This window comes from Netta rufina (assembly GCF_964035555.1).
Source record: "Netta rufina genome assembly, chromosome: 7".
Taxonomy (NCBI): Eukaryota; Metazoa; Chordata; class Aves; order Anseriformes; family Anatidae; genus Netta; species Netta rufina.
The window spans coordinates 20,336,898-20,476,013 of record NC_140130.1 but is presented as its reverse complement, the minus strand read 5'-3'; the positions used below and the strand labels follow the sequence as shown (position 1 = coordinate 20,476,013).

General features: G+C 40.9%; 3 protein-coding genes across 3 annotated transcripts; 2 read left to right on the top strand and 1 right to left on the bottom strand.

The window, feature by feature from the left end:
* The first annotated feature begins 56,655 nt into the window (after positions 1–56,655).
* ANKRD1 (ankyrin repeat domain 1) lies at positions 56,656–64,904 on the top strand. The gene is made up of 9 exons (XM_084290284.1): positions 56,656–56,801; positions 58,391–58,570; positions 60,366–60,503; positions 60,596–60,703; positions 61,386–61,484; positions 62,291–62,389; positions 62,526–62,624; positions 62,774–62,872; positions 63,988–64,904. The coding sequence occupies exons 1-9, from the start codon at positions 56,775–56,777 to the stop codon at positions 64,096–64,098; spliced, it is 960 nt and encodes a 319-aa protein (XP_084146410.1). The 5' UTR covers positions 56,656–56,774; the 3' UTR covers positions 64,099–64,904.
* Positions 64,905–67,826: 2,922 nt separating this feature from the next.
* RPP30 (ribonuclease P/MRP subunit p30) lies at positions 67,827–86,781 on the bottom strand. The gene is made up of 11 exons (XM_084290204.1): positions 86,684–86,781; positions 84,943–84,998; positions 84,583–84,639; positions 83,819–83,893; positions 83,214–83,285; positions 77,948–78,037; positions 75,748–75,864; positions 72,233–72,262; positions 71,773–71,810; positions 70,555–70,634; positions 67,827–68,386 (listed from the first exon to the last, which is right to left on the bottom strand). Exons 1-11 carry the CDS (start codon positions 86,763–86,765, stop codon positions 68,280–68,282), a joined length of 804 nt encoding a protein of 267 aa, XP_084146330.1. The 5' UTR covers positions 86,766–86,781; the 3' UTR covers positions 67,827–68,279.
* A 9,121-nt stretch (positions 86,782–95,902) lies between these two features.
* Positions 95,903–123,275, top strand: HTR7 (5-hydroxytryptamine receptor 7; the record flags this gene model as incomplete). The annotated part of the gene is made up of 2 exons (XM_084290552.1): positions 95,903–96,429; positions 122,525–123,275. The coding sequence occupies 2 exons, from the start codon at positions 95,903–95,905 to the stop codon at positions 123,273–123,275; spliced, it is 1,278 nt and encodes a 425-aa protein (XP_084146678.1).
* Positions 123,276–139,116: the final 15,841 nt, after the last annotated feature.

Sequence of the window (139,116 nt, the reverse complement as noted above, 5' to 3'; positions counted from 1 at the left end):
CGCTTCTCTTAGTATTCCCTATCTAAACAACAGATGTAGGCTTCCCTGGCCAAGATGGCCACAGATTTAAATATAAATACATACTACAATATATAATTGTAAATTTAGATGAAAACTTATTTTCTTACATGCTTACCTGGCTCCTAGGAGACACCAAAGAGCAGGAAACTAATAATCCAAGCTCAAGAGCTTGCACCACTCACTCTATTTGTTGCAATGTAAGAGTCTAAGTCAATCAATTAGCTGTGAAAACCTTGACTACAGATTCCAGTTTTATTGTATGTTTTAGATGATACTGAATTAGCTTTTAGTGTAATTAGCTTTCACAGTAAACTTTGCATACAACACAAGAGGGTTTGTCTGGTTCAAGACTGAGTTTTCTAATTATATTTCTTTCACTTCCTCTGCTGATTTTATTTCTAGTAGTGTGTGGAGCCTTAAACTACTCTGTGGGGCTCTGTTCTTTATCCTGGGCTTTTTAGCATCTAGGTGTTTCCTCAAATTGATGGCTTGTATAAGTTGTCAGTTAATTGTGATTAGAGCAACAGCCACATATCTATCATCTCCTCTGATTACGCATCTTTGGAGAACTGGCACAAATGTGGTTTTCAACTGTAAAATTTGTGGTCGGGAAATATTTTTTAAAGCTAAACCAAAGCAAAATCAGTGTTCAGCTTGGTTCTCAGCAGTTACTACATTTAGAGTTGTACGTTAATTTATGAGCCATTAGCAGATTCTGCCTGTCAAAGAAGCCCTCATAATTTCCACTGAAAGTTGAGCCATAACCTTTAGGTATATGTTTATCTTTCAGGTCCCTGGCTGTCAGTTTCAGATTTAATCTACATAAATATCACCGGATACCCTCTCTACCTCCTCAGGAATATTGCCAGGATACATTTTTCCATTTCCAAAGCTTACATAGAAACTGAAATTCATGGCTTTTAAGTATCTAGCAATAATTATATAGCTTTCTTATGAGCTAGGACTTTTTGCCAGAGTGAATGATGAGTCCCTCTTTCCTTTCACCCAGAATTTGACTACTAAGCTATCTTGTTTAGCAAAGTACTACCACACTCATGACTGCTTCTATTCGGAAAGAGATCATCACCACTCCTAACTCCATATTTAGAATCATTATGCTATTTTAGAGTGATTTTGCATTTCAGTTCCATTTGTTGTACATATTATTCTGTCATATGCAATAGGCTCTCCAAGCAAGGTTATTAGTTGTTTAATTATCAGCTGTAGGCACCCTTGAGTTTCAGCTTTGCTGAGCACAGCTTAGTGGCACTCTGATTCCAGAGGATCTCACACCAGCAGTGAGACTAAATTATGGATTCTGCTTTTTGGTGGGTATTTTTAAGTCAAGCATTGTTTTACTTCTGCTATATAAATACTGAAATACACATGAATTACGCAGCAGAAAACAAGTACCCCATTGCTGTTCAGTTGTAGAGGGGCAGGAAGAAATGTAAAAGGTCGTTCACCTGCTCAGCCCTGGCTTCAGCTCCAGCAAGAGGAATTGCCAGATGATTTCTCTGTTTCTTGTCAGTTGGAAGAGCTAACTCATTAAAAAGTTGGTACAAAGCGTACTACAAGAAAATGTAGGAGCTTACTCTCTTCTCAGGGAAAAGCCGTTGAGATCAGTGGATAAGCAGCATGCTTAATATTATTCATTCGTGTGTTGTAAATAAACGACAAACACCTTTTAGTTGCCAGCCTCTATCTGGTACCAAAGACAAACATCTCTGGTGTTGGAGCACAGCTACGTCAACATCAGGCATTGTGCACTGCTGCAAGGAAGGCAGCAGCCTCTGTGCCATGGACCTGCTCTGCTGCTTTGAGACAGCTCATCTCCAGTCACGCCTTTCCAGAAACTTTCACTACTTCTTTCCATTTAACTTTTTTTTTTTTTCAATTTATTTATTTATTAAATGTACCACCTTCCATAGTTTATTGTGAAACAGTGAAACATTTGAGTTTTAATGTCAGGGAAAGGTGTTTCCCATCAGTAATTTGAATTTCATCATTTTATGCAATGCGAACTAAGATATAATTACATTACATATGAGACTATTACAACATCTCATTTTGTAGAAGGGATAAAGTATACGTGAATGACTATGGGCAATCTCCCTCCAAAAAGAAGAAGGATACAGACAGGTTGTCTCCTAATAATGAGCTGTTTTTTTTTTCACACTGGGAAGTTCAGCTCACAGAGAATTGCTATAGTAGATGTAAATAGAATGAAATGCTAACAATTCTCTTTGAGTGGGTTGGATGGACTTTGGTACAGAAATACATTGGATAAGACTAATTCCTGCGCTCAATAATCACAGCAGCTATTTCCAAGCTGTTTCCTCCTGTCAGCGATGCTATGCTTCTTGAGAGATTCAGGGCATAATTACTGAACAGTCAGTCCTTGGGCAGCCCAGAGACCATGCTAGGCAAACAGTCACTCTCACGTTACCAAGCGGAAGGAATGAAGGAAAGGAGGATGACAGAGCAAGGTCTCCAGGAGCACTTTTCCTCTTCATTTACTGATGGGGACACAACTGATCTCCTGTACTTTCCCTCTGTAGCCTATGGCTTGCAAAACAGCTCATAAATCAAGTGAAAAAAGTAGCTGCTTAGATCGTTCAGCTCATCTAAGCAAGATGCCTAAATATGAATCATGTACATACCCAACCATGTAGATATTTTGGTGTTATCCTAAAGAATAGTATTTCCTACATTGAATCTTTATCTTCTTTTGACTACTTTGATTTGAGTTAACATTGATGTAAAAGAAAGTAGGGGTAGATTTTTGTAGTAGTTGTTAAAATTCCTAGAAATCTCTTTTGTTGTTGTTATTGCTAGAGTTTGTAATAAAACACCTGCAGGGGGTCTTGCTGACAACATGAACAGGAAGATAAATTGCACCCAATCAAGTTTGTGTATTACACCAATTTCTAAATTAGATCTCAAAATCTTTAAGGTCACAAGTGTTTCATCTTATGTTTTTTTGTGGTCCTCACTGGGGCATCTGAAAACACTAGCAGTAAAAGGACAAATGTATTATAAAGTTTTATTGGTATGTCAGATAGAATGTAAGAATGATGTTTTTTGAAAGGCAAAGAGGAAAAAAACGTTCTGCATATGCTGTATTTATTTTCAGTTCAGCCTGCGGACCTCATTGAAAACAAACAAGTTTTAAGAGGACTATATATTTAGGGTGGAACGGTTGAGGTCTCTGTGTAGCTTAGTAGAGATGTGGATACTGGAGATTTCGTTTAGGACAGGATGCAACAGTGCAAAGAACTGTAATGGCAACTCCAGCCCACAAATAAGATATCCTCTTTGAATTTCTTTAAAAAGAAGCAGCTGCTAAGAACTCTTCCCACAGGGTAAAGCACAGATGGATTCAAAAGTTCCTATACAAGAAGCAGCTTTTCTAATCATTAAGGGTCAACGTGTTCCCTATCAAATACTTAGGATGATGCAGCATACACAATATCTTAGGAAAAAGCTATTTCGTAGCATATACAAAAATGCACACTACAAAACTGCATTTTTCTGTCTCATATCATGAACATGTTTTATGTGTATGTACCTGCATGTCCCTGTTGGCACCATCACTTGGAACACAGTAACATTCCTTATAACCTTCATCCCAGACAGCAAGGATCCAGGAGTTTTTAATCCTGAGTGATTTTTAAAACCATTATAAAAATATATCTGAGCAGTCCAAACAGTTACCACTGAAAACATATATATTGCCTAATAGTAATCTATTTTGAAATTGAGTCAGTGAAAGATTTGCTTATCAGGCGGTCACGTACTAGTATATTTTCTTGGCAAACATAGAAAAGATTTTCACCCAAGAGATAAGGACGAAGAACTTGACAGACTGCTCTTTATACTTTGAATCAGAATGGTTACCAGGGTACTCTGATTTATGAAACACATAAAAATTTTCCCATTACATGAAAATTTTCACACATTAAAACATGGAGAGACTATAGTTGTAAATCCATGCAGAAAAAAACATAGTGTTTCCATAATTTGATCTGTAATACTCAAAACCAGGTACTGCAGAGTTCCATAATGGCACATTGAGCATTATTTATTGTTATCTCATGTTATTTAATGAGATGCCCGGTCTCATTAATATCAGGCTCTGCTATTTACAGATGAATTTATAGCAAACTGAAAATGTCACATGTCCAATTGTCGTTGCTCCTGACTTCACTCTGCTGAGGATCCCTGTCTCAGCAGCCAGGCTACAGCTCCACAGCAGGCAATAAGAATAATCACAGGTGGCTTTTATTTGTTCAAGGCAAGCATGTCAACACCTTAGACTGCTTTATTGAATTCTTCACAGAGCCTTAAATATCCTAATTAATTTTCAGCTTTGCAAATAAAAAGCTAGCATAAGTAGGGCTGCTGGGAAACCTGGGGACTCCTGGACACTCCTCAACAAACTGCATACATGCAATTCCTGGCAAGTTGGTCAGCAGAGACCGCAGAACTACAGCAGCACTCTGCCCATCAGAATAAGAAAAAGCAGCTTATTGCCAGGGGGCCGTACCCATGACAGCCATCCCTCCCCTCTGGGTAGCTGCGGCCTGTGAGGAGTAGGGGAGCGAGGCCACACAAACGTGTCTTTCTCATCACTCAGCACGTACGCCCTTCCTGCTGTTTTTAAACGTGAATTGCTTTCTTTGGAAGCCAGCAAATTGTGTGCTGAACAGAACTGCAGCCACCAAATCCCTCTGTATTTATGTTCAGCAGGCACATGGATCCCCTTTTCTGTAGTGCTCCCAGATGCCCCTCACTGCTCTGCACCCCTCACAGTGCTCTGTGTCAGGGACCAGCTGGACAAACTGCCTTAAAATTTGGGTGGGTGGCATTAACCTGGGCCAGTGGCCTCTGACCACTTGCTGGTTTTGATCAAGCTTCCAGGAGCTTCATGTTCTCAAAGCCTGTCAAATATAGCTGGAATTATCAGTAAATTCAAACATTATTAAGGAAGGGAAGCCAGCAGATGGACAAACTGGGGTTGCAGGTCTTTCTTTAAAAGCCATCTGAACTCCAAGTAGATCTAGCCTTCAGAAGTTCTCCTACTGCTAACCACTTTGCTATAATGTAATAATGTAATGCAATTAGCCACAAGATGAACTTAATGCTCTTCCATTTAAATTTGAAGTTTTGAAAGAGAGCTTTAAGCAACCAAATTTACAGACATCCTGCGTGACAAATCCATGGAAGCAGGTGGACATCTGAACTTAACATCATACTTATTTCCACACAGACAAAACTGTAAATAGGAAGAATCTACAAGATGAATTGATGAAATTGAAAAACTTTACACCAAATTTTATGTGATGGAAATTTCAAGATCTCATCTAAATCCCTGCCAAATTCAGGATCCATATGTGCCACTGTGGGGTTGATTTGTATCTTGAACGTAAGGTGTTACTTTTTCACTAGCGTATATCATGTTCGAAAAAGACAGATTCATAACTGGAGAGGAGATGAAATGAGGAAGAGCAGCAGAGCATGAGGAAAAAGATTGGAGAAAGAAGAAGAGTAGATTGAGGGGAGGAGGACTGGCAGGTGCCTGTGTAATTGAAGGTCTCAGCTGCACTGGCAACTACTGGAGAGCTGGCCGCAGGTATAGTGGCAGCAGCAGGCTTTTTCATGCTGCTAGCAGATTTCATTCACAAACACCAGAGAAGGAAGTCAAGAAAAATGAATAATTGTCACTTTTTTTTCTATCTGGTTGCCCACAAGATCATGTGAACAAAGGCTGCCAATGATGCTAACTGGCTCTCTAGGTTGGATGATTGTGTAATTATTGCAATTTCCTTCTTCCTCCCTGTGTTTAGTTTGTATTTTCTCTGCTACACTGAGTCCAGCTCCACATATACTTAGTTACAGACAGAAGTCACTAATTTTAGACAGGCTAAGTGCATTATGGAGAGCCATGAAGGCCAACCACTGGAAAAGAGAAGCCTTCGTAATTGCTTAGAGACACTGTTGGGAAAGTAAATAAAAACAGGGACACAGAAACCATCCACTGAACTGCACACTGAGAAACAGGTAAGTTGTCTACCTAAGCTGATAGCCGCAGTTATGGGCTCATAGCTCTCTTGGGAGGTTGTAATTCAAAGAGGCATTTTGGAAAGGCGAGGAGAAAGTGCACAAGTCAAGTACAAACCCACAAGTTCTCATGTTTTACAGACGGCTTTCTTCCTTTAAAGCAGTTATGTCTATGTATTTTCCTAAAATAGAAGGGAAGCTATCAAACACTTTTGAAACATATTTTGAAAGACCTCATGTATCAGAACTGAAGAAAAGAGATGTCTGGTTCCTGGCTGATCTTATTTCCTACTTGGAAACTAATTTTCATACTCCTGCTGTTCCCACTGCACAAAATAGGCTGGTCAGACCTGTTTTAGTAACTGCTGTATGGATAAAGCTTCTTAGCTATATGCATATGCAGAAATACTCAAAGTAAAATCAGAATTTTTAATCAAATATCCAAAGATATGGAGATTTTTGAATGCTGATATTTTTTGGTTCCAAGCAATTTTATTAATATCTTACTATTTGCTTTTACAGATGGAAATGAGCAAGTTTAAAGCTCAGACATCCCTGGCTGGACTCTCATTCAAAATGAAAATCCTGCATGATACAACCAAATTTTAGTTTCTATTCAAGATTAATTATTTCAGTAGCCAAGTACCACAGACTCAGAAATGAGTCACAGTATCTGGTGAAATAATGAAAGAGGATGGATGGCTTGAAGAGAGTGCACACACTGAGCATTGGTAAATATTTTGTGAAATACAGCTGCTTGTTATCACATCATGTTTCAATATCTCCAAAGCCTCAAAAGATTAAACAAGGCTGGCCTGAGGCCATATTTATTTATTTAGGATAGTAGTTCTTAAACTATTAAATGGAGCCCCTCTTCTCTTCTCTGCCTGTGTGGATCCCTCAGCCAGGTACAGATGCCTCCAGCCCCTACTGCACTACAGCAATGAAGAATTGGGAGAATTCAGACAACAAAGGTTTTGGTCCCAGTGCATAGTATCCCTGGGGGTACACAAGGAATGAGCATGGCCTTATCCAGAAAATGTTAATCTACCCACAAGTTTTCTCTCTGTGAAACACATTCTTCCAGGCTTGCATCCTTCAGTGATGCTTCTTCCCATCTCCTTAAAGTGTCTGATACTGCTTTTATAACATAACTTGGCATTTGCAATCAATCTCTCCCAATCCTGAAAATACCTAAATAAGACAAAGTCATCAAGATCTTGAAGGAAAACTGTTTGGCCACCTTCTTAGTTTTGAATGCAAAATACAACTTATTTGTGTGTCTGTGCACATGAAAGATCTTCTGCCAATTACCCTGTTGACATGGGCAGTTGCTGGGACTCCAAAGTGATGCTGACAACTGCAACTAGGTGTGTGCTTGCCACAGTACCCTTGCTGCCTCGGTCTGCACGAAGAAGAAAGGTGCACTGTGTGACAGGAGACACTCACACTGTCACTAGCTGTGCTGAGCCTGTGTGGTGGGTGAAGACTTCTGTCTCCAGAAGAGATTTTAGGCACATTTTATCAGACCAAGTTTAATCCCACCTGACATTATGCTTACTTTAATGCTATCTCTCATCAAAAAGTTTTGCCTATTTTTCCTTTATGGCTTTTACCACAGAGCTCCCAGATAAGCAGATGGATGGGTGCAAAGAGTGCCGGATTGTTAGCAAGAGAAATCATATTCCTTTATCCAGCAGGTTTCATGCCAGTCCTACATGGTATTCAGCTAGAAGAGTGGGTTAATGACTAGTGACAATTAGGTGATGAAGTTTATACACGCTTTACACTTAGCCAGGTCCAGGCTGAGTGCCTCCTGGTAGCCATTACTGATTGTTTGTGTCCTGAGACTACCAACGCACTATCAAACTCTTCCCAGTTACAAAAAGAGACAAATTAAGATCTTTTTGTTATTTTGCTTTTGCTATTAGCAGCATAGTCTGTATATCTAAAAGGTTATAGATCGTTAATAAAATATACAGCAGTTCTGACAATTTCAGCAAGCTCCAGCATCTCGCCTCCTTTTCCCACAACCCCTAAATAACCATCACTGCAACACACACAGCATGTAGCCCACACCTCTGTTTTTCAGTTCTTGCAGCAGCTCCCAATTTTGTCATCTTTACTCTCTGCAGGGAAGGCGCCTCAGCTGCCTTGTATTTCTGTACTTCATTCAGCAAAACATGGAACAAATGTTTAGTGACAGCCTGTTGCACACCAGTTTAATAGTCCATAAAACAAAAAGGCTACTGATGGAAGATTTTGAAAATTCAGCATTTTGTATATAAAGCTATTCAGCTTTACAGTAATGTGATGGTTTGTTCTGCAGCTAGATTTCCAGAGATGCGTAGCTTTCTATATAAAGCAGTATTACTGGATTTTTAGGATACTTTAGGAATTCTAGTTCAGAGTGTTTTTTAAGTTCTTAAGTTTGTTCCACATCTTGCAACAAGGGTGGTTAAATACAAATACCCCATTAACTCTAGCAGAATCTTTCATGCACCATAACTCCAAGAAGTTGCTAAAATTTTTGAAAATGTAAAATCACAAAATTGTAAATCAATAATGATGCAACTTCTCTGGTTAATAGGTACTCCTATGTAATGGAAAATCTTAAATGCTGTTTAAACACTTCATCACCAGATTGCATCTTCTGACCATCAGTGAATCTGTGTTTCTGCATTAAGGAAAGAGGTGTTTATATTAGAGCAGAAAAACAAGTCTTCAAAAATCCATGCGCAGACTTGGCAATATGTTGTATCAAGCTTTCTTGTCTTCCCAGAACCTTCCACTGCTCTGTTCACTTCCCCTTCTAGAGCTCTAGGCTGCCCCATTTTTTTTTTCCAGATTTTTCTCCCTCAAACACATGCTTTACCACCAGTTACTTCTCTCCCATGTTTTTGTAGTCTTGCTGTACCTTGGAGGGCTTACATGTTTTCCTTCCACAGCACTGGTAGTGGCTGCATGGAGGATATCCCTCCATCTCTTCCTGCATGGCTGGTGCAAAGAGCAGCAGAAGCACTGTTCTTGTGAGGATCTTTGGAGTACACATCCCCAAGTGCCTGTGGGATACCCCATACAGCCACATGCTCTGCCCTCTAAATGAAGGAACTCCATTTTTCCCTGGGGCTGAAGATGGCAGTGCAAACCTGTTCCTATCCCTTCTCTCTTAAAATGCCTTCATAGATTTTGTCTGTTGCAGGATGGCTGCTTTCCTGGCAGACGATGCTGAAGGCTGCAGAACACAGGCATTTCTCCCTGCCAAGGGAGCATCCCAGGTCTGGGGGAGGACATACCACATCTTTCCAGTTGTTCCCTCTCCTGTTGCATTAATATTCCCATTGGAAACCAGCTTCTCTGAGCCAGCCAGGAAACATTCTTGTAAACAGAGCAGAAGGGCTGCAGGAGCCAAGAGCATCCTCTTACACACAGTACTTATCTTTATAAGAGCATTTGGGGGTCAGGCATCACTCCCTGCTTGTATTCAATTCTTATGAAAGTTTTTAAGCATATTTGAAGACAGCTCTTGGCAGAGCCTTCCTTTTCAAGTTGTACATTAAATATAAATGACATCTGAAGAAATACTTGCATATCTACTTAGTCCCTAATTTTCTAAGAACAAGCCAATCAGATGCAAAACTATTTCCCAACACCATATAATGTCATTGTAATACAGATTTATTTCCAGACAGTATGGTTTCCTTAATAGCAAAAAATAGACAGTTGTCCTCATGGAGAAGGGTGGAAATGATACAACAGCAGTGACATAATCCTATTGCAACATGGTCAAGAAGACTGTAACTTGTCACTGAATGCTGGCCACCACCTGCAGCTGGTAGCAAAGCCAACAGTGCACTGCTGAAAAGTTGCCCAGTGACATAACTTCACTTCCATCTACCTGTCGCACCCTGGTAGTATTGTTGGAGGAACATAAGCTGTAAGGATAACTCACTGCCAGTAAGTATTATCCGCAGTCCTTTGTGAACACAAAGGGACTATATTCAGATCAAGAAACAGTCTCAGCTCAACTTTCATCCACACCCAGAGATTTCAGTGAAGTAAGAGACAGGTGACAGATCTTTAGAGTCACTACCTGCTGAAGAAAAACAAAAGCAGCCAGATGACTGCCAGCAAGTGCTTTCACCTCCCATTACCACCATAACTAGGAGATGAGCAACAAGAAAGGGAAATGTTTTCTGTATGAGTTGTCTTACAGCAGTAGGTAAGAACACCAGTGTTTATTACAGGTATGAAATGCTACAGGTATCAAACTGAATATGTTCAGTTTTCCTTTTGAAGACTTTGGTTTAACAAGAAAGTAACAGAAACTGTAATTTTGCCTATAAAAATGACAGGAAAACTTCCCAGTATTATCGAGGTGATAACTGAAAGTCATTAAACAATGTTTTAAAGTATTTTCTTTGACTATAGCATGAAAATATATTTAACATCTCAGGAAAATAAAGCCCAGTAGCTCAACATAAAATAGCTAGTGGATCACTGCAGTTAGTTTCCTGCAGAACTGTTAACGTGCCAAACAACTGAATGAGGATTCAAACAGCAATAAAGTGCCAAAGGGATGATTTCATTCAGTTTCATTTATGCAAAAGAGAAGCAACAAATCACCTGTGAACAGAAAACTGATTCACATAGTGCAGCAAGGGAATTAGTATTTTTACCTTTGTTCATCCAAGAAAAAGGGAGGGTTTGCAAAGTGTATTGCGGTCTATGAAAAACACTTACTCTGAAGTGTTTTAGTCACCACAACACCTGTGACCTGGAATGCCTATGACTTTTTTGTTGATTAAACTTCAGGAGAGGTTTAAAAAAAAAAAAAAAAAAAAAAAAAAAAAGCATGCCATTGCAAGGGAAGAGAGGAGAAGGCACTATCAGGCTCCTTTCCAAACAGATTTCCCAGAAAGATTGCAATTAATAAAGGGGTCTAGACATGCTTTTTGTGCCATTTTTGTTATGTCACAGTGTCAACTGAAAGCTTAACAAATCATAAAATGCCTCATTTTTATGATTATTTCTTCACATCTAATCCAGATATTTCTAAATACACAGGGTATTAGCAATACTCACACAGCATTTGGATTTAGCTTCCCCTTGGCCAAGGTCACATAGACAAAACAATGTTATGTGAACGAGGGAGCTAATGCAGCCTGCTTTGTTATGGGTGTTATCTGGGAGTTGAGTTCACTGGTAGCAAACTGGGTGTGAATTCTAACTGAAGATTTTCCTGGGGTAAGGATACTTTTAACATAGCTCCTTGTGTGGAATCTCATGTGCTTGCTGTAAATGCTGAGAAGAGGGACTGCCCCTCATTAGGGCCACTCCTAAAGCTTCTCTCTCCTGTAGCTGCCTCTTGATTTTCCTGAATTTGTAGAAATATAACTTGTTGGAGATGGCTGCTGCTCTCAAATTTGCTTAGAAGTGGCCACTAGATTAAAAAGCTGCCACATCAGGACAGACAGATACACAACCACATCCGGATCACATGATTGCATAAGCCTTGTTTCCTTAGAAAATCAGAACAACAAAAAAAATATATTCCCAGATGCACTAAAAGGAAATCACAAGGAAAGAAAACAACAATTTAAACAATATATTGACAACAGCTAAAAACCACCACCTACTCATATCCACAGCAAATAAATCCACACACGAAGAAGTTCTTGAGGCAAATATTGTTCACAGATTAAAAACATCTTAATGACTCATTTACCACAAGTTTCACTTTCTCATACAATTACTCCTAACTGAGCTTCACTGGGCTTCCGAAGGACATGCTTTATCATCATGATGTCAGTAAGGCAATACAGTGCATTAAAATGATGTTATCTAGTGAATGGCATTTCTTACTGTAGAAAGAGACATCAGTAGATATCCATCTTAGTTCTCAAAAAAAAACAAACAAAAAACACAACCTTAGAAATGAAGTCAGGTTCAAGTATTTCCATTCACATAAATAACAGAATGAGGATTCAATCTCTTTAAAGACTTTTAGTTTTAACTTTTAGTTTTATTTTACACTGTACTATTCATTAGAAAAAGGACCAAAGCAAACTTTCCAGAAGCACTTCTGTGGTTCTGCAGCAGCTCTGATCTGGATATACATGTCTGTAGTATACAATCCTCCCTTTAGTTTATGCAGAGACAAGTGCCTGATTCACACAAAGCTGCAGGCTGTATGATGAAAATATTCCAACCCACTTTTGTGCTTACCTGATGTACCTGGGGTAAAAATAGGCTTTTGGTAAAGAACTTGCACTCAAACACAACGACAAGAGCAAGTCGAGTGAGTGGATGAGTAATAGCACTTAAAGTATTTCTCCAGTTTTTCAGCAGGACTTCTGGTTGTTTTTATCACGTGAACAAATTGGCTTACTACACAAACTTGGAATTTTAGGTGTGAAGTCACACGATATATATAATGCTGAACATAGTAGGTGAGACAGCCCAGCTAGTACCTGAACCATTGCATTACAGGCTCACACGGTATTTTCAGCACCACACGTAACAAACCAGCTATTGGTGATCAGAACATTTCTAGCCCAAGAAAGCGAGCGATATGGTTCCAGCAGCAAAGGAAGGTGGGACTGCAGTGCAGGAACACACACTCCCAAGATCTTGGGCTGGCTCATCTATATTATTAGGAAAATCTACATGATTATTTTGCATAGGTAGAGGAACTGCATTTTTGCAGTTTAGGTTAACTGAGTTAATTAGCACTGTATGAAAGCAAGCTGGCTCTGAACACACTCAGATGCTGACCCCAAGACCTACATGAAACTTCAGTGGAGATTTGCTGCTTCATGTTGTAACTTATGCCTCCACTACAAGACACAACCTGAGCAGATGTTTTGATGAACACTCACATTTTACTTCAGAATACTCCAGGCAGCATAGGATCTATGAAGACAATGTACACACTGACACACTGGTCCATAGAGACAGTTCTTCAAAAGATCTTACTCTATGGAGGGAAAGGCAGTGGTGGAGATGAACTGAAGAAAGACATTTTAACATTTTGGAACTCTAACGCCTGCCTTACAGAGAAACACATCCTATATAATCTAGTTTGACTAGAGATTATAGTTGACATACTATTAACTGCCTGAACTCACAGATAGTTTATGATGCTCTTACTGGTATACTTGTTAGTAAAATAAATAAATAAATAAATCTCAGTATGAATGCATTTCTTCAGATAAGTTTCTTTTCCTCTTCCTTCCAAGTACTACTCTTCTCCCTCCTCTCCCTCCTACCCTACTTTCACCTTTTTCCTCCCCCCCCCCTTAAGGGATAGTTTGGAAAGTTGTCTTCCTCAATCTCCTTCCTTTTCCCCTCCCCATGAGCTATTTTCAGTCCTTCCAACTAGTCAGAATGAGTTACTGAACTTGGAGAGCTCTGCAATGAAGCAGAAACAAGTCATAGATGTTTTCTCTGGATAGCTTTGTAGTATGATTCATGTAGGAACTACAGCACCCAGGGTATACTGGTGCAACTTTTTATGCTGGTGAAGCTCACTTTTGAACTAACTCAATCCTATTTCCAAGCAAATGCATATTTTTATTGAAAACTAAATGGGGACCTCATCCACAAGAAAATTTTGTTCTGGAAGCATTTATACACAGATGATAGACAGGCTTGTATGACACTAAGAAGGCATGTTTGCTCTAAATTAAAATCTGTAATGTTAATTATGGCATAACACCAACACTTGCAGGCCACTTCCAGCTTTACTTCTCCACTCCTCATCTTTCCTTTTGTCATTTCTCCTAGCTGTAACTCTTGCTTGCTCCCGCCACCTCCTTTTCTTCGCCTCCTTCCCAGCTGCCACAGCAGAGCAGAGTGGCAACAGCAGAGTTCAAGCTTGAAGGCAGCTGGTGAAGATGCTCTGTCATCCCTGCACTGACACTGCAGTGCTGTGCAGTGTGCTCTGAGCTACTGCATATCTGCAAAGAGTGACATACTACATTTGCATACATGCCAGGATTTTGTATAGACTCAGAGCTCACTCTTTTCCACTGAAGTGAGCTTAGGTGGGTGATGCTCAGAATGTGCAGTTCTTTAACTGTGGAATCATTCACTGCCAGCTTTTACAGCTTTTTGCACCACATCTGCTAACACGACTGCCTGGGCTGTACAAACATGATTCACCTGGGTGCAGCACTGCTGGAGGACCTCAGCTTAGGTGGGCTTTGCTGCATACTGCTGCAGCTTCACAAAGGGGAGGCAGTGCATTTGTGAGTACTTGCATTGGTAGGCAGATTAGATCTGCCGCTGGAAGAAGAGAGAAAAACAAAGGTTAAGCAATCTGTAATATCAGTCAAAGGAGCAAATTACAGTATTCTGTTCTCTTCATTCCTTGCTTCCAAATTAGCTGCCATCTCAGTGCTAATGCTTAATTCTCTCAAAGTTTACAATATATACTGGTTGAATTAAAGTCAATAATTCAATGGTTTTTATTTTATGGAATACTCTCTGCCTTACAAGCAATGCAGGCATCCTTATACACATACTTTGAGTTTTGTATTTCCTAAGGATAACTCTCACCAGCTGCACAGGTATGTGGAAACAGTCAGTTGGAAAGTTTTTGTGTTCAGAGAAGGGTTAACAAAGTGCCAAGCTCCAGCAGTAATGTAAGTGGGCACTCATTATAAAGGTAGCACTGTCACAACAATCATGCTTTGTGTTTTTAGCAGACAGGCTGTACTAGTTGCCATGGGTTTGTTTCTCTGATGGCCTCCTCTCCCAGGGAAACAGAATCCCCAGCAAGAATCAGTGACTGCTATAATTGCTGAGAGCAGAAACAAATGCGCATTCAGGAACTATCTAATAATAACCTTTACCCTCCTTGCCCCCATCCCATCCATTTTCTATGTTTTGAACTGTTACATCAGCTACGTGGAAGCCTGAAAGTAATCAGATGAGTCTGAAACCCGAGCAGAACAGATGAAATTATTTCAGTCCCTCCCCACCAGCAGGGACCTTGATCTGTCTGTGGCAATTACATTATGGTTTAAAAGCAAACTTTTTTCAACTGAACATAAACATTGTGCAAAATATACACTGGACTCCGAGTAACCCAGAAATAGCAGGGTATTAATGCAGACAAGAATTTTACTGCTCTCATACACAGGGTATTTGTAACTTTCTTATCACATTTGAATTATTATTCTCTCATCTCCAAATGGCAGTCTGCCAGATGCCTCTATCTCTTGAACTGCTCCTTTGTATGCTAGATCCAATACAAGCATCAGCATGCATTAATATTTCTATTTTTGCACTGAGCAGCAGCTCATAAAATGACAAATATGCTAGCACAAAAACAGAATTTAATCGAGGATGCTGATGATCGGAATCACATTTTTCCTGGTGAGAAGTTAAGAGATTTTGATGAAATCTAAATGGAGTAAAGTTCTTTGTTATGTGAAGCTTTGGGGATTCAGATGAGCACTGATTGGAGTTTGCCCTTTTCTCTTAATATGAGATATTTACTCTCTCTAGCAGGATTCATCTTCCTTTCTTGCTAGAGGAGATTATGCTCTGGAGATTTGATACATTCCCTAGCTCCCCACCCCACTCTGGTGATTTTTATCTTAAGTTCACATACAAATAGTTTTCTATCATTATTCCACAATGAAACATTCAGATTTGGCATTTAGGTCTCCTTTGAGATGGGATGATGCAAGTCCATGCACCTTTTAAAAATAGAAAAACTCCTTCATTTACACATTAGCTCAAGCATGTCATACTGCAAAGGACTTGCTTTTAGTTCTGGAAAGTTTTCCCCCACAACGTTTTTCTGTTTCCATTTAAACCATAAGTCAGGATTCAAATCCTTCTTTTCCTATTTTTACCCTTTGTTATGCAGCATCAGAGCTCACAGTATAACCTACATCAAGTGTTGCTCTTGATTCTGCCTGCACAACAAGAAGCATTTCAAAGGGCATGTGGAAATGGTATATTTTATACTGCTTACTGTAGTGGAGCTAAGAGGATGAAAGGCAGTAGACAGCAATCAAGCAAAGCAAGATTTTCACAGGAATAGATATTTTAATATGTTTAAGTATTGGATCCTCTTATTTCATTTTAAGTGATCACTAGCAGGGTTATATTATTAAAACTGGCCAGGTATTTGGGTACAGAATAACTTAATTTCTAAATATAAGAAATCAGTGTTTCAAACAATTATTTTCTTTTAAATCATGAGTCACAGCAGGTGAAACGACAATATTAATTCTTGCTGCTCTCAACAAAAGCTGCGATTATCAGGCAGGACTGACAAGCTCTAATTGAAAGTGTGGTTGGCTCTGCTTGGGAAGAACCACCCAGGGAACAACACAAGTTTTAAAAGGACTTGTCCAAACTGAAATCTAAACATAGCCTCAGAAACTATGCATGTACGATTATATACATAATACATAAAAGATAAACAATTAAAATAAAAATTAAAATAAATACTATATGTACATATACACACATGAAATAATAGCAACAGCCTCATACTTCCCCCTGCCCTGACCTATCTGTCCTTACCAAGATGCTACGAGGAAGCAGCTGGTATTTAGCATCATGAACATTAACTTCAGATTGTGGATTGTTAAAGACAAATGCAGTCTAATTAAAGAAAGTGGACATTAAAAGACACTTGTCTATGTGACTATTTAGGGGGTGGGCTACCTAATTGCATAAGAAGCAGGCTGGAGTTTATTGGTCCAAATAGCTTGCTCATGTTCATCCTCCCCACTTTCTAGATGGACTTTGCCAATATCAGAGCTCCCCCTTTTCCTCTTATAGGTGATTTCAGGAAGGGACACTAGTAGTGGGAAGGGATTGCTAGTAGTAGGCAGACAGTCACACAATCTGCTGTAAGTTCCAAAGAAGAACTTCAAGAAAATGTTTCTTACCACAGCAAAAACGATAACCACCATTTACCAGAAGGCAACTTGTATCTTTGGGAGTTGTCCTGTGTCCAGAACATGTACCACTGCCATCTACAGGAATATTAAGGTGTGAATCAGAGAAAAGTTTGGGATCTGTAGCTAAGTACAGAGTCACACCGTTGCTTCTGACTATAATATTAAGTCAGACACTTGTGGCCCTGATTTTGAGGCAATGCCAGAAAATACTGTTACCACTCCAGAGACCTTAGTCATCCTCACACTGGAGAGAAGGGTATTACTCATAAGAGTCAGTTCATGTCATTTACTTTCCAGGTAGCTCAGATCCTGCTGGTAAGGAAATTTCCTCTCCATTGAGCAGAGGTAACTGAAGCACTGGAGAAGTGAGTTGTCTGTGCTGCAGAAGATAGCTGCTAACCAAATAGCTTGGCTCCCAGGGAGTCACCTTACTTCCCCGTAGGACTGTTCTTTCTCATCACCACTGGTTACTCTGATGAGCTTGGTTTATGGCCACTTCATAGAATCATAAAGGTTGGAAAAAACCTCCAGGATTATCTGGTCCAACCATCACCCAACTACCAATGTCACCCACTAAACTATGTCCCTAAACAACAGGTCCAACCTTTCCTTGAATACCACCAGGGACAGTGATGCCACCACTTCCCTGGGCAACCCGTTCCAATGCCTGACTGCTCTTTCTGAAAAGAAATATCTCCTAATTTCCGACCTAAACCTCCCCTGGCGCAGCTTGAGGCCATTCCCTCTAGTCCTATCACTAGTTATCCATGAGAAGAGATTGACCCCCAGCTCCCCACACTGTCCTTTCAGGTAGCTGTAGAGAGCAATAAGGTCTCCCGAGCCTCCTCTTCTCCAGACTAAACAACCCCAGTTCCCTCAGCCGCTCCTCATAGGACTTGTGTTCCAGGCCCTTCGCCAGTTTGTAGCCCTTCTCTGGACATGCTCCAGGGCCTCAGTATCCTTCTTGTGGTGAGGAGCCCAAAGCAGAACACAGTACTCGAGGTGCAACCTCACCAAAGCAGAGTACAGGGGGACGATCACCTCCCTGGTCCTGCTGGCTACACTATTCCTGATAAGCCAAGATGCCTTCTTGGCCATCTGGGCACACTGCCAGCTCACGTTCAGACAAGCATTGACCAACACCCCCAGATCTTTTTCTTCTGCACAGCTTTCCAGCTACTCCAAGTCTGTAGTGGTGCATGGGGTTGTTGTGGCCAAAGTGTGGGACCCAGCACTTCGCCATGTTGAACATCATCTCATTGACCTCTGCCCATCGATCCGTCCTGTCCAGGTCCCTCTGCAGGGCCTTTCTACCCTCCAGCAGATACACTTCATGATTCGAAGCTCCTGATGACTACATTGTAAGTCATATCATGTGCTCTTAAAAACTGATGTCCGAAATGCATCTCAAATTTTTAAAAGTTTCAAAATGTGGCCAGTGAGAACAAAACCATACCAGTGTCTGGTCTATGCAGTTTGTAGGCTCACACAGAGAGCCTTGAATCACACCTCAGTTATGATCTGGCTTGGTTCTGTTGTCTTTAGCTCTCTGGACACATCTCCAATCTCCACAAAGGTGAATCCCAGTTCTATATGGAATTTTCTGCCAGCCTCAAGATTTGAAATCTTCCTCAAATATGAAAATAGAAAGGGGAAAACCCAAATTCAACTACAAGGTTTCTTATGGAACCCAGAAAGTGCTGAACTTGCTGATCAATATTATTTAAGACAATTTTGATCATTGCTGTGATGAATAAGAAACAAAGTTTCACTCAAACTTGAGGTAGTGAAAGTAAAACTGTAATTAATTTCAGGAGAGCACAGGCAGTCAAGTCAGACTGTTCTTCAGATTCAGAAGAGAAAAGACTGAATAAGGCTTTGACTCATCTGTCATTTATGCTGCCTTAATATACGTGGACTACAGAACTCCTTATGAGAGCATCTCAGACTAAAGAGGAATTCTCAAAGCTCATTATATGGTACTTGCAAATGAGTTGAAGTGCTAAGTCTTTGATTTCTGGAGTTGCCAAATGCTGGCTCAAATCCCGACCCCCTAGCACACAGCCTGCATAACTAGGACATACGATGAGCAAACCAACAGGAGAGAGTTTTTCCTCCTTAGAGTTCAGGGCAACAACAGAGCCACTTTGCACTTAACCATTTAGCAGTTGCATTTGTAATAATTCTGACATCTTTTCTCCACTGCAGCAGCAAACATGATTACTTATCCACAGCATCCTACCCTTTTCTTCTAGTGCAATGGACCTGAGCACAAATCAGAGCCTATAGGGCTCTGCCTGGATCTTCAGAGAGAGGGCCAGATTTGGGAAGCTGTACAGCATACTGCATTCATCTGAAAAGGTTAACTTTTCATTGTCTTATTTTTGCCTCTGATTTAAGGAGTCTCCAAACCCATAGTATTGTAGCAGTGAAACTACAACACCAACAGCCCAATCCCAACTAGTGTTTATTGCAACACTGGACAGGAAAGACATAGAAAGGGCAGGAGCTTTTCAACAGCAGCATGTTTTCCAGCCAGGCAAAGGCCTGGGCAAGTACCTAAGCTGTGTATCACAGGGCCATTGAAGAGGCAGTTTTCACATATCTTGAAATTTGGGGATAAAAAAAATAAAAAGCAGAAAAATGCCAGCTAACATTGCTATTCCATTCTTCTTACCATTGAAGAGTGGGTGGAGAGGAGAGGGAGAAAAAGCACTTTCATTTGGAAATGCTTTTCCAGTGTGATGTCATCTGAACACAGAGGATTAAATCCTCTGCTAACGTAGACTGACAAATCAATCGCCTTAAAGCATTGTAGCTGCATTAGATCCGGCCCAGAGCTTCTTCAGTCTTCTTTTGGTCATCAGATAATGTATCACTAGTTTTGGCATCACTAGGACTCCTACATTTCATTCCCAGAAGGCAAAACTGCCATGAAGTTACACAACTGAATAGGCATCCTCCATGTGATTTTTGTCTCTGATCACTGAGCACCATCTTCATTAGTCTTGTCAGATTGAGCTGCCATAAAACACAATAGTTGAGTCAAATTTTATAATTATGCAATTAAAATAAGGATGGAAATCTTTCACTGTCTCAACAGAAATCAGTTTAAGTTAATAGCTCTAGAGGTTGATTTTTTTTTTTTCCCCTAATGATACATCTCAATTACATGTTTCTTCTATTTTTATTTATTTTAAGCTAAGTAGGCCTGTACTGTGTGGGCTGTTTACAGAGTGCTGGTAGAAACATCAAGGCTGTGTCTGATCACTATGGTAGGAACAGACTGGATAGAAAGGGGCTTATATATCTCACATCCCAGAGGAACTGGCAATATACAGCCCAAGAGGACAGAAATCATCCTTTTAATAAAGCTCTGCAGTACATTCTGCAGGCACCACATGGGACATGCACCAACACTGGCTTTCAACAGGAGTGGTAGAGAGAGCACCAGCAAGCATATCAATAGGGTTGAAGAATACAGTCTCCTATTTTGTGGAGAGAGAGTGGTCTAGATTCCTACCTGTGATGCTATCCTTTTTTATTTGAACTGATCAGGCCTAATTTACTCCTTCAATTCACAAAGGAGGAGCTACACACTCCCCAAAAGTAAATCACTATCCATTTTGCGGCTGTTTTCTGGATTGGTAATTACATGTTGAAGAAAAACAAGCCTTTCATGAATTATACATACTTATTGGTTTGATTTCAAAAGCTCTTGATGTTGAGAGTAGAAGTAATCTAATTAGTCTTTTGTACAACAAACCTTTCCTTTCTTCTAATGAGGATGGTGCATTTTAATTATTGTGTTACCAAAGCTAGGCCACAAATTAAATAAAACCTGATGCAGTTGTTTGTCAACATGGACATATTTCCATATAGTGTCAGGTCATTAATGGTTAAGTTGGGTGAACATATTCTGCAGGCTCCTTTGGGATTTCTTGTCTCTCTTCCACAGCCAGAGGCATGAAAAAAGTGCTTTTTTGTTGAGTAGGACAGAAAGCATCCAGGAGACTTCATGCACTCACAGGATATTACCATAGACTTGTCTCCAAATGACCTTTCTTTTGCAGTTCGTTACAAGGAAAAATGTGGAGATGTATCAGATTGATCTTCATGATGCTAGAGACATCTGTCTTGTCTGTGAAGGATACATGTTTCCAGATACTACTGTGGTTACAAAGAGGTTGATATTATCTCACTAACCTTTGACTGTAGTTCTTGCACCTTTTTCTGAGGTAAGTAGTTCACTATAGTAGTTGATTGCCAGTTTTTTCCTCCCTTAAACACAGGAAAACAAAAAGCTACTCTCCCCTTATAGCTAATACTTTCATGGCATCTCATTTTTTTCTTTGAAGTCATAATGTATTGTAGTCTAAAAATACAGATTTTGTTTCTGCTGCCCACAGTAGAATGCATCTTGTATCATCTTTGGCCTGGACATTCCCCTGCGTTCCTGGTACAGTGCAACTTGAGTTTTGTTTCCCAGCACTAAGTAGAAAGAAAAATAGGTTGGCTGGTGATCATTTGAAGTGCAACTCTTACCAGGGAGGCCTGGGGGCTATTATTTCATAAGAATTAGGAACCTGTGAAGCTAGAGGCTGGCCTAGCAAGAGATAAGAGCTGTATTATAAGTTTACAAGTCTAGATCATGGATTTCAAAGCATCTTGCTCAGAGGCCTAAACTTGGAAAGATTTTACACAGTTTGCAGAGCCCAGCTGAAGAAAGCTGTGTTTTGGGTTTAGTGGATTAGGAACGCTGTGGTTGCAGGACAGATTCCCATTCCCAGGACGACCAGAGCAGGCAGAGGAGATTGCAGCTTAGCATGCGACTGGGTATACTGTGAGCAGGTAATTTAAGGGCTGATGATCCCAGAGTTTGAGATACAAGAACAGTGAAATTAAGGGTTGGTTTGAATATCCATACTGCTTTGCAGCAGTTCCATATGGCATCTTAGCATTCATCCTCTTTAACATTGTTTGTAAGCCTCAGCTGAGGGGCTTTCATACACCAAGTGTGTTTCAAAGCTTTAAGATAAATCTAAACAAACAAGAAAACATGCAAAGCTTTTATGGTCTTCATACAAAAATCTGTTTAAAAGTTTTTTTCTTTAGCCATATTTTTTTTTTCCTCAAGTGCTAAAATATTCTGATGTGATAATATAATTCACAGTATTCCTAACTAAAATTCTGCGAGAGCTCAAGTTGTGATTTTAACCTTCATTCTGAATGAAGAAAGCTAAAAATTTAAGTATTTTAATGAATCCATCAAATCAAATACTCCACATCTACAATTAAGCATTGAAGAAAGTTTATAGTTTTCTCACATTATCTTCTTTTACTGTCATTATCACAATACAAGAAGAAAAATAATTGAATCACTCCATTTACAAATTTGGCAGCAACACCAATGAATGCACAAAGCCTTACTGTTAAAGTTAGCTCTGATTAAAGCAACCATTTTCACCACAGACTACATACACAAACTCACACACTTCTGTTGCCCTAGAAGCACCATGAGAAGTGCTTTCTGAAGCACACAGCTAGTGGGCTGAGACTGTTACAAGGATGTCACCGATGTTAGAGTTGGGGACCGAGGGCTGTGCAATTCCCATAAGGTACTGAATATGGCTGAGCTACTCCATGAGGTCTGGGAGATGCTAGACTGATTCCTGGGCACTGAAACTCGAGTGAATCAGCATGACCTTAACCTGGTATCTGGCCACGTTTGAGACAGAGCAAGAAAACCAGAGGAGGACTCAATATGCTTGATCCTGATGGCACTCAGGTCCAGAATCAATGCAAACTCAAAGCACAAAGATCTGATTTGTTTGAATGACATCTTAGGCAAGTTACTGTTCAACAGGATGGCTTGATCTGCTACAGAGATGGGCACAAATGAAATGGAGATGCCAGGGAGATGTGTTGCTCTTAGCACAACACTGTTTTTGGCTTTTGTCACTCACTTGTTGAGGTTTGAAATAGGCATTTTTGTCTCTGCTGCTTTGTACCACAGGCCTAAGGACAGCTGGTTTTGCAGTGTTACAGGGAGCTCCTCATCCCTTTCTGAACCTTTTCATCAAACATCTCATTTTAGCAGCAGATGGCAGCTGTTTGGCACCTGGACACTGCCACCCCTTCTCCTGGGAATCCTGGCAGCTCATATCCCTCAGTATCACCCATCCACACACCTGCAGAGGAAATCCCCTCTCCTGCGGCAGGGCCCAGCTTTCTCCTGTGTTTGTGCAGCACCTGGCACAATGGGACCAGAGCAGAAAAATCCACTCCGTGAGCAAAAGTGCCAGCCTTGTCCAAGAGAATTGGAGCCTCTGAGGGCTAGGCTTTCAGTATGCAATCTAAATAGCTAGCTAAATCTTCAATCAAGTAGGAACACTAGAGGATATTTGAAATGATCATCCTTTGGACAAAGATCAGCACCCATCCTGTTCAGAGACCTACTTCTGACTAGAGTTGTGCAGCTAAATTTGGGCTTAAATATAATACATTGAATATTTTGTTGAAAGATACTTCCCTTGGGAAGATGAAACAGGTAGCCTTCAGGAATTCAGTTCAGATTTAGCACATAATGATGGCCAAGGAGGGAAAATGGGCAAGTCAATATTTTATTTTAGCAATTATCTGGCATTTGTTTTGAAAACTGCCAAATTGTAAGGAGATCTCTTCCTTATATAAAAAGGAGACAAATCAAGAGAATTTCACTTTGAGTCAACCCAACAGCTCTTTGATATTCCAGTTTAGCCACTGATCCCAAAGCCCCTGATTATTTAGGCATCTCTAATTGCAACCTACTCCCTTGGCTTATTTCTAGAAGCAGAGCTTTGAGAAGCTTTTGTTGATGCTCAGAGGGGAATGGCTCATAGGCACAATTATAGGAGAAACTGCATCAATTAAGGGAGAAAAATCTCAGTGTGCAATTTAAGAATGTAAATTTAAGTTATCCAAGGTGTAGAACCTATTTCAGCTGCATGAACCTTCAGGAGACCAAGTATTCCTGCATTGCCAGCAACATTTGTATAGCTGAATAAAGGATAAAAGTTTGAGTAATCACTTCATCAGCAATAGAAGAATTTTCCAAGTGGGGTTGGCACCACTCAAAAAAAAAAAAAAAAAAAAAAAGGTCATTAAGGTCCTGGTGATCTCAAAAAATGTCACTAAGGTCTTGGTGAGGGGGCATTTTTGCTCATAGCCCAAGTTTCACTGGCAGAAACAAAACCATCAAGAAAATGTATGAAAACCTATACCATTATAATCCCATCCCTTCAGAATTAAGATGCTAATTTAATAAATCCAAAGTTATTGGTTTTTCTGATTTTTTACCCTCTCAAATTAACGAAGTCTACTTGTAAAAAACATGCACTTGAACAAGTGTAAAGATGCAAGAATTTTATTAAAATACAGTTTTGGAGTAGCAAAAGCTGCCTAACATTGAAAACAATTTGAGCCCAGATAATTTATCAGTCACTAAGAAGAAATGATGCTGGTGCTGTCTAACATTAGTTTCATGCTGTCTAACTTCAGTTTGGTTTTAAAAACCTTAAGTAGGATGAATAGGCATTATTCTGACTTTAAAAAACAATGAAGATACTTTTGACAGCTGATTCAGGTACTGTTCTCACCCCAACTTGAAGGACTAGCAAGGAGTTGAAGATAATTCAGTTATGCTGTAGATGAGACACCTGTTGAACGTGTAATTTCATTGCAGTTCTGTATCTCCTGACCCTAATCAGGTTTGTTAACAGCAATAAACAGATATTATTTATCACCAAATAAAAGTATACCTTTAACTATTGGTCCAACAGCAGCTAAGTGCAGTGAGTATGACAATATTCAGACAGAAAAAAATCAAAGCCTTGGAATGAATACATTATCCCGTTTTTACTTTTACCTCTTACAAAATTTTTCACTTGTGCCTCTACTATTGGACTGTGGAAGAATGAAAGTAGTTTGATTTTGAAAACAATGGGGAAAAATACTTGCAAGTATCAGATATAAAGAAACCAAAGTGGCCATTACCGAAGTCTGCTGTTTAAATCTTCCCCCTCCTACCACCAGGAAAAAACAAAAACAAAAAACAAACAAACAAACAAAAAAACTGAGCACACACTTGTATGCTTTAACTCTTTTTCCTGTACTCTCAGCTGTATCAGCTGGTGCTTGGGAGAGCAAATCTGTTACTTTGAGGTGGCAGACTTCCCACTTTTTGCTGAAACTAGTATGATTTGAATGATTATGATTATCTTTCCCTTCACAACATCTGGTTTTGGGGAGGGGAGAGGGGGAAATCAGTTGAGCTTCTGTTAAAAAATTTAAGAAATTATCTGAAGTATTACTCTTCTCCCCCCCCTCCCCTTCTCTTTATACCTCATGTTCAAAGATGAAAAAATACATGACATGACAACACAAGCTATATTTCATATTAGGTATTACCAACGAATGAATTCCCTGCTGTCAAAAACAAGCAACACTTTGCATCATCTTTCCCAATGAAACTACCCATGATTACAGTTTTTGTATTTTTTCTACCCAGATTCCAAAATATTTATTTCAAGTCATTGTTTTGGTGCACATTCCTGGCCTTAAATGGAGATGCTAGGATAGCTGCAGAAAGACGAGAACAATACAGAAGTGAAAGTAAGTAGTAGCAAGCTTCGGCATCAAAATGACTGCTGACAGAAGCCTGTTTTGCGTCTTCCCTCTAGCTTCAGTTTCAGGGGGTGTCAACACAAGGCTACAATGCTGTAACACACTCTAAAATGAGTTTACAGACAAGTCACTTTCAGGGCTCACTGCTGGGTGAAGTTCTCTCCTCCAGCCAGAGCCAGTTTTTTTTTTTATTTAAACAGAGGACCTGCTGCAAGTTCCAGTTCCCCTCCAGCACCAGCCCACCTGCACTCCAAAAGCTGCTTTCTGGTACATGCCCTGCAACTTGCTGGTAAGCTTGAAACCTACTTTACTATTTTGAGCTGCTCATGAGAAGTTTGCACACCTGTCACACAGCAGTGCATGGGGAAGTATTGAAGCAAAGAGACAGCATGGGACAGAAACATATGTAGAGATGGCATTAGAGGACACTAAGTGTTTTGGAAAGACAGCATGGGAATGTAATAACATTGATAGAATAAGGACCGTCTTCTTCAAATTGCCATTGATGTCATGGCACGAAACGGTTTTACATGACCAGGAAGAGCAGCAACCTTGCATCCTCACTGCCAGCCTAGGCCATAAACCTCCAAGCACAAGGACACAGCCAACACAGCTAGAACTGAGCAAAGCCACAGTCCTTCCATGAAAGACTCTAACATCCCTGCAACTCCACCACCCTGCCTTGACACTCCAAACCAGTCACTTTTTCAAAAGCTTGGTGGAGTGCCCAGCAAGTCAGTTGTTTGTCTGGCAGCCTTTTTGTTACAGCTATTGTGGGTAGAAGGCCAGTAAACGCTGGCTTCCCAGCAGCTGAGTAACTAGCATTCAGAGACTATAGCAGTCCTGTTGCTCTCTTGTAGGCCAGCATTGCCTGCAGGTAGTTACATTATTATTTGGGGGACTGTGGCAGTGACTGTCCACTGTGCCCTGGAAGACTTATTTTCCTTAATAAGCCCTTTCCTCTCATCCTTCTGCATGTTGCCAAACAGCTATGTAAGAAAAATAGTCAGATCATCAGCATGAGTCCCTTAGAATAAGTTTAAATGCATAATTTCATGTTTTACTTATTGTTGAGTTTCTGGGAAAGCTGACTGCTTAAACAACACACAGCAATATGATAAAGTGTGGTTATTTGTTTGTTCCTTTAGTACCTGAAAGCCTCAGCCAGAAGTCCTGCTACAGTGCCAAGACATTATGTTAGAGGGCTTTACCTCTGAGTGTCAGCTAAGCACTATCCCTTGGTCAAAGCAGGCATGGTCATCAGGTGTAGCAGTTTCAAGTGAAAGTAAATCAACAGTCTGAGACCTCACAAGGATGTGTCAATGGATGGGTGCAGGAGAGACAAGGACTGAGCACAAGAAAAAAGCATTTATGGGGAAGCAGAGGGCAGAGTCCAGGGAGACATTACAAATGGTCAAAGGAGTTTTAACTAGTTTGGAGGAAAAAGAAAAAAAACATGCATTTGAGGTGGTTCCTTAATTTACGCTCCCTCTTCTCCACTAATGCATATATAAAGAATGAGATAAATGTGTAGGTACAGTTGTGGCAGGAGAAGATGTAAAACAAGTCACTTTCAGCACTATCTCAAGCACTTCATTTTAGGAGTTTCCATTTTCTTTATTTTCCTACTGTAATCACTTCTTTCCTGCTCATCTCTACAAGTTTCTACAGCATCTTAAGCAGAACATCTGCTTATCACTCAGCCTTTTGAGCATTTATTCAGATTTCTGATAGAAGCAGGGCTCAAAACAAGAGCCTCTTCAGTTTTAGGGCCAAGTTTGAAAGGAATGTCCCCAGCTGGGGACAAATTCTGCTTTCCCTAAGAAAGGATCGTACATCACCACAGCAGATATCCAAGCACGCATCAGTGGAATAAATTACTTTCCTCTTATTTCTGTACTTGCTGTAATCTCCTATTGAGAAGAACAAATGCCAAACATCACATGCAAATGGCATTAAAATGCTTCACAGTTTTGTTTTATCTCTGCAGAAGTATTTTAATTGATAGTATTAATTCCAATTGTTGATATTTTTGTATTATGTTTATTTCAATACTTTTCCTTGGCAGGAAAGGTAGCTTGTTTGCACAGAAAGACAAAGCCATTAGAAGCTATTTATCCACATGAGCATTTATCTAGGTATCCATATGGCCCCTGGCTACATGAATGTGCTTTTATAAAACAGGATTTAGTAATCTGAAAACAGATTTAACAAGTGCCAACCAAGAGCTCCCTGAGCAAGCCTCCACACATGACAAATATGCAATTCAAAAGTAGAAACTCAGAATAAGTTTAGAGCTTTATGAGGAAAAAAACACCACTGTTTTGTTATATAAATCCTTCAACACTGGAGGAACAGAGTGGCAGCAGCAAGCTCAAAGAAAACTTCTTGGAAAGATCTAAACAGAAGAACAGCATGAAAACAGAAAAGGTAAAAAGAGAAAAACTTTCTAGTCAATATTTAAGGTCTGAGGGAGTGCAGGAAAGGCATAGGTGAGATTGTGATTTCGATTTAGTTTTGAGAGAAATGGAGATGGAAAGAAGACAACATTAAGACCCTGAGTTGTGGCAAAGATTGCAGAAGGATGAATATCTGGTGGGTGCTGCATGAAATACACTGTAGGCAGAGGGGGAAATGGAAAGCAAACAAAGAAAAATTGCCACATGTGCAGTAGCAGTACTTAAAGCATGCGCAATAGAGGCACAAAGAGAATAAGCTTACGTTGGGTGAACTTAGAGTTATTGGAAATTTGAAAACTAGATCCTTCAGGGAAGGATTACCCTCAGGATTGTTTTAAAATGAGAGCAGAAAATGAAAAAATTGGAATAGGAGGAAAATTCTATCACCTCCTCTTTTATATCAAAGAAATAAACAGGCAAAGTAGTATGAAAAGCCAAGGAGTAAAACTTCTTGTTTACACAAATGATAAAGTAAAAAAAATAAAAAAAATTAAAAAATCAAAACAAGATAAGAGCAGCCTACAAACTTCTGTAGAGGTTTTATGATTTAATATGATCTCTTTCCATTTTGGATTAAAGATCTTTCCTAAGCTCCTACTTGCCTTGGACATTTTGATAGCTTCCTGTCATTACCATAAAAAATAATTTTTTCATCTGACCTGAAAACAAGTACTGCTTTTACTGCAATTGGAAATACTAGCATTGACCCTGAAGCACCTGATAAAGGTTAGCAGCAAGAAGTTTTACCCTGTCTTACTCAGTGGCCAACAATTTGGGACAAGCGCCTAGAAGTTTATCACAGTTGTAATTTTAATACCACAACTTATTCACATAACAAGGGCGCCTTATTACAAGATCACCAACAACTACTGCTGTAGTTGCAGGGGGTGATAATCCCCCCAGTATTTCACAGCTGAAGCCCGCTGTTGGCTTCAATACCCATAACAATAAAAATTCACTGAATTGAAGGAGTCAGACTGTCACATCAGTACAGCCTGCTGCAAAAAGCATGACCTGAAGGCAAAGCAGTGAAATTCATTCAGATGGGCATTGACTATTAGGCTGAGAAAACATATCCTGGAATTATGGACATATGTATGGTAACCTCTGTGTCTTCAGCCAGCTGCAGAAGGACTGTAGGTGTCCCAACCAAAGCAATACCACAAGGATTACACTGTGATGGCCTGAGCTCGCAGAGTAGACTCAGTAGCTGTGCAAGCTTACATCCACAGACAGCAACTCTAACACATACCTATGTTCCCCCACCCATCACATCTGGACTACTTTAGGTTACCAAAAACCCTGCAACATCATGAGATTAAAGAACAGCAGGAACAAGACAATCAACTGTTACAATGAAAGAAATGGGGAGGGATCAAATCAGTGGTGAAGATCCCAAGGTAAACAAGTTCCAAGTTTTCCATCTTTTCATAGCCCGTTCCCTGTTTCAAATGATTCTTCGTTAATCAAGAAGATTATTCACTATATTGGGGGGCAAGTTTTTTCTTTCTTGCATCAATGAGTAGCAAGTTGACTTTTCTGGTATCTCACCTGCCCTCTCTTCTTGCTCATGTTTTAGATACCTGCTCACCATAGTTTTCACAGGTGATGTTTTCTGCTCTTCAGTTTTTCCTCTTTTACCACACTCAAAACTCATTTAGGAAAACATGGACAAGAACTTTTTTCCAGTAAAAAACAAGTAGTAAAATGCTCTGCTCACCCCATGGTAATGCTTGGAGTTATACTTTGTACATCTGATACCTTTGACACATATCCTTTCCATGTCCACCTCTTAGAAATCTAATTTAACCTCCAAGAACAATTTCAGAGCTGAATCAACTTTTTTTTTTTTTTTTTTAATTGAATATCTAAGAGGACCGAAATAGACTGCTTAATGCCCTGGTAACCAAAGTGCATTGACCCACAGAAATCTTACATTCTATTCTGTCTAGGTTCCTACATCCAGCTTATCAGCTGAGCACCTTCCAGCCTGGCATTAGAAGGCACAGCTAAAGTCTGTCACATGCTGTTTGTTTGCATTACCTCTCCGGGCACATGCAGGAGAATGCTTTATTTTGATAAACTTTCCCTGAGAACATGCATACTACTTTGTTTAGCAGGAGGATGTGTGCTTTGTTCTTGGGATTTGTTTTGTCAAAAGCAGCAATTATTTCTAGTTTGTAAACTAGCTGAATCATTTCAGTTTCCTGGGGACAGTCGCAGGAAAGATTCGTGTCCTTTAAAGACATGCATGTGAGAGTGCTCTTGCTGACCACAGAGGCTTGATCAACAGTTCCTGAGGATATCAGTGCAGAGGACTGGAAGATAGTTTAACTGAGAGCAAGAAAAATCCCAGTTCTATGTTGGCTACAGGTACAGCTGCTCTGTGACAAAGATACAGCTGTGCCAGAGCATTCAGCAGCACAGGACAGAGCAGGAGCACACACAGCCAGGTGGGCGTCAAAACAGAAGCAACACCCATGTGGGACAGCACCCAAACTAGCCAGTCTGCTGCTTGCACCCCTGCTAATAGCCCCAGTGCCTTTGGAGCCCAAGGGAACAGTCAGGCTGCACAGAGCTGCCCCACATGGAGCCCAGAACAAGTGTGGGGTATTTGGCTGCACACATGAAGCAGGCATACTCTTATTTTGCTCTCAAGGGGTATCAGCATCTGTTCATGTTAGAAACCCACAACCCTCATGCACAATTTCTGAAACAAAGGAGGAACTACTTGGAGTTTTGCTTGTAGAAAATGAGGGGCTGCAGAAGCATTAACAGTGTAAGTGGTGGATGAAGCAAGAGGATGGCTCCCACCCTTGTAGAGCTGCTGTTCAGAGGCCTCACTTACTATGCAGTACATGAGGTTTTGTCCATGAGACGTCTGTTTAACAGGGCTGTTGCTTTACCAAATGACAAGGCTGACCAGCTTCTCATCCCCAAGGCTGCTAACCGAGCTGTCACAGCATAGAAGTGCCCTGGGAAAACCTGAGCAGTTTTCCCCAGCAGCTATTAGCAAGAGCTCTTCTTCCTCTGCTGGTTGGGACCCCAGGGCTCTCCTGCTGCACTGCACTCTCCCAAGAAGCTCTGCAGACTCCAGCAGAGGCAGGAGTTCAGGGTCTCTGTCCCTAGGAAAACATCAGTAGACCTGGACTGCTCCCCAGTGCTGAGATACACAAGGATTTCAAGCACTACTGCTAAAAATCCCCTTTCTTCCTCCACTCCTCAGCTTTCAGCATGTTTTCGTCTCGCTGAGCTAATAAAGCTTTCACTTGCTAAAGTGTTTTCAGGCTGAACTGCCTGCCGCCCCCCACCTCCTCCCCAAAGCCATTGGTGCCATCTTTTACTTCACACAGCAGCACCACAGGGCACTAACTCAGTGCTTCAAAGATACCCTTCAAGGCATCTCCCTGCAGATGATTGAGTCTGAACTGCAGCTACCTGCAGGCACATCCTACAGGGGCAGATAATTAAACTACCAAGCAGTACTGTTTGGATTCAAGTACAGGCCTGCAGGATTTCCTGGCCTAAAGCCAAAGCTGGGTACGTTCTGTCAAGGATGAAAGCAGAGGTTTGTGCACTCGATAGTCAAAGATGAGGATGGATACAAGGACCGCTTGAAATTTACCTTTTGGTGGGGTAAGATGATGAAAAACACCACCATGTTGTGGTGAAATGAGCATGCCCAACAAGTACACTCAGTAGGTGAGTAATTGCACAAAATGCAGACCACCAAGCAACAGATTTGCTGCTTATTCAGTGATCCCTACCTTGACCAGCTACCTTAGTATTTCTGCTGCTTACCACATCCATTTCTCCCCCACCATAACCCTTTTGCTTTCCCTTGCAGGAGCCGCAGCCCTCCTCAGCACAGAAGCACCAGACCTGCTTGCAAATCTCATAAGTGCTTCCAGTTGGCCCCACAATCATTCTGCTCCATCTACTCTGGTACCTTGTAAACAGTTTTTTGCCTGTTTGTCTCACATAAGCACATCACTAGATTATTTTTATGCAAACTCCTGCAGACACGCAATGGTTGGAGAAGGTGATATAAAAACAGCTCTGTTAAAGTGGGACAAAGAGGTCCCTTTTTCCTGATGTTACTTAACAGTTCAGTATCCCACCCTGCTACAGAGTTTTCCTCTACAAGGCCTCAAAGCAATAATTTGACTTAGAAAAAGTCTGGGATGTAGCATTTGGACAGAGCCTTTTCTTGCCATTTCTGCCACAGCCTCACCTTGTGGCCTCTGGAAAGAATTAATTTTTTCTTGTTCTCATGTTCATTTGCTTTACACATGCTTTCCCAGAAAGATGGCAGAAAAGTGGGGTGAGCAGCAGAGGACGCTTTCTTTTCATAGGGCATATTTAGCATGAACCTTGGGGCAGTGAGGGTAGATCCTCCTCCTTACGCTTATTTCAGAAGCCAGTATCTGACAGACCAAAGCTGTATTTAATGTGCATTTTTCCCTGCTCTAACAAAACAATTCTAAAGCCATCTACCACTTGCTACCAGTGCTGTTAAGCTGAGTCACTTTTATTACCATCCTAAAGGGTAGGTGGAAGATCACATGGCTCTTTACAGCTTCAGTAAAAGGAATTTTATCACAAGCTGCTGTTGCTTTCCCCCCCACACTCTGTTCAGCACACATGCTGGCAATGACATCTGATTATTATAGATTCACAATTGGTTTCTGGAAAGGAGCTATTTTGTAACCTTGACAGACACATTGCATTTCCATGAAGAGGGTGGATGTATAGGATTAAAAAAAAACTTCCAGCACTGGTCCTCTAATGTTGATTTTAACTGGAGGTCCCTTATCCGGAGCTGCTTTCAGAGGCACCAGCAAGAGGTAAGGTCTCCATCCCTGGCACTGCACATGCTCTTCTTCAGCAGCATCTGCTGGGCAGGCAGTGAGGCAGGTCCATACCTCAAGCCCACCTGGAGAACCAGCATCTGAGCAGAGCAGATGCAGCTGCTGGGATATCAGAGTAAACAAAGTTGTACTTCCTTCGCAGTGAAGGAACAATGAGAAGGGGGTCAGAAAGCCTCAGGAAAGGACTACTTCAGGAAGAAGAGCAGGTTCTCCTTGGCAGCCACTGCATCCTGTGCCCTGCTGTTTGCACCTCTGCAGGAGTGCAAACAGGATGAGCACAAAGCAACTCTGAGCACAGGTTGCTCCCTCTGCCACTATCCACATGTGCAGTCCAGCCTGGGCCATGCACACTGACCAACTCCTGTTGGATCCAAATAGACAAGCTGTCTTTCCTTCCCTTGCATCCTGCTAATTGCACCTGCCTCTGCTCCTAGCACATGCAGGAGCCAGAGCAACATCTTCAGCATGGGCAGATCACACAGCATCTGCTAGAAAGCGAGCAGTGATGCTCAGGGACAGTCCTCAACTCTGAGTAAGCCCACCAAGTCTTCCCAGCTGCCTCTCCCCCACCAGGGCTGGCTGCAGCCCTGGGTACCAGTGGGTTATCCTGGGACTAGCACCCAGTCAATGGCACTCCTCCCACTCAAGGGACCAGCATTTCAGAGTCCAGTGGGAGAGGAGCACTAGGACCAGCTTCACCCTAGGAGGTGCAGAGCAGCTAAAGAGGACAGTTCATGCTGCAGTGAGGTTACCAGCTTCCCCTAACCATGGATAAACCCTTCAGAGCATGGCCACACAGATATTGGCAGAAGAGTTGGTAGATATGAAGTCTATTTGTCCTTGCTACCAGTCTCTGGCCTTCTTGGACATAAACCTGAAGTGCCTCTGGGTTGGTTGAACTACCAAGTTCAGGATTTGGCCTCCAGATGCACAGGGAAGTAGGATGAATTGGCACTGCTTCCTGACCAGCTTTCCTCAAATAGCTGCCTCCCTCAGGGCAAGGCTTGCACCAGTGCATGCAGAATTTTGGATCATCTTTTGCCTTATTATTTCAAGTTGCCAGGTCAACTCAGGCTTAAAGGATGATAACCTGATCCCAGAAAAACAGCCTGCATAATAAAAGGCTGCTTCAACCACACTGCACCAGGCAAGGTGTCCCCAGAGCTGTGCACCTCGTATGTCAGCACCAGAGGTGAGGATGTCCAGGGCAGACAGAGTCTAGACTCTCCTGCCCTAGGGTATGTGCAAACCTGCCAAGACCATTCTGAGAGTGGTTAACCCTATTAAAGCGTAAGCTGAGAGTACGTGACATTCATTAGAAGAAAATAGCTTTCTTTGTTCCTAGATCTAACCCCAGAGCAGCAGTCCTGTGGGACAGCACACCATTACTGGTCTCAACAGGCAGGGCTTGCCATCCCAGCAGCAATGCCCAAAGAAAGCCAGCACCTGCTTTCTGCAGCCCTGCTCTTCCTCTTCCCAGAGAATGATGCAGGTCTTGGATCCCTCTGCAGCACAAGGGCCAGGGTTAGAGCACATGCCTTTCCAAAAGGGGGTTGCAAATCGAGGGGCCAGCTCATTCTTCAGCTGCTGCTTTACAGGCAGACCTCTGCCCACAGAGCTTGTGCAGAGCCCTCAGCTGACTTCCACCATCCCCACATAGGCATCCACTATTGAAGTACCAAAGGGATAAAAATGAGATCATCATCCCTTACCCAGTGTGCTGGGTGATCATAAACCTCACTGTTGCTGTAGCTTGGTATGCACACACGAAAGAGACAGGACTGAGCCTTCAGGCTGGTGGGGAGAGGGTACTGGATAGTTGCTTAAGCAAGTAAATTCTGTCAGAAATAGTGATCATTTACCAATAAAAGGTAGAAAACAGGCTGAGGAAGGTGGGCTGTGCAAACTTATCTGTATTTTGTGGGAGGTAGAGGAATTCCACAGCACATGGAGAGCTATTGCAGCATACAACTCCAGTGGGAGACTCAATTTCTAACAGTTTTAGTTGTCCCAAACATTAATAAATTTAACAGATTAAACCAAATGTATGAAATGAAGGAGGTTTCCCCCATACTGAACTGCTTATTTTGAAGACACTTGTGCTGCAGTGCAGCAGAGCTGATTAGGTATCTTCTTGCTTAGGAAACGATAAAATCAGCCCAGTTACTCTTATTCATGCCACCTATAATAAGCTGAAGCAATTCGTCCCACTCCCATGCCATTCAGACAGATGCAGCCACGTGTACCCAGGTAACTACTGCTGGCATGCCAAGCTTGCTGCAGATGTTTGCTCAGGGACACATGGTGGGACCAAGTAGGGCCAACTCTTCTGAAGTGGTGTCACCCCTGGATCCACAGAAGCCAGGGTGTTTGTCTGTACTTCTTCCCAAGAAAGGTCTGGCTAGGACATCAAACAGGGCTGCTCTGTATGTACGTGGGGCTTTGTAAAGCAGAACAATGCAGGAACAACAGCAAAAAAGCAGCAGGAGGACAATGGAAACAAGTAAAGGAGACCTGTGCATGTAAACAGGGAAACTAAACATTTTCTCCTCCGTATACATTTCCTGTCTTGTTTCTCTGCATCCTCAAGTACTAGAGCTCTGCCTCCCTGTCTCCCAGCAGCAAGAAGCCTGCCCACCAGTAATAACCACAAAACCTAGTATTTAAAAAGGCTGCCAGCTCAGCCTGTTTCCCTCCCCCAGTCAACTGAGCTGTCATTCCCCCACTCAAAGCCCACCTCAGGTGACTGCCCTTTAGATCTTCACTAGGAACATCAGTTCACTGTGCTGCTGGAGAAGTGATCACATTAGTTTTTTATACCAGCTGCATTCACTAACACCTGACATAAACAAAGTAAAAGCCCCCCATCTCCTATAGCCAAGACTTTTTTAAAGTGTTGTCTGAAACAAAAGATGAATATAATCTTTTTTTTTTTTTTTGCTTAAAGATATTATACAACGCTTCCTCCACATAGTCAATTGTGAATGTTTTCCCAGTGCCTGTGCAGTCAGTTATTTCATAAGAAGGTGCTTTATATGCTATCGGAGGCAGCATGAGTACTATCCCACATATCCTTGCTGTTGCTATGGAAATCATTCCTCTTTAAGCCAATGTGCAAATGCAGGTCTTATTGCTGAATGCAGAGGCTAAAGGTGTGCATGAGTCAAACTGTTTGTTGTGTGTTATTCCTCTGCAGCTGAGAGATGGGAGGGGAAGAAGGATCAGTGTTGCAACAAGAGCACCTGCAACAAGGCACTGGGGAGAGGTAGAAGGCTACCGGCAGAGATAGGAAGCCACAGGAAGACTCTGCCAGGGGACTTCAGCCAAGCACAATTTAGCTGCTCAGCTCACCTGCTCCAGGTGATACAGAAAGGTCAGGATTCAGGCACAGGAGGTGCAAAGGACAGTTCATGGCCTTTCAAAGTATTTGAGATGAAGAAGGAAGCCACAACACACTAGCACTGATACAAGGCACATAGCATCCTGCCTTGTTTGTAGACCTGTTGCCATTCAAAGCTCAACAATAAAGTTAAGCTTTTGACAAGAGCTTTTGACAAGAGCTTTTGACTTCCTGTTGGCTGCAGAGGGTAAGAGACTAGAGATGCCCAGAGAGCATTGTGAATCCAATGAAGGAACAAGACAAGAAAAAACACCTACAATAGTCAACTTCTTTCACATTTGCCATGCTCAGCAGCTATTTCAAATACTCTTCACTTTCCTTCAGACTAAAGGCTAAATACCACGGTGGATACTGGAGCACTCCCAGCCGAAACAAAGCTTAACATCAGCAGTCACTTTTCAGTAAGGGCCTCTCAAAATATAACCAACAGGAACCTGCTGCCCCCAGGACTCCATCAGGGGAGATGGAGCCTTTAGATGTGAGACCACACACAGCCAGCTACAGAGCTCTTCCATGCCCCATTCAGGCACCTCTGCCTATGGAAGCTCCCATGAAAACTGGGAATTCCAGAGCTGACAAGAGCACCCTACACACATTTCCTTCAGAAGGCTGCAGCAGAGAAAGGCAGAATAATCAAACGTGGGATTTTTCCTCCTTCCCACTGAAGAAGTATTCCTGCAGAAAATTTGCAAGTGGTCTATCACATAAGCCAAAGGCTTCTAGTCACATCTCGTCCCTTTTTTCACTGCTGCTACAAGAAGCACAGGTGTTATACTTATTCTCTCTTCCTACTTACCTTCTGTCCTAGATATTAGGGAATTCTTAAAAGCACAGCAAAAGATTTAGAGTTACATATCTACAGAAATGAAGTTTTTGCATGAATTTTGTTTGGTCAGTCAGCCTTAGGGAAAAGCAGCCAGTTGAAGAACAAAACCCAACCCTTAAAAAACATCTCATCATCTGCACAACACCACAAATCACACAAGCAATAATCACAAAGCAGAACTCCTTTGGGGCTCCATCATACATGACAATTAAACGCAAAAACAATAAATAACCTACAACATATTTCTGTAAACAAATCCAGCAGATTTCCCCCAACCAAAACCCAAAACTAAAGACAGCACTTACTTCAGTTCAGGCCTAGATGCACAACCCCACAACCACCAGCAACCAGATCTATTCTCCTCCAGGTTGTATTCACATAGGTACTTCCACCCCTCTCCTCTCCTTTTTTATTAGCTACCCACCAGGAGCCCAGCAAGCCAGTTGTCCTTGGCAGAAACACCTGTGAGTTCAGCACAGCTTGCTGTCAGAGTGCAGGGGTGGCTGGGATTTAAAACAAAACGATATGGTTAATGGTGCTTTATAAAGTTTGTTTTAAATCTAAATATCAATGAGCTATAATGGGCATTTTTATGCTGCATTCAGGCTTGATCAATAGCATTCTAGCACTGTAATAAACTGTTACACCATTTTATGAAACACAATAGTATGCAAGTAGCAGAGTTTCCAATTGCTTTAAGAAGATATGGTATGAATGCTAATAAATTATGTTAAATCATGCTGTCATAGAGAAGTATATTATGATTTATAAGTACCTACTGTACGTAAATTAATATCACAATGCTGCAGCCCTGTGGATAGATGTCTTTGTGTCGTGATATGAACACATATACTATGCTTCAAATGCTTCCAAACATGTGGGTGGGAGATGGAGAATACAAATGACGTAAGGAACTAAAGAGTTTTATTTCAGGAACAGCTTAGTATGCTAGAATATGTTATCATATCATATATTAGAGGTTATGGATTAGAGACTCACTTTCACTGTCTTGTTAGCAATGTTACAAAAGAAACACAGCAGTGGAATAGTGGAGGAATAGCTAAGAGCAATGTCCAGTTTACATTTATTATAATTAATCACCATTCCTTTTATTTTTGTATAATGTTATTCATGATGAATCCTATTGTGAGTGTCAATTTATGAAATGTAATTGTAAATGGATTTCATTCCAAATTAGCATGATCTATTTAGGACAGTCATAAATACAGATAGAATGCCACCATGAAAGGGGACTGGGAAGGATCCTTCTCATGTACATGAAAGACAAAACATCAGATCCCCTATAAACTTAAACTCTTAACAAGTTCCCAGATTTGCAAATGCATTTAGGGTTATTTCCCAGTTGCATCATTACGTTTAACCTGCAGGTTTCTTGGTATCCAGTTCAGAAGGGCAGTTTGTCCCTAAACATCCCTTAAGAATATTTCATACTCTTTTGGAATATGTGTAAGTGAATTTAGAAATCCACATAGAATAAGTCATATATTGGTTTCATTTGTTTTCTGTGATAATTTCAACAACAGAAACCCAGTCCGAAACCCAAGTCAAATATGGAGACAAAATGCTTGCAAACTTTAAGAAATACTAGGCTTTGCAGGGATTTCTTTATTATGTAATGAAAGTTTATATTAATACATGAAGAGGGAATGCACACTTAAGAAAGGCATCAGAGAAAGGGGAAGGAGTGACTGCCTGAAAGTAGTGCTTTTAGTCTTTGCTTGGGACAGACAGTGCTGTTCTGCTTTAGAAAATACTCATTCAGATATGGTGAAATTCTTCCACCTCTCATCAGCTAGGAACAACTGCACCTTAATTTGTGTGTGTGACTGCTGGGGGACACAAGTTATACATGTCAAATCCTGGAATTAAACTGCAGGGAAGAGGGAGGGCATGTAGGCATTTAACCAGGACCCTGTACATCAGCCTCGTTATGGGTGCATCCTCGAATACCAAAAGCTCAGCTGTGACTGACACACTGGAGTCTGGTGGCTCAGCACCAGGCAAGTGATCTCAGCCTGTGTCAGGACAAGGCCTTTCCCCTGCTTGACAACAGACATCACAGTGCCTCTTTGCTCTGAGTAATGGGCCTCTATAATGCAGAAGGTCTGGTATCCTGCTAGAAGCCAGCGACATGGCACAAAGGAGACATCAGCAATGGCCAGAACTTCCTGCTCAGTAACAGGCCTGGCATAGGAGCGCTGCTCCAGACGACTTTAGGGTGACAGCACAGTATCCCAAACACAGAGGGGTACACACAGTTGTCCCCATGTGACTTGAAAGATGACACTGTCCACAGTACACAGTTTTAGCTATTAGACATTTGTTATGAATACCTAACAGCTGCAGCTGGGAATAGTTTCTAGTGTGAAGGGCTTGCATTCCCTGTGTGTACTGAGTAGAAGGGAGAGCCAGCAGCTGCTGAGGTTATTAGTCCTCAGCTCAAAGTCTGCAAGTCTCTGACCCTGTATATTTTGCCTGGGCTTAGTTGCTCCGTGGGCATACAGCAGAAGAGGTGGTGTTGGACTCGCTCTGGTAGGGAAGGGTGTTCCCAGCTCCATGTTCAGCTCCTCACAATACCCAAGTTTATCTGTTTCTGACTCCTGCTTCTGATAGTTACTTGATTCCTTTCTCACTTGGGACTATCATGACTAACAAATATCTAGTTTCATTTTTTTTAAAATAGTGTTAGTGCCTATTGCCTTTCATCCCTCATGTTCAAGCCATCTTAATGAGGTAGGAAGTATGCTAAGATTGAAGAGTTTATTACAGTAGTTCAGCCTAGCAGGAATCCAGCAGCTATCTGTCCTTGCAGACTAGTAAGAGGTGACTGAGGAAGTTCATCCACACTTAGCACAAGCAGTACTTGGTGAATTTTTCAGATAAGCAGCTCCCATCTCTCTCCTGTGAGCAGAACTGGTATTAATAGCTAGCTCCTGTCAGCAAAGAAGTCTTGCATCTGAGTTTTTGTGTTTAGCTGGCTTTGGACAAATATTGACCTAAAAGAGTGATGAAAAGCCTTGACACAGAGACAAGGCATGCACTTCAACCTGGTGATGGTTGTGGTCATTTAATGGCATCCAGCACTGCCTTCCATGCTGATGCTCTCACTCGTGTGACAGTTCTTCATGAGCCATCTCACTGGCTGACAGCTCAGAACCAGCAGGATGTAAGTGAGATAAATTTGCTGTGTGCTGGTCAAGGAGAGGGTAAAATGGTTGTTTATCATCTTAAGTGAACTAGGGCAACCAGAGACAAGTCTGGTATAAATATGGCACAACCTACTGGGAAAATGCTGAAGGTAGCACATATGTGCTTACTAAAAGTCAGTGGAGATTAATTGATGATTTGGGAATTTCTGCTTTTAACTGATAGTACTCTTACATAGTAACAGAATAGCTCAAAGGTGTCTTTTGTTAGCATCATCTCCGTTTTGGACACGCTAGCTTCAGACAGCTAGTTATTAGCCATTTTGAGGTAAGAACTGATTATGGGGGAAACTTCAGGCTCATTTACAGTATTTCAGGAGGCCGACAACTCTTTAAGCTATAGTCTTCAACTCATATAAATTACATACTGAAGAGTCTACTGCCTGGAAAAAGAAAAGGAGAAAATATCCTGAGGTATGGAATATCCAAAAGTAAAACCATCGGCTCATTGTGAAAACTTTGACTTGTTTGTTTTAACGAAATTAAAGACAATTAAATTAAATTAAATTTAAGACAATTTAAAATAAGTTAAAATGTCCACTCAAATATGTTTGTAAATTCTGGGTTTGAAAATTCTGTTTTAACCTAACTTTTAGACAAACACTTTTTTACTACTCTGACACGTAAAGAATTACAGCTCCCCCTAACAGAATCACAGAATCACAGAATTGTCTAGGTTGGAAGAGACCTCAAGATCACCTAGTCCAACCTCTGACCTAACACTAAGGAGTCCTTCACTAAACCATATCACTAAGTTCAACATCTAAATGTCTTTTAAAGACCTCCAGGGATGGTGACTCCACCACTTCCCTGGGCAGTCCATTCCAATGCCTCACAACCCTCTCAGTAAAGAAGTTCTTCCTAATATCCAACCTAAAACACCCCTGGCACAACTTTGGCCTGTTCCCCCTCGTCCTGTCACCAGACACATGGGAGAATAGACCAATCCCCACCTCGTTACATGTACTTATACAGTACATGTAGCTTTAATGTACTTATAAAGAGCGATAAGGTTGCCCCTGAGCCTCCTTTTCTCCAGGCTGAACAAACCCAGCTCCCTCAGCCGCTCCTCGTAGGACTTGTTGTCCAGACCCCTCATCAGCTTCGTCGACCTTCTCTGGACTCTTTCGAGCACCTCGATGTCCTTCTTGTAGTGAGGGGCCCAAAACTGAACACAGTACTCGAGGTGCGGCCTCACCAGAGCCAAGTACAGGGGGACAATCACTTTCCTAGACCTGCTGGCCACACAGTTTCTTATACAAACCAGGATGCCGTTGGCCTTCTTGGCCACCTGAGCACACTGCTGGCTCATATTCAGCTGACTATCCACCAATACTCCCAGGTCCTTCTCCGCCTGGCAGCTTTCCAACTGCTCATCTCCCAGCCTGGAGCTCTGCTTGGGGTTATTGCGCCCCAGGTGCAGGACCAGGCACTTGGCCTTGTTGAACTTCATAGAGTTGGCCTCAGCCCATCGGTGCAGCCTATCCAGATCCTCCTGCAGAGCCTTCCTACCCTCAAGCAGATCAACACACGCACCTAACGTGATGTCATCTGCGAACTTACTGAGGGTGCACTTGATCCCCTCATCCAGATCATCGATAAAGATATTAAAGAGGACCGGCCCCAGTACTGAGCCCTGGGGAACGCCACTAGTGACTGGCCTCCAACTGCATTTGACTCCATTCACCACGACCCTTTGGGCCCGGCTATCCAGCCAGTTTCTAACCCAACAAAGCATAGTCCAAGTCCAACGCCAGTCCAAGCCATGAGTAAACAGTTTCTTGAGGAGAATGCTGTGGGAGACGGTGTCAAAAGCCTTGCTGAAGTCAAGGTAGACCACATCCACAGCCTTTCCCTCATCCACCAAGCATGTCACTTTGTCATAGAAGGAGATCAGGTTCATCAAGCAGGACCTGCCTTTCATAAATCCATACTGACTGGGCCTGATCACCTGGTTGTCCTGTAAGTGCCGCGTGATGACACTCAAGATAATCTGCTCCATGAGTTTCTCTGGCACTGAGGTCAAACTGACAGGCCTATAGTTTCTCAGGTCTGCCCTCCAGCCCTTCTTGTAGATGGGCGTCACGTTTGCTAGCCGCCAGTCAACTGGGACCTCCCCCAGTATTCAGGACTACTGATAAATGATGGTAAGCAGCTTGGCCAGCTCCTCCGCCAGTTCTTTCAGTATCCTTGGGTGGATCCCATCTGGCCCCATCGACTTGCGTACATCCAAGTACCGTAGCAGGTCACCAAACATTTCCTCATGGATAGTGAGGGCCACATTCTGCTCCCTATCCCCTTCCACCAGTTCAGGGTACTGGGTATCCAGAGAGCAACTGGTTTTGCCGCTAAAGACTGAGGCAAAGAAGGCATTAAGCACCTCTGCCTTGTCTTCATCTTTTGTAACTAAGTTCCCCCCCGCATCCAGTAAAGAATGGAGATTCTCCTTAGTCCTCCGTTTTGCACTGATGTATTTGCAAAAACATTTTCTGTTGTCTTTGATGGCAGTAGCCAGATTGAGCTCCAGATGAGCTTTGGCCTTTCTAATTTTGTCCCTGCACTGCCTCGCAACATCCTTATAGTCTTCCCGAGTGGCCCACCCTCTTTTCCAAAGATTGTAAACCCTCTTTTTCCTCCTAAGCTCAAGCCACAATTCTTTGTTCAGCCAGGCTGGTCTTCTTCCCCACAGGCATGTCTTTGGGCATGTGGGGACAGACTGCTCCTGCGCCATTAAGATTTCCTTCTTGAAGAGAGCCCAGCCTTCCTGGACTCCTCTGCCCTTCAGAAATGCCTCCCAAGGGACTCTGCCAACCAGTGTCCTGAACAGTTCAAAGTCAGCCCTCCGGAAGTCCAATACGGTGGTTTCACTAGTCCCCTTCCTGGCTTCTCCAAGAATGGAGAAGCCATTGCCTTCTCTCCCAGCCTTGCCATTGTTCCCCCTGGCACAGCTCTAACAAGCCTTGTTTCAGCCCTGTCCCCCCTCTTATCTAGTTTAAAGCCCTCTCAATGAGCCCCGCCAGCTCCTGGCTCAGGATCCATTTTCCCCTTAGAGATAGGGACCCGCCTGCGGCCATCAGGGCAGGTGCCAAGTAAAGCACCCCATGGTCAGAAAAAACAAAATTTCTGTGTTGGCACCAGCCTCTGAGCCATGTGTTTATCAGGTTGGCTTTTCTTGTCCTCTCTGTACCCCTCCCTGCCACCGTAGGGATGGACGAAAACACCACCTGTACTCCCGCTCCATCCACTAACCGCCCCAGTCCCCTAAAGTCCCGTTTGATGGTCTTCAGGCTTCTCTCTTCAGTGTCATCACTACCAGCCTGGACTATTAAAAGAGGACAATAGTCAGAGGGGCGAACCAGGTCGGGAAGCTTTCTGGCAATGTCCCTGACCCTGGCCCCAGGGAGGCAGCAGACTTCCCTACGGGTAGGGTCAGGCCGACAAATAGATCCCTCTGTTCCCCTGAGAAGGGAGTCGCCCACAACAATCACCCTTCTTTCTGCCCTGGTGGAGGCAGTCCTGAGGCGTGGAGTCAACTTCCTCGCCCTAGGCATCCTCCTGGGTAGACTTCCTACCTCTTCCTCAGCTACCAGTCTCTCAAACTCCAGGGCCTCAAACCTGTTGCATAAGGGCACCTGGGAAGGTGGGGCTGGTGGGGGGGGGCATCGCCTGCGATGTCGAGCAGGGACCTGTTTCCATTCCTCCTCAACTCCTAGGTCCCCTCCCTCTGCCCGACAGCAGCAGGGCAGGGGGTCCACCCCCATCTGGGGGGTCTCACCTCGGTACCTGCCCTTCAGGCCGCTCAGGGAGTTGCTCCACAAGTCTATCTCCCGCTCACACTCCCCGATATCCCTCAACCTCTCGACCTCCTCCTTGAGTTCTGCCACGAGGCGGACCAGGTCATCCACCTGCTCGCACCTCATGCACACAGTCTCTTTGCCCCCCACAGGTGGTAGCAACAGGCTCAGGCACTCCCTGCACCCGGAGACCTGAACTGCTGCAGTTTTGCGCGGGCAGTTGGTCTGGGTGTGTGCAGACTTCCTGGAGAGCGCACTGTGCCTGGTGTACACCACTGCAGCTGAGCTAGCGGCAGACCGCCGTTAGAGGAGGTGTTCGTATGGGCGGGGGGGAACGCTCTGCCCTCCCTGCTCGCCCTGCCTGCCCTAACTGCCACGCCACGCCCTGTTTGCCCGTCCTGGTCGCTCGCGCTCCCTAGGGGCAGCTTTTGAACGGCCGGGGAGGGGGCACTGCTGGCTCCGCCTACGCCTCATTCTCACCTCGTTCACATCCTTCGCGAGTGCGAGGGCTGCCGGGTCCTGGCGGCTCCCTCGAGTGGGCTCGGTGCTGGAAAAATTAGCTCTGCCTGTCCGATCCGCCACTCTGCTGCAGAACGCATCTGCCCCAGAGCCGATCTCCTCGGCAAGTGGCAATCGGCTCCGGGGCCTACAACAATTGGTCATTCTGCATTTATAGCATAATAATGCAAAATAAAACATAGTTTATGCCTAGGATAACACTTCTGTCTGTGATGAATAGTTCATTAACCTTGTTATATTTCAATAACCCATATTCCGTTAATTCACTTACATTTTATAAACTGTCTATATTGACTGAATTTATGGTGCTACACGTGTGGTGTTTTGTCAGAAATTATGCTTGTAAAGGAAGACTACTAAAGACTTAAAATCTAGCACCTGACAGAACAACAAACTGCTAGCATAAGTTGTTAAAAAAATAAGCACCATCAAAATAAATTTTATTACTGAGCAAGGTGGGGAAGAACATAAATACAGATTTGACTTCAGCCTGGAAGTAAACATGATCATTTAATGATGAATAACGCATGTTTTCAGACCAAAAGTTAATAGAATGTAGCATAATCTCGCCTTAGTCCCAGTTCAACGAATGCTGTGACCACTGAAGTATCTGCTTTAAAGAAAATGCATGCCTAATAGAAAGTACTCATTAAGCTATTAATTGTTGCTTTTTGTTGTTGTTTTTGTTTCCAGTAAAAGATTATTTCTGCTGAGCTTGGATCTTCCATCTACTACATGTCTATTTTCTCAAGCTCTATTATCTTTTCTATGATTAGAAAAATCATCAGATCATGCTCACTGGTGGCCTGGTTCTTCCTCAAAAAAGTGTGCTGAAAGAACAGGATGAGGTTGATAATCTGTAATATGGGGGACGGCATTCGGCCTTTAAATCCAAAAAGGCAGTCTCTAACACAAAGAAAACAGGAAGTCTTTCTGCAAGTCTTGAAGTGCATGTCTTTCTCTGGCTCTTAAATTGCTAATGTGACCTGAAGCCACATATAGTTGCTTTCCATGGAGAAACCACCTAAGTGAAAAATGGGTGAAAATCACGTGTCTCATATTTTGGTCTTGACTAAGTCTCCATGCTGTAGCACAGATAAGAAACAGAAACATGTGAGATAAAGGTGCCAGAGATGAAACAGAAGATGAAACAATGCTCCTTTTTTACAGTATCTGGACACCACATCTTTTAAATTATATTTATTTATTGTTGGTTCACCTGCAATAGTGTGATAGCAGTTTTAAGTAACTTGTTAAAGGTAGACTCTGACTTGTCACTGGGATAGTGGAGCATCTTCCCTGGATTTCAGAATGTACTGTGAATACTTTATCAGTCACCTCTATGTTGTATCTCTGGAAACAATCTATGTTACCATGGAAAAGGTGAAATAAGAATAACTCCTGCATAGCAATGTTTCTTTAATACAAGCCAACATGCAAATCTTCACATGTGAGTCACTGCGGGGAGCTGGGGAACAAGGCAAGTTCGCAGGCCAGAACAACCCCTTGGTCTGCCTAACGCTGGTGTCCTGTGGAGCTATGCCCACCATGACTAGATTAACATGGTGCAGGAATTTATCTTGGTCACAGAATTGCTTGACTATTCATCTGTTCAGTTACATATCTGTAAGCTTATGCTTTTAAAAAAATCTATAGGCACCACGTGATTCCACCCAAATGTAAACATGTTATGAACACGGAGGTGCACTCAGGCCGAGAACCTGCAAGTTGCCTGGTTCAGTTTCCCAGTTGACACCCATGTCCCTTACAATTTCCAATGGCTAAGCAATGGCTAAGTACACAGTGCTTGGTTTTATTTTCAGTAACAAATAGGTACATTAGTCTCTGAGTGTGTTAGGTACAGTTTTCAGAGTTGCACATTTCACTGGAATAATTCCGTGCCAATTCAAAGGCTTTGGGACAGTCTATCCATGCAAAATGCCTCCTGTGTGTAACAATAACTGGCACCTCACTGCAAGTACAGAACAAGTATGGGATTGCTTCAAACTTGCCCATCCTACTTGCCTTGGCATTTACAAGTGGCAGAGGTTGCACCATTTTCCAGCTCCTAGTCTGAGGTTCAAAACTTTTGCTTTTTCTCTTTTCTTATAAAAATCTCATGCAGCTGTCAATGAAACAGTATCACTCTGGGAAAGCTGCTACCACATGTCCATACCATTGTTCTTAGACAATAATAAGCAAGAAAACGTTTGTTTTCTTCCCCCGTTTCTGAAGGCTCCATTAACATATACAAGTGACATCTCCCTAGGTAGCAAAGAAACATATTAATTAATGAACAAGCAAAATAAATACAAAGAAAACATATGCTCAAAGGGACTATTCATGTGTATGTGAGCGCATGAGACTCCAATGGAGACAAATGGGAGATGCACATACAGACAAAAGGGAGAATACTTTCACTGCAGTGGATGGAAAAAGGCCAGCACGGAACAGAGTGGAATGCATACAGGGATTTAAAGACGGATTACAGATGCCTGTGGCAACTGCTCTCAATAAATTATAGTTAGATCAAAGAAAAATAAAATGCTTTGATAAGAGATTAACAAGTGCCATTCTCATATGTACAGCTGTAATTAAAAAAAAAAAAAAAGGAAAAGAAAAAGAAAAAAGAAAATTAACCCCTTACTTAAGGCACTTTTTTTTTTTTTTCCTAGTTTTATTTATGAATTACTTCTGCTACTCAGGGATAAAGACAACTTTTTCAATGTCTTCCTTCTGTTACAATGAGACAGCATATAAATACACAATCTTTATTTTTATGCATGCACCAAGAATTCTGTAATAAAGAAGAGGAAAGCAAAATTGGATTTGCTTTCATCTATTTTCTAGAACCTTTTCTTGCCCTAGGACATAATGAACACATGCACACTACTGTTTAGAGCTCAGTAAAAAAAGCAGTTCTTTGAAAGGTCAGTGGAAAATTAAGCAATAAAGTCAGAAGTTACTACAAATGTGAATATCCTTCCATCATCTTATCTGAAATGTGAAGGTTGCTTTTTTAGTTAACTTGCAGCCTGTGTAGGAAGAAGCATTCTGACTGTTCCCTTCCAGCATCAGAAAAGCGAGTCACCCAACACACGTTCTTCAGTGACTCTGGGGCTGCAGAACTATTTACACATGCGTGACGTTAACTTCAGAGCAGAAAGGATAGGACTTCTCTAAATCTGAGTGTTTTAAAACTGCAGTAATTCTGTAATTCTAGTAATTCTGTCTTTGGTAAGACCATCTTCACATGACTATTCCACATTTCTGAAAAATAGGTCCAGACAGTAAAAGTAAAATCTTGTTTTACAGCCTTGTGATTTCATATCCAGGAACTGCTTCATCTACACATTTTTCATCTTAATGTAAAAGCTACCATTTTCTCCCACTAGTTCCTGGTTGCGCAAATCATAAGTAGAAAGTTACCTGCACTTGCAGAATGTGTTTAACAGTTGTCTTTACTTTCTCAATCAAGTGGCACTGACAGTTCTAATAGTTTACTTGTAACTAATTCACTTGGTTCAACAGGCTGGAGGTCTGCTTCACAGCTTTATATATACCCGTTAAGGATACTGCAATACTTGAGAGCTCATTTTACCAAACATTCGTTTTCAACAAGAAGATGCTTTCATCTTCTCATCAACATTTTATGACTGTTATGGTTGTACTCTTCCTCCTTTACAAACCTCTGGTGAAAGCAGCACTGTTTCCAACTTCAGTGCTGAGCTATACAATTTTCCATGAAACCTGAGGCATTAAGCTGAGGGAAGCACGGATGCGTGTTCTTGGGATCCATTTCTTTAGGTTTTACTAGGGGTGTTACCACAAATTCACTGTTGGAGTCTCTATAGTTGTTCTGGGACAGAAGCAGTGAATGGCAGTGGCACTCAAAAATGAAATGACCATTGCAGTAAAAAGCACGTAGAACTCTGCTACATTTCATAGGCTGCAGTTTCTTAGCAAAGGTCTGGGTGATTTCTGATTTCCTCCAGACCAGTTCTCCTACTCCTGCTGTGAAACAGGAAATCAATGCCCTTTCCTCTCTTTAGAATGCAATGCAATATAAAAGCATTGGATTACTCAGCAGAATTGCATGGCCACCCACTTGAAAAAAAGACAATACAGTGGTCTGGATCAGAGCATCAGAGAAGGCAGTGGCCTCTTCTTTTTCTTTGGATGGGAACATCACAGGCAGTCACCTAGCGAGAACCTTTGTCTGTCTGAAAAGGCAGGTGCAGATAAACAAAAATGTGTTTCACTGCTCTCAGTATCTTGATTCTTTTTCTTCTATCCCTCAGGAAAAGGAAGGGATATGTCTGTTTCTACATTTCTTCACCATGAAATTCAGTGTTTCATTTGGATTAAGGCTGTTCTGTATCCTCCTTATCGATGCCCCATGGGAGGAAAAGGGGGGGCTCTCCTGGTTTCTGTCACATTATGGGGAACAGCATGCCCCTGCACTCATCCTGGCACGCGGATGGTCTGAAAAAAAAAAACAAAAAAAAAAAAAAACAAAAAAAAACACACACAAGAAAAGCAAACCTCATAGAAAATTTGCACAGGGTGTGAGTTAGGGCTTAGTACGGGCAGAGTATATGGGCAGAGTATAGGCTTAGCTCAGCCTCAGCAATAGCTGTCTAGGTGCTGTCAACTGGCATTGTGCATACCTTACCATGGACAGCCACAGATACTGAGGGACAAAGGCCTACACCACATTCTCCCTATCCAACTGTATTTGGTGTGAAGATGCCTTTAGTGAGAGAAAATAGCTATGGGAGAAATATTTGGTATTTTCTCTTGTGAAATAGCAACTAACTAAAAATAGTGTCTGCAGATTAATCCATTGCAGTTTGCAGGCCCAGAGAAACCAATTTAGATCAGTTGCTCCTCTTTCTTCCTCTTTCATGCATTCCCTGCATTTTCTCCTGAAATAAAACAGAATACAGAAATCCATGACAAAGTGTCATAACAGATTCCTTTAACGCTTCTTTGTGTTACAGAGGGCACAGGGTTTTCTCCCAGTTCATCATCTGACATAAATTTTTCTCCGATTATGATACTTCAGAGAAAAGGGTACTAGGGTTTTTTTTGTCATTGTTTTCTTTATTTAGACTTCTCTAAATTTAAATTCAAATTGCATTTTTAGCATATGCACTCTACCTGTAGCAAATCAATAAAAAGGAGAAAATCGGTCCTTCTATCTGTGTTTGCAGTCACAGAAATACTTACCCTCTAGCCCCAAGAGGACAACCAACATAACTTGAAGTAATGTAATTCCAAAGTTGCATCAATGCTTTTCTACTGTCAGTGGTATTACGGCAATCAAAGCAGATATTTGTTGAAAATAGCTTGCATGCATATCCAACAGTATCTCACTGCCAGTGAAACCTCGTCCCATGAAATAGGGGGAAAAAGCTTTTCAGCAACTTTAATGTGAAGCAGATTTATACATTTATATTTTAATTGCAATATATTAAAAAAAAAAAAAAAAGCAAAAAAAAAAGCTTTTTTCCAGGTAACACCAAAAAAAAAAAAATAAATCTCTTCAACCTGTTCATAATGTTTCAGGGGAAATGTTTCAAACAACAAGAAAGAGAGAAGCTGCTATACCTGAATGCATATCTTAGGCCAGTGTCTAGACATACTATTGTTTTGCAAAGACATTACACAAACAATCTTCTACCAAACTATTCTCACATGTTTAAGGAAAATACACCCAGTTCTCTTGCCGTGACTCCCTGAGCTCTCTTCTATTCACAAAATATAGGAACCTCCTGAGGTAGAGCTTCTAAGTGGTTTGCATCCAAAGCTCTCACAGGTCAGCTCCAGTGATGGGTATCTTCTCTTTTTTCCCCTCCCCTCCCCTCCCCTCCCCTCCCCTCCCCTCCCCTCCCCTCCCCTCCCCTCCCCTCCCCTCCCCTCCCCTCCCCTTCCCTTCCCTTCCCTTCCCTTCCCTTCCCTTCCCTTCCCTTCCCTTCCCTTCCCTTCCCTTCCCTTCCCTTCCCTTCCCTTCCCTTCCCTTCCCTTCCCTTCCCTTCCCTTCCCTTCCCTTCCCTTCCCTTCCCTTCCCTTCCCTTCCCTCTCCCAAGGCATTTCAAATGGCTGAAAATTATGAAAGAAGATGACAGGATGACTTACCTGCTGCAATTCTGGGAAAAGAGCAGAAAGGATGGACTAAAGGTTTATCAAAAAGGAATCAGACCCCTGTAAATGTAGTGAACATCGTCTGCATGGTCAGATGCAAAGCAGGCTTTGTTAAACATGCCTTTTTCCACAGGATGACAGATCTGGTTGAAAGTCACATTCATGTTAATGCAGTTTACTTGAGTCTTGCCAAAGCATTTCACTTCATAGCATATGTTGGTATGATTATAAAGCACACATTATATGGAATTAAAAAGATGCACTTTGGAAGAACTAAGAACAAGCTCCCTGACAGCGTGTCAGTCTCTATGTGCACGGAGTAAATGAGTGGAACTATTTCTAGCAGACTCCCACAAGGATCAGTTCCTGGTCCAACATCATTGGGTATTTTCGTCACGTGTCCAAACAATGTGGTAAAATCAATCCCAAGATGGTCAGGGGCTGGAACACTTAATGTGAAAGAAGTGGCTGTACAAATTGAACTTGTACAGCCAGGAGAAGAGAAGGTCCCAGAAACCTAGTAGCACCATATGAGGAAGTTACAAAGAAGGCAGAGCCAGACTCTTTATAGAGGTCTAAGGGAGGAGAATGAGACCATCATCATTAATTGAAAGAGGAAAAGTTTCAAATTATTATTGAAAAAAAAAATAATAAATCACTATGAGTATACTCAGGCACATTTTGAGCAGAAGTTTGGACTAGATGACCTCCCAAGGTCCTTTCTGCTAGAGCATGTTGTGACTATAACTTGGTTGATTCTGATTGGAGAGAGATTTGAGAGACCTGTTAGGTAAATACCTCAATGTGTGCTGTAACGCATTGCTGCAGGGAAATGAAACAGTTGGATGCAATTCTTCAAGGCATTCAGGGAGAAGTAGATGTTAGCAGGATACCATGCCCAGACTTAAAAGAGTAAAAACCCTGAAGAGCATTCAAAAGAGCATTGCAAATGTCATCTCAGGGTTGAAGCACAAGCCTTTGACTATGAGGTTCTCCAGAGAAAGCAAAAATGTTATTTGTCTTAAGAAGCCTGGCACAAAACTTTGCAGAGTGCTGTTCCCAGAGCTGAAGCCACCATTGCTTCCCAGGATCAGCCCATTAAGTCTGGCAGAGCTGCCCGATGGAGCCCTCCTGTACCTCCTGAGCTGCTGTGTGTGCTATGTGAGTGGACAGGAGTAAAGCCAGGACCTGTATTTTCTTCTGCATCAACAAGGAGGAGTTTTGTGCATGTTGTGAAGTACTTCTGAGGGATGTTTCCCCCAGACTAACATCCCCTTACATTTACACAGCAAACAGGCATCGTACTACTGGGATAGCAGTACTTACAGACTGTCAGGCAGAGGTAAAGATTCAGTAACAGGAAGCTTTAAGATAGACAATATTTCAAAATAAAACACTGAGGGAAAGCAAAAAAAATGTCACTGAAGCAAAGGTGAATTCTCCCTTGCTGCCAGTCAAAAGCCCTGGGTATGCTTTGTTGCAGTTGCCACTGCAGGTACCTGCTGGATTATGACCAGGTGACCAGGATTTGAAGGTATGCTCTTATCACACTGATGATAACTTTTTATTAAAGTTGTTCTGCAGTATTTAGGAGTGAGAGAAACATTTTAGACAACTCCATATTGACACAAACAAGCCTTGTTGCTACAGCTGAGGGAATATTGTCCTTACTTGAGCACAAAAAGAGGTAGTCAGAAGTTAGGTGAACAGAACAATGGCACAGGTGTGCTGGATAAGCAGAACCTTGACCTACATTGCTGACTGTGACAGTCAAGTAAGTATCCAGCAGATAAACCCCTTTGACCACAAGTAATAACCCTTCTGGTGCCTTTCACTCCACTCACTTAACTGAGAGCCATTCATATGGTATTCAAATAACAGCTATTTCACAGGTTTTGTACAAATGCCATCATGACAAAGTTCAAGGCCTCAGATACGTTCAAATCCCTTGTTTTTTAAATACAAATCATTGCATTTTTTTTCCTATTGTGTGAAAACCCCAGCCCACATGTCAACTGAGGAGGGTTTTTTTTTAAACCCTACAGTAAGTGATGCAACTAATGACTCACTGCTGGTTTGAGTTTCACACCAGAGGACTGTGCTGCCCAGACCAACAACCTGCCAGACTGTGACTTTATTTCTTTAACAAGTGATATGAACAAATGGAACTTATAACAACATCCTGCTGTTAATTTAATAATTTATTATACTCTAATTGTGTAGTTAAAAGCTAACTTTACATTCCTAGGGGAAGTAGGTTTTTTGTTGTTGTTTTGTTTTGTTTTTCTAAGGAGACAATCTTTCTCTTTAGCAGTTTATACACAAAAACAGAAATTGATGAGAAGGCTATAAGTCATTTTAAACAAATGATGTAATAATTCCCTGATCACTTTAGATAAAACAGACATACATACATACCAATGTGTTGAAAAAATTAGGGCATTGAATGATGTAATTTTCATATTATGCTTTGTGACAATAAATATCAGAGTTTATATTAGACAAATATTTTGTGCCTTTCATGGAAAACAAATGGTTAAAAATAAGGAGGAAGCAAATTCAGCTCTTGCAATATCCTGTGATTTACTGCTCTGTTGTGTGTGTGAATATATGCAACATGTGGATGCTCATACAGAGAAAGAAACAAGCCATTGCACACCAACAGATCCCTAACACAGGAGAAATCTATGGGTTACCCTGCCTTAGCTGTATCTTGGGTATGCATTCATCCATGACTGCACATTCATGGAAAAAGGTTTGCTGGATTCACACCCTCTGCAGTGCATAATCATTTCCCAGCCACTGCTGTTTTCCTACCTTTGCCTCTTTGGCAGCAGGTACAGCCAGGCACAGCGGCGCTGCATAGGGCAACATCTTTGGGTGCAAGGACGGAGCCAAGGGCAGAGGGCTGGAAAATGTAAGGCAGCTGAGTACAGCAGTGACGGCACTGAAAACATGATGGTAATACACTTGACAGGAGGTGGCAATATCATTTGTATCACACATAATGCATTCCCTCTACTATTAACCTCTCTAAAAAATTGCTTACAAACATTCTTTACACTACCCTGACAATCTCTCCTTTGATAGCAGGGAACAGGCTGTGCCTTGTAGCTTCCTCTCCACCATGCTGTGACTGCTGTCCTTTTTTGTTTTTCTCTCTGAAGTTTTTTGAGACAATATCGGTCGCTTTACATCTTGCAGATCATTGCTCTGCCCTTATTCTTTAGCAGACAAGAAAGTGTTTTCCAGATCCCCATTATGCATCTCCCACTGACTGTCTGCTATTACCACCTTAACGGAGATGTGAGAAGTCACTTGTTGAAAGGTGACTAAGTGGTTATAGTCCTGCACAAGGCTGAAAGCTACTTTGCCCTCCAATATTAAGCATTAGTGATAAGCATCCAGGCTAGAGTCTTAGCTGATTTGAATCTGTGCATTTTCACTATCTCAGAATGATTAACCTGCTTAACGTGACATTTAGCTTAAAATCATTTACTGTTTGGTTAATTTAGGTTGCTGCCTTTATTCAAAGTGGTTTTGTGTGTGCCATTTTTTTACACAGAAATTCAGGATCTTCAGGGAAGATTCACTCTTAATCCTCGTTGTTCTCTTTAGTCAGCAGGGAGTGGAAGCTTTAATTATTGGCTTTTGGCAGCATAGGGTAGACTCATGATGCGAGAAGTGGGTTTGTGTTTCCCCTCAGAACACCAAGGTTTCCTGTAAAGCTCATGTGGGGTATGGATTCACCTACCATTTGCAGAGAAAGATTTACCCACTTACACCTTCTTGGTCAGGTTTTGCTGACTCAGTTTTATATACACCAGGTTGGTGTTTGTTTTTTGTTGTTGTTGTTGTTGTTGTTTGTTTGTTTTGTTTTGTTTTTAAAGGAGAAAGAAAAGCAGTATTCAAATATAACAGGGCCTGAGGTAGCTTGTAGCTTCTTACAGTTTTTATTCTTCAGGAAAACTTGTAGCAAGCCCTACCTCTCTCTTCCCATGTCAGTTCTCTGCTGTGATCTGTTTCCACTAAACAAGGAACGATCTTTGCAGCCATCCTATTAGGGCTGTGGATTTCAAGGCTATCCCCCAGATAAGAGTCACAGAATGAAGCAAAGTGAGATAACCTGTTACTGCACATGTGGAAACAAGAAAAAGACAAGCAGAGCTACCTCTTATCACAGAGAGATGTAGCAGGAGCAGCACTGCTGTGAGAAAAAGCCCTGCAGTGTGATTCAGGACACACCACTCTCACGGAATGATATCCTGGCTCTACTTGGGTTTGGAAAAATATGTTCTGAAAGGTTCTCTTGCTGGCACATACTCTATTTTAGTTCTGGGGCTCATCCTGTAATGTCATATATATTCCGAGTGGTAAAGGAACCACCTGATATCCAGCTTCATTTCAGGGAAAGGGAGGGCATAGGTATGATGGGCACTACAAGACAAGTTTGGAAGTACTCAGATTACTGGTAGATAGTTCAGAGGAGAGACACCTTGAAAGGTCAGTGTCATGAACATAGCATGCTAATGATGATAATGAGATAAACAACACCCAAGATAGTTAGATCTTGATTTGGTGAAGCACATGTTGTTCATATTTGAAGCACCTGAGTGCTCGTATTTATTTCAGCCAGGTGACTTGCGTGCCAGCAGCCAGACTTGTACCTCACCAGACAGAGGTTCCGAGCGTTGCAGAGTGACAGAACTGATTTCCTTGGCGTTTATCCACACTCTTCAAGTGCAAAGATTAGTGCATCTTCCTTTTTTAAAATTGCCTTCTGCTGCAGCTCATTCTCCTGCTTCCAGGCTATTTTGATTCATGACACAAGGAAAGCTTGCCCCTTTATTTTTCTCCTAAAGGACTCCATTAACTCCTTGTTCCCCAAACACACATCTGTTTATGTCTGTACCCTGTCTTAACAGCCAAAAATGAACAATCACCTTTGTGCCCTTATTCTCTCATATTCAAATGAAAATATCACCTGAGAAAAGAGGTGAGGCTTTCTTTGCTTGTTGTTGGGTTTTGTGTTTTATTTGGCCTAATAGGATATAATTCATTATTCTCCTTATGACCACTGACAACATCCCAGAAAAATGCAAAGCTTGCTGTTTTGAGATCTTACACTGATTGTAACTTATCATGTCATAGGCCCTTTTAGCACCAGAGACATCATTCTGGTTTAGTAATCCGTTCAGAGAATTCCTTCCAACAAATATAGAAAACTGCCATCATGATGAGAAGAGTCCTTTCCCCTAAAACTGTTTACCATCCAAGAATAAATAGCAATGCAAAGAATGGCTTTCCGAGACTTAGGGGGTCATAATCCACTTATCAGGAAGGTATGACTACAGGTGTTGTACATAAGCCACTTACCCTTGCAGTCATCTGAATGTCAATAAAAAATAAATAAATAAATAAATAAATAAGATGAAGTTATAATGCTCTATCAACAGACAGCTGTCCTAGTGGGCACTGGGAACACAGGATGACTCGCATTGCTGAGCCGTGTGGTCACTGCCAAAGGAGCGATGAGCTCACATTTCATTCCGATGCACATACGCGGTGTGGTTAGACTGCGAGGCTCGAGCGTCCTCGCCCAACTGACGCCCCCCCGCCCTGCCTCGACACCAGATCTGGCTAGTTAACATGTCTGGAATGAGCGCGAGCCTACCTCTCAGCTGGCAAGTCCACGGGGCACACTTGGATTCCCAGGTTGGAAGATTATCTCATTCAAGCACAGTTCTCCCAAAGATATATAAGCTAAGCTGGCGTGGTGGTCCCTGCAGAGCTTGCCTGAGCACTTGGGAGTTTCATCCATAGAGGAGTACAGCCTTCAAACACTGGCAGACATGATGATGATGAAGGTAGAAGACCTGGTAGGTGCAATCTTCTTTCATTTACTCATAATTACGCTTCCTTCTAGACTCTCATTACACCAGGCAGAGAGGGGCAACCTTTGTGGAGCAATGAGGTGACAGAGCAGGCTACCAGCACTGCTTTGCTCTAGGCATGAGACCTGTATATAAGATAAAATGTTATCATGTTATATTCTCACTTTAACTGTTCCTTCATAAGGGGACCCATCACTCGTATAGCTACGTAATCATTTGGATTTTGCATCAAAACATAATTTACCAGGAAGTACAGAATGACTAAAATTTAGCTGTGTATTTTCCTTTGACCTTGATTCGTTTAAAAAAAATAAATAAATAAATTTTAAAGCTCTTAGGTTTACAATCACTCTGACTAATTCTAATCCAGTAAGAGTGGGGAGGAGGTAGCAATGCAGGGAAACCAAATCATTTTCCTTCCGCTTGTAAACCAGCACTAGGCATCACTATCATGCCCACTGCTGTTCATTTTGTAATAAGCTTTTGAAAAATAATATCTAAACCAGACCACAAATCATGGAACCCTTGTACTGCAGAGTTCAGACTTACAATGATCAAACTGGGAAACCAGGAACAATCCAGGAAAGCAGTGGGACATTATACAGGAATTCCTTTTTTTCCCAGGTGTTGAGATGAAATTCACATACAGCCTGACTAGTTAATGCTGTCTTAAAATCTTTGGGAAGGCCCCAAGAATTTATCTAGTGTTAAACTCTGTAACAAACACAGCTATACAAGGGTGATTGAATGGGAAGCCAGTCCAGAGCACATACATCTACTGAACAACTCTGAAAATACACCATAGACTCCACTAAGTTTAACAAGTTATCTCTTTAAGCATACTTAATCAACCATCCAAAATATTTTAAAAAGCTATGCAAAGCTGTGCTGGAGGGCAGCATCACACAGCTTCAGCACAGGAACTGCCTTGTGCTTGTTTGCTAAGTGCTATAAGTGGAGACTTTGGTTCTGACAGCAATGGGTAAGATCAGCCTTGAAATTACTCAGCAGACCAATTTAACTGCACTGTATGTGTTTCAATTAAGCTGTAAGGTCCCAAGGGAGAAAGCCTCTCCTCCCACTCTAGCTGCTCGGTTCCCCTGCTCTGCACTCACAAGGTGCTGGCGCCTGTTGGGGTGGCTCCTTCCACCAGAGCCTCTTTCTGAGGGGTCTGACACATGCTGGCAAGTGAAAATGCAAGAAAATCCTGAACAAAAAAGATGCTCTTCCTGGCTCAATGGCTTTTGTCAGTACAGCAGCAGCTCGGTGCCAGTCAAGCACAGAGTTACACTGAGGCGGCCTCGTGGATCTTGACCCAAACCCTGAAGATGCCCTTGGGGAGTTGCTGTGTGGACGTGGAAGGTCTGGCTGCAAGCGAGCTTGCCCTAGCTATTCACACACACACACAGTCAGTCCAGGCACAGGCCGAGCGAGGTCTGCAGTCTGTCTGTCACACTCTCCTAGAGCAGGACAGGAGTGACATGTAATGAGCCCCTAGCTAATCCAGCTTCTCAGGGGGTGGCTGCTGCCATCACGAAACTGCTACTTATATTGCATTATATTTCCTTTTACAGGTGACTGGGAAGAAAACTGATGATAAGGAGACTGGCAGCTTCCTCCCTGAGGACTTTAAAAATGGAGAGTATGAAGCTGCTGTGAGATTAGAGAAGCAGGATGACCTGAAGACAGTCTCTGAACACGTACTGACCCGAGGAGATTTGGCTTACCAGAAGGAGAAAAAGTTAGAGGCAGAGGTAGGCTCTTGGGCTTTTGCTTAGGCTTTTATCATCCTGTGTGTGCTTTCTGCAGCTGCCCGTGAAGTTTTGTCCCTTTCCAAATTAGAAATACATGCATGGTGGGCTAGATAAACAACCCCGAGGAGACCACTGCCAAAAGAGGTTGCTCTGAAGCCTCCTGAAGGCAGAGGTCTGCTGGCTCCTGCAGCCTACGGATGCAGGCACTGTCTCCATGAGGCAGACCCCCAGACTCCCCCCCTCTAAAATCTGACTGTAACCCCAGGGGCCTCCCCTTCCCCACGACCCCTGCCTGCCAGCTGCTGGTGAGGGGAATGCATGCAGACAGAAGGACACCTTCAGCCTGCACACCTAACAGCTGCCACCAAAAATAGCCAAGCCAGGGAAGAGGTAAGGGCACTTTCTGAAACCAGGAGCCTCATCTGTCACAAAAATACAGTTTTTACAAAAAGTCTGCATTGTGCTTACTAGCACATTTTGTGGGAAAAAAAATACAAATTAAAGTGATATTGCTCTACAAAAGAATATTATTTTGTATTCCTGCAGCATGACAATTCTCTCCATAGCCTTAAGAACTGATGCTTTTTTCTAAAAATACTGTAGCTATAACATTTTACAGTAGGTGGTGAATCAACAACTAACTGGCTTTAAAATGTAAGTAATTTGGGAATTAAAAAGTTTAACTAGCAGGGAGAACAAGACTTTGTTCTGGAAAAGAAAGGTGGAAAGGTGAGCCTCAAAAATATTAAAATTAATACAACTACTGACCTTCACCTTCAACTACAGGACCATTACTTGCTACAGATCTTTTTTTGCGTTCTTCTAAAACAACCACAATGTCCTAAGAATCTTTTGGATTCGCTGTTGATTTCCACAGTCTATCCAGCCAACAGAGTGTTTGCCATTGACGATCAAACCCCAAATGCAGAAAAAAAGAGGAGGGGGAAATAACTTACTTAAATCAGAATTTAGTTGAGAAAATATGGCAGGGTCTCACCAGCGTATTTACCCTTACAGATACCCCAGGATAGACTTTGTCATGAGGTACTCCTTGGTTGTTAGTCACTCTTCCAAAGCCACGGACACCCCATGGCCTTCAGTGAAGGCTACACGGTGGTCTTTGATGTTAGCAGTGCCCCATACTCACTTCATGCAGGAATGCCTTAACATACAGGCCTGAAGTAGTCTTAAGCATTTATTGAACTGTCCCTTCAAGGACACTGGGGACATCCTCTGTAGTTTACCAAAATGTAACACTTACCATCTGAAATGCTAAAATTGGCATAAACCTTACATTTCACTTAAGGGTATTTTTTTTTTTTATCAAAGAGGATTATGTAATAATAAATCAGTGGCTGCATGAGAGAAGTGGTTGAAAGCAAAACATGTGGTGGAAATCAGTTAAAACTGCAGGGACTTCCAAGCCTAAGCTGCGGGAAATTTCTTAAGTTCTTGGGCCAGAAGGGACTGTAGTACTTCTTGGACTCCTGGTGTAATACGGACCAAAAAGCTCATGCTATCCCACAACATACAGCTGAAGAAAGCCTTTAGGAATAGGTGCAATTGTGTATGAAAAAAGAATACACACTGCAGAATTCAGAAACTTACTCCAATTAGCCCTAACTGTTAAGAACAACAACAAAAACAAACCACCAGCAACAAAAGACAACTTATTTCAAAGTTCACCTAATGTGAACTGGATTTGGCTGAACAATAGCACCCACTGTCCTGCCACTCTGAAGGACAGAGGTGTTCACCCTCAGCTCAACTTTCTGGCTTCCCTCCTTTGTTTCAGCTGAAGAAGAAAAAACTAGAGGAGAGATCAAAACTTGAAAGCTTGGAGGACCTTGAAAAAATTATTCAGCTGAAGAAGAAGAAGAAATGCAAGAAGGTGAAAGCTCCCGTTTTAAAGGAACCCAAACCAGAAGTTATTGTAAGTTCTGATGGAAGGTACCTTCCTCTGGGAAAGGACCACTGGCCCTTGGTGCCACTCATATTTACCTCCTGTGTATTACTCTTCATCAGACAGGACCAGTGGATGTACCCATGTTCTTTAGAGCTGCCTTGGAGAATAAGTTGCCAGTAATTGAAAAATACTTGTTGGACAAAGGGGATCCAAACGTCTGTGATGAGGTACACTCTTCTCTTCTTACTTCACACCTGCTACATAAAAGAGATTATTACAGAACAAAAATACCTTTTACCACTAGATTTTGTAGTTTCCACACTTATGAGGAGAAAAAAACAGTGGGGGAGAAGTAAATAAATTCTGGGAGTTTGACATATTGTTCTGTAGTGATAGAGGGGCCACTGGGAACCTCCAAAGTAATATTACTTCAGAAGATATATTTATTTATTTATTTCAAAGAAAGCTATTGGTGACTAGGAGACCCTGATTTTCAGCAACAGGTGGTCTTCCAATGCTACTAATGAACAGACAAGAAATTTGTCTTCAGAACTACAAAAAAAAAATTAAAAAAAAATGATGCCATGTGCCCTCATACTCCATAATGCATAAACTGCATTTGCAAAATGTAGCATAGCACATTGGAAGGAGGAACTCAACAGGCATCATTTTAAATTTGATTGTCACACTGCTGATATTCCTTACACTCTTTGAAATACCAGGTAGGCAGCCCTCTGCTATTAGGATGCTATTAAAATTTAGTAGATTTCATGTCTCAAAAGTATTAGCTCTTGAAAATGAATCAGCATAAACTATGTATTTGCCATCATCCCAGGGAGGCAGAGAGAAAAGTTTAAGAGATCTTTGTTCCATATTCGATATCTGATTTTGCACTGTTTTAATTGACAGTTCAAGCGCACTGCATTGCACAGGGCATGCTCTGAAGGACATCTAGAGGTGGTGAAAAAGTTGGTGGAAGCTGGCGCCCAGCTTGAACTGAAAGACATGGTATGCCCATTGACTTATACTTCAGAAAAATTACTCATTTTTTTATAACTGCTAAAAGAAACACACAAGAGAGGAGCACTAAAAGGCCTTAGAGTGTCTTTTAAGTTTATCCTTAAAATAACACTGCTGAGAAGAGGTTTCAGGAGGTGGTGTCTGCCTTGCTTTGCCAAAGCTGTTGCTGGAAATTGCAGGAAGCGGAGGAGCACATTGGCCAGTAGATGGCCTAGAACAGTAAGGCCCAAAGTATGGCAAGACTGCTGAGCTCAGGCTACCAGGCCGGGCTGTGAGCAGCTGGTGGAGATGCCATGGTCCCACGCGTTTATCAAGGGCCCAGCACAGCATGTACGATCTCCACCAGGATTTGAACTCTGCTCTCAGGAGAGGCCTCCGCTCCTCTGGAACAGCTGAGCATCCACAGCTTTTGCAGCTGTTTTTATTTGATCCTCCACGCCCAGTTCTGCTTAGCCCCTTGCTAACCAGTTGGCAGTGGCCAGCCTCGCTTCCCCTTGCTTCAGCAGCCGTGCTGGTGGTAGCATAAGAGCAGGAGTGGTGAGCAGAGCAGGACATGATGAGGAAATGGTGGCTCCCCTGCAGCCAGCTGCAAGGAAAGGCTGGTATCGTGGAGGTGAAGGGCTGAGCAAGAGAGGCTGCTAGTAGAAACAACAGGAACAATGATCGCAGAGAAATGCTTTAAGTTAAACTGCAAGAAAAATGACTTTGAATTCATTTAGAAATGTGATGAAGTTTGCTTATTTATTTTTTTGGTAATACAGTGAATTAAATTACGTTTATTTTTCCTGCCATAGCTTCAATCTACAGCCCTGCACTGGGCCTGCCGAGGAGGAAACCTGGAAGTTGTAAAGTTCTTACTGGACAAAGGAATAAACAGAAATGCAAGAGACAAGGTATGTTCTTCTGGGGCTCTGATGCTTTTTAGAGAGAGAAAGCTGATCCCTACCTGAGGGGATCATTTTTGGCGGCCATTCGTGATCAGCCCTTCACTGCTCCGTGCCACTGACTGCCTTCTCAAACCCCCCTCAGCTGCTCAGCACGCCTCTGCACGTCGCTGTGAGGACGGGCCAGTACGACTGCGCAGAGCACCTCATTGCCTGTGAAGCAGACCTTAATGCCAGAGACAGAGTAAGTGCCACCACCTCCTTACCTGCAGCACCAAGCTCCTGGCCCCATTTACAGCTCCACAGCCCTGCAAAAATTCCTGGTGGTGCTGTGGGGTTGGGACCATGGCACTGATGGCAGGATGGACTCTGACCCGTGTCTTACACCCCTAGGAAGGTGACACACCGATGCATGACGCTGTCAGACTGAACCGCTACAAAATGATCCGGCTGCTGATTCTCTATGGGGCGGACCTGACCATAAAGAACTGCGTAAGTAATTCAAAACGCTTAGCAAAGCTTCCCATTCGGAGCAGTATCACAGGTTTTGAGGCCAGAAGAGACTATTGTGAACAGACTTAATTAGATCACTGCAGAGTTAATTAAAGCAGAGCTGACATAGAGAAAGTGTAACTTGGGGGAGGTCAGGGAGCAGCACAAAAAGCATTACCTGCTCTAAAACCAGAACCCATCAGGTGCAGCTAAAAACACCACCACATTTTAATTACACAGATCATATATTAAAGAAATCTAAGCATACAGACACTTGCTGTCTGTACAGCTCCTGGGCTCCAGCCACCAGAGACAATGAGAGCCCTGGGGGGCTGCGAGAGCTCCTTTCTGCTACACCCACAGCATCGGCTTCCATTTAAGAACAAACACCCGAGATTTTGCTGATAATCACTTCACCAGCAGCAGATGTGACCACATCAAAATACCAGATGTAACAGACCACATTCTCCCCCAAATCCAAAAAAAATAACAGCAGCAGGGACAGTGCACGTTAACAACGTGGATCAATGCTTTTGATTGGCAATCAATTAAAACTGGAGGGGACAAGGAAGAAACCTGCCCCTGCAACCATCTGCACTGCCCCTTCTCTCTGCTCAAGCAAAGACAAAGCAAGGCCACTCTAGGCATTATTCTTCACCAGAGTATGAAAATGAGGAAAAACAGTCCCAAAGGCAAAATACTTACTCTCTCAGGCTTTGTCTGCATATAGAAGTTACTCCTGTTTTATTTAGATGTGGTTCATAACCTCTCTAATTAAACCAACACGAACTCTTATCTGAATTCTCCATTAAACAGAAGAGTAGCTTATTGAGGTTTCACCTAAATGTACTCCCAATCAGTTTAGACTGGATCAAAAGAAACACCAGCATGCTCTGCTAGCCACAGTATTTGCTAACATGGCCTAGTGCCACTGAAACAGGACTAGATCTGGAGTGCCAAAGGACCCAGATCTGAGATGAGAGTACAGCTGACCCTGTGTGTGCAGAAAGCTCTCACATCAGACAGATGCACTGTATGAATATCTCAGGAGGAATAAAGGACTTAGTATTCACTGGCTGAAATTAAGTCTGGCTTCCCCTGCTTATTTTAACCAGGAAGGGAAAACCCCTATGGACCTCGTTCTTCAGTGGCAGAACGGCACCAAAGAGCTATTCAACAGCCTGAAAGACAATTCCTACAAGAGCGTCCATCTAAACAAGTTTTGAAGTGATGAAAACCAGACTGCTCTTTTTGCTGCTTTTAAATGCTTCATATGAAACTTGAGGAAAATAGCTCTGAACATAGTATATTTATTGAAGATATTTATTGTACTGGAATATTTGAAATGCCTTCACTGAAAACTGCCAAACATGCAGATAAATTATTTTAAATGGCAGATTGAGTGTTAAGAATCCACTGGTTTTAAAACAGCTTTATTTATTCCTATTTATTATTTATTTATTTTAAAAGTAATTTTTAATGATCGTATTTTTTTTAATCATTTTAAATTCTAATGCAGTCTTTGTCAATAACATGAACACTTTTGACTTAGATGGCAGTATTACCAACTACATTAGCAATTTACCTCAAGCCTTCCCATAGTGCTAAACAGCTAATACTTACAACTGTTGTCTTGTACCTGCCAAATTCTCACGATTAGAAAAATATGTTAAATGTGTGGTGGTATGTGGAAGAGAGAGAGCCAGGGAAGAAGGGCTACTGAGATGCCAGGTGGATTTAGAGGAACAGTCGAGTAATGGGACTTACACGTCATTTGGTGATTGTAGTTGACAAAGAGCTCAAGGACAGAGCTCCAACCATCATGTAACCATATGGACTGCAGGATTCAGATGCAATGTTATGAAGGTGAGAGGAGACAGTATTGTGAATGGGAACTTTAAAACTAGATGACTACAAAGCCTGATGATTGAAGAATGCAAAAAAACACATGATGTATATTTGTAAATTTGTACTGCTTTTTCTGTACATTTTGTACTGATTTATTTCAGAATAAACGGAGTGGTTCTTTGTACTTGCTGGAGTGTATTATGGAGCAGTGAACACGCACCGGGCAGCTCTGTCTCTCATTGAGGTTCCCATCTTGGCTTCTGTAAAATTCATAAACTCAAAAAAAAAAAGTCTCAGCTGCACAGAGCAGCCAGCCCTTTAGCTACCTCCCTGCCACTGTTAGAAAAATACAGCTTCTAACTTTTTTCTCCTTACATACAAACATACATACAAAAACAAAAAGCCAGTACTTGAGTAGCTAGTAAGATACAAACCTACAGCTTTATTACTATTATTTAAAAATCCCAGCTTCTCAGCAAGTCAGTACTTACTGTGTGGAGCACACAAGACAGCTTCAATTGTCCCAGCCAAGGAAGATGTGGAGTCCTGCTAGGAAAGAAAGGCATCTCTCCCTGTGCTTCAGCAGAGGCAGAACAATCTTAACAGTACCACCAGCAGAGACATCGATGCCCAATTTCACTGGGACGTTACATGCTGCTTTCAGTTCAAGTCCTAACACCCCATAGAGCAGCCTCCCAGTGACATATGCCACGGGCTCCCATGAACATTCACCAGCTGGTGAAGTTGGCTTCTAACCATCACACTTTATAGTCTGATCAAAACAAAGTCCTGGGCAATGAAGCGTGGTCAGGAGTGGGCAGCAATGAGTATTTATCACTGGAGCATCAATTTCAGAGATGGAGTGAATTTACAGAAACCCCATAGAGGAATAACAAGAAATGCCTATTCTATCTGCAACCAGCTATCTTAGACAGAAGCTGCAGCTTTAGACAGATGAGACTTCTCTCACACAAGCACTGTAACTTGTCAGTGTCACTTTGCCAGCTGTAGGCTTTATTTGTGAAGATGATTTTTTCCATAAGAACCACGGCATGTCTGCACTTGCTGTCCCTCTCTGCAAGCAACTACTTCACTTCTTGTTCTGCACCATTACCCAGACACTGGGAACATACCTTGCAGGAAACAGAAATGACCAGTGCTGGCTAACTCGTTTTGTTTATCTTCATAACTTCATAAGCAGATCAATTGTTCAGTCACCAGAGGGGACAGAACAATGCTCCAGGAAACAGAGGGGAAAACATATTTTCAATCAGTTCCTGAAGCACTATATCTACTTAAAAACATGCATGCAAAGATGCAGGGACTATTTACTTTTTTTTTTTTAAGGAAGTCAAACAAGACTTGATCTTCATCGTTCAAAAGCCTCCTTCCATATGCTAGTCACCAAATAACTTCTCTCATGCTCAGGACTGATTATTTCCTCACCAAGGTACAATAACGTGTAACTCAGAAAGTTGCACTACCAGGCACATTTCCACTGATTATTTGTTTGGCTAGAGCTTCAATTTGGATGCAAGTGCATAAATGACAAACCAGTGTATATATTACATCTCAATACCAGTAATAAAACACTCACATCACAAAGTCAACGAGCAAAATAAAAACAAAGGATAAAGTATTTAATTATTTGTTCAATGAAGCACAAGCTGTTGTGACTCCCGTCAGCATTTGATGGAACTGTTAGACTACTGAGAACTTCATTCTCATTCTGCTTAGTCCAGTTACTGAGAGCTCAGAGATAATCCACTGCAAGATTTCTGCAGTATTTTACATGCTACAGCTTGCACTTCTCAGCTAGTTGTCAGATACAAATAGAGAATTGAAATATTCAGAGTAAAGCTGGCTCAAGAGTATCTTAAGTACAGTATCTTACTTTTTTTTTATATATATATTGATTTAATCAAAAGAAAAACGTTGGAAGAGATCTGAAAAGGCTCCATGGATTACAAATCTGTTGTGACTGTGTACTGGGTCTGGCTGGAATGTTAACTTTCCCGGCAGCAGCCCATACAGTGCTGTACTCTGTACTTGTAGCTAGAACAGCAGTGGCACAGCATTGGGCCTTTCTCTAACCCTCCTAGGGGGTGGGCAAAAAGTGAGGAGAGAAACATCACTAGGGCAGCTGACCTAAACCAATCAAAGGGATATTCCATACCATGTGGTGTCACACTCAGCAATAAAAGGTGGAAACAGGAAGAAGAGGGGAGGGGTGGGCTCTCGTTGAGACGACGTCGGTCCTCCTCTCGAACACCGGCTGCGTGCGTTGAGGCCTTGCTTCAAGGACATGGTCAATCATCGCTCATTTGTGGGAAGTAGAGAGTAATTTCTTTCCTCTGCACTTCCATATAGCTTTCATTTATTTTGTTTGTTTGTTTTCCTCCCTTCTTTTTATTTTTCCCTTTTTCCCCTCCCTTTTTCCCCTTTCCCTTTTATTTCCCCTTAGTTAAATTGTTTAGTTCATGGTAGTCTTTATTTAATTATTATAATTATTTCCCTTTAATTAAATTATCCTTATCTCAACCCGTGAGTTGTTCTTTGCTTTACTTCTCCCCCTCCTCATCTAAAGGAGGGGGAGTGAGAGAGGGGTTGTGGGGTTTAGCTGCCCAGCACGGTAAAACCACCACAGACTGCTTTTTTGGCAGCCAGATTAGGTTTACTGAAGCAGTAACAGGAAGGGATATAGAAAGGCAGGAGGCAGCAAAATGAACACTCTTAGAGGCAACACTGCCAGACCAGGACATGAAAAAAGGGACATGATGCAGTAACATTTATGTGATGTGGAGACCACTCAGGCCTAGGTGAGACAGCTGAAACACTGCAACTACAGCATACCATGCTGAGCACACATTCGATGTCACCTTGGGCTCTTCCTTCCATCTGCAGCAACTGTCTCATGTTACTGTTGGGTTTCATGTGCTTTGGGACAGGGATGGCCTGTAGAAGGTGTGTCCAACAGGTCAAATCACTCAGTACTATTGTAATACAAATTTAAAGTATCTCCTACCAAGTGAGAGATGCTGGAACTTTCTTTATAGTCATTGGTCACAAAACAAAAAGGAAAGCAGATCATTTTTTACTGCACAATTATTCTATTAGGCCACAGAAGTTAAACTGACTTTTAGTTGCACAGCTTAGTACAGAGACATGTTTCAAAACCTGAAAACTGTAGGAGCTAGACTTTAAAGGCAGGCATTCTTCAAAATATTTTTTATTAAAAAAGAGCACAGTTACACAATAGAAAGTTTCTCTATGCTTGAAATGTTCTGTCAAGTTTCTACTGACTCCAAGAAACCTAGAACAGGTTGGAGAGATGCCCTCCTGACCTTGGCCAGAAGCCCAACAAGAGGATGACCTTCCAGATGTGGTGAACTACTCATGGCAATCCCATTCCCACAGCCTTCCGCACTTTACACCAGAAGAATAGCTCTCTGGGCTACATAAATTACCAAGTGAGGAACTGAGCTGGCTGGAGCATGGGGGAAGATTTAGTACTGGGTAAAGACGGGATGGAGGTTCCTGTTGTCAATTGGCTCAGTTCTCAAGCTTGAGTTTTAGCCTTTTTGCAGGCTGGCACAGTTTCTTCCTCCTCAACCTTGCGGAGCTTCTTCACTGTGTACACCACCCCACAGGCACTCTTCCGGGTTTCTGGAATATACAAGCAGAAGCTGTAGCAGCTCATGTAAAATCACTCTACTGCATTTAACACATACTCACTTCAGGTGTCTGTGCCCAAAAGTGCAATTCAACATGTTTAACAGCCAGCCAGTCGGCACACACAGCAGGTAAGCAACCTGCATGGGCAGGACCTGGGGATACACTAGGAAATCTGAGGGTGGGTGCAGAATTACAGCAAGCCTAAAGGAAAACTGAGGTCTGCAGGAGCTGAGGGGGTACACATGCAGAACCACAGCAAGCCAGGCTTCATCAGTTCCACAGCCACAGAAGAATGCATTCCTGAACGCAAGTCAAGAAGTATTTCTGTATTTCTGAGCAAAACATACCGTTCTTAAAAATAGAATAAATAAACATATTCACATACCCCAGGATTCTTAAACAGACTATGCTGGCACAGCTACATGGGCAGAGGCTTCTGTATACACACCAATAAGTGGCTTCATGGTATTCAGTAATATTTTATTTACAGAACCCTCAGCATTACCATAAAACGCTACTATGTCATACTTTCAAACTCCTCATATATTTGCTAAACAACCTAGTGAGCCTAGTCCAATTTCAAAACTTCTAGTGGGAGGCTTCCCTGCAAAAATTGAAGATTTGAAGTAGATGAAACTACTTACAGATACTCTTGTTAGCACAGAGGCTCTGCAAGAACTTTGCCAAAAATATGCTGAATTATTCTGGTCTAGTATTCTTTAGGGGACAGCAAAGTGACTTTTTTAAAAAAAAAAAAAAAAAAAAAAAACCTTCAAAGAAAGATGAAGGTTTTGAGAAATCCCACGTACACTTGACAAAAATTCTAACACACTGTCACTAACTATGTAGATGAGTAGCAGGCTGGACAATCCTGCTCACAGAAACACACTCTTGAGGGAATAAAAGCTATCTGCTGGGAATTACAGCACATTCAAGCTCTGCTTCTACTGAAACAAGATGCAAGCCAAATTCTACTGTGTGCTTCCAATTTAGAGCAACTCATGTTACTAAGATGCCTGAACCTACCTATCCAACAGATCCTGGCAGAGGCAGATATTAATAGCTACACAGTCACAAAGTTAAACTGCTATCAGAATAAACAACAGGCATTGGAACGGGTTGCCCAGGAAGGTGGGGGAGTCACTGTCCCTGAGGGTGTTTAAGCACCACGTCCAACCTTTTCCTTATGGACATGGTTTAAGGGGTGATGTTGGTGGTAGGAGAATGGTTGGAACAGATGATATGAAGGTCTTTTCCAACCTTAATGATTCTATGAAAAAGATCAAGAAACATTAAGAAGCGATGAATAACTACGTGAAAGGGAAGGTAGAGAAGGAGGAATGAAGGTCACATTGCAAAGCAAGGGACTAAATTGACTGGAACACAAACTGAGACATTTCTTTGCTGCACTGACACTGAGATACATAATATAACTAGAAACTTTTTGATTCCTGCAGGGTGCCAAAAGTTAAATTTCTACTTTCTTAGTATTAAAATTATCAAGTATAAAAGAAGAAAGCTACCGTGAACTTCTTCTGGTGAGAGCATATGGAAGTTTTGTTTCATCAAAACACTTCAAGCCATGGTACACTATATGAAACATTTCCTTTTAAGCAGGAAACACTCAAGACTTCAGATTTGGCCTCAGGTTTGAAGTGGTCCACAACGAAAAGTGAGTCAGAAACAGACCACATAGTGAAACACTGTGAAAGGGACACCGCACGAATTGCTTCTCTAGTCATGCTGCAAGAAGGTAAATACAGGAAAATTTGGATGCATGTGTTTCAAAGCAGTCACATAGCTTCTGCTGCTATCATGGAGATCAGCATTCAACCCCTTCTGAAAAAAGTGGCATTTTCACAACACAGCACAGCAGGCAGATCTGTGTTTTGACTAAACATCTTATGAGTCTTAATGTGGTTAAGAGAGTACTCCAGTACAGACAGCACTCCCATTTCAGCCACTCATTTGCTAGTGTGACAACAAGGGTAAGACAAAACACCCTTGCTGCACAAGTTCCTTTTCATGCATTGAACAAGGGAAGTAAAACCCCAAGCTGACTTGTTCTGTACGGTCTCAGACTCTGGAAAACACGCACTGACAGGAGCTTAGCTTAACAAATCCAGTATTAAGCAAGCTTGCACGTGCTTTTTGCTTACCTCCATGAAGTATGGTGGCTCTGCAGTTGGTAGACACAGCTGCCTTGGCTTCGCTTTCTGACAGGCCAAACAGCAAACCTCTGCCACCTTTGTTCAGGATCAAAATGCACAGAGAGGAACAAAAAGAACATGGAAGCCTGGCTGTATGGCAGATTTGAATACTCTACAAATAACTGGGAATTAGCAACTCTGCAACTCAAAGTGACGTCTTGCATACGGTTACACAGAGGCAGAGACCTGAGGCACTCAATTCTCTTGCCTGCAGTTCCCCAGGAGCCCTCCTGGAAGGTTCCTGTCAATGTTGCTTTTTCCTGGACAAGCAGCTGTCATTTTGGAATAAAACGTCTGTCAACATAGGAACGTGTTTATATGTTTAAACAAGTAAAAAGCAACCGCCTTGAAAAAAATCAGCTTTGTGGGAAAGGGGATTGTCTGATTCAAAGCATTATGTTGAAAAATTCCCAGCCACCTTGAATAAGGATGGCACCAAATTAGGTATGTTAATTTGGGTTGAGCCACGCTGCTCTTTATAAGGGGGAAGGAAACGTTACGCGTAAAATCCTTCCAGCCCAAACACCCTCCCACACGGTTCTCACGATTCAGAGCGCAGGCCTCCCCTTTGAGGGACAGTCCAGATACATGCCTGGGGGCAGGGAGGAATAAGAATGCATCCGAATTCCTAAAAGAAAGGGAATAAAGATAGTCTCCATTAAGAACACAATCCCTTATTTAAGGGTATGTGTGAAACTAAGGGCTGAAATATTCAGAACAAAAGTAACCAGTTCTCAGAGAGGAACTTTTGCTTTCTCGACATAAACAAGATTTTATAGCTTCCTCTGTCAAAGATTTGGCACCTTAGAGATCAGTAGTAGTAATTACTGGTTCGGTCTACATCCATTGATTTTTATTCCCAAAACTATGATTATGTTTTTAATTAATTTCTCCAATTACACCCAACACAAATATCAAGGCATAACAACACAAAACGTACCTATAGCTGTACTCAGACATTACTGTTTACAGCGACTATTCACACCACTCCGTGACCAAGATCTGTTGCTCCTTCCACACCCACTCAGAGCCCTGATTCATTGAATTAGTCACCAACAAGCATCACTGTGTAAAGTTCAAGGAGTGTAAAGGATGGAAAATTTCAAAACCAATTTGAACTTTCACATGTTAATATTAATGACTGTCTTAGACTTGGAAAAAGGATACAGATTTGCCACATCGTAAGGACCTCGTAGTTCCAGGGGCTAGAACAAAACAAAGAAGGTTGGATATGCGCATGCTCTCTCACACAGGCTGGCAGAGCGCGAGTATGCAGGACAGGGCTATCTGGGGAAGCAGTCAAGTCAGGAAGGTGAGACTAAATGCTACATAACTGCAAGCTGCTGAAGATGCACTATAAAAATCAAGGAAAGACTATTATTTTGGAAAACAGAGTTCCTATCTGGGAAAAAAACTGTTACGGAAAATACCATAGCAGCAAAAACAAAGTAAAAACAAACAAACAAACAAGCATGATTTGTTAGTTAAACATATTGATTAAAAACATAAAAGACGGCAATCATATATATATTAAACATATAAAAATGTAATTTTAAATAACTGCTGTGTTTTCAGCTGCAGATAAACCATCAAATTGTTTCGACTTCAACAAAAAGCTAGGACTTACCCTTTCAGCTGCACTAGATATAACGATGTTCTGAAAAACAAAAGAGAACAAACGCTTATCTGTCAGACAGTATCAAGAAATGGAAAATCTGCAAGCAGCAAAGACTTCAGGAGCACTAGCTAAGTTTAGTCTGACAGCCCAATTAATTGTCAAAGTGTCTGATGCCCCCAGATTAAGTGAACTCTAGCCAGGTATGGATATTATTTTGCAGAAATGAATAAACCCTAACAATCTCCCCAACCCCTACTAGGCCACAGGGAGAAGCTCTCCCTTGTAGTTATAAACCTCCCACGCAGAGATCTGAGCTGAATAAGCTGAATAACCTTTTAGAGGGATAGGCTAAGCAGTATAAAACTTAGTGATGGTGTTGAGCAAGCACATGTGAACCTGTACCTCTTATAGAGGACTGTAAGGGTAAAGAAGAAATGGACAGTTGAACACACTGTGTTATGAAGTGCCCCCTTTATTTATAGTATCTCAAAGAGACAGGGAGCCATGTGTCTTCACCGCCCCTTGAAAGCAGTTGGGCACAAGACATCTGATGAGCATTACATTGAGAAAGACATGCATGGCCACACAAATGACACAACTCAACCTGAGATACAACACAAATGGACTTTGAAGAGAATCGCAGGATACCCCAGAAGCAGCTTACCGATTGTGGCTTTAGCCAGTTTGATGCTCCCACACTTCCAGCCTACTCTCTGTGCTGCAATACAACCTAACCCATTCACGTTGGCCTTAAGTTCACACAGGCAGAAGAAACCAGTCTGCAGCCAGGCAATGGCAGCCTGTTCATACCATACGCTGACTTTCCTCAACACTTGCACCCCCATGAAAATCACCAAGCAAAAAGATGCCCTTCCCCCTTCTCTCCCTAAAGTCTTCTACAGAACAGGTATGTGATGCTCGGGGGCCAGCAGATACACAGCTCAGCTGCCAGCGCTCTTCTAATGCTAAACCTCCATGGATGCTCACCCTGGGGAAGACTGTTTTGCGCAGGTGGAAACTCTGCAGCAGCAAAAAAATTCCTTGCACCTTTTCTTATATCAAATAAAAAGCTTTGGGAATTCCTGCTTGAGTGGGTGGGAATGAGAATTGGTACTGAGGCAGCAAAAGATTTCCCTCTTTGACGTCAGCACCACCAACACATTGCACCACCTTCGGTTCAAAGGTGGGGCTTTTGATCCCTTCCCCGCACTGCTCTGCTTGTCCTGCTGCCTCCCCAGCAAAAAGAGCAGTGGAAGGAAATGCTCTGTGCACAGCTGGAACTCAAACCATAGAAGAGCTGTTTGCATGGAAATGGTTGCACTGCTCACACTGTGCCCAAGGTTTCCTCGTGTGCCAAAGAGGAAAGGATGGGACAGACAACTCTGCCTGAGCATACAGAAAGTCAGAAGCAGAAGTAATACATACATCAAAGTGACTTCACAGCACTCAGCCTAGGACATTTTTTTCTGCATAGTTCACCTTTAAAATGACTGTACTACAGATCCCAAGGGTGCTTTTGAGCTTCAGTGGTGCTGACTGCAAGAGTTCACTGAGAAAATTTAAGTCTGCTGCTCTGAGCTGTAACAACCAATTCCCATCTTCCACACTCTGTAGAGCTTGCAGAGCAGCTGTGCCATCCTGAGCCCACCCCTACAGGACTGTGGCTCACTGCTGCATATTGCAGACATTCTATGGCCAATTCAAAGGCAGCATTTAGTGGATGGGTAAGAAGGGAGAAGGAGACAGGAACAGACAAGAAAAGCACTGGTAGCGAATGAAAGAGAAGCAGGCAAAGGCAAATCCACGGGAAGAGCTACAGGGAAGAACTCAGAGGTGAGACATTACCTCGTCACGTAAAGGAGACAGCAGCTATTCTGCACACTGCTCTGGGTGCAGCATCCACACTCAGTTACCAAAATGTGGGAGGTAAAGGAGTGCTGTGCATCCTTCCCTCGTTCCCTGCATTTTAACATGTTCTAGATATTCTGCTGAAGGCCAACTTCCTGACCAGTGAGTCTCTGGAAATTCCTCTGTCCTAATGCAACAGAAGAAAACCAAAAGGTTCCAAAAGTTGCTACAAGCTCAGCAACTGTAGGTTACAGCCTGTGACAGTGATGTGACAGACACCAACGCAAGCAGCCTATGGAGCAGCCTTACCACATCTCAGTAGAAAACGGCCTTTATATAACTGACAAACTGCCAACAAGGGCTAATAACCACCTCTGCTGGCCTGCACTGTACTGAGCCCAGAGGCAAAAAATGAAGACGAACTAGCAGTCCATTCCTAGCTCTTCCAGTGGCTAACAACAAATTGTTGTGTCCATCTCTAGCCAGTTCACCTTCCAGGTACAAGTGATGTACGAGATTGACAGCTGCAGAAGAAAAAGGTCACAGGTACCCAGTCCAGCTGCCTCACTTGCTCTGTGATGCTAACTCAGCTGGTGCTATATAAATCAGCAGCCACGTGAGAAACATCTTCAACTGCACAGAGGAAAGAGAAGCACTGGCAAAAAGGAATCCTACAGGAAAGGTTTTTTTGTGCGTATGAACCTTACATCCAAATGAATATTCTGTGTGATTAACTCCCAGAGTTGGGCTTCTCAGGGAAGGCCATGTGAGTACTTGCTATGTTCTGTAGCACTGAGGGAATTCATGTGTTTGACCTACCCCACTATCCTGCAAAATAGGCCACCAAGGGGAATCACAGTAATGATGAATCTGCTGTTAATTGGCCTTCCAAGCTCTACACCCCCTTTCAGACTAGATCTGCAAGGCTTCTTTGGACTAGCTAAGAACAGCAGGGGCCTTTTCCAGTAATGGTGGTGGGTGCTACAATCTCTTTTGACTTGTATATGTATCATGATATACTTCTCTGTTAAAAGCATATAGCCTGAGAGGTGCCACACTGCAGGCAGCTTAGTCTGGTGGCCTGGGAGGAGGTGAGGTATGAAAGCAGTGGAGTACAGGCATCTCAGCTGCAAGGATTACTTCTTCCCTTGGTTTCAGTAGCAGGGAAGAATGCAGTTGATCTGACTGCAGCAAAGCCCTGGCTTACAGCCAGCAAGCTGTTGGTTCTGTTTTGTACACAGGGGATTTCCTAACAGTTTAACAAAACAAGATTTCTCCCTTCTTAGTTTTTTCCCCATATTCAACTTACACTCTCAAAAAGAGCTTTTTGTCAGTCAGAAATTTAAATTGGGAATTTTAAAAAGATGCATGGATTTCAGCTCTAGTGCAAACCTTAGATCTACTTTTTTCCTTTTGTTCTGGGTATTGCATACCATGCTAACAGATAGGTTGTTCTGAAAAAAGAACACAGCAGTCTGACAAGTTAAGAAGAAAGCGTGCAGTGGTGCATGGCTGGAAGTATCTGGAGCCAGAATAGTTGTGTCCTTGTATTAACAGGCAAAGATTCAGAGCTTCAGAAACCCCAGCATCACACTAATTTCAAATGGCTCTAGTCTGTACAACTCCAGAAGAATTTGAACTGAATTAATTAGCTTGCTTTCACTTTGAGAGCTTACCTTTCCTTTGCAGATCTGCATCAGGCTGATCGCATTTGAAATTGTGTATCTTCTCATTGTGGAGTCTTTGATGGCAGGCGTGTAAAGAAGTTCAAAGTAAATGCCTCGATCTATTGCCTTCACATGAAAGACAGTGATCAAAAATCAAAAGGAGAGAAGGAAAACAATCTAACAACCACTGTCTATTATTGATGCAGCTTATTCTCAGTTTTAACTGTGTTATGAAAAAATGAAGGAGGAATTGTTCCAGCAGGAACACAGCATTGAATGAAATGTGGAAGGGGGGGGAGGTGGGGAAGTTTCACTGTACACCAGGTACATGTACTTGAATTTTGGGAAGACAGAAAAATGAGGTTTAATAAACAAATACCATTTACTTATTAACTGTAGTTGGCTTTCCACTGTCGCAGAGAGAAGGAGGCAGGTAACCCCTGCTGATTATAAACAAGTCTGGAAACTTTCAGGACCATCCTGCTCCAGCCTCACTGCCTGTATTAAGGAAGAGCTCCGCTTCCCAGAGTAACCACATCTTGCAAACTAGGAATTTGTCCTTGCATAAAAGCAGCAATGAGGTTCCATCTCTCCTGTCTCACAGGATACTGTGGTATTTGTGACAATTTTAAAAAACAATGGGCAGCAGGAGTTTCCAAACAGCGATACTTTGTGCATTTTCAGTTGCTTTAAAATCCTTTGCTGTCTGTCAAATTACCTCACCAAAACCCTTGTATTGCTGTTTTCACAAGCACGGAGAAAGCTTAAGCAACTTCTTGGAGGATACACAGTGAGTTAGTGATAAAGACACCATTCAAAGCTAGTTCACTGGCCTATAATACCTTCGCCTGAAATGTTGCTCTGTGTTTTACATTCATATTATTAGAAAATGCTGCAATGCTAATACTGTAAGAGAGTCCAGCAATTGAAAACAGATGGAATTAATCCAGGCATAACCTCTGCACGCAAGCAGAGGAGAAGCTATGTACACAAATGTTTTACTAGCCCAACATCTGGAGACAAGAAGAAAAGCCTGAATTTATCAAAATCAAAAGAGGTGATGGCAATTCACCAATTTCAAGGTAAACAGACTTTTAACCTCATCCCCACCACTCCAGCTGCCTGCCAGTCTGGCATCACAACAACCAAAACTGACTGCCCCAGGATTCACAAAACCAGTCTGACAGACAGACTGCCTTCAAGTCAGGAGTGTCAATGCTGAGAATTAGCTTGTAAGGAAAATATCAGCATATATGGGGCTTCAAGAGCCTCCCAGATCCTCATCTGGGTCAGCTCCTAGAATTTTAGGTGGTATTTGCAAACAACATCTCACATAACATTTTTTTGTTCCAAGTGGAATATTGAAATTCCCAGCCTGTGGTGAATTCCAAACTGCTACTTTTGTTCTGTTTCAGACAGTTTCAACTAGTTTATTGTTTATTTTTATTCTAGGTCAAAACTTCTCTAGAAGACAGAAGTAGGATTTCTGGCCAATTACAACTTTAAATTTTAAACCACTAAGGACTACACCAGCCAAGAATGCCCATGTGGAACAAACCTCGACTCAGAGGAAAAAAACTAATTCACCTAACTGCACGTTCAGATTAAGTTTTCTGGCAAGCCACTTACAGTAGGCAAAACTGCATTAACAAAATATTTGATATATGCTGACAGTTAACTTGTGTCCCACAGCAGGTATTTAGCAATCCCACATTTGGTTTATTTGCCAAGACTTTCCTCTAAATATGGATTCAATAGAGTCATCCTCCAAATAACTGAGGCAATATCCTTCTCCCAAATTAACACTGCCATTCACGTTCTCCTCTCATTTAAATCACAGGCTGTTTATCTACGCTGATGCAGCTGTATCATTTCTGGTTTGGGAGGTAGGTTGGTCAGCAATCACACCACATGTCACTGGTTAGCATAGCAGTAGCTTTAAGGTTGTTTCCATTCCTTGGAAACAGCATTTCTGCCTCCATAAGTGGAGGACAAAAAGGAGGAAGTGAAAAAACACATTCTTGTGTATTAAATACTGCAGTGGAAGCCTTGAAGTGAAGGACATCTAAAACAATACTAAAGATTATGCGAGAAAATAAAAAGAACCACTTGGATGGGAATGGTGGGAGGGAAACTACAGAGAATTCAACTCAGGCTGACATTAAATACAGAACTTAATAACAAGAAAACAATTTAGATGTAAATTTACCATATTCACAGGGGGCCTTCGGAAGTAGAACGGCAGCTTTTCTGTTACATTTATGCACACAAGATCCACGTCTAGAGTTGTGCAAGCAATCTATAGCAAAGAAATAGGAACAGATTATTAGATATGTCGAAAAACAAGTAATCAACATTAGGTGCACTGATAGTCTCCTTAATTTCTTAATGCAACAAATGTCTCTCCATAGGGAGCTTAGTTTTAAAATGAAGAAGTGCTGTGCCTTGTAGATTCGACAATAAAGCAGGACTACTGGTATAAAGCTTGAGCATTTCAGGCCCCAAACCCAAGCCTTCTCTCACTTACAGAACTGCTTTTCCAAGAAAATAACAACCACACAAAGGCAAGACTTCCTGCTTTGTTCTTATCCGACACAGGACATGCAAAAGCAGTGCTGGCTTTTGGCAAAAGAACTCATAGCTAATGAAGGACAACCCCTGCTTACAAAGGGATTAGCCTAGGAACAGCCCTTTGCCCCTCGCCCCTCATTCTCTAACTGTAGTGTAGCAGTTAGATATATTTTACTATTTGTTATTAACAGATATTTATTATTGCTGGCTGAATATGAGCCAGCAGTGTGCTCACATGGCCAAGAAGACCTACAGCACCCTGGCTTGTATCAGAAATATTATGGACAGCAGGACTGAGGAAGTGATTGTCCCCCTGAACATGGTTCTGGCAAGGCCACACCTTGAGTACTGTGCTCAGCTCTGGGCCCCTCACTACAAGAAGGACATCAAGGTGCTATAGCGTATCCAGAGAAGGGCAACGAAGCTGGTGAAAGAGCTACAGAACAATGAAGACCAGCTAAGGGAACTGGGGTTATTTAGCCTAGAGAAAAGGAGGCACAGGGGATGTTGTAGCAAGGTGGGGATCAGTCTCTTCTCCCAAGCAACAAGTGATAGGACAAGAAGAAATACCCTCAAGTTGCATCAAGGGAGGTTTAGGTTGGATATTAGGAACAATTTCTTCACTGAAAGGGTTGTGAAGTACTGCAACAGGCTGCCCACGGGAGTAGTTGAGTCCCCATCCCTAGAGGTATTTAGAAGACCTGTAGATGTGGTGCTTTGAGGCATGGTTTAGTTGTAGACTTAGCAGTGCTAGGTTAATGGTTGGACTTGATCTTAGAGGTCTTTTCCAATCTAAATGCTTCTATGATTCTAACGGCAACAACCAAGAAAAGACTAAAACAGAAGCAGTTTTAGACAGTGATGGGTGCTGCCACATAACCAGTACTGGATCCAACCCATGGTGCCTCACCTCCCAGGCTGGGCAGGAAAGATACAACCCCTTCTGAAAACCCAGTCTCTGGAAAAGGCTCAGGATGGCAGCTGAGGTCATGGTTTAAAAGCTTAGCTCTGAAATCACACTGCAATTTATACTCTGTATTAATAGTGGGAAAGAATGAACAAAGCGTGGAGGAAGTCCACACTGACACACAGGGAAAATTAAGTGGACGTAAAAGGGAGCCCTCCATTTACATATAATCTCTTGCATGCAAGACTTGTTGGAATTATATATGCCTACCCTGTAAAGGTTATTACACAGAACCAGATTAATGCCTGTAAGTGATGTTGTAACAAAGAAGGTCAAGTGTGCTGAAGATGTTCAAAAGGAATTTTCTACGTGTAGGGGAACACGTTGTGTTCAGAAACTTGCCAGCAACTGCTCCAAATACACTTGGGCCAGGTGCCAGCCATTCATCCCTCTTTGCAGCAGCATGAAAGCAATGGGGCTGCAGGGTGGCTGCACTCTGCTCTAATGCAGGGCTGGCTACAGCTCTGCAACCTCACCTTTTACCAGTTTGTTCACATGAAATTTGGACAGAGATGAGAGCAGAGGCCCAGCTTTAGGAATGTTTCTTAGCTGTTGATAGCACTCCTTTCCAGATAAGAGACCTGCACCATACATCCAGACAATTCAAGGATCATGCCAACCACACGGTTTTTGATGTTAAACTGTCTGTAGTAGGCCATTCAAGCTAACCTTTATCCGCATGCCCTACCTTTACCAACTCTGTTACGCATGACACAGGTTAAATCTACTACAAACGCAAGTCTAAAATACAAGTTTAGCCTTTCTGTAGCCAAATTTAATCATTTTCTTATGTGGGGTACAAACTACCATCTAGACAGAGGTGATTTACAGGAACTCACGTCCTAGAGAAGAGGCCACAGGAAATTCAGAAAAGAGAGAAAGACAAAAAATGAAGGAAAGCAAGAATACACACCAGAAGCAGGCAAGTCACCCCATGCAATGAGAAAACAAGCTTTCCTAATCAGCTCCAGAAACACTGGAAAACTCTCTTCCATTTTGCAAATTAAGCACAGTGGGAAAGGGAGTGACCCAAGTGCCAGGATAACTACAGGATTCCAGTGACAAGAACACATCAGAAAACACCACCGAGGAAAAACAAAATTAAGAGTCATACTTCCCCATAAAGAGGAATACCCGAAAGCATGGAAAGTTGGCAAAAAGATTTCTCCGAACACTCCAATGTTCAGCCCAGCTTTGGCTTCTGGACAAGTCACACACAGAGGCAGGTTAAGGTTAGCCAGTCCACTAAAAGGATCTGAAGTGCACAAACTTAATGCAGAAAATACCATGTAGCAATTGCACAGCCCAGTGCCTCTCTGGCCACGCTGCAGGCAAGAGCCCCATCTGCTGGGAAACTGCCGACAGCCAAAAACAAATTCGTCAGTGCTCAGTCTGGAGACAGCCAGGTTTGCTTTAGCAAACATTTTCACAAATCAACTTTGAAACCTGGGTTTGCGGTACATCCTCAGACTTAAATAAGCACAATTTTTTAGATACTGGTTATTTGCTAATTGCCTGCAAATAGCAGGCAGAACTAACATGAATAAAACAGAAACATTAGAACAAAACATTTTTGAAAAGCAACAGGCCCGACCTTAATGCTGGCACAGAGTGGGCATTCCAGTTTCAGCCCCAAACATTCCTCTTTGAGAGCCTTAAAGAAGCACATTCTACAATTATCTTGGCAAACAGAGCTTCCTCACACCCCTGAGGATACAAATTACTCGTAGAATTTGAGCACATCTTTCAGTACACATCACTGCCCCTCTCAGTCACTGGAAAGCTTCCTTTGCTTGTGACGAGAGGGCACAGACTATTTTTAGGCCACACTAAAATTAAAGCACATCTCTAATGGTCACGTATGTCTCACAAATACATGAACAATCCTGCTCTGTGGAGAAGAATCTAAGTGCCACATTGTTGGTGAGAAAGCTGATGCTCTTGAGGTAACGCGAAGTTATCAACAGCCAGTTAAAAAATATAACTTATGGAGCAAGACCCACCCTATAAGGCTTTATCCTTAACAGTGAAAGATCCGAGCCGTAAGAGCCAGAGGTATATATTGAGACTCCATGTTCCAGATGCTCCCAGCTGATACCTCTACAAAATTGACAGAGCTCTCCACTCACACTTACAAACCTTGAAGCTTTAAACAAAAGACAAACATACAAATCTGTTCTGAATTTGAACATGTAAGGATGAAGGTCTTTACCTTATGCAGTCTGAAAGAAACATGCTTGGGTTTCTTCCCCAGCTCAAGAGCACTACCATCATGACAGAAATTAAGATGGGCTCGTGGACAATCCTGCTTCCTTCCTATCAAGCTCCTCCATTTCAGCATTAATGATACAACATAGGAGCTTGCAATAGGCCAGCTGTGTCACAATTTCATTTTCATTTTTCTGTAATAAAAAGATTTTGACAAAAAGCTGACCTGTTTTCAGATGCTCAATCAAATCACTCACACCTGCTGTTCCACATTTTTAGATTTTTTTTTAATTAAAGATATGAGAAAGACTGAGATAACTAACACCTATCACCCCACAAGCTGAGCTGATTATCAGTCTGCTTTGGACAGCGTTTTAAAACTAGTAATTGTTCTGATGGGAGAAGTCTATTCAGGATGGGAAAAATAAAATGATATGACGTTTGGTGCCATTATTAAGAGCTGAAGAATTACTGCACCTAATGGTATTTAGGTACCAGCTTGCCACAGTGAGCATCTCCTGCAGTAGTACACCAGAATTGGACCAAATCAATTCATAGTCAAACACACTTGCAACACCTTGCTTTTCTAAGATCACAGAAGTGATAGAGTGATGTTTTTCTTGTGCAAAATATTTGCATTTCTAGTAATGTAAACCAATGTGAAAAAATAGCAGTCTTGGACTAAGGTCACAAACAAGTCCTAACAAAGGTTTTGAAAATGACTCACATGATTTATTTTTTCTCACCGGCACACTCTGAGCACTTCCACAACTACAAACCCCAGAATCTGTTTAGTAACACTGATATAGCAACACCTTTGAAAACTCCCAAATGTTGTGGAGGCTGTTTTCAGTATGAAATTTTCTCTGAACTGCCAGGAGAAAATCTGGGTGAGAAAATGACAGTCTGCCCTTTGTGTATTTCCCCAAGGCTGTTCTACTTCTGCACAGCTTCAGTGCACTTTTTGGCAGGCAAAGTAACAAACATATCATGAAGTCAAAGAAGTAAAGCTTCTCTCACTCAGCTTGAACATTCAAAACAAAACCAAAAATCCCAGTTTGGCAATGAAGCAAGGGTTGGGATGCTTAATCAGCCATACTTACTTTGGGAAATTTTATTTTATCTGTTCTTGAGATGCTATGACACCAGAACTAGCTGTGTTTTAAATCAAAAGAAGAGCAAGAGATAATGAGACGAAGTAATAAAAAGAAAAGTTAAAGAAAAAAAAGATAAACTACTCATTTGGAAAAACCTCCAAGAGAAGACTAAAGACTAAAAGAAAGAAGGTAACTCTCAGAATACCACTTCAGTTCTCCTTTCAAATTCTCCCACATTCCCTGGCATTTCAGAAATCAGAAACAATTAGTGCTAACAGAAGACAGCAAATGCTTTGGGGGGAATCTGTCAAGGGTCTGGAAAGTTAAACAGTTCAAGAAATAATTTTACTAAATGCTGACAATATTCAAATAAATAAATAAATAAATAATGTTTTCTCTCCTCACTCTCGGTATAAGACAGATAAAGGAAACCATGGAGCAAAGGCATTGAAATCCACTGGCCAGGCAGTCATGTCAAGACCCGTTACCCTCCTGCAACTTCTCCCAACCTTTCAGTCTGTCCACTGATCTGGGAGCCTACATTGTTTAAGTAGCCCCACGCATGCATTCAAACCAGTCCAAGGTGCCATAAGTTGTTGTAGGACTGGCATTAACAATCAGAATGTACTTACATGGAACAGTTTCTCAGTTTTTGGAAATACTGCTATGATGTCATATAGCCTTATATTTGAAGATGTTGATCTCTGCAAAGGGAGGAAACAATTACTGCTTTGACTTCTGGCAGACAACAAAGCACAATGATTATGACCAAAGTAACAACGACAAAAAGCCTTTTCCGTTTTCAACTGCTAAACCAAAGCCAATAATCATCTAATCATACAGTAGATCTCTTGCTGTGAGCAATTATCTCAAGTCATTTTGGGGCTTGTCCCATCCACCTAGCTAGGCATTTACACACAGCTTTTCCTTCAATAATGCAGTGCTACAGACAAACACGGGGCTTGCTCACAGTATTCTACTGTACATACAGAAATTGAAATGCCAAAGAAAAGAACCAAGAACGGAACTGCTATCCCATATTGACAAATGACCAACAGAACCATATGCAGTTTTTTAAGTCTGCATTCCTTCACGAATGCTTTATTTTCTAAAGACATAATCTGAGAAATCAGTACTGAAATCCATAAAGCTTTCCCCTGCACAATTTCCAAAGTTTCATTCTTTCATTGAGAGAATGAAATAAAAATGGGAAAAATGATATACTGAATATACTTACCAAGAGATTACAGTGGGAAGGATCAGAAACAACAAGTGTCAGACGGGTTAAGACTTTAAGTTGTTTAGATGTCCCCTATGAAGGAAAAATAATTCAAGACTTAAAAAGCTCCAAAGCAAAAATTTGTGGTGACTTTCACCCTGTCCACTATAAAAAGAAAATGGTGCCATGCTCAATTTTTTGCCTATGCTAATTTTCTAAAAGTCTGTAGTTAAAATTCCCTAGTTTTGTTGTTTCACATTGAAATGCTGGATATTATATCTGGCCTTCTTAAAAATTGACACAGTGTGTTTCTCTGAGGAAGGGATCAACAGAAAAAATGAATATCATGCAGAAAACAGAGCATGTTTTATTACCACTGCTATGGTACCCCATGCAGGCCACAACTGCAAGCAGAAGCATTTCCTGAATTAATGTACATCAGTGATTCAAAATACAGACTTGGTTCATTTTATCCGAATCTTGTTGCATCAAAACTAGAAATTTCCAAAACTCAGGCCTAAATTTCAAGAGTATTCACTGTGAATATTCTACTAGAATATGATTCAAAATTCACACATTTTTAAAATCATTTCTAAAATAAAGAATAGACCCTCCTCTAATGTGAGCGTTATCATTCTTCCAATGTTGGGAGTTTTAAGAATCAAGCAACAGACAAATTTCTCATTTTTAGTTAACAAGTAATACACAGAATTTCACAGATAAACACAAGAAAAAAATTATAACTCAGTAATAATTCATAGATAGAATGTAACTAAACATACTTGTACAATAGGTAAAGATGGAAACAACTCTGACGGAGATACTGGCTTGGCAATTTCCTCAAGAGAGAACAAAATAAAGTTATTCACAATATAATGGGTTGTTCAGAATGTAAACAAAAGTTGTGTTCCAATTCTAAAAATAAGTTTACCATGCTAACAAAACTATTTAATAGTGACAGTTCATGGATCATATTAAAAATTAAATCCAGGGCAACAATACTGAATTATAAAATGGAATTTCTGTTACAAATGAAAACATGTATTTACATCTAAATAAGCATTTTAAAGACAAAGGTATTTAGGGGCATTTAGATTTAACAACAGAAAACACTAAGAATGAATTAACCCAACAGAAATTACCTGTTTCTTTTCTTTAAAATCGATGACATGATTAAGAGCAACTGCAGAATATCCCACTAAAAAACAAAAACATTGTAAGACTGTTTTGTCCAGTAAACTAATGGAAACAAAGCCAAACAGAAACCTGTCAAAAGCTCATTACTTAAATATCTCAAAATTAATAATTATGTACATATTTACCTTTCACGTTGATTTTTTTCCCCTGAAGATTAACTCACCAAAGAAGTGTCTTAAAGTACAAGAATTTATTTTAACACACCCCAGTTGTGACTACACTCACTCGACGGCAGAGCTTTATGAACACAAATGATTGCTTGAGCATGGTTTGTTGGCATGGCCAGCACTGGAGCACATACAGGAGATGAACAGTTAAGTGTTACACTGGGCTTGCAAGTGAATTGGAGAGGCTAAGTATCATTAGGAAAACACATTCTAGACAAAGCTACTGCAAGGTCAGTAAGAAACTGGTTGAAAATTAACAGCAGATATTCATGATTCCTTGTCAAGCTGGGGTTCCCAGACATTTTGCCCTATCTTGGTCCTATTAATGACTTTCTTTAGGTAAAATGGTTAATAACATTCAGGGTACATGTTAAAACTGTAGACAACACAAAGGTATGAAAGTTACAGTTATATTAGAAGGCAAAGTTAGAATTCAGAACAATGTTGACAAACTGACGAAAAGTTCTCATTCAGCAGCGATTAGAGAATGATTGTACATTTGACAAAGCCAAATCGCTGCTTAACACCTAGGGTCTTAAGAAATTATAGGTGGAAAATAAGCCCCCAAGTCAGAAAAAAAAATAAAAATAAACTTGGATCAACAGGCATAGATACAGACTGCAGGACACAACACCATCTTTCCATGGTGCTCAGCACTGAGAAGACCTCAGTCTTGGTCACTTCACTTGCAGAAAACTGCAGGTCAAGCAGAGTATGGGGAGGAGCAACGAGAATGAATGGAATGTGAAAATACAGGCCTGTAAGGAAACTGATTGCAGGTTTAGGCCAAAAAAATGGGAAAACTAAGGACAGGGATTCCTGCTGTGCTTACAAAAACCTTGCTGTTACTTATGTTCTGCTGCTCTCCTGGCCAGGACCAGCCCCCCTTAGGGCAGACACACAGGCTGTGCACCAGGAGCCCAAGCCGTGCTGGGGCACTGATGCCTCAGCCAGATTTTCTCCTGCTCCATCGCAGGGCTGACCTAGGAACTGCCAAACGTGAGGCAGGGGAAGCATGGCTGTAGACACAGGCTGGCAGGAGAAATATTGCACTTTTCAACAGCAGCAGACTGGAAGGCACACTGTGAGCAAAAGCATGCTCACGTTTGAACACATACAAGAATGACATAAAGGGCAAGGCTACCTTTAAGGGACCATGGTCATCAAGACAAGAAAAAACTATAAAAACCATGCTGAGCAAGACCAGTAACTCAGGAACAAGCTGCCTACAGAGCCTGTGGAGCAACTGGAGGCCCTAAAATCCCTGCAGGACAGAGATGCATCAGGCACAGCAGACACTGCCCGGCCTCCCAAGGGCAAGGAAAGCCCTGCTCACGGTGCCTTCGGCTCCCCTCCAGCCCAGCTCTGCCAGGATTCACACTTCTGCTGCTAACACCAACCCAGCGCAGCCGGGAGAGGCCGGCATCCTCCACCCCCGGCCGGCCCGAACCGCCGCCTGCCCCAGCCCCTCCGGCCCGGCCAGGCGCAGGGCCGGCCGCTGCCCCGCTCTCGGACTCACGACGAGCCGCAGCCTCCAGCAAGCTCTGCAGCCCCTTCTTGTCCGGGCCCTGCGGCACGTTCAGGTCGGCGAACCCGGCCATGCTGCGCGTAGCACCGCCCCGCCCGGCCCGGGGCACCCTGGGGCTTGTAGTCCCGCCCTCATGGCCGGGCGGGGAGCGCTGGAGGAGACCCCGTGGACGGATGGGGCAGACTCTTGCCCCACAGACGGGGCTGTGGAGGGGACGGGGCATGGCGCTGTGGCCCCCCTCAGCGTGCCAATGGCTGGGAGCAGGGGCAGCCGAGCTCGTTCGGGCCCAGCGCCCTCAGGGGCCGGCGTCGTGCCCACCAGGTGGAGCCGCGGTCCTGCTCGACTGAAGCGCCACCGACCGTAATTCATAGGGCCTCCGCAGAGCACTGCTAATTTGTATAAGGAAAAGAGTCCTTTCTAGTTATTTAAAGGTCTTTTTTTTCCCGTGTTAGCTAAAAAGTTGTGAAGTAAAGACCCAGGCTGCCATGCAAGAGATATTCCCCAAAATGCCAAAGTGCTGAGGAATTATAATAGACCACAGAACATAAACACATTGACTACATAGCGCTGTTGCAAAACCACAAATCTCATTTTAATGTTGATAACCAGCAGAGTGTATATGAAATACGGGTGGTAACTACCACTTTTTTGGTTTGTTTGTGTGGGGGACTTACACCAGCTGCTGAAGACAGCAAGTCTGCAATTTGTTCCCACTTCTGAGGTTGTATTGCAGGGCCTTGCAAATCCTTTACTTCCTCTTTCTTCTTACTGGGCTAGTTCATGAAGAAAAATCTGTGGAGTATATAGAACTCTGTACCCTTAGCCAGGCAAAACTGCTCCTCACTGGGGCCAAGGTAGCAGTGCTGCCTGCTCCTAGGTATGTTGCTGCTTACAGGACCATTCCTTGGTGCAGCTTGGGCCCATTATGCTCTGAGACTTGTGGCTTGTTTGTGCCAAAGAGGTAATCATAGAATCATTAAGGTTGGAAAAGACCCCCAGGATCATCTGGTCCAACCATCACCCTACCACCAATGTCACCCACTAAACCATGTCCCCAAGCACCACGTCGAACCTTTCCTTGAACACCCCCAGGGACACAGTAATGCCACCACTTCCCTGGGCAACCCATTCCAATGCCTGACTACTCTTTCTGAGAAGAAATATCTCCTCATTTCCAACCTGAACCTCCCCTGGCACAACTTGAGGCCTTTCTCTCTAGTCTTATCACCTGTGAGAAGAGATTGACCCCCAGCTTCCTTTCAGTCAGTTGTAGAGGGCAATAAGGTCTCCCGAGCCTCCTCGTTTCCAGACTAAACAACCCCAGTTCCCTCAGCCACTCCTCACAGGACTTGTGTTCCATGCCCTTCGCCAGCTTCATAGCCCTTCTCTGGACATGTTCCAGGGCCTCGATGTCCTTCTTGTAGTGAGGGGCCCAAATCTGAAAACAGTACCGGAGGCGTGGCCTCACCAGAGCAGAGTACAGGGGGACGGTCACCTCCTTGGCCCTGCCGGCTACACTATTCCTGATACAAGCCAGGATGCTGTTGGCCTTCTTGGACAGCTGGGCACACTGCTGGCTCATGTTCAGGCGAGCATCAACCAGCACCCCCAGAGCCATTTCCTCTGCACAGCCTTTCAGCAACTCTGCCCCAAGCCTGTAGTGGTGCATGGGGTTATTGTGGCCGAAGTGTGAGACCCAGCAGTTAGCCATATTGATCATCATCCCATTGGCCTCTGCCCATCAATCCAACCTGGCCAGGCCCCTCTGCAGGGCCTTCCTATCCTCCAGCAGATCAACACTTCTCCCCAACTTGCTGTCATCTGCAAACTTACTGAGGTAGCACTCAATTCCCTCATCCAAATCATCAATAAATACATTAAAGAGGATGGACCCCAACACTGACACTTGGGGATTACCACTGGTGACCTGTCGCCACCTGAATTTCACTCTGTTCACCACTACTCTCTGGGCCCAGAACTCTCTGCCATCCAGCCAGTTTTTAACCCAGCAAAGAGTGTACCTGCCCAAGACATGGGCTGCCAGATTCTCCAGGAAAATACTGTGGGAGACCATGTCAAAAGCCTTGCTGAAGTCTAAGACTACATCAACAGCCTTTCCCTCATCCACCAGGCAGGTCACCTGGTCATTGAAGGAGATGAGGTTGGTCACGCAGGAATTGCCTTTCATGAACTCATGCTGACTGGGTCTGATCCCCTGTTTGTCCCACATATGCTGTGTGATTTCCTTCAAGATGACCTGTTCCATCACCTTTCCTGGCACTGAGATCAGGCTGACAGGCCTGTAGTTCTCCAGGTCCTCCTTATGACCCTTCTTATAGATGGGCATCACATTAGCAAGTCTTTAGTCATCTGGGACCTCTCTGGATGACCATCACCGCTGATCACACGTTTTGCAACGGATCACCAAGAAACAACAGTGTCTGCTTGACAAATTTCTGGCCTTGTTAGAGTTACAAAGACCTGAGATGGCATTAACAGAAGCCAGCTGTGGCTGCAGAGACCAGAATAGGAGCTCAGGGTGGCTTTAAGGGACAGTAGACAACATTCTGTCACATCTCTATGAAAGGGGAAAAAACAGACTGATAGATAGTCTTTGTTGTTGCCACAGGTATGGCAGCCATTTTGACAGTAGTAGAGGTCAAGCTATTTCAGCAAAGGCCTATATGAGCCTGTAAGGTGTTTGCTTATTAGATCAGCCAGAAATGCTTCTCTGCCAGTCATTTGAACAATTAGCATAGCCTGAATGGTATTCTCAAGGCCTTTCTGTGAAGGGTATGAACATAGAAGAGCTTCAAGTATTATTTCAGATTTTCTTTAACTATGTATGCTATAACTTGATTTAATTTGTCTTAACTTGTCTGTAAGAAGAAATCCATAAACATATCAATTATTTCTGAGTGGCCCTGTGTGGTGGTTCCACTTGAGTGGGCAGCTGAGCTCCACCACAACCGCTCTCTCACTCCCCATCCTCAAAGAGGAACGGGGAGAAAATACGATGAAAAGGGTTCAAAGGTGGAGATAAGGACAAGGACGTCACACAGTATTATTATTGTGATGAGCAAAACAGATTCGGCATAGGGAGACAGTAAGATTTATTGCTTATTACTAACAAGCTAGAGAAGTGAGAAACAAAGGAAAGAAACCAAAAGCACCTTCCCCCCCCACGCCCCCCATCCACCCTCTTCCACCTCCTCCCCCTGAGTGGCGCAGGGGGACAGGGCAATGGGGGTTATGGTCAGTCTACAGCGCTTCTTCTCTGCTGCTCCTTCTCAATCACTCTCATCCCCTGTGCTGTGGGGTCCCTCCCATGGGATGTAGTCCTTGATGAAGTGATCGTGGGCTTCCCACAGGCAGCAGCTCTTCCAGAACTGCTCCAGATATGGGTCCGTACCACGGGGTCCATCCCTCAGGAGCAAACTGCTCCAACCTGGCTCCCCCACGGGCAGCAGCTCCTGCCAGGTCACCTGCTCCTGCGTGGTCTCCTCTCCACGGGCTACAGGTCTGGCCTGGAATCTGCTTGGGCAGGGGTTTTCCACAGGCCGCAACTTCCGTTGGTGCAGGGCCACCTGCTCCACCATGGTCTCCTCCATGGGCTGCAGCGTGGAACCCTGCTCCACCGTGGTACTCCATGGGCTGCAGGGGGACATCCTGCTTCACCATGGTCCTCACCAAAGGCCGCAGGGGACTTTTGCTCTGGCGCCTGGAGCACCTCTCCCCCTCCTTCCTCACTGACCTTGGCGCCTGTAAGGCTATTCCTCACTCCTCTCACTCTCCCAGCTGCTGTGTATCACAGCGTTTTTTTCCCCTGTCTTAAATATGTTCTCGCAGAGGTGCAAAACAACATCGCTTATTGGCTCGGCTCTGGTCAGCAGTGGGGCCCTTACCAAACATAGGGCAGCTTCTAGATCCTTCTCACAGAAGCCACCCCTATGGCCCCCTGCTACCAAAACATTGCCACGTAAACCCACTACACCCTATTGGACTTGTGCTAAGAGACATTGAACAAGATTAAGCAGCTTTTGTGTTTGGCGATATACAAGCTAAACAAACCTTTACTTGAGGCACTTAAAATGGAGAACATTTAAATGGATCTTCATGAATCCTGAAGAACACTATTAGCTATGATGGCGTAAGAGTCTGAGTATGAAGCACTTTCAGCATCACATATCACAAATCATTTTCACAGACCAGCGTGCAACCTTATTTCCTACATTAATTACTTCAATATTACTATTTTTGTTCAGGCCAGCCCTGGTGATCTACTTAAAACATCTTTATGGTTCTGGCTATTATGTCAGAAGCCTCTAATATGCTTTGTTTTGTCTGTGGCCTGAAGTCCTCCTAGTAGAGCCAAATTTTCTCCCTCTAGATATTTTTTCTCACTATATTTAGATCTCAGTGAAGTCCTTTCTGGTATTTTTTTTTAGGCAGTTCCTCTAACAGTTCCTCTAACATGTTTTCAATGGGCAGCCCAGGGTAGTGGCTGACAGATTTTTGCTTGCTTATTTATTTATTTATTTATTTATTTATTGTTTAGTTCTGTGTTTAGCACCTTTAAGAAGCTGAAGATATTGTTTGGTATCACCCATCTCAGCAACTCAGTAACATAAATGTCAGGGTCACTTTTTATCATAACCTTAACAGTTTCCTTCATAAAGCTGCAGAATGAATTTTCAGGGATGAGAGCTCTGTTTTTCTGCATGATAAAGAAATTTCTAGTATAAATTTCATCTTAATTGTTTGTTTTCTTTTGAGATGACAGCTTGCTTTTGTTCGTATTTGCTGGTTCCAAAGAAGGAAGACATCATTTCACATTTATTTAACTTGCACAGATGTGAGTATTTATATTGACAATGATAAGAAACACCAAAGATGTGAATGGTTACCTCTCTGTTTTACTGCCACAGAGTGGTGATGATTTATTTTCACAAAGGCAAGAAAGGACAGAAAAGAAACTGCAGCTGCAACATCTTTGCTAGAAGTTGGACAAGAGTGTTATTTGCTAAACTACATGCTGGGAATAAAAATCAAGGTTTCAATAATATTTGTCCATGGATTTCTACCCAATCTGTGATAAAATATTCTAAATATTTTGACAACATGTTTCCCCAAGGCAGAAGAAACATATACCTATTCTTTATTTATTATTCCCAACAGCAGGTCCTCACCACACTTATATTGGTTTCCAAGAAAAGAAGATGAAAACGAATGAAAAAAATTTACAAGAGATAAATGAAAACAACAGCTTATGAATATAGACTAGCTCAGGCAAGGAAGGACAAAAAAGAGATAAATAAAGGAAAAATAGCAAGAAAATTTTCCTGTTTATTACATTTCACAGAATCACAGAATGTTAGGCATTGGAAGGGACCCTGGAAGATTTCGTACTCATGTTGTGGTACCTTCTTGCTATGTATCCAAAATTAAATCATTTAAGAATGAAAATGTAGCAGCACCTTTAAGATTTTATGTTAAGATAAGCACAGCTCTGGACATGGCTGTGGAGGGGAAAGAGTTACTGTGCTGGGCTGTCAGTGGTTTTTCTTCTGCTGGTGAAGTTCCTCATGCTGCAGTCCTGGACCCATTTCAGTCAGAGGGCTGTAAGTTAGCAAACACCTGCTGATTCAATGGACTCTGCAAGAATTAAGTCCTCAGGAAAGGGATGAAGCATCCAGGATTGAGTGCAAGTTCTTTCAACATAAACACTTTCGTAGAAACAGAATGGACATACCAAATCAACATGTGCTGGTGACATTTTGTTTGCTTTCTTCCTCTGTCCATCTTACCTTACTTTGCTAACACGGAGGCAAAGAATTGATACCAAAACCCACTGATATATTTTATACATAGTATGAATCACAAATTCTGATGTTCTGTGATCAACACTATCTCTGAAAGAGGGGGAAAAAAAAAGAAAAAAAAAGAAAAAAAAGTCAACTATTTTTGGAGGGCAAAAAAATCAAAGAAAAAGATTCCCTTGCCCTTTTTATTTATTTTTATTTATTTATTTAAATTTGGAACATTTCTATATAACAAGAATGAAATATCAAAGATGAGATATGCAATGAAGTATATTAGCAAGTGTGACCAAAATAATTTAACTTCAACAGGGTCATGAACAATGAGGGACAAGGGCTGTAGCACAGTCAGAGGTACACAGAAATATGAAGAGGCTTTTATAGAGAAAGAACATAAATTACTTAAGGACAGGATGTTAGTAAGCTCAGCCATGAAACTGATTTGATGATATTTTTTGAAGCCCAATGTCAGGTGGAAAGGTAATATCATGGGGTGGAAGAGGGGTATCACAAATGTCAACTTGTCGTTCTTGACACCCAATGAGCTAATCATAATTTCCATATGCTGTCTGGAACAGCAGTCAGAATTTGTAAATGGAGTCACTGAAAACAAAAGTGGGATGTTCACTTGGAAGGATCAACCCCTAACTTCATGTGTGATAGCCTTTAAATGCATAGCATAGATGTGGTCCCATGAAATGATGTACACTTTCTGCTTTCACAGGCTCTGGGGATATGAAAGCCTCTGAAACCCCCAGGGAAAGCACCTCACCAGACTGAGCCCAGCCCTGGAAACTGGAACATTTTTCCAGGTGTGTCCCAGTGAAACACTTTCAAGGAAAAGGTTTTAGGGATGTATCAGCTGCTTCATCTTGCCAAGATTTTGCATTTCCTCTATAAAAGTAAACACGCACACACACACACACACACAAAGAAAAAAAAAAAAACCACCACAACTTTCTGTAATAGCATGTAAATCCCTTTGACTTAAATTGGCTTGTCTCTTCAAAGATAAGATCAAGAGAGTAAATGCAAAGAAGGGTAACATATAGCCTTTGAGAAAAGAAAGAAACCAGGTGATTAACTTCTAACAAATTGTATGGGAATTTAAGGTACAAAACAAAAGATGAGGCTAAAATCCTCCTTGTAGGTTGAAATGGGTAAGTGTAACATGCAAATGATCCTGCATATAATCCACTGGGTACACTTACAGAGTCACGTTCCAGAAATGTATTGAAAAGCTGTCAAGAAGAGTGACTGATTTAATGAATTGTGTCAACACATTTCCAGGAAGCACCAGATTATAATTTGCTCTGCCTCAGTGACATTTTAAGCAACTGAAAAATTGCCTTTACAGTTAGTATTAAACTGAACAATGTTATCAGCTTTTATGATATGGATCTATTTTGAACAAAATTTACTCAGTTCCTATCTCCTTTACTGTACTTCAGACACTATTGTAGAAAAATGTATTTGCACAATGAGGAAATACTCCCCTTTCTCCACATTTTGCCTCAATGCTTTAACTTATTTGTAGGTACCCTTACCATTTGTAAAGATTCTTTTTCTTCTTAATATTTGTTTTGCTGGGGAGGAGGGACAAAGGCATGGGTTTATCACCCTGGTAGGGTAAGTCATCTGCAGCTCACAGTTCACCGATACTTCCTGTGTGGTTAAACAAGGAGGGCTTTTATTGTGAGTGGACACAATGAGGCAAGTAACACAAAAATGCATCAAAATAAGTGTCTGAACAGGAAAACACTTTCAGCTTGATAATGGTCAAAGAGCTGCCCAACTAGCTCTCATACTTACAACGTGAAAGTTGCCTATTTTATTATCATCCTCAAATCAAGATGTGGGGGTTGGAAGGGAAAGCAAGCAACTGCACTCCAGAGTGCTACTCCCTGCCTGGTGGATGTGCTGGCCTCAGAAGGCTGCGCCTGTGCTCCTCACACCAGACCCCAGCCCCAAAGTCCTCCTCACAGGGGAGCTGGGCCAATGCACAGCCACGCATGACGCAAAGCCTGGTTCCAGGAATCAGGTGATGCTGACAGAAGGGAAGATTTCATTAAAAACAAGACATTCTGTGAGCCAAGTATAGAGACCTCACTTGCTATGGATCTATGCTTCACCAGTGCCTAGGAGTGTCAAATAACCTTTGTTCGGGCAGTTGAGTACTTATTAGGTCCTTCTTTAAATCAGATTTTTATGGCTGAATGACGTGAGCTCATGCTGCAGTCCCTCTTAGGATGGGGCCACACGTACAGTTCTTCCCTCTGCCTGGTGCAGGACCTCGCCTCGTCAGATATCGCTGAAATTGGTCAGTGGTTACTGATCCATCCGGGGTCAACGCTCCCACTTTCATTTCCTCTATTTCATCTGGTTCACTTTAGGACTACAAGGGGGCACTCAGGAGCAGATGTTTCCTGTTTTTAAAACTTGCTGCCCAGCATGTCACCGTACCAAGAAGTGCAACCTTCTGTTGGCATCCCGTGGGTAGCTGACAGTTGGGACGGCTGGTCCTCCCTGCGCCTGGAGGCAAGGCTGTGACCTGAAGAACAGAGAAAGCTGCTGAGTCCCAGAAGTGGGCAAGGGCGTGAGTTCCAGGAATCCCTGCCACAAAAGCAGCTACTTCAAAGCGATGCTCCTGTTTGTTTGTTTAACTTTGCAGAAAGGATTACACGTGAGGCAGTGAGTCAGTTGAACACAACGCATTGTATTAATAAAAAAAAGAGGACATGGGAAATGGAACTGACAGTAGTACAGTGAGAAGGACGAGCTCCAAACCCCGCCGACACGCAGGCTGACAGACACCCGGGGGCACGTCGGCGCTGCCCGTGTGGCCGGGGGCCGGCTGGCAGGAGCCCTCTCGGAGCAGCAGCCCGGCTCCTGCCGGCGGGGGCCGCCCGGGCACCTCAGCGCCCCGGCCGGGCTGCGGGGAGCCGGGAGCCGCCTCCCCGCTGCCCTCCAGCCGCCGGCAGGTGGAAGCGGGCTGGGGGCGGCCGCTTCCCCACCCCCGAGGCCGGGGTCCCGCGGCGGGGGAGGGAGCGGAGGAGGGCGGAGCGGCTCCGGCTCCGCTGCCAGCCGCCGTCGGAGCAGAGCACGCCGCGAGAGGCAGCGGGCGGCGGCCGCCCCCATCGCTCCTTCCCTCCTTCCCCTCGCCGGGCCGGGGGCGATGGCGCCGTGCCCGCCGCCCGTCATGCCGGGGGGCGCCGTGGGCGAGAGCGGCCGCTCCGGGGGGCGCTGAGGGCCGGGCCCCGCCGGGGCGAGGGGGCGGGCGGCGCCCGAGGAGGAGCCCGAGCCGGCCGGGCGGCGGGGAGAGCCGGCCAGGCGGGGTGGGGAGAGGTGGGGTGGGGTGGGCTGGGGGGCTCCATGGGCAGCTCCCGCCGCCATGGTCATCGCCCTCGGCAGCGGCCGCCTCTCCGGTGAGCTCCGGCCCCTGGGCGGCGAGGAGCCGCGGGCGCTGGGCGGCGGGAGGATGATCGCCGGCTCCTGGCCGCCCCGCAGCCTGGCCAAGCTGGGCCCGGCGGGCGCCCCGTCGGAGCTGCCCCCCACCGGCCCCGCGGCCGCCAACGACTCGCAGTGCGGGGAGCAGATCCTGAGCTACGGCAACGTGGAGAAGGTCGTCATCGGGGCCGTCCTCTCCCTCATCACCCTGCTGACCGTGGCCGGCAACTGCCTGGTGGTCATCTCCGTCTGCTTCGTGAAGAAGCTGCGGCAGCCCTCCAACTATCTCATCGTCTCGCTGGCCCTGGCCGACCTCTCGGTTGCCCTGGCCGTCATGCCCTTTGTCAGTGTGACCGACCTCATCGGCGGTGAGTGGATCTTCGGGCGCCTCTTCTGCAACGTCTTCATCGCCATGGACGTCATGTGCTGCACAGCCTCCATCATGACCCTCTGCGTGATCAGCATTGACAGGTGAGCAGGTGTGGGACCACTGCCAGTCCCTTCTGACACCCTGGTGGCCCTGCCGCCACACCAGGGGCAGGCCACAAGCTCTGGGTCCTCTTGCACCCTCAGGGCTCCACCACAGCAGCCGGTGCTGCCTGCTGCCAGCACAGTCCACACGCCCCAGTACCCCCTGCCTAACTTGGTGGGTCTTTGCAGAGGCTGAGAAATGTGCAGGATACCTCTTAAACTCCTTTGTGGTATGGCTAGGGTTGGGCTGCCTCTAAAGCTAGTGCCAGCATAAGCAGCCTGAGTTCAGTGGAGTTTCACCAGAGCAGAGAAGGCTCAGGACTTGCAGCTTATCAGGTTTTTACTGTTATTTTAGTACTCCCTGAGATGAGGTCAGTTTCAACTAACAGAACTGTTTTGGCCAAATAACCATACGATAGAAGGAAAAATAGCTCTCGAGTATTTGCATTTTTGTATATGTATCTGCAATCCCCTTAAAAAAAAAAAAAAAAAAAAAAAAAAAGGAAACCACCACTATGAAGCAGTCCTCACTAGTGTTTCACATCTTCCAAAAGCAGCTCCAGGCAGGCACTGGAGCAAAAAGGAGTATACAGACTGCAAGAAGAACTTAGGCATTTCTGATAGCCATATGTCAAATCTTGTATTTTGCTCTCGGCTAACAGGTTCCTTTATTCCATGCAGGTCCCACTCTAAAATCAGATGTAGCCTGTAACTTCCCTCTTCCACAGCCTAAATCCTATACCAGTCATTTTAGCATCTCGAGGGAGACTGTTTTCCTTACAACTCAACACAACTAGCAGAAACTGAAGAACTTTTGAACTAGGTTGTAATAGTTTATCAGAGTCCAATATCTAGCCCCGGCTGACTAGTGCAGAAAGTTTTTAGATACAACTCTGCATTAGGTTTCTACAAAGAAACAGACTTTCCCACAATAACCAGAGGCTGTTTCCTGCCAAGAAGCATCACAGTTTATATTCATTTCAAAACTTTCCAAACGTCATTTCTTTATAAGCATTTCCTGCCCTGAATGCTCTCTGTTTTGTGAATTCTGTAATGGCTAGCAGTTACCTGAATGCTGCGAAGCGCTTTGTAGCAATGAAATCTACATACTAACTTTGAGTATCAAAGGATTTTGTTGTTGCCTTGAAATCTTTTGTTGCCATCTTTTAACTTAATTCTAGTATCGTAAGAAAATACGAGTAAGCTTATATTCCTTCCCAACATTATTCTGTTTTTCTATCCCAGTAACTTTTAAGATAGCTCATTTCATTTTTCCACACTCTCAACATCTTTTCATTCTTTGATCATTCTTGAGATCCATGTCTGAGCTCTCCATCTCTAATAACCTTTTTAAGACAGGTTAACACAATTAAGCTTTCTTATCCAATTAAGGATGTGTGATATAGTAGCATTGGAATAATTCCATTTTATGCTTTTTCATTGCTTAGCTTAACATCTGAGATCACTGCTGTATGCTGAGCCTGGGCTGGTCACAGTAATGATCAGGTCTCTCACTTTCCCCCAAACAAATAATTACAAGAGATACAGCTATATATTTAGAACAGAATATAACCTATTATGTATTACTGCTTTTCATTAACAAGTACTGTTTTAAAACAGAATTATTCTCTTCTAGCGTTTGCATATTCCTGCTTCTATTACTGAATGCTTATTGAGCACAGTCTCTTCATAATTAATTATACTGTTGTCAACTCCCTATTTGAAGTCAAAATTCTGTCAATCATGATGCTTTAACCTTTGCTACCCAAATCCATTATGTAGTTAAGATAGGTAATGTTGTAAAGAAGAGGAGGCAAGCTAGCAATTAATTAGCAAAATGTCTTTACCACTTGGCAATAAAGAATTTAAAAACTCCATGATTTGCAATGCTATTTACAAATAAATAATCTTATAGTGTCGTAACACTGCTCAGACAGACCAACGATTAACATGAGATGTTGACTAATCTTTGAAAAGTGTGTATGTTGAAAATGTGCAGACCAAAGAGATGATGAAAATTAAATGTGAACGATGAAATGTCACCACTGTTGGATTGATTTAATGGCTCTAGCTTACATACAGTTGTTTACATTTGTGTAGTTAGGAAAGCTTTAATTATTCAGTGATGGAAACATACCTCTGAAAAAAATGAATACTTCTAGATGAAGTATTGTATATGGTACAGGAGTCTGCAAATCTCCTGTGTATATGTATATAGTGCATTAGAGGTTCAGGCCATATTCACAAGGACTGTATTCTCAAGGACCCTTTTCCATGGGTTTGGTGCAAACACTTGCATGTTTTATATTTTCTAGGAGGAGAAGATCTGTGGTGATAGAGCCCTTATAATCCCAGTGCAAAGAATACAAATATGACACCAACCAGAAAATCCAGAAGCAGGTCAGGAGTGAATGACATCACCATCCTTCAACTTGGCCACTGTCCTGGGTGCCATCAGATACACTTCTTGTAGCACAATTAAGTGGTCCTGTTGTCACATTTGCTAAGGGAGAATGATTAAGATAGGGTAAAACTGAACATTTTTTTGAGAATAATTATGAACTGGACTGCCACCTGGCTCTTTAGGATAGTTTTGGAAGCATTTGTCATCTAGTAAAGTCTCTCCTGAAGGGAAAGCTGCAGCTGTTGCAGGCAGGGCAGAGACAGCAGATAAGTTAGATGTTCTCACATTGTCATTGTTAAACTTCTAAGATCTTCCTGAAGCAGATATCAGATATACCTTTATCAAGGTAAATAGCTGAAAAAAATGTTACTATTGAATTAATCTTTAAAAAAAAAAGGAGGGGGGGGGTCACTACAAACTGTTAGGCAAGGTTTTTAGGGAGAGGTAGTGTGGTTTGATAGACAAACAAATATAGCTTGTAAAAAAAGAAGCTTGAAGCCCTTCCAAACAGGATAAAGTGAGTAAATTCAAGAGGCTTTTTGATTTGTTTCTCTTGTACAGATATATGCTATTTGGCTCGTGTCACTGAATGCCAGCAGCTGGCAGGCCTACTGCACAAAGTGTGAGAAATTTTGCCGCACAGCCCTCAATGGTGGATGCATTTTTCAGCTGGATTTCTATCAGTTGGAAAGCTCTTAGAGATGTGGATTATCACGGAGTCTGCCAATGGACTGGTTTTATTCTGTTGGGGGAAAAAAAAACAAACACATTTTTTTCCTAACTGCACACATCCTGGGCAGTCTGTTCCAAAGGAGTGTGTTACTGCCAGAAATAATCCAGAAATGTCTCATATTATGCCTTTTTCTTTTCCTTTCCCTGTTGTTTCCCTTTATTTATTTATTTCTATGTGTAAGATTAGCTAGAGAAAACAGCATGGCTCTAAAAGTGTCAGCAAAATGCTTCACTCATGTTTGTAGACAGTTGGCTTATAGAGAGGCCTCCAGGACAGCAAATGGGAGACTAACATGTTCTTTTACAGCAATAGTAGAGTGACCCAAAACATGAAAATTCTGACTCCAGGGGTAGGCATCAACATTAAGTTTTTCATCCTCGCTACTCTATGTCTAAACACAGGTTCCCAAATAGGATACATACATACTGCATTTTTAAATTGACATTTGAAATTTGCATATAAACACCAAATGTCTAAGGGCTGGCTTAATTCAAGAATAGTGCTCTTGAGGACAAGGATGTGAGATTCAAACAAAAACTCAAAAATTCAAAAAAAATCTCTTTAAAGAGTCTGAATAGAACTGCTTGTACTTTTTAAGTTGCTTCCACACTAAGTTGTACAAATGTTAAGACTGCGAAGTATATGCTAGTACTCTAAAATGCAGAGCTCCAACTTTGTACAGGGTGCACATGCTAGTCTGAACAAGTCATTTTTGTTATCTACAAAGAACTAAATTTTGTGGCAATCATGAGGTAATGTCTGTAACGATGCAAATTTTGGACCATTATGCTTTTTTCAGTTCATATCTTTCCTTCTATTTCACAACACAAAACCCTTCTTTATTAGGGTGACCCGAGATAAACATGTTATTTTTGAGTTATCTCTACCTTATTTAAGCCCTCACTTTGGGAGGACGCTATCTGCTTATGGACAGGTCTGTCAGAAGTAAAAACAGACATGACAGGGAGACCAGCATATTTCTACCTTTCCAAATTTTGTAAGGATCAAACAGGCATGACAGCTTGATACCTGGATAATCAATATTACCCTCACTATTTTCATTATATGAGAGGTAGCTCTGGAGAAAGGTAGCAGAGAGACTTTGGTAAGATAATTGTGCCTCAGTGAATCGTGCCTCAGTAACCTACTTTAAACATTTCTTATTAGCTTTTTTTTTTTTTTTTCTCCTGAAGGTCCACTTTGCTGGCTCTGAAATAAATAAAATATATCACATTTAGATTCCTTTACATTTAAGAGTGTCTGAATGCTGCGAGTGAATTACAAGGGAAAGATGCAAACTATTTCAGTGGGTGAATGAACATGGAAAGGGAATTAATTGAATTTAAACTGGTGTTGTTTGCCTGCTGATTCATCACGTTCTTCTGACCCAAGATAGCTACAGAAATCCTGTTTTGGAGACTATCCACTGAATAACTGCATAAGTAGCAATTTTTAATTCAATTTAAAAATAACTCTTTGGCTTAGAAAGTAATAAAGTAACATAACTATAGCTGAAGAATTATAACACTTTCCCCACACCCACATAAGTAATGAAATATTTTTGGGGGAACTTTTCCAGTCTGCATCTCATCCAGCAATTCATGAGTATTCCAGACTTGCATTAAATTGATGAGGATTTTCAATTCTTACGCAAATGGAACAATAGTGGAGCTTTTTGTTGTTCCTGAGCTTTTTATAGACAAGGAACAGTTTTCTCGCCCCTCCCTGTGTGATATCTTTTACAATGCCCAAAATAAGTACGAATGCTTATGCTTCACCTTAGAAGATGTCCCTCCCTAGATGCTTACCCATTTCACGGTTCCTTGGTGCATGCCTGGGAACTTAAGAGGCCCAGTGCCTCAGAGGAAGAACTTGGGACTAAATTCAAATACAGACTTCAGCACTTAAAATTGCATCCAGGTGTCTAAATTCTGCCCACATCCAAAACTGATAATGTGACCTGAAAACCCTGTCAGCAATTTCCTAAGTCTAATGGCCCCTAAGAGCCCTGTGTGTCTTCCTGTTCGAAATGAAACTCTTTTGCCCTTAGGGCATGGGTGGAAAAGGCTGCAGTCTGTGCTGTTAGCTCTGCTTGGTTTCTTTAGAATCTATATGTAGATGTATGCACAGCTAGATATCAAAAAATCCATAATGTATTTTGGATCGAGAGTAGATATTAACACCCACATTCAGTGGCCTCAGGTCCAGGAGAATGTGTTCAGTGTACAGTCTTGAACAAAGTATAGTCCAAGAACTTTTATCATTGCTTTAGTTGACGACTGTCCTGGTAGACCCTATGGGCTAGCACCAGCTGGCTCTGTGATCCCTGCTTGGAGTTTGGCTCTGGTTGATTCCCATTCTGAGGCACCCTACTTTACACTACATTTAGAGAACCTTGGTATGGGATGTATATAGGATACAAAAGTCATGAGTTGTAAGGTTTTTCTTCAGACACAGTCTGTAGGTATTGAATCTTCTAACTTTCACTGACTTATATGTGAAGTGTGTTCCTTTGTATCTTTGCAAGGTTAAGTTCCCCACACCTTGCAAGCAGCAGAGGTCTGATGTCACTGAAAGCTTGAGAAAAGCAGAAAGCTTCCATTCACATATAAATAACTGAGACATTGAGGAAAAAAAATATAAAAGGAATTGTATGTGATAGAGTTGAGGTCTATATTGCAGAATAAAGTTTTGTGATCAATAAATATGGCAGCAAATTCCTAAATACTATCACCATCACAAGATCCATTCCTTCCATTGGTCAACCCAATAAACAACTGTACTCTTTCTGAGTCTGTAAATAACTTGTCTAGCTCAAAAAAGATACGAGCAGTATTTTCATACACTATTTCAGAAAAAAAAAAAAGGCTTTTTTTTATTCCTTTCCATGTAGTTTTGCAAATTTAGTCAGCTTGGATGTTCAAGTTGTTCTAGTTTCTTTTTATAAAGTGTTTGTTGCTAAACAGTTTTGTGATCTGTTTTATGTTTACATTGAGAAGAGGTACAACATTAATTCTTGCTCACAAATCCTGAGTTGAAGAAATAGAATTGGAAGTTGAATGCATTTTTAAGAAGTTTATGGTAGTGCAATGTGTACCTCTCACTGACAGCCAGTTCCAAGAGAGTGAATGAAGCTGGTATGTTGTGCTGTGCTAACATGATCAAACTGCTTTAGGTACCTTTTTGTGGCATCTTCGGGTGTCTTTTCCTATGTCGTGCAGGCAGCCTGCAAGAAGTGAGTTACTTACACTGTAATCTGTTCTTGGCCATAGGAATTGCTTTGTTACATCTTTGCACAGATATTATATCTCATAACTAGGCTTAGTTATGCACTGTAAGAATAGGAGGTAGCAAATAAAAGGCATTCTAACAGAATTCTAAGAGATGGGCCATTTTGTAAAGAGTTAACAACTCAGGAATAAAGTGGAGGTCTGTTTACTACCAAAACAAGTGGTAATAAAAAAAGTTCTTACCCCACATATGAAACTATCTTCTGCTTGCTCTTACCAGGGCTTAACACTGGCTGAGTTTTCAGAAGTGATTTGGGGGTTTCTAATTATTGTGATTTCATCCCCACATTTCATAGGAGCCTGACAATCAGAGGTAAGGGAATATTAATTCACATTTTTGCCAAGCAGGGCATTCGGGAGACATTTGAAAAGTGATTTTTCCTGTCAAGGTCACAAAAAGAGTTTCCATGAGTGAGATTGGATTTGCTTCGAGATTCAAAGGAATAATAAAATGCTAGAAGCACTCCCTTCAGTTTTTGAAGGGGGCTTTCAGAAATATCTCCTAATATAAATCACAAAAATACAAATACTTATCAGAATGGTATTATAGCATAGTATAACCTCTGTACACTGATATCAAACTATATTTGCCTAGAATGTTTTTTCTCAAACTGAATAAATACTATAGAATGAAACAATCAGGTATTTGTGGTTATTGCACTGTGTTTGAAGCTATTCTACTACTGCACTACTGGTAACATGCTTTCACAGCCTTCTAAAGGAGCAGAAATTAGTCAAGGAATATTCTTTGATTTTTTATGGAATAATTTTCTCTGAAAAAATATTTTTTATTTATAAATTCCTTGTAAATTACATAAAGGAAATATCTTATTTCTTTAAAAGAGATCCAGTATTATTTTTAATACTGTTTTTGAGTTTGAAATGTTTTATAAAAACAATTGTTGCAACTTTTGAAACAGAACATCCCATTTAATCTACAGTTGGTATTGTATGTATGTCTATGACATATCTCTGTCTTTCCACTACAAAACCTTTTTTTTTTTTCTTTCCTCTCAGCATATCACATAAAGATCTGAATGATCTGGTCCTTTCCGTGTAGAATAGGAAATCTGAAGAAAGATCTGCCCGTTGCAGTTTTTGCATGAACATGAAAGTGCTGGAGAAACAGCTGAGTCTGCCAAGATGCAGTTATCATACAATAAAGATTGGGGAGTGAAACTACCAATTCTGGTACCTGATTTTACAAAATACAAGTGCCATAAATCAGTGCTCAGTGCAATTTTTCCAAATGGTCACTAGTGTTAGGTGAGGATAACTTCTTATGGCTGGAAAGCTCACAAGTGTCAGCTTTTCACATCGCACTTCATAGCCAACTACTTCTAAAGGATTGTTCTACTCTTGCCAAACTTGACACACACAGGCTGGCAAGTTCTCTTGTTCCAGGTCTACTCAGTGACACTGAGACGCTTGATTCCTCATAGCATCATTGCAGAATTTCACGAAGAGGTTGCTGCTGGTAATGCAGTGGGAATGCTTCACATCTAAACTGTATTTCTAGGGAGACAGGAGGAGAGATTGTGCAGAGAAGAGGGGGGAGTCAGCAAGCTGCTTCTAAATGAGTCTGAGCATCAATTTAGCTAGAAATGCTAATAACACACATTGGTTCTGCCTGCTTAATTTGAAGCTTGAGTTAATATTGGAGTTAGATCACAAATTTGAGGCAAATATTTGCTGTCGTAGTAGGTATCGCTTGTTACAGCTTTCCTAAATATATAAAAAGCTAGACTTGGCAAAATATTGACAACTTTATCACCCCAAAACATGCAGAAGTTACCTTTCAGTCCTTGTGATCATGAAAACTCCTCTGAAATGAGCCTAAGGATATTACTGCAACCCATATGTAATCCCATGTTATCCCAATTTTAAAATTTGCTTGTCTTGGCCATAAGTAACAATGGAAGATGAAAATGATGTGACAAATTTAAATCATTTGCAAATATTGAGTGTGGATGCACAAAACTGAAACTTTTGCAAAGATAAGAGTAAAAATTTTCAGTTATAGAGTTAAAGCTACAAGGACTTTCATAGCTCTTTGCCACTACTCACATGCTGTTCACTTTTGTTGACTTCACTACAAGATATGCATCTGAGTGAAACTTGTTTTCAATTTGTTTGAAGTAATATAACAAAATTAAAGAATGAATGTAGCAGCTTTGATTTTCCTCTCCTACCTTGCCATTCAATCAGGAAGCTTTATACAGAACATCTCGATTATCTGATACATAAGGGTGGTTCCATAAATATTAGCATATACACAAATCAGGTAGTGATTCAAGTCTAACAGTAAACACATTTTGGGGGGGCAAGATGGAGACAAGAATTAAAATTCTACTAGTGCCAGCTGTTCCAGTATCACGCCAAACAGAGATGTGCAAGGAAATCCATGCAGTACTGAGTTCTAGAGATGTTCTTTCCGTCCTTATGCTGGCTTCTGCTATCAAATTGTGAGCCAGCACAAGAGATCACAGAGGGGGTTAACATAATTGTTTACAATTATTTCCTATATATACAGCAAAATGGTCATGATTTGTATAGAAGACAAAAGCAAGGAGGGACATTACAAAAATAACTTTAAAAAAAAAATATGAGAAACCAGGGTGAAATCTATTCTTAGAGGTACATTGTTTCTTGATGAAAAAGCTGGCAACAAAGTTTTTTCCTGAGATATATCAAGGAAATGGGTGTTTTTAGGTACTGTCAATAACTTGAAATCAAGTTTTGTAGCTTGTGGAAGTGTAGATTAAAAATATAACCACAAGGAAAGTTGCTTGTCCATTTCTGTTACATTTTTTGATGTTCCTTTAAGGAGACCACGGGGAATGGTCGTGGAGCCATGTGGAAGGATAACACTTTTTCTCGCACTGGGAGCTGTAGGTCTGCAGGGGATGGCAAGCTGGGGAATCCAAAGAAAGGAGCAAGCAGCAGTTAGCCATGTCTTAAAGGTGGTAGGAAAACTGCTCAGGGACCAAAGGAAAAGTTTGCTGTATCTCATACACTCACTGACTTGGGTAAAAACCGAACCAGAAGCAAAGGCTTGCCTGCAAGGGGATGGTTCTTGTGGGATAATTGCATACAAACTTTCTTACTTCTAACTCACCATATGATGAGTTTTCCATATTGAAATACATTAAATTGCTAGTTTTCATTTAAATTAATTTTGACCTTTGTGAGTTGAAAATTCTTTAGTCTTTTGGGGAGAAATTATTATTGTAGAAGATGTAGGCCATCAAGAGGTCTCCTCCCAGTAACCTTCGATGCAGTTCTGCTGCTTTTATTCCCACTGAAGAACACTGATCTGTAACCTTGCTGGCACTGGAATCATCATTTCTCATGAGCTGTGTTTTAAGTACCTTCAGTCAGAGATACAGCCTCTTGCCACTGCAAGAGAAATTGAATCCCAGATACAGAGCTTTCTTATGTACTTTATTTAAAATTTAACTGCTTTTCATTAGAGATGCATTAGAAACTAGGGACAATGTATTTCAACATTAGGCTTGCAGATCTTTGGAGACAGACACACAATGTGACTACAAAAAAAAAATAAAATAAAGAAAGAAAAGCCTGTCTGTAGTGTGTTCTTCTTAGTTAGAGCTAGGAAATGTAGAGCTACCCTAGGAAATGTAGAGAATTGTGAATCAAACTAAAGAATACTGGCTTAAGAGATTTACTCCAGTAACCAGTATTTAGAAATTGGTGATAGATAAAAATTAGGAGGTGGGAATGGAAGGAATGAGCACAGTTGACAGAAGTACAAGCTATTATCTAAACTTATTGTATAATTTGCAACATAACTCTGTCATCATGAATACAAACCATAAAAACATGTTGTGATTGTCATGAAATATTTCATATACACAGACCATTTGCCAGAATAACTTTCTGTAAACAGTTCTTCATGTGGGTTGCTAAATTTTGTTTATTTGCTGTAGAAGTAGACATTTAACAAATATTTGAAATACTAAATCACTGAACAAAGTCAGTGTCTGTTGTCTGGCCACAAATTACTTGGAAACAACACGTGGCCCAAAGCAGCTGCTGGCAAGATGCAAGCTTTTCTTTAGTAGTCTAATAAGATGTTTTGATCTAAAAATAATACAGCTCCAGCTCTAAAGACTTTTTTTTTTGCTTGTTACGTACTTTAGTTTCCCTTTTACCTTAAGAATATGCATCTGGAGACAAGCACAAGCAGTTTTATCAACAATGCTAATTGTAGTCTCTCAAGAGTCTATTGTCCCATATTAAAAAGCTATTTTTGCTACCTGAGTTTGGTCATTAGCAGAACACAAGTGTGTTGTGTTTTTTTTTTTTGTTGTTGTTTTGTTTTGTTTTCCCCTCCAAAATAATCCAAACTAAAATGGCATGGTGGACCATTTGCCTGTGAACTAAATATAAAAGGAGGCTTAATATTTCTAAAATCTGTTACTTAACATTAAGTCTCTGCAGTGCTGCCTAGGTGCTGAAGGGAACATCTTATCAAATATCCCAAACACCTGTAGTTCTTGGTGAGCTACCTGAGAACTGCATAGGCTCATCTGTGGTGATTCATCCCATGCTGATAACAAAGTTAATCTCCTAAATTCAAAGACATGTTTGAGGATATTAGTCTAGCAATTAGAACTGAGATTACTGGAAACTGTAGGCACAGCAATAAATCTTGGGTATTTTAGTCTTTATCTACACACAGCTGATACCACCACATCTCAGAAGAACCTTAGTGTTACCAACCTGTTGCTGAGAAATGCAAAAGAAAGATGTACTCACTGAGCGGGGAGAAGAAGGGCTTCCTTCTGCTGATTCTACATCTTTCACTGTTTTCCTGTATGTCGCAGCGTCTGTAAAATGAATGGGATCCTTGATAATCTCTAAATCCCACTAGTTTTAAAGACTTGGGAGGGGGACGTGGCCTATCATCAGCTGTACCTATTTGTGTTTTGGCATAAAGGTATAGCTCTAAATTCTGGGGAATATGAAAGAGTATTTTAAAAGAATTGTGACTCCACACACACCCTGATCTGCAGAAATGTTTTTTTGTGTATAACCAGTAGTTGAATCTGGCCTCATATTTGTCATTCTGTACAAAAGGCCCAAGTGTAGAGGGCCAGAAGCCCCTTTTCTCAACAGGAGAAAAGCAAAAGATTTATTCTGTATGCCTGTGAAGTTGGTTAGTAGCAGTTTCTGTTGTGTTAGAATTTGTTCTCTATATTAAAATATTTAGTGTTGCAGATTTTGCATGATATTAAAAATGATGAAAAATATGAATGATGTTGCTGAAGGAAAATGATATGCTGTACTGGAAGCCTCTTGTATGCAGACCCTTATTCAATGAGACAAAAAGGACACTTAATCCTGACTTAAATTTTTCTTAGGTTTCCTACTTAGAGAAGTCTAAGCCTATTTGGAACTGTCTTCACAAAAGTAGACCTAGTGATGTCTGAAATGGGAAGTAGAAAATTCTGGATCTAGATGAAATTCTACTGATGCAGCAAGCTGGAAAATGCTGGCTACATGAATCTGCAGTCTAGCAGGTCTGAGCAAGACCCAGAAGGTTCAAAGTTTGTTGGAGTGGAGTACAAGTTAGCTACTTTCTTCATTCTCAAACCCACTAGATGGAAATGAGTAAATATTATAGCAAATAAACTATTATATCCTGTGGCTGAGAAGGGCTAAATGTACAATTTTACCCACCACAGTTCAGGTTTTGCTGCAGTTAGCTTTCATCGCTAGATGTTTCTTGCCTTCAGCCTTTTCCTTCAGTTGAAGGGCATCTGGGGTGTAGACTTGAGAATGCTGAGTGATTGCAAGGGGAATAAATGCTTATAAGATTATGTTAAATTCCTACAGAAATCTTCTTCCAGTTTATAGAGGACAGCTTGATCTGATCAATTTATTTATTGGAATGAAGTTCCAAAATATCACAGGATGAGATATTTTCAAAGGAAATGACAAGAAGCAGGAGTGTTGCAGTGAAGGAAAAACTTGGGATCTGGTGTATAATCATGTTGTAAATAAATTTGTTTAAACAAGTGCTAAGGAAATAAATGAGGTTTGACTGGGAGATGTGGTAGATGTACTAGACCTCACACTCACTGACATGAAAGATGAGATATGATAACCTCATTCTGTACCACAAACTTAGCAGGCAATATACTGCTAATAACAAACAAATAGCTATTTGACTGACTTAGAGGGAAAGAATCACCTTATTATATTCTGATAAGTCCCCACTGCACAAGTTTCTGTTGGAAAGGACTGTTTTCTAAAAGGTTCTCAAGCTGCAGATACACAACTTGATCTAACTTTTTGCCATCCTTCCTTAATACCTTCCCCTCAAGTTGTGCTCTCTTCATCCCACTGCTTCTCCTTACAAAACCATGTATGATTACTTTTTATGATAGCACCCTATTCACATTAGGAAGTGAGACATGTTTTTACTGCTGTAGAAGAGAAGCAACTCCAGAGTCTGCATCTTTAAAAAAATAGAGTTGTAGTAGATCAGAATAGATTGTTCTGGGTGGTGTTTTTACCCTGCTGGGCAGCTGAGCTCCACCACAACTGCTCTCTCACTCCTTCTCCTCAAAGAAAAAGGGGAAGAAAATACAGTAGGAAAGGCTCAAGGGTTGAGATAAGGACAGGGAGATCACTCACGAATTATTCTTATGGGCAAAACAGACTCAGCATAGGGAGATTAATGTAATTTATTGCCTATCATTAGTGGACTAGAACACTGAGATACTAAAAACAAACTAAAAAAAAACACCTTCTTCCCCCCCTCCCTTCTCCATCAACCATCTTTTACCTCCTGCACCCAAGCACTCCTATCTGCTAGCTCCTGTAGCACAGCAGTTCTTTCCCTTTCTTCAGTCTTCCCTCCCAGAGGCCCAACCAGCATTGCTCTCTGGCTTGGCTCCCTTTTCCCAGCAGTGGGTCCCTTTTTGGAGCAGCTGGAGCTGGCTCTGATCTGACATGGGGCAGCTGCTGGGCTCTGCTCAAAGAGGCCACCCCTGCAGCCCTACACTATCAAAACCTTGCCACATAAACACAACACATTCTGTTATCAAAATATTTTATGCAGTTGGGATGATTTTTTCACTTTTTTTTTTTTTTTTTTTTTGAAACTAACACAAGTGGAATTATCTTCTGAAGTTTTCTTATGTTTCAGAACACGCTGGTTCAGTTTGTTTGCTTAAATGTGAAAAGCAAGAGTCAGCCACCAGTGCATAACTAACCAGTGCACTTAGGATTAAAAAAACAAACAAACAAACAAAAAATAATAAAAGTAAACTTTGGATTTTTCCTTCATAGAACTCAGAAAGAAGGCTGATTTTAAAGCTTTCATAAAACACAGTATGACTCTTTTAATTTTTCACAAATCACTGCTAGATACCTGTAAGAATGTGACTTGAGCGGAAGAAGCTTATTCTCCTATTGTTTTGATTAGAGTGGTACCTGGAATGATTGAATTGCTCAGAATTTGGAAATTTATCACAAACTCCCTATCTCATGCTTTTCTTTTTGGTTGGTTCATCTTTTCTTTCATGGTTCATGGTTTCTTTCTTCTTTCCTTCCTTTCTTCCTTTCTTTTAATTGACTAAGCCTTACAAGCAAGCTTTGCTTGCTGCTACTCACAACTGAGTAGCACTGAGTAGTACTCACAATCACCGATCCAAGTTAGTCAGCCAGAATATACCTTCGTGTGAGGACATACAGTGACTTTTTGATGTTGGACTTTTTTATGAAACTGAATTACTTAGATACTTTTGCTGCTTTAGCACCTCAGTCGCAGTCCCAGAGTTGCCATTTCCCACTTTTATTCTCTTAGTGGGTTTTCTTCTTGCTTTCGGACCTATGTGCATTGAGAGTTCCTTTGTGAGAGGGCTACGTTACTGAAGAGTATGTTTTACACTGAACTCTAACAACAATATTTTAAAAGTATTTTTCAAGAAAGGGCTGGAATTAAAACCCATGGTGCCCACTTTCTAGGAACAGTAGGTACCCATGGCTGACATTTCCACAGCTAATATTATAGAGAAATCTATACACTATACAGACTCTATACAAGATGCTTTATGCTTTCAACTTAGATTTTCCTGTGTAACATGATCTATTGATATTCTGTGTTTTTCTTCCCTGCTGAGCTTTGGTAAAAAAATTAAACTTGAGGTGAACATTTCAGATTTGTACATATCTGGCCCAAATGAATGTAGCAAAATCCCGCTGTAATTTTTGACATATTCAAACTTGTCTTCAGGCAAATACTACAATGGCCAAAGCCAAAAATGTCCAAGTAGATCAATTCTGTATTTAGATTCACCCATAATGACTATATCACGGTTCAGTAGGGCTGTTGCAAAATCACTGTCATGGAGAAGCAAAGAGGAGTATTTGGACCAGGTCCTTCCAGAATTTTTCCTGTCTCTACTGAGACAGGAAGAGAGAGAAGGGGGAGGAGGGAAGAAGGGGTTGTTCCTTAAGTGCTTTGTCTGAAAATATTATGCTTAAATTGTTTGTATTCAAGGAAGGAAGAGAGAGGACATAAATATCATCACATTTAAATAAAACTATTCCCTGAAGATACTTTGGTTTAATATAGTGGTATTATCAGTTCAATGGGCTGTGATTTTTCATTTCATTCATCACTTACTTATGCTATGAAAGGTTCTGAAATGCTTCATTTAATTGTACTAAAGAGATCAGTCATGATTTTCTAGTTAAAGTTGTAGGAGGCTTTCATTTTGAAACACCATTATAACTTTCAAAATAATTCCTTTTAAGCTGATGTTTAGTGTCAACCCAAGTGTGACTCATGTAGTGAAGCTGGAGAAAATCACCTTAGCCATTTTTACATTATGGGAGTCTGACAAGCATTTTCTTTTTTAAAAAAATACAGTTTTCATAGGTCTGAAATCAAGCCCCCACACATTTAGTTGAAGATACCTGTTAGCTTACCTCAAGCAAAAAAATAAAAAACGGTTATGCAATTAAAGCACTAACCATGGCTTGCAGTGACCCTGTCATAAGGGTCTATAGGCTCATTTGTGGTTCTGGGCAGGTCAATTAAACTGCATGTAGGCTGAAGGCCTGGTATCAGGGCAAACCCTGATATTCAGGCTCCCCGATCGCTCAGAACAGAGCTCTATGTATCTCTCTTCCTGTGTGTTTAGGCCTTCTCCTGCAAAAAAACAATGTGTGTAGGATGCCTGCATCTTGTGTCAGTATGGTGCTCAAGGAACAGTCAGAGCAGAGCTGGATGCAGGAACTGGGGAGTTCCATGTTTGTCATTTTTGTAGTGTTGAACTGGACATCCTGGACATCTTCCTCCTGAGAACAATTTAAAGGCCTGGTGTCCCATCCCAAATGTATGTCTCCACCACTAGTCCTGAGAAAGTTTCCAGGTTGCCCCAGCTGTATCCACACAGGCAGCATCCCATGTGTTGACCAGAGGCACTTCAGCACCTTTTCTGAAGGCCCTCCTAGAGCTTCCTAGGCTTTTCACGATTTGTGTAGCACATACATTTTGGGACCCACTTGCTGCTGTATGCAAAGGGGTCATCTGGTGTGTGTGTTTGTGTATGTATGTTCCTGTGTATCTGTGGGAGGAGATTACATTAGACTGACATGTTGGCCAAAACACGTTGCAGACACTGTAGGCCTCAGACTGCTTCATTGCTCACCTAAGGGATGTTTGTGTTGGTGTCTGACTGTCAGAGTACAAAACTGAGAGAAAACACATTGGTGTTTTTATTACAGTCTACTTGAATGTTTGCACAGAACAGGGTAGTCCCAAAGCTGAGGCACGTCTGGTGGTTGTCTCCTGGCACATCTCCTATGGCTTGGCTGAAGCCAGCAGGCTAGCCTGGAATCACAAGTGCTTGTCTTTACCACAGGCAACACCAGTCAGGATATGAGGGGGAAAGAGATGTGTGCTCTGTTACTACATTGTGAGCTGGAGAATCAAATCCTCTGAAGTCAGTAAGAAGGAGGAGGGGAATTATGTTAGAAGTAGGATAAACTCTGGCAAGAACCTGAAATCTTCATTGGCTTTGATGAAGGTCCTGGGCCTGAGGGATGGGAGAAGTAAGATGGGGATAACCCAGAAAAGGAAAATATTGGTTTGGTATCTTTTTCAGTTTCTAGTCTGTAGATTTTGTTCTTTTCCATTCCTCTATTTTCTTTTGCTCAGGAACTGCCTCTGTTTAAGAGAATACACATTACATCTCAGCTGATACTTCAAGAAACCACATCTTTGCTTAAAGTAATTCTCCCCCACAGCAAGGGCAAAGCAGCAAATAAAACTTTTCCTAACAGCAGCTATTCCCAATATCAGCTGTCTGGAGTGTTTCTGCCTATCAGCTGGGCAACTTGGGTTATCCTGATGACATCCAGCTATCATGTTTTTCCTATATTAGTTAGCCCATAGGATCAAATTAAGTTCAGGAACTTGAAGCTTGCTTTCAGTTATATAAATGGCTCAGGCCAATGAGCAGATAGATCATGTAAAGATTTAGATCCTCTAATCATTAGGCTTTCAGCAAAAGATCATGGCTAATGCCCATCTTCTGACAGACTGTGTCTAATTGCAAGAACACCAGTGAAGTTTATTGTGCAGGAGATAGAAATGGTTGGGTATAAGGATCAGGGTATGAAATTAACTTCTCAGAAACTAAAGGCCATCATAAAGATAACTTCCAGTCCTAAAACATTCCTCCCCAATTTCTTTATTGCAATTAAAAAAAAAGAATAGAGCCACATCATTTCTCTGCCAGTATCTTACCAGTAACCAGTGGTCTGGTCCTTCATCCCATCCATTTACTTGCTGATTCAGATTCTCTAAACTGATAAGAGAACAAACATAAGTAAATCCCAGCCCATCTCTGGCTTTTCCCCCTTCTTGAGTCCCATGTAACACCATTAAGAAACATTTCAAGTCAAACCTCATCCCTCCTCAGCAGCTTTTGAATCATATGCATTCATGCTCAAGATCTCTTATGCTACTCCTCAAGCTGACTGACAGAGCTGCCCTCTCCAGTCACAGCAAATCAGTTACTTGTCATCCTCAGACCCATTTTACCTTTTCAGATTTAACTAGTTCTTTTCTACCTTTTTCATAAGGCTATATGAGATACAATCCCTTTCCCCAGCTTTATTCCAGCCTGAACTTCTGTTTTACTGTACACCCAATCTGACATGAACATTGCAACACAACCAGACAGGAAAAAATGAGAGTGTATTTTCCCTTTCTTTCCTAGAACAAAGCTTTCCCTGGTCTAGTCTTCTCAGATAGTATGTTGTAGTAAATTTTACTTTACTGTGTATTTTGATTATATAATTTTTCACTCTTGGTAAGGAATTAAAAATTAAGAAGAGCCTTTTGACTCCCTTTTCACTTCTTGCACTATTACTTGCTCGTTACTGGAGGTAAATAGTGAATGTTAAAAAATAAAATAAAATTAAAAGGGAACTCTGGCAGGGGAGAAAGGGCAGAAGTGGGCAAAGTGTCCCCCATGACACAGTTATGCTGTTTCTTCTAGAAAAGCATGAAAATATTTATTTTCCCTCAACTTTGCAAATAGTTGAACAGTATATGGAAAAATGGATTCTACCCATGTGTGACTTGCCCATATTTAGAGAACTTTTAAAGTGTTACAGATTATCTATCGAGGAGTGGGGTGGGAAGCGCTTTTGAGCTATATAATTATAATTAACCCTATTGCAATTACTAAGCAAACCGCATATATATGGAAGAACAGAGATGAAGAAACCCACAAAGATAGAATGTAGACACTTTGTAAACATTTAAAAATAGGAAATCTTCCATTACACTGTGCAACTTCATTCAAAGTATTTATTTTCCAATCCTCTTCAGTTTTTAAATACATCTAGATTCTAGGAGGCTTGTGAGGGATGAAACCCGTTTCCCTTCTTATCTCTCCTATCTTTACATCATCGGTGAAGATACAAGAAAGGAAAATACACACATACCATGTTAAACAATAATATTTGCTGAAAACAGGTGATCCCTTAAGGTTTACTCTATAATACATTTATTTGTGTAATTGTATAATACTGGCCAGGAAATATGTGTTATCTAATATTTAGGATGCGTTGCAAAAAAATATATATGTAAAAAAAAATCAGCAACAGTTTTTTGGGACCTTTTCTTTCATCCAGCGTATCATTTGCAGAGTAAAACCAAAGGCTACCAAACTGTTTTGCCAGGTAGCTAAGAACAAGGCAGTAGCTGGTGACAAATACTTTGACAATCATGCAGTGGGAAAATGAGAGGCAAAAGGTTAGAACAGCTAAAAGAAATTTTCTGAGGTCTGAAGTGAAAGAGGAATATGGTTATAGAAATTATGACTAAGATGAGAAAGACTGAATGGAAAGACATTGCAAATATCTTTCTGGAAATACGGCTGTTACAAATTGGTTAGAATGACAGCAGACTTCTGTGGAACAGAAGTCTGAGATGAGTAGGCAAAAATTAAGAAGGAAATATACAGAACTAAGAAAGGAATATAAATAAAGCAGAGCAAGAAAGTGAAATAAAAATAGAATCAGTGAAATAAAAGAATGAATTAAAATAAATATTAAAATGTCTGATACAGGGGGAAGGGAGTCCATGAAAGTACAGGAAAACTGAGAGAAAGGTAAGAGAGGAGAACATAATCTTCTACTAGGGAAATTCTATTCCTTTAGAATGAAGAGTTTTGATTGACTTAATCTTTTTCTACTGCCAGAAAACATATGCTTCTTGAGTCCCATCAAGAATAAGCAATAATTTTTGAGGAAAAGAAAGATCATCAGAACATTTACTATGAACAATAAAAGCACAATACTGTATTTAACATATATCCACTCCAACAGTAGGGATGTCTTCCTTTTGTAATGATAAGTTATTTATAGGAAATATATTTAATTGAGAGCAAAAGGAGAAATAATAGAACATGTTAACCTTGCTGAAAGCATAGCAACTATTTCATTACAATTATTCCAAACATCACAATTTAAGTATCACTATTTCAATAGTATGAATAATGTTGAACTTGAAACATGAAGAGTAAGCTTCTAACATAATAGATACCACTACATACATTTAAGGTCTTTCATGTTACAGCATTCAACATTGACTACAAAGGAGAAATTAGGACCTCAACCATTTCTAGCAAATGCAATTAAGTGGAATCTGGAGACTGTGCTGAGGCTTTTTATAGACTATGTGCTAATTCACTGCATAAAAAAGATGCAATGTTTAGCCAGATGGAGCACAGAAGAAGTTGAACAAAGTCTTTTTTTTTGCCCTCACTAATGGTTTGATTTTCTTAGTTCTGTTGTCTCACTCTGAAACTGCACGATACTTAATGTCTACATTTTAAAGTGATCTAATACATACTCCAAAAGCTGTCATGTATGCAATGGAATCAGTAACTTCTGTGAAGAAGAGTACTTCTGTTACTATATATTTCTGAAATATATTCCTCTTCTGTAACAATAAACTGGCACTTATCGTGAAGTGATTATGAGGCCAGCCTCTATTGCAGAAAGGCAGGTATCAAGGCCATCATACAATAATTAACAAGGTCACTTTTCATATCATAACATAAACCATAACATAAAGTGCATAGTCATGCACTTTAATTCCTATGCGTCACCACTTAAGTCTTTTTGTGTTTTTGCCCCTTTGCTTCCATCTCAATTACTTAAATATGTGATAAGAATAATATTTCTCTGATCAGTTTGTATAGCTTATTTGTTTAAATGCAGTTCTGTGGGACAAAGCATTTCCTATTCAGCAGGTACACAGTAGTTCTGAAAAGAAGACAAATTCTGTTAGGATGGTCAGTGTAACCATAACAAAAATAATAGATTTGACCACTGTTTCAGTATGCTATTTTTATATTTATTTTGTCTTTTAATATACCAAAATGTAAGCAAAAAAAAAAAATAATTCTAGATAGATTGGTATAGGGATGGTTCTGAATGCTTGATAGCTTTTAGGAATGGCATTTTTCTTCTATTCTTGCTAAGTATCTCTTAATGTTGCACTGAATTGAACAGAAAAATTGTGGAAGATCATGAGAGAACCACAGCCACTGAAGGAAGAGCAGAAGATTTGCATCATTCTTCAGAATAAGTTATTATGGCAGGCGAATCATTAGACAGGACTGTATAGCTGTGGGTTGGCAAAGAAGCAAATACAAAGAACTATGTATTGAAGCTTTTTAGCTTCAATACATAGAACAGAAAACCCCAGCTTAAGCTCAACTCCAACTCAAATAGTAAAGTGATAATAGAACAGTATCAGATTCCTGATAGAAATAGATGTAATACACATCTGTATAGTTTTCACTGATAGTTTTCACTGATAGAAATAGCTGTAATACACATCTGTATAATTTTCACTATAGCTTTTCCAGTTCTGTTCCATGGTAATCTGATCTGCTTCATGAAAGCAAGGTCAGACCATGGCAGATGCTAAACTGATTCAGGAATAACCAAGTGATAGATAAGGTCAGTGATAAGGAGTAACCAGACAGATAAAGTCTTAGAAACAAACGTGAACTAATTAAAATCGAATTCTATCTACTTATAAAGCACATGGAGACAAGAGACAAAGGAATTATATGCGTGTGCTTCAAAAAAAAGCATAAGCAATCCCCATGTCATGGTTCATTCAATTTACTATTGGGTTGTTCAGGAGGCTTTCAAACAGTTTTAATGCTCTTAGCTATTTATCTTTCTGTAACTCTGACTATCGTCACAGACAAGTAACAGAGGTAAATTGGACTATCCTAATACTATTTTCTTTCTGTTGTTGAAGTTGATGTAGCTGTTAAGTTTCAGTTTGTCTCAGTTTGCTTTATTCATAAATCAGAAGGTGGGGGGAATATATCTATCTCAAAATTTCCAGTCTAGCTATGAACAAATTTCCATTTTACAGCCTAAATATAACAGATATTTAGCTTTCTCAGGTGGAAACAAAAAAAATAAAAAATAAAAAAATGAATTTTCTGCTGGAAAAAAAAAGCCAACAAAAAAAAAAAAAGTCATGCTTGGTTAACCTGAAATGCTACCATGCCTGGCACTGCTACTTTTTTATTTTTGGAGAAAGAATTTGTATCTTCTTTTGTGTCTATGGAATTGCTTCAGTCACAAATGGAGAGTTACTCACAAGCAGATGATGAGAAATATCTTCATGGAAATTTTTTTGATGAGGAGGAGATGCCTATGTGAACTCACTTCACAGAAGTGGAGAAAAAGCAAACTATTTTTTACAGTTTTCTAGGTTAGAGAATAAAGTAAACTTATTTACAATAAAAGAAATTGTATTGAGCCTGTAGGGTGTTGGTTTTTTGCCTTTTTTTTTTTTTTCAATATCTAGTAACATCAAGTGGCACACAGTAGCAGTCCAGTTCTTGTCCTGATAATCATTGTGCCAGCAGTAGAATATGACAGCCATCACAACAAGCAAATAGCTAAGAAAAGCACGGATGGGAAGAAGGAATACAAAGAGTCACAGTAAGATAAAATGACGTGCCAGCGATGGGAACCAGGGTCTGTGGATTCCTGTTCTGTGATACACTGCCTACCCTCCATGTAAGCTACAGCCCAATGCTTTCTGTAGTATTTAGCATACTGAGCACACTCATAACAAATGCCTGTGTGATCTGCACTTAAAGTGACAATGGAGACTGTGTTAGCCCTGTGGGACAAAAATGGTTCTAATAGATCATTGTAATACATCAACATCAAAAAGACAGATAGAAAACAAAACAAAACCAAACAGAAAACCTTGAATGCTCTCCTATACAGTTGTACTGGTTTTATTACTGTCTGTAACAATTTAGAGGTACTGGGAAAGAACACTAGGTCATGGGAAGCCAGATCTTTATTAAGGAAAAAAAAAAAAAAAAAGATTTATTCATTGATTTATTCATTTAACTTTTGCATTGTTGTTATTGTAAATGTGGCAAATGGTGGCTGTTCACAATAGTCGATGATAGCACTCCAAGGAGGAGGAAACTCTTCGCACCTACGTATGAGCAGAACTACAGAAAGGGGATGGCAAGTGATTATTCCTCCCCAGGACTGGGAACCCCTTGTGCCTCACACCTGAACAAGACTGCAGCACAGGAAGCAATTTCTATTCCTCCAATAGGAAAGAGAAGAAATCAAAAGAAATTAGTCCAGAATTGGGGATGTGCTCATAGGTTTACACATTATTTTAAAAACAAATTTACTCTGCCCCTCGCTATTTCCCTCTGTTTGGTCTACATTCTCTGTTTTTACTTTGAGCTATTTGAGCAAGGGATTGTCTTCCAGATTTCAGTGATGTAGTTCAAGAAAAGTTCCCATCTTCTTTCTGTTGTTGTATGCTCTAGATGCTAGTATCTAGGCTCTCTGTGCTCTTTTCCCTCCATTCACTCTTTCATTCACGCCTTTCTGGAGAGGCAGCAGGGCTGTGACCAGACCATGTGTCGTGCTTATAACAGTGATCCCATAGTGGTTTGGGGCAGGATCCTGCACTTGGGTGTGCTGCACACAGCATCAGACAATGCAGAGTGAGAAGTAAAGGCCAGGTGCCTGCAATAGGGAGCTTCTGTGGAATAACCTAGATTTAGTCCCCACTGTGCTGGGTGTAATATGAATAGGTGGTAAAGAAGCCCTGTCTGGCATAGCTGTGTATTCAGGAAAGTCCACAGAGGAAGAATAGCAAATTGCATTGCCCTTTTCTTACCACTGAGAACTGAGGCATGAATTCTTTCCTGCCAAGATCAAAACAAACATCTATGGCATCGAAAAGGAACATCTCAGAATAGCAAGTCCAAGACACTTCTTTCAGACATGTGGATGTCTGAGATACACGAAATAGTTTTTTTGGGGAATTTGACTTCAATCTTTCCCAGCATTAATGCCTCAAGATGTTACGTATTTTTGGAATGATACGGTAAATTCAGCTGATTTACCTCTAGTCATTTTGAAGGTAGTAATTAAAGATTAAACATTACAAAGTATATTTTTGCAATGAATTTGACACATTTTTGAAACTCATGAATATATTAAGTCTTGGACACTCTCTAGTGTATTAGACAACAGCAATGATTTACATTATTTTGAAGTTGCAAGTAAGTTTTCAAGGGTAATAGATTTCATATAGAGATAAAAAGATAAAGTTCCTTCATTTATGCCTGCTGACTTTTTTCCCATCATACTACATTTACCAAAATGAATAAGGCAGAAAGGATGCTGGTATATTTTTATGTTAATTAATGTATTTTAATTTCAAATAGCATTTTTGAAGCTCAGATAGCTTCCCCAAAAAAGTGGTGCCAGGGCAAAACCAATAAATTTTAAGACTTTTCAGTATACTTTTGCTTTCATTAATTCTTTTTGTTATATTCTGATACCTCACTAGGCATTCAGCGTGTGTAGCCCACAGATCTGATTTTCACAGAAACCTAATTTAACTATTTTGGCTACATAATGAAGCTCACCTCGTAATCATGTTATTTTTAATGAGCAACTGAGTAATAGTTTTTCAACTTTTTTTTTTTTTTTTTTTTTTTTTTTTTAAGCAATACACTGTAAGTGATATGGAAGCTTTCTGCACAAACGGTGCATTTAGCTCTTTTGTAGCTAAGTCATGCTATGCTCAGACAAATTTTAAGGGTGTGCCACTGCTGTCCCAGAAGGAATGGGTTGGTTTGAGCAACTTTCCTCTTTCCTCAATTTGGAAAAGTCTTCCTCCTTAGCAGTGCAACTAGTTTTGGCTACTATTGTGTAAAATAGAAATCTTCGTGACATTTACAGTATGCCCAAGGCCCCTGGCACTGGGGTGATGGTTATGTTCTAAAGATGATGATGAGGTGGACAAGAAACAACCTTTTCTAATGCTGTGATCCATGTTCATACATCCTAGTGTCTTAATTCCAGCCAATTTTAATACTCCTAGCTCACAGCACCACCAGGCACAACTTCTTTGGCACAATAGAGGGCTGCTGTCATTTGCTTGTGTTTGCTTTCAAGAATAGGACACAATAAACCAGTTTGTCCTTTGCATAAAACTTGCCATATCAGTAATATAAATGTCAATGACGTTGTTGACAGTGGTTGTTGTTACTCATCAGAACAGATCATGAAATGATGCATCCTTTTATTTCCAATACTGTAGCATACCTGGGTTCTTGTTGAAAGCAGCAGCACTGGCCATAATTTACTGCATTGCAGTAAAATCAACATTGCAGCATTCTGCAGAGCTGGGAAAATACTTGTATTTTGATTTGCTGGGTGAATAGGGAGAGGAAAAAATTCTCAGATAAAAATTCTCAGATAAAAATGAATATACTCATATTACCATATTTCTTGTTTATAACCTTCCAAAACCTTCACTGTATAATTGAATGCTGGTACCTCTTGAAACCCAAGCCATGTTCTGAAACCTGATGTGAAACCATGTCTTTTATGAGTAGGTAGCGATGTGAATCACATTGCTTTTTCTCAAAATTCTTCCTTTTGGGGGGGGGGGGGGGGGGGGGGGCAGTGTGGGAGGGAACAAAAGAACCATTTGAGAAGTTAACAGGAAGTTAAGTTCCAGCTGAGCAAAAACCAAGTTTCAAGTATAAATGTTAGGTGGAAACAAACAAACAACTACAACAACAAAAGCCACCAAACATCCAATGCCATCTAAGAGAAGCTCCCATCATTAGAGAGAAGATAAGGAGACCTTCTGTAGTTGAGAGCAAACAAGCTTAGGATCTTGCTGTTCAGCTGTATGAGGCAATAGTGATAAATGTTTTACTAGGAAGAAACAAACAAACAAAAAGAAAAAAGTGGTTTAATCTCTCATAGCTTTGGAAATGTGGAAGTTGTCAGCAGACTTCATTTTTTCTATGAAAACTTGATACGTTGTAAACATGTTTCTTGTCTGTTTATGATTATTTACCATTCTAAACTTAGCTTCTGGTAAAACTGTTTTTTTTTTCACAGGTCTTCCTGAACTGACACTGTGATAGATTGCTATTTTGTTTGGTAGAAGTTAGGATATCGAATAAATGTCATTTCTAGTTAAATGATGTTAAAAAGAATTATTGTAGTATTGAAATAATCTACTCTTGACATAAGTTTACAGTTTGTAGTGCCTGTCTGAAATGTGAAACTAAGAAAGACAACTCATCATCTCAGATTAGTGGCAGGGATCTTCAAAAGTGATGAACATGTAAAAGGAATGAAGATGAATGCATGCTTCTTTGAACTTAAACATCCACTCAAAAAATATACTATATGTTTGTGGAGCATGCACTTGTCTATACACCAAGATTGCATAAGTTAGCTGAATAAAACTTGGGTTTCAGAATTTCCTTAATAACCAAAAAATTAATTATCTGCATGAAGACTGCACAACTGCATTAAAATCCCAGTCCTTTGTGGCTAGAGATTTCCCTCTAGGAAAGAGCTTTTATACAAAATACCAGCACCATAAATCTTAAAGTGAAAGGTATATACACGAATTTACAAGTTTGAAATACATGCATTGAAAAATGTAAAAACAGAAACCTTAGCTAAAGATATTATATTTAATAGCAGACTATGAGAAATTATTCTTATTAGTTAACCACTGCATTATATAAAAACTCTATGTTGTTGTTCTAGGTACCTGGGAATAACAAGACCTCTCACGTATCCTGTAAGGCAGAACGGGAAGTGTATGGCTAAAATGATCCTGTGTGTATGGCTCCTATCTGCCTCCATCACCATACCCCCGCTCTTTGGTTGGGCCAAAAACGTAAATGATGAAAAGGTTTGTTTGATAAGTCAAGACTTTGGCTACACAATTTACTCCACAGCAGTTGCATTTTATATCCCAATGTCAGTGATGCTTTTCATGTACTATCAGATTTACAAAGCTGCTAAGAGGAGTGCTGCCAAACACAAGTTTGCTGGTTTTCCCCGGCCAGAAGAAATGGAAGGGATTTCTATGAATGGAGCTGTAAAACTGCACAAAGAATCGGAAGAATGTACTAACTTTTCACGACTCCTGAAGAACGACAAGAAAAACATTTCCATCTTTAAGAGAGAACAGAAAGCTGCCACTACACTTGGAATTATTGTTGGGGCTTTCACCGTGTGCTGGCTGCCGTTTTTTCTCCTCTCAACTGCCAGGCCCTTTATCTGTGGTACAGCGTGCAGCTGTATCCCACTGTGGGTTGAAAGAACATTTCTATGGTTGGGTTATGCAAACTCCCTCATTAACCCTTTTATATATGCCTTCTTCAATCGGGACCTGAGGACAACTTACCGCAACCTCCTGCAATGCAGATATAGAAATATCAACCGGAAACTATCGGCTGCAGGAATGCATGAGGCTCTGAAGCTTGCAGAAAAGCCAGAATTTGTTCTGTAAGGTCACTTATCCTTTCCTATGGTAATTTATTGTTTTGTTGCATTAGCTTTGATTTGAAAGAGCTATGGGAAGAAGCAGATTTCTTGAACACATTTAATAGTCACCAAGACACTGGAGGGTTATAAGGTTAATTCCTGTACAGCCCCCCAGTTCTAGCAAGACCGGAGAAACAAGATGACAATCTAAAGAATTTGGTCACAGGGGAGAAGAACTGAAGTGCTAGATAACAGAAAGAGGAGCATAAAATGTAGTGCAGGATCTTTGAGCTGCTAGTGAGGAAAGAGCAAAGTTGCTCAGACCAACCCATTCCTTTGGCTCCTGGCCCCACAAAACTTTTAGTAGCTCTGAATGTTGGATGCAGCTTGTATCCTAGAGAATTTTGCTGTAATAAAGACCAGTGAATGGTGAAAAGTTCAGTATAATTCATTTCTTTCTTCTTTGTTATCATAAAAATAAACCATCTAAGGTGAAGCTGAATCAGAGAAGTTATAATGCTTAGAAATATTTGTTATAAAAAACAGATGTCCAGTAAGTGTTAATTTACTGTATTGCCTGGGAAGAAAGTACTTCATGAAGATCATTTGTTGCCTTTGCACAGCAACTATGGCATGGAAAAAATACATTACACTTAGAATGTGAATATAAGATTGAGTAAATTCACATGGACTACAGCTACTGCTGCCATGCAGCACAATTAGTTGCATTGCTTCTATGGTAATTACACCAGGTAAAGATCTCACCCTATATTGCTAATAGAACAAATGCCTGATAATCGTTTGTTTCAGGAGCTCTCTGGTCTTTGCCCATCTTTTCTTCCTTAAATTCTCTTGGTTTTATCAGTTGAGCCTTTATCTAATCTATATGGAGACTGTCTACACTCAGGGCTTGGTTTCTGTTGATAAATGGATAGTCCTTGTTCCAAAAGAAGAGTTAATTTTATGCCTATTTTGAAACTCTTCTAGCTTCTTGGGGTATCTTTCCTTTCTGAAGTCAGTAAGAAGATGACATTCAGAGACACCTGGACTTTATTCTTACAAACTGATGTTGGTCATCACTTCTGCTTAAAACGGTTTAAAACCTTGCCTTGTGTAAGAATCAAGAACATTTATGATTTTTAGTTCTTGTTATTTCCCTCCACCTTTGCAACTGTGTGATTCTACTTCTCCTGATATTGTTAACAAATCTCTTCCCTCGGTGGAACACAATCAAATATTATAATGATAATTTTATATATCAACAATAACAAATGCATTAATTATTTTATGCATTATAGTAATATATTAATACGAACGTAGTAATTATGTGATATATTAATATAATAAGATAATAAGAAGCTTATAACAAAATATAAAAACAAGATGTTTCCTATGGACAGAGAGATTGTACTGCATGCCATGTTGCAGAGGAAGCACAGGGTGTATTTTTCAGAAACTGGGTTTTCAGACATCTGGGCATTGCAGAGGAGACAATGCTCATTATCAAAACACCTTGGTGGCAAATCACACTTTAGGTTACCTTCTGTCCCCACTTTCTCAAGTGTCTCTTTAAGCCAAAATGACTTAGTCGGGATTTACATCAGTGAATTAATTTTAGTACTGGGAGATTTGCACCAGAGTCCTTGTTCAAAGCATGCAGAGATCACTGCAAACGCTTGAGCTTGTAAGCAGAGGTTACAAAATAAATAAAACCTGGATCGACACACTGAGCTGTGCACACTGCTTAAGCTTAAGCCATTTTAGATGGATTTCTACATCAGGATATATCGGGTCAATTTATATTTTGGCCTCATTTTTAAAAAAGCATAACAATTTTCTAACAGTAAAATATATGCTATATCCCAGGATCAGAAAGTTTTTGTAAAAAAAGTTTCAAATTAATTTTAAACATTCTGATTTTAGTTCCTTCTGGAATATTTAAAAGTCGGCAATAAATAAATAAATAAATAAATGAATTACTAAGAATGTCCACAAGCTTTGTAGTAGAGAGCAGGGATCATGTTAATTCAAGCATATTTTCCATATTCAGCATGAAATTATGGATATTTCTGACTTTGTTACCTATCAGAGAAGCATTTGTTGTTGTTTTTTAGTTCCTACCATGAGTGAGAAGTTTTCACTTGTTTTCTATTATTTTCTTTTCCTATATGAAGATATTTTGAAGAATATAGAAACAAAAGTATCTGTGAAGATTTCAAGTGGAATTTTAAAAATCTAAGGCTGATTTAGGAATTCTGAGCATAAGTTTCAGCTGTTATCATTCTGTGGGAAAGTGGGAAAGTCTGAGAAGTTGTAGTTGCTCCAAATAAGATTTTTTTTCCTGAAATATAGAGGTGTCTTATGAATCAAAAATTGACATTTGCTCAACTGTCACTAAAGGCAATTGCTTTCCTCAGGGAAAGTGTCCTGCAGGACTCCTCTTCTCTTCCACCATCTGTTTCAGGTAACAAGATCCTGGGAAAGAACAAGAATTGTTTTGGGCTATGTCAGTCCTTGAAGTTTTTAGAGATAAACATCCATCTTTCGTCTGGGTGTGTTTAGAAAGAAAAAGTATTCAGTGGAAAAAGTAAAAAAGTTGAGAAGATTGCAACAATGTTGTATTTCTCAAGCACGTGGGTAACACGGAGAAGGAGAAAGCTTCCAGACAGAATTGTAACTGAAACAGGCTCAAATGAGACACATAAGGAAATAATTGCTTGGGCTCAAGAACAAGACATTTTACTTTTTAAAAACATAAATAAACGGAACTGCAGCAAAATACCTAACTTTAGTAGTAGTACTTTCTTTAATTAGATGATATGCTATTAATCTGACTTTTGAGGATAAGGACACAAACATAACATTTGACTGTACAATCCCAGTGAGAAGAATGCTTTAACCACGCTACTTAAAGGGAATCTGGGCTCTTAAGTTCAGTGTTGCTCTGGAGTTCAAAAAGTGTTTTATTGGGTTTTGTTCGTTTGTTTTTAACACCATCATGAAGTGAATATCAACTTTAGTAACATCTGTTCCAATGTAAAAGCAATGAAATCTAAGCCAAAAATTACTTTTAAGAGATAGTGCATATTGTCCAACTCTATAAACTGTAGTCAGAGAAGAATGTGGACAACTGTGACAGCTAACTCTATAACCCCACACCTGGGAGTAATGGAAAATTTCATCTGTCCCATCCTTAAGCTGTAGCCTGAGATGTGAGAAATCCCATGTTAACTACAAAGTTTGAAAGACTTGAAACATTGCACAGCCTCAGGTTTTCTATGAAGGTAGCTGTCACTTTGTGTACTGCTCAACAGGAAAGGTTCAAGCTGGTCCACAGGTGCACAGGACAGTAGAGTCAGGGAAACAAGAAAGCCTGGAAAAAAACTATTGTAGAGAATGGGTTTGCCTATTAGCTATAGTGCAGAACTGGCCTTGCCCCAGCTGGATTTTCTGTCTGTGGAAACTCAGTGCAGCATTTGTTCTTAGTTACAGTACCCACATTCATCATTTCTGATTAGAAAGCTTAGTCATATTGCTGTATGTCCCAGACCATCTTTCTACCGGCCAGTAGTTCCAAAATTGATTTCTAGCTACTACTATGTGATTTCTCGATGGTGATGGTGTCAATAAGATGAGATTGAATTTTGCTTCTGTTTACTAGAATGATAAATTTTTGAAACAGTTGTTCCTATTTCATTCTCACATTGAACTTGTGTCTGTTTTCCATGATCTCAGGAGGCTGCTTTGCCTTTTTAATTCCTGCATAGCTCTCAAGTAGGAATTTACCCCTCCTTGTTCAAGCAGGAAAGAAATCACCACAACACACTATTAGGTTAGGGCTTTCTTCATTTGGGATCTCTCTGGATGATATTTCTGGGGAAATGTGGCCAGCCATACTGGCTCCGGGAATGACCACTCAGCTATACCATGCCTAAGCACTGGGAGAAACAAGTTGATACTGGTTACTGCTCAAGCAGAAATTTTGGAGTAATCACCAAAGCCTGTGTTAGGACCTGAATAAGTTAGGAAGCAGACATCACTGCTACTGTGCAGCTGATGCCAGAAAGCACCTACTTCACCTCTTCAAACAGCACAAGTGTCCACTCAGGATCAGGCATGCTCCTCAGCTACAGCCCCCAAATCTTCAATTGCTGCAGAAGTACCTAGACATCGACACAGGGAGATGCCGGTCAGAGTTTCTTTGCTTTGTATGCCTCCTTTGTTCAACAATACGGTGGTATGTGAAGATCCTCAAGAGCAGCCACTGAGCGAGCCAGTTCCCTAAAAGGGGGGTTTAGACACAGCTGTGCTACAGATCCCTCCCTGAGCCTAGTTTTCAGTACTGCAAACACATTTTACTGAATATAAACACAGCCTAAAAGTAAACATAAAAATTAAAAGCGGGGCATGAGAAGATAACTCTTGCCCAGCAACTGCCTAGAATTTACCCATAAAATGCAACTCTAGAATTTACCCATAAATCTAGTATTGGTTCTCAATGGCTCCCAGGTGAAGGGATCCCTGGAAGTGCTGCCTTCACCTGACATAGCCTTTCTACACTGGCCTCACACCAGCAGGATGGCAGCCAATGTCTTGGTGGTTCTTTACCAGAAGCCCATTGCACCCCTCTAGTCACACCCTGCTCAGATACACTATAATTATACCATTTTTCCTCAATAAACAGGGCACAAAGCAGCTTACAGTAAGAGCTTTAGATGAAGAGACTTGTATTGAAAAGTTCTTTTGAACAGAAAAGTTCCTTTACATAGAATTTGGTATAATGGTTCTGTGAAGGGTTTGCCTTGTTTTTTAACCTTCACTGCCCACCTCCATCTCTGTTTCTTTAGAAAAAAAGTAGAGTTACTTAGCCAGTGTCAAATCAGTAACTGTTGCTCAGAGGTTCTTAAGTGTGACTGTATTTCTACATGGCCATTCCTGCTGAGAGCTGTCTTTGCCAAGTTACAGCAAATCCCCTGCAAAGCACTCACTCTCTTAGGAGCAGCAGATAATCTGCAGGGGATACACACAGTAAAAGCACATTATAGTATTCCCTGTGGTATTTTTCCTCCTATTTCAAATAAAACTCAAGGATTTATTGTGGTGTCGATACAAACTATATTGCCCTTGGTCACTTGGTACTTTTATTTTGAGGGAGACTGGCTGGGGTAGAAGACTCATTCCTAACATTTTCTCCCAGCTCCCACTGCATACCTGTGTGTAGGTTTAACACTGTGGCAGAGTACTGGCACTGATCACGGAACTCCTCTGTTTAGTCAGAGTTTACCGTGTAAAAATAGAAATACCAGAGTCATAAAAATTGGGAATTCACAATATCTCATTATTTTATGCCTACTGCTTCACACTTCCATTTCATGAAAAGAAAAACATGTTTTTTTCCCACTGTCTGTTCAGATGTTTTACTACCTTGCACGACCTGCAGAAAGATGTTAGATGGTGAAATAAATCTTCTACAATGAGGCAAAAAAGGAATTATCAAATTATTATTGTAAATATTGCAGTCCATTCACACACACACACACAGAGCGCTTTATGACAGGCAAAGGAAAACGGATTTCCTGGCAGCCCCTGCTCCAAACACTGGGGTCAGCACAGCATCTCTGGGAGAGCAGCAGTGAGGTAAGTTTGGGGATCACTGATTGAGATGCTGTAGGCACAGAACTGGAAAGTTTTTTGAAGCAAAGCCATATTGCTTTCCTCTCACTACCAACTTAGCTTCTACATAATCTTTATTGTCCTTCAGGAGAAACTACTCAAAGTATAACATTCTCAGAAAATGTGCAAGATCAATTTCCTGTCAAATCTTCTTCACAGCTTGCTAAAGAATTTGTTGTCATTTAAAACAATGTTTCACAGGGAGAGAGAAAGGAGAAATTCAGAGACATGGGAATAGTCTTAATATGCAAAATTATTAGTATCCCAGAATAGAAGACATTCACCCCCCTATTTAAAAAAATTAAGGTGACAGGAGGGGGGAGGACAGATTTTTCTTCAAACAAAAAAAATAAAACCCACCACAGTGGAGGACTCAGGCATATTAAAAAAATAATTGAAATACAACACCACACACACAGATATAGCCTAAGAAACACTGCAGTAAAAGAGCAACCCTTGCAATGTGCAAGAAATATAAATTTATATCCATCTTTACTGATTTTAATCTCTTAAGTAGTTATTGCCACTGAAGAGTGGGCTTGGCATGAACTTGAAGTGAGTTAATGCCATTTTCTATACCTGCTTTCTAAAATGTTGCCAAATAAGCCTGTCATCCTCCACACTCACTATTCTGGCACCCCTTCAGCTGCCCTGCTGCACTGCCAAAACCCATTCTCATACTGCAATATTTGCAATAGGGCAGAATAGCTTTTACTCACTGAAATCTGAAATATGTTTGATTCCCAGATAAGTTAGCTTTGCTGTTAATTTTTCATTGCTACAGATCAAAAAAAAAAAGCAAACCAAGCAATCAAAACCCACAACATATTGAGATACTATGATTTCTTTGAGATATTCATATGTAGTTACTGGAAGGGATAATATTTTGATGATTTGTAGGCTTTATGACTTTACTGATTAAAATGATTGTTTCTGTTTTTTGTGAACTTTCACATAGAGCTAGTCAAGTTAGTTCAGCAAAAAAAGTGCTTGCAGATGTGTCAATGTTTTCAGAAGTGAGAGACCAATGCACTTTCATAAATCAACATACCAGACTGAATAAATATTTTGCTTGTAGTTTTCTATCTACTCTGTCAAAACCAACAATATTTCATTAATTTAGTAGTTGTGTGGTCTTGTTAGTTCCAGAAAAATGTGTTTACATTATGCTTTTTTTTTTTTTTTTTTTAATTTTCTACAAGAGAAGAGAAGGACAGTGTAGTATCCCCATTCAGCCCTTCTGGAAATCCATGTTTTTTCAAAATGCAATCAGATAAACTCATTTGTGTTTCAGAAAATTTCACATCCTTGGCTGATCTAGCCAAGGTTTCTGCAGGTCTCTGATATAATGGCAGAGATTCATCAGGCAAATCTACTGTCCTGAAGATGGTTGCAAGGAAAAGATAAAATCAGGCCAATTAAGTGAACATCTACTTCACGACAACAGTTGCAAAAGCAAAACAGCCCCCAGCTAATAAGTAAAAAACCAGCAGTGACATTTTGGTGATCATGACACTTGAACAGCATAATGACAAAATGTTACAGCTGCTTTACAGAAACACAGAAATTAGTATCTTAATGGTAAGTGTTTCCAAACTGAGTAAGAGCTACTTACTCAAAATTGTAGTGACTGATTTCCTTGGACATTTACTTACCAGAGACCGTCACAAAGGAATGCTGGTGCAAGTTGCTGTAATTTTGCAGTCTAGTAAAATAATTTTATGTTAGCATGGGTTTGCTGTTTTAGCAAGGATTATGCTATTATACACATATATCTTGATAGGATATACACCTTCTATATTCCAGGTACAAATAACTTCTCCAAGATAACACATTAAAGAAGTCTAAATATTTATCCTCAAAGAAGGAATAACAGAGATAATTAAAGGATAACATGGGATCCAAACAAGCATAGAGAACTTGAAACCTTTTGGATATTTGGTTGCCGACATGCAGAGAGCCTAACTGCTCCTTACAGAATATTTACAGTTTTTCTTAGCTTATACAATTTATTTGTCAAAAATGCTGTAATTATATTTCCCTTTTCAAATAAGGCACAAATATAGCAAGTAGTGTGAAAATCATGGTATGAGTAAAACTTTTTTTTTCTTAATTATTTGGAAACAGAAGTGTAGAGGTACTGACAGACCAGCACCTGTTCTTACCGCTGCCATCAGAATGGTTCCAAAGAGCGTTTATCAATAGGATGACAGGTGCTTTATATATATATATCATAAATAAATTAAAAATTACAATGATAAACTATAAATTTAAAAAAATAATCAGCAGTTCAATCAGATAAAGTTAATACTGTAGAATATATATATTTTTTTTTTTAATGACTTTTCTTTTTTTTTTTTTTGAAATAATCCTCTGGTAGTGCAGAAAACAACAAAGATGAGCAGCACCAATACAGTTTGGAGATAAAAGAATTATAAAAACAAACTTTTAGGTCCAGTAATGAACTAACACATCATCTTTTGTCCATGCATTGTCTTAAAATTTATTCATTCAATGAACACAGTACATGAACAGAAAATAAAAAGCCATGCAATTTGCCTTAGAAAATGCCATTAAAGTCCAGAATTTTATTTTGGATTTTAAAAACATCTATAACTAGCTAAATTTAATGTTTCAAAAAGTCCTTAATTTCCTATATGACTAGTGTTAACATTGGAAATAATTACCTGGTTAGTTCTCAGAAGTTCCTACCTGCCTGCCTCCCTTTAATTTGGATACATTTTTTCCATGATATGTTTTCATGTAATAAGATAATGAGTGAAAGGGCAGGTTTGTCTGTAAAATCCCTATTCCCAGTACATTTGCTGATGTGAATAATCCAATAATTTTAACAGGGAGGCTATAACAAGACAAAAAAGTACCTTGCTGTTCACTACAGACAGACAGAACTGTTTTAGGGTGCACCCAAAATCTTCTAATCTCACAAATGTTTGTTAGAAAATTTCAGCCTTGTTAATGTATAGGGATTGGCTCTTCCCCTCACCAAAATTGAGAGGAGAGGCAGGAATTGGCCCTAATTACAGACTGAATAATGTTATAGGGAGGACAAAATACAATAGCATGACAGCTAAGCAGAATATTCTGTGCAAAGTTTTTGCAGTAACTATTTGTCTATAGATGATTTTATGAAACTAGGGAAGAAATCTTCATTACTGCTCTGGCTCCTTTCTTTCTCTCTGGTTTGTGAGGTGTGAGCAGTGACACCATGCAGATCTGTGCTGCAGCCAGGGATTGGGACGCTGGGTCAGGTGAGTGGCTCACAGGGAAGAGCTGCATTTTCTGATGCTTTTGCAGCAGCCACTTGGGGTTTCGGCCACCAAACTGTGTAAAACGGGAACTTCCTCAGTTCTCACAGCAACCCAAAACAAGAGGATTACAAAGGACTGCAAAACACCAAAATCCTCCACTTTCCCCTAGCTTCCTCCTTTTTACTGGACCTCTGAGAATTACCTCATTAGCCATTTTTCTCTTAAGAAATGTTTTCATTTGTTTCAGTGGTATCTGGAATACAAACTTTTAGTTGCTCCAGGACATTTCCCATCTAATTCATCCACTTTTATTTATTTTATTTTTAAAGGAGAAGTTCTGATTTCTCCAGGGAAAAAGAGTCCTGACTCATGACCTGCATGAAAGCAGCCAGAAAAAAAAGCCAAGCCAGAACTGGAAGAAGGAAAATGAAAAGTTGGCTTCTGAAGAAATGGATAGATTTACGAAACGTGCTTCATCTTCTTTTGATAGGAATGCACTAAAAATACTCAATGAGCTTAATACATTACATTAAATACATTTCTATTGGAAGTAGTCACATCTTGTTTGTTATGGAGAAAAGTGCTGCTATATAAAAGAGAAAAGAGTTTTTTGCCCGAGAAAGCCAAATCATTTCAGCAATAAAAGTTTGGCACGTGGGGTGGGAAAGAAAAGCAAATAAAATTCAAAGACAAAGTGCTCGGCAGATTTACACTGCATTAAATGATGTAGAAAAGATTCATTTATGTTTACCATGCTTGTTGATCCTAACTTTGATTTTAACATTCAGGGATCATCGGTAATATCAAATGTATTTTGTTGTACTACAAAAAGGTATTTTCAAGCACATGGTAACACTATGGATGCTTTTAAGGCCTGTGTTAAAGAGATTCTCTGCACCTGGAACAGGATCCACAAAGGCAACAATAAAGGACTGATTTTTGTAAAAGTGTTCCATTGTAATACATGAATGTCTGTTTACTTGGTGAGGTGAACATGGCTTGTTGGTCTAGTTCATATTCTGCTAAGGAGAAAAGCTGCCTCCCAGTTACACAGTGGCAAAAGTTAAAGGACAGAATTAAAACACACACACATTACACCATGGTTAATTTACAAGTAGGATTGCTTGTTTTAATGTAATTTTTGTGATCTGCCAAATAATAGAATAAAAGCATAATTGTTATAGGTATTTCAATTACAAAAAAAAAAAAAAAAAGTCTGGAGAATTTCCATAACACTTTGCTTTTTATCTTACTGGCTAGCTAGATAAGACTGACAATTATGAAGCGTGTTACTTTTTTTTTTTTTTTTTTAAACATGTCTCTTTAAATATTCATCATAGAATCCAGGGTCCCAGATAGATGATATAAGTGACATTTTCTCTGTTGCTACAAAATGAACAGTCAATGCATCTGTCTCTATCCAAGCGCAGAACATGGAGCAACAGAACAAAATGAGTTTACATCTCTGTGTATGTTTATTTTACAGCTAAAATAAAACCCTCTGAATTGACAAAAATAAATAGGCAAGTGTTAATGAACATCTGTCCCATGGAAAACTGATTTAACGAATCCTTAAATATAACTTTTTTTTTTTTTTGAGCTTCTCATATTCATTTTCCCTCCGAATTTCTAAATTATATGGGGTTATATAATTCACTGTACAGTGGGACACATCATTCCTAAAGGCTCTCTTTTTTTTAAAGTTATATCTGTATAAGCACTCAGCTTAATTTCATAGCTGTATTATTTGTGGCAATTTAATCTTTTACTTGCAGTTTAACCAAAAACAGCTCTGGTAAAAAAACACTGTTTTACCCCATCCCTGGAGGTGTTCAAGACTGGGTTGGACAAGGCCCTGAACAACCAGACATAGTGGGTGGCATCATTGACCACAGCAAAGGGGTTGGAACCAGATGATCTTTAAGGTCTTTTTCAACCCAAGCTGTTCTATACTTCTATGACCATACATGCCATTACAACTTTGATTTCTGTTCTTTAAATTAATATACAAGTTCAAAATAGTTATCTGGATAAGGAGAAACTGTGAAAACCAACAAAGGTCAGTTCATTACTTTTGAGTAAGAGCTAAATATGGAAATAAATTAATTCATTGTTAAGCCTATATAAAACCTGGGACAGAGAGCTCACTATGCTGACACCCCAAACCAGTTCTTGTAATTACACAAGAGCACACACAGCATAGTTTCAGTACTAGGTAAGCAAGACTATTGTCATTACTCCATCGATAAAACTAACCACTGTGAACTCTGCATTTGAAATGAGTTTTTTATAATTTATTTCCTAAAGGGAATAAAAAAGCAATGTTTTTTACTTGGTTAGCCCGAAGTATTTAGCAGAAAATGGGACAGTTATTGTCAATGACTAATGGACCGGTTCTGATTGAATTACTTGAGAATATATTCAAAGAAACCAAGCTGAAGTTGGAGTTACACTGGCAAATAATATTATAACTGGACTTAATAGGATAAGGAGAAGGTAGATTTTTAAGCAGAACAATAAAAAAAGTCTGTAAATACATACATATAACAACACACATCCATCCCTTGTATTTTAGAATCATACTGCCTCTTGAAAAGAAAGAAGCAAATATATTGTCATCTAATAAGCATCACTATCATTTATTATCTATTAAATTAACACAAACATTTAAAAATATGAGAATGTCCTAGAATAAAATGTATTAGTATCATGGACCTATAAAGTTACGGTCTGATTATTTATTTATTTCCCATAAAGAATTTTTCATCGAAGAGTTTTCAGACAGGTAGTCACAAAAGAACATTGGGAATTACAAAGTACCGATACTTTGTCATACAAGATGAACTTCATTTTTTCCTACTGTAACTGTCAGGTCTGTCACCTCTCTCAAACCAACGCACAAACCCACACAGTAACTAGGAGAGTTACTCAAGGCTAAGACTGTATTCAAGACTAGCAAGTCAAGTGTGCAATATTTTAGAGGATTAGAAAAGTAGGGCTAATCGAAGTCAAGACATTAGATTGTCTATAGGGATAATGAGTTTAGCTTTCAACAGTTTCTGTAACCAATAGTACAAAAGCAATACACACACCTGCCTTACACTGATAATCCAAATCTCCAGCTATAAATCTAACAGATTGAACAGAGCTGAAAACAAGGCTCAGACTCACAGTTCTGGATCTACAGAAGATGCTTCTGTCACGAATCTTGTCCTGGGATGTGATAGTCACAAAGCTGTCTTCTGGTAGTTATCAAATTTGTCATTTTTAATAAATAAAATGTGAGCTGGGGCTCACCCCAACTTTCTAAATGAGGAACAAGGAAATAACTTCTTCAGAGAAAAACAAAAATTGCATAGAAGAACCTTCAAGCCTTAGGATTATTTAGAAAAATGAGAATTTACAAATTGACAATGCTTAGGGAAAAACAAAACAAAACACCTTTATTTACTGAAAAGTACAGACTAATTAGTTTTAAAGAGCATGGGAATATAACTATTGTAATCTAACCCCAGAGAATCTTTTAGGCCTCATTACTGTTTATATTCTCTTGCCTCTCAGGCAACATGAGTCTCATGAGCTAGTCCTCCAATATCAGTTTTTTATTAATCTATTTTTGAATTCCTATAACACTCTCTTTCTTCTCTTCTCTGGAGTAGTTATCAGCACTGTTACTGTACTTGAATATTTTTGAGAGGTTATCACTATCCCAGATTAAGCCAGGACTGACTGCCTCTAATTCTCAGCAGAATCTGCTTAACAAGAGGAAGCTAGTTAGGTTTTTCGTTGCTTCAGCACAAAGACCTACAGCTGCCTGAATTCACCAAGTAGTCCCAGACGTCATGGCTATATGTCTACATAGGCGGTTGCTCTGGAAAATGCTGACCAAAAAGAACATAAGCAAAATTTAAGCGTAGTGAAGCAGGTAGTCAAAGTCTCCTAACTGGCAGTTAAACTCGCTTAAACTCATCAGAGTTATTTTATTTTATTTTATTTTAACTCTGCATTGTCTCAAAATCTGAAGGCATTTACAATATTAATCTCATACATTTCTTTTAATTATTTTTGTCTAAAGACTCTTATGTTTTATAGAGTTATGCATACCTGCACTGAGAAATGATAAGATTAAGTTACTTATAAGCTTCCTCAATATGCAGCTGGTAACTCTAAAATCAATATGGCTACTCCGAAGTAGTTTTGCTTACTAAGTAGATGTTTCCCACTTTGTGGTCAAAAATTTGCAGACCTTGCACATTTTACAAATAATTGAAAAATACATATTTTGCAAATTTTTGCATTTTCTTGCAAAAACTACCACTATTCCTTATCATCATCTATGGCTGAGTTTGCAACCCAGTTTTGCAGCCTGATATTTCACAATCAGTCAGCTTTTTACCCACATCCCGTATGCATACATACACATTTCTCTAATTTATCTAAATGCACATTGCAACATTCCCTGCTCCACCCAAATGTTTTTCATAATTCTTTGAAATTAGACAATTTTCAGCCTCCTGCTTTTAAAAAGCAAACAGAAAAAAAAAAGGAAAATTGTGTTATTTATATATATATATTTATATATATGTATATATGCATATTGGCACAGCTATTTTAGTAGACTGTCTCCACATCCTGACATCAGGATCCTCTGGCATCTTGAATCACACAAATTATAGGAATTATAGGAGACAGAACATTAAATCTACTTTCAACCTAAAATATGTTCTGGATTGCCATAAAAGTAAGGTCTGCTACTTGGTAATTCCCGTGGCTATGGAGAAACTTTTTACTGCTAAGCACTACTGTTCCAGACCAGTGAGGTTGAGAGGACTACACCAGGACTAGTGAGGTGCTGGAGAAAACAGCTCATCTAAACCAACGCCATTTTGGAAAACTGCCTTCACACCATAGCTGAAAGATGTTGGTCTTGGAGAGCTATCTGGACCTTACTAAAGGAAATCTTGGATTTCAGAGAGATTGGATTTTACACATGGAAAAGAAACAAGGAAACATTTATGGAAGACCTTTAGGGAATTAAAAAAAATTTTAAAGTGTTCTTACATGGGATTTCCCCATGGGCAGAGTGCAGGCAGTAAAACTTAAGCGTCCCTAGTGCCAAGGCCTGAGCTGTTGTGCCTGAGGTACAAGAAGCATAGGTCAAGGGAAACATCTATGGTTGGTTTTATGTATGTTTTTCATTCTGCCAACCCCTAGATACAGGTTTGGTCTAGGTATAATTTATACCAGCAGCTGTTGTAATTACAGCTTTAAAGCAGTCACTTGTTTAGCCTTGGAGTTCATGGGTAGTCCCTCCTTGTTAGTCAGAGTCCGGTCTAGAAGAGCCTCCTGTTCAGCTGCATTCCTTGTCTTCTGTCAAGGATCTCACCCACGTTTTTCAGAAAAGATCTAGACAATCTGTGTCTTGAAGCCCTCCTTTCCAAGCAATGTCTGATCAGGAAAAATCTACCACCACCAAGCCCAGGACTTCAGCGGATGCAGCTGCTCACAGAGATCCTCAGCCAACTCACCCTGCTGCCTCGGTGGCTTGATTGCCACCAACTTCTTTCTCCCCTTTAACCATTACCTGTAACCAGCAAGAATTGTTTTGCACCTCAGGAAGGGTCTTCCTTCTTGAAACACAAGGCAATGTCTCTTTTTGCCCTGCCTGTCCTTCCTGAATGCCTCCATATTCTTTTTAATTGACATTTCAGTTGCATGACTACCCTGTAAGTAGCAAACCACTTGATCTTTCACTATGAGCCCCAGCACGTCCTGCTTTCCAGGTCTATTCTCAGGGTCAACAGATATTTGTCTGTGAGCCAGTAAACTACTTCAAAAGCTTACAGCACCCTTATTATATCTCAAGTCCCTCCTATTTTTTTTATTCATTTATTTTTGTCTAGGTTTATCTGTCCTTTACAAATATAAAGCCTTTTCCTAGTTGTTACTGATTCCAATTCCACCTGATTCTAGTTTAAAGTTCTTGTTAAATTATCTGGTTTTATTTATGACAAAGGGATTAATTTCCTTCCAACCTGAGTATGAAATAAACACAATGACAGAAGATGAAAGTTTTTCTTATGATCAGAAGATGCACTGCTGAAAACGTTATGTGAAAGTATGAAAAAAAAGACACACATATCTATGTATAATATGAAAAGTCAGATATTCTTAAAAATTTAACACATAAAATTGAATTGTATGTTACTTCAGTTAGATGGGGCTTTTCATACACAAAAGTCATCACAGACTTGAGCTGCAACTCTGTATATTTTAAGTCATGTATTTTTCCCTTATGAAATGTAGTATAATAAGAAGACTGTTAACATAAGAGACTGTTTTCCACAAGTACCTTACCAAGGAATTCAGATACAAAGAAATTAAGCTCCTCAAATTGTAAGTGGCCTCTGATGAAAGCGCTGAATGTCTTTGGTTCTAATGTAAGTCTTATTGGGGGGGGGGGGGGGGGGGGGGGGGGATGAATTACTGCTGCTTACTCTGAAAATGATTCAAATTTATACAGGAGACTAATTTAGTAGAAGAGGAAATAGGGTTCCTCTGTATTAGGTACTGAGTTATATTATGCTTCTAAAATGTAAAGGCCCAGAGGGATATTAAAATGTTAATTTGGATAGTATTTAAAAGGTAATTACTTTTATACAATAAAATAAGAAGTCTACTGAATACTAATCTCTGTGTCATGCTTTCTTTGAATTACTGCTACAGAAAACAGAGAATCCATTTCTTTAAGTGATTTTAATTAAGATTCATGGAAGACATTCATATCTACAAAAAAGTCTGGTTTTTTTTCAGCTCAACACACTTTAAATCCTTACCATATCAAAATAAATGTTAAAGAGAGATACCTACACTTGTTAGATAGCACTGAACTGAAATAATAAGAGCAAGGATATTTGAGTGAAT

Excerpts from the sequence above, each read along its gene's own strand:
- ANKRD1 (XM_084290284.1), top strand. The coding sequence starts at position 56,775 with ATGATGATGATGAAGGTAGAAGACCTG. Across the intron at positions 56,802-58,390 it reads TGATGAAGGTAGAAGACCTG|GTGACTGGGAAGAAAACTGA; the intron begins GTAGGTGCAATC and ends TTCCTTTTACAG. Across the intron at positions 62,390-62,525 it reads ACAGAAATGCAAGAGACAAG|CTGCTCAGCACGCCTCTGCA; the intron begins GTATGTTCTTCT and ends AACCCCCCTCAG.
- RPP30 (XM_084290204.1), bottom strand. The coding sequence starts at position 86,765 with ATGGCCGGGTTCGCCGACCTGAACGTGCCGCAGGGCCCGGACAAGAAG. Across the intron at positions 84,640-84,942 it reads ATTTTAAAGAAAAGAAACAG|GAAATTGCCAAGCCAGTATC; the intron begins GTAATTTCTGTT and ends TTCTCTCTTGAG. Across the intron at positions 68,387-70,554 it reads AGCCACCATACTTCATGGAG|AAACCCGGAAGAGTGCCTGT; the intron begins GTAAGCAAAAAG and ends TGTATATTCCAG.